General features: G+C 43.1%; 7 protein-coding genes across 21 annotated transcripts in view; 4 read left to right on the top strand and 3 right to left on the bottom strand.

Moving 5' to 3' along the window:
- Window positions 1–514, bottom strand: part of pgam2 (phosphoglycerate mutase 2 (muscle)) — a 1,927-nt gene extending 1,413 nt beyond the window's left edge. The window contains exon 1 of the mRNA XM_076758288.1: window positions 1–514. This exon is cut by the window's left edge and continues 3 nt beyond it. Coding sequence (XP_076614403.1) covers window positions 1–414 — 414 coding nt within the window. The 5' untranslated portion in view covers window positions 415–514.
- A 3,662-nt stretch (window positions 515–4,176) lies between these two features.
- On the top strand, window positions 4,177–7,201 carry nefla (neurofilament light chain a). Its single transcript, XM_076758796.1, has 4 exons — window positions 4,177–5,323; window positions 5,490–5,614; window positions 6,017–6,450; window positions 6,552–7,201. The coding sequence occupies exons 1-4, from the start codon at window positions 4,283–4,285 to the stop codon at window positions 6,920–6,922; spliced, it is 1,971 nt and encodes a 656-aa protein (XP_076614911.1). The 5' UTR covers window positions 4,177–4,282; the 3' UTR covers window positions 6,923–7,201.
- A 3,214-nt stretch (window positions 7,202–10,415) lies between these two features.
- On the bottom strand, window positions 10,416–15,302 carry nefma (neurofilament medium chain a). Its single transcript, XM_076757948.1, has 3 exons — window positions 14,069–15,302; window positions 13,076–13,200; window positions 10,416–12,963 (listed from the first exon to the last, which is right to left on the bottom strand). The coding sequence occupies exons 1-3, from the start codon at window positions 15,125–15,127 to the stop codon at window positions 11,385–11,387; spliced, it is 2,763 nt and encodes a 920-aa protein (XP_076614063.1). The 5' UTR covers window positions 15,128–15,302; the 3' UTR covers window positions 10,416–11,384.
- Window positions 15,303–45,198: 29,896 nt separating this feature from the next.
- ank1b (ankyrin 1, erythrocytic b) lies at window positions 45,199–109,443 on the top strand. 15 transcript variants are annotated; one of them, XM_076758882.1, is made up of 44 exons: window positions 45,199–45,879; window positions 74,382–74,483; window positions 78,736–78,834; window positions 79,911–80,009; window positions 80,129–80,227; window positions 80,743–80,928; window positions 81,513–81,611; window positions 83,005–83,103; window positions 83,225–83,323; window positions 83,659–83,856; window positions 84,108–84,206; window positions 84,500–84,598; window positions 85,044–85,142; window positions 85,429–85,626; window positions 85,896–85,994; window positions 86,192–86,290; window positions 86,533–86,730; window positions 87,080–87,178; window positions 87,505–87,603; window positions 87,880–87,978; window positions 88,889–88,981; window positions 89,208–89,280; window positions 89,453–89,473; window positions 90,830–90,953; window positions 91,169–91,232; window positions 91,595–91,707; window positions 92,644–92,868; window positions 93,216–93,370; window positions 93,595–93,806; window positions 95,328–95,532; window positions 95,682–95,778; window positions 95,911–96,139; window positions 96,556–96,684; window positions 98,182–98,301; window positions 99,044–99,128; window positions 100,239–100,313; window positions 100,408–100,539; window positions 100,827–100,985; window positions 101,696–101,767; window positions 106,845–107,490; window positions 107,617–107,746; window positions 108,214–108,285; window positions 108,812–108,910; window positions 109,132–109,443. In XM_076758882.1, exons 1-43 carry the CDS (start codon window positions 45,754–45,756, stop codon window positions 108,878–108,880), a joined length of 5,694 nt encoding a protein of 1,897 aa, XP_076614997.1. In that variant the 5' UTR covers window positions 45,199–45,753; the 3' UTR covers window positions 108,881–108,910; window positions 109,132–109,443. The 15 variants fall into 15 exon arrangements, with proteins under 15 accessions (XP_076614997.1, XP_076614992.1, XP_076614996.1 ...); XM_076758877.1 differs by having other exon boundaries at window positions 107,617–107,881; XM_076758881.1 differs by lacking the exon at window positions 86,192–86,290 and having other exon boundaries at window positions 107,617–107,881.
- Window positions 109,444–113,888: 4,445 nt separating this feature from the next.
- On the top strand, window positions 113,889–117,155 carry LOC143338470 (eukaryotic translation initiation factor 4E-binding protein 1-like). The gene is made up of 3 exons (XM_076758894.1): window positions 113,889–114,160; window positions 116,045–116,239; window positions 116,344–117,155. The coding sequence occupies exons 1-3, from the start codon at window positions 114,025–114,027 to the stop codon at window positions 116,370–116,372; spliced, it is 360 nt and encodes a 119-aa protein (XP_076615009.1). The 5' UTR covers window positions 113,889–114,024; the 3' UTR covers window positions 116,373–117,155.
- Window positions 117,156–117,594: 439 nt separating this feature from the next.
- Window positions 117,595–119,419, bottom strand: LOC143338401 (nodal homolog 2-A-like). The gene is made up of 3 exons (XM_076758761.1): window positions 119,128–119,419; window positions 117,860–118,638; window positions 117,595–117,747 (listed from the first exon to the last, which is right to left on the bottom strand). Exons 1-3 carry the CDS (start codon window positions 119,417–119,419, stop codon window positions 117,595–117,597), a joined length of 1,224 nt encoding a protein of 407 aa, XP_076614876.1.
- Window positions 119,420–141,093: 21,674 nt separating this feature from the next.
- LOC143338314 (uncharacterized) lies at window positions 141,094–142,555 on the top strand. The gene is made up of 4 exons (XM_076758615.1): window positions 141,094–141,220; window positions 141,612–141,933; window positions 142,138–142,234; window positions 142,370–142,555. Exons 1-4 carry the CDS (start codon window positions 141,151–141,153, stop codon window positions 142,433–142,435), a joined length of 555 nt encoding a protein of 184 aa, XP_076614730.1. The 5' UTR covers window positions 141,094–141,150; the 3' UTR covers window positions 142,436–142,555.
- The last annotated feature ends 653 nt before the right edge of the window (window positions 142,556–143,208 follow it).

Genomic DNA, 143,208 nt, shown 5'->3' with positions numbered 1-143,208 from the left:
ACTGATGATTTTGTGGTAAGGGTGGTCCTTGTCCATTGGTGGAGGTGGGATGTCAAAAGAGCGGCGCCAGATCTTCACTTGCTCCTCGCCGTGCTTTTCAGCCGTCTCGGCCTTGTTGAGACCAGTGAGGCCTCCGTAGTGACGCTCATTCAGACGCCAGGTACGAATCACAGGCAGCCACATCTGGTCTGTGCCTTCCATGATGGTCCACAGGGTCTTGACGGCACGCTTCAGCACGGAGGTGTAGCACACGTCAAACTTCATGCCAGCCTCCTTGATAGCCTGGGCTCCACGCTTGGCCTCCTCCATACCCTTCTCACTGAGGTCAGCATCAAACCAGCCGCAGAAGCGGTTCTCTTGGTTCCAGGCACTCTCGCCGTGGCGGACGATAACCAGACGATGGGCAGCAGCCATGCTTGCAGTGTGACTCCTGAGTTTACCTTAAACCAAACACAGTACCCTCAGCCCTTCTAAGTTGTGCACACGCACACACTGGCCGACCAACAGTGAGCCCAAGGCAGCATACCACACCGCTCTTTTTATAGCAGCCTGGATAGTGACCGTGCATAGCAGACAGGCCTCCTTTACTTTCCACCTGTGAGAGGCATACATGCTCTGATGGACATACAAGCCCAGCCAATAGAACCAGACCTCCGCTGGGCTGGTGGAACATGTAGTGGCTGGGAAGGCCAGAGGTCAGATATTGAGCCAAAATAGCAACATGACTTTTAAACTGAGATCTGCGGAACAAAAGTGTAAAGATCAGAGTTGGCTGCAGAGAGGCGCCTCACTCTGAGATGAGCAGTTTCATCCCTGAGAGAGAAACTGCAGCTCATTACGCTGTGAGGAGTTCATATGTTTAGTAAATATCTAGGCATTTCTTGTGTGTATAACAATGACAATGAGGCTCATGCGGGTCCACTCAGTTTCAAAACTGTGGGAGGGGAAGATCCATGAGCAACATGTTGCCAAAACACAGCTGAATTAGCAGCTGCATACAGCATGCATTCATGTTTCTCTTACTGTGCTTGTAGCTGCCAATGCCAGTGAGACACATGATGCAACTAACTGCCACAGCTGCAAGGGTCTGAAGAATCATCATATCTGAGCAAATCGTCAATAAGTCTCTATGTTCAATCTGAAACAGGTGGAGAAATGTATAAAGTGTCATTTCCGTCCATCACCTCTAGGAGTTGCTCTAGTATCATTTACACAAATGTTTCACAATGCACCATGCATCACTGTATCGAGTCAGTGATTTTATTAAGAAACTGTTGGATGTACATGCATACCATGTTAATAGTCTTAGCAGCTGTTTATGTTGTACGAGCATGAGGCTGACTCCAAACCAAAAAATCAAACTACTGCCCTGTGTTAGTATCACTGCAACATACTTCTGTTGTGCTTAACGATTCGAATGATTCTTGCGCTTTGAGTTGAGGAATTCCTTGCATCCCACCCTAGTGGGAATATTATATGTCACAAAGACAATCGATCGAAGCCAGATATCTGCAGTATCCTTCATGAAATGTAATGTTGGGAAGCAGAGATGCACTCAGAGATGAAAGTGCTGATGAAGCTTGGAAACTAAGCCACAGAGCCAAAGCTGAGCTGTCATGCAAAGTCAACCTCTCCTGCCACTCCCAATGAAATTACGATCCATGTATAGAAAAGAAAACAGAAATACAATAATCCAAAAATATAATATTAATGGAATTCCAGGCAGGATGCCAACCAGCATCATGTGCTCATGAAAAAGGATAAGGTTATTGTATTGTACAAAGTAGGATCTGACAAGGATGATGCTGCAGGAAAAAATAAATAAAATTTGACCATTTTGTCTACTCTAACCAACCCCCGTAGGCAACCAGTTTCCAGAAAAAAGCTGCTAACTCACCTGTATGCGACCTGCCAAGCATCATATAGCTGGCAGATAAAGTTACAGAGTGGCTGTTGCCCATTTTCTTAAGGAGCTGGTGGAGGCCAGAGGAAAAGGAGAGTGAACATTAGACATATCATGAGCTCAGTCTGTCAAACCATTAACTGTTAAGGTGTCATGTTACACTGAGTTCTGGTGCACTGTATGCAGCTGGTGTGCTTTCCGTTAACAACTGTGTCGACTGACCACTGACTATGAAAGCAAGATATGGGACTGATTGCACTGCAGCTGCTTATTCATAGCACGTGATGTAACATGCAGTGTATGTTTATGGTGTTTATTTTGCTGTCTGGCTAAATGTCATGTTTGGCTCAAATAGACTTAAAGGTAATTTTAGTGTTGTAGATGATCAAGACGGCAGTATTATCTACGGTGGTGGTGGTGTATATGTTAAGTTGTTTTACATTTGTCTGCCCTCTAGTGGCCAAAGGGGGATTCATGTGCCTTTAAGTTGTTGATGAATTAAACCACTTCTGTCAACATGCATCTGCTAATTCCAGTAAATCAATGAGCCTCTACAATACAAATCTTAAACTAGTATTGTAACTTCCACCATGTAGCCATTAGGACCTAGCTCTGTAAGTGACTTAATGTGTTTGGGAAGAGATGTTAATGGTGTTTTTTCTCTCTTTCGTTGCCTCAGGTCTTGTAGGCATCTTGTCTGCCAAAAAAACGGCCCTGGTGCAGATTGTCAGACTGCTGTCAGAGTGGGAGAGAGTGTACACAGGGGAGTGTGTGTGATCACTACTGTTACGATGACTCAGCCTGCAGCAGAGCCCATGCAGCTCCCACTGAAGTCCCCCACCTCTCGCTGCCTGCCTCACTTCTGTTTGGGCACAGCGCTGTCTGTAAGTACTGGGGGCCTTTGCTGCATAGGCAAATTACTGGAGCGTTCACACTATGGATCATGCACATACACACAAAGATACACATGCGCGCGCACACACACACACACAGATATTGCAGCAATGCAATACACTTCATTTATGCATGGAGCACAAAAGCTAGATGAATTTCCCAACATACACTTTCTATACCTGCACAGATACACACACTCAGGAAGGAAAGAAAATGCATGTCAGCAGCTGGGTGTAATTGACCCGCCAGGGTATCTGTGCTGCAGATGAGAGGGACGCTTTGTCTTTTATAGAATTGAAAGAACAATCCGACAAGAGGCATTAAAGTCTATTCTTTCCCTGATGAAAATCTTTTTTTCATTAATCAAGAATGTGTATTTTTGTAATCTAATTATATTATGAAATGTTTATGTTTGGATGAGTGACCACAACACCTGCTTTGTCCCATGCCAAATCATAAGGACACTAGCTTATTTATGAAACTTGCACAGAAAATGCAATGTCCTCATTACATGTAAAGTTTTAATCTATACAAAAAAAGAGAGAGAGAGACAGATCAGCCATTTCCTTCTCTGCCTGTGTTGGTGAACACTGATAACATATGCTGTTAGTTTTCCAAAAGGTCCCTTTGCAGGGTCAGAACGAGCTTGTACACACTATTAATTAACCAATCCCACAGCAAACAGCAGAGCTTATTGATGGACCAAGAACTTAGAGAATGTATTCATATTTCTTCTGCTTGTTAACATTTCATCTTTGGTCACACATGATTGCCTGCTCTATATTGTGCCCTCTGTCCTTGTGACCGACAGCGATTCACTGCAGGTCTTTTGAGGTTGTGGCTGTACTTCTGCTCTCCACCAGAAGGAGAGATGCTGTGTCACGATTGTTAAATCAGGACACCCTCCCCTTCTACCCCCCCGTCCTGTCTCTCACTCCTGCAGTGAGGATACCACAGCAATATGTATCAGTTATTTGCAGTATTGCTGTGGTCAAAGTCCAAGTTTGTGCTGAATTTCTTGTTTTGTTTGTGTTTCTGCAGCACTCTGAAGCACATTGTCATTTATCTGTTTTCTTACAAGTGATGCTAATGAGAAACTTGGCTTAGCTGAACTGTCAATGCCAAAGTCAGACATGACAAACAGAAGTATTTATCCTTATATAAGATGTGTTGCAACCTCCTTTCTCCTGCCTTTTCTTCTCTCTATCGTTCACCCTTACTCACTTCCCTCCCACACTCACTCCCATGGTCTCTCTCTTTCTCATTCCTTGCCGTTGCAGTGTAAGCCTATCGAGCCTGCATTGTCAGAGTTTGGGGAAAGCGCCTGCGTCAGAGCTCGCTGTCCTGCTATAAAAGCACAGACTGCTGCAGCAGCGAGCAGTTGAGGTTTAAACCTGAGCCCTTCATACACCTCCACACACACACACACACACACACATACACAAAGAGGAGAGGGAGAGCAGCCTGTCCTCCCACAACTCGGCCATGAGTAGCATCGGATATGACCCTTACTACTCCACCACGTCATGCAGACGCTGGTATGTCGAGGCTCCCCCTCGTGTGGTGACCAGAGGGAGGACCCACTCCGTCTACTCCTCCCATGCTTCCCCGCTGTCCTCCTCCCGTCTGCAGTACTCCTCTCCCGGCCGGGTGCTGCTCTCCTCCTCCTCACAAGCCTCTTCCCTGGAGCTGGAGCTCAGCCAGGCGGCCCAGATCAGCTCTGAATTCCGCACTGTTCGCACCCAGGAGCGCAGTCAGCTGCAGGATCTCAACGACCGCTTTGCTGGCTTCATTGAGAGAGTGCGTGAGCTGGAGCAGCAGAACCGTGCTTTGGAGGCAGAGCTCCTGCTGCTGAGGCAGAGGCACAGTGAGCCGTCCCGCCTGAGAGCGCTGTACGAGCAGGAGGCCCGGTCCCTGAGAGCTGCTGTGGATGAAGCCAGGGCAGAGCAGCAGGCTGTCCTGGGACAGAGAGAGCGGCTGGAACAAACCCTGAGTGCTCTACAGGGTCGATATGAGGAGGAAGTGCTGGCTCGTGAAGAGGCTGAGGGCAGGCTGGTGGAGGCCCGTCGTGAGGCCGACCAGGCTGCCTTAGCTAAGGCTGAGCTGGAGAAGAACATCGAAACTCTGCTGGAAGAGCTAGCCTTCCTCAAGAGGATTCATGAGGGAGAGGTGGCTGAGCTTCAGGCCCAGGTCCAGCTTGGTGTCCAGGTGGCAGTAGAGTCTGAGGCCGCAACCCCGGACCTCTCTGGTGCTCTCAGGGACATCCGGTCCCAGTATGAAAGGCTGGCAGCAAGAAACATGCAGGCAGCAGAGGAGTGGTTCAGAGGGAAAGTGGGCTCCATGACTGAGACCGTGGCCCAGCACAGTGACGCCGTGAGGAGCTCCAAGGACGAGGCAGGAGAGTACCGACGCCAGCTCCAGACCCGCCTGCTGGAGATCGATGCATGCAGAGGCCTCAATGAATCCCTGGAGAAACAGCTGCATGAGATGGAGGAGAAGCAGAGTGCTGAGATCGCTGCTATGCAGGTCAGTAGTGGTTGCAAGTGTATTCTATCATGATGCTATCAATTATTCAGATCTTTTGATTTTGGGGATTTTGAATCTTTAAAACCTCAGGTTTTCATTTCATTTCAAATTATATGTCCTTGTGTCTTTGTGGCGTATACAAGTCTTGACTTTATCTTCAATTTAGGACACCATCAGAGAGTTGGAGGGTGAGCTGAGGGGAACCAAACAGGAAATGGCACGCTACCTGAAAGACTACCAGGACCTTCTTAATGTCAAGATGGCTCTGGACATCGAGATTGCTGCATACAGGTGAGAAGCAATAAGAGTGAGCCTGAGAAATCACAGTGGATGTCTGAAAACAAAAAAGAGTCAGAGAGATCAATTTTCTTATTAGTGTTGATTTTAGCATGTTAAAATAGTGCAGAAATAATGAGGGGCAGACATACGTCTTATTGTAGACAGATTTAGAGATGTTATTCACAAGGTCATTGAAGGTGAAATTTTTACATTTAATGCATTAGCAAAATGGCTTTTAGGATAGGACAGAAAAGTCTATTTTATTTTGGTAAACACATTCTGGGACAAAATCCTAATCAGGGACTCAATAGGAAAAATGAGCTTCACTTTCCACATTTCATATCAGACACCGTAGTGTTGCATGCTAATAAATGGCCACTAACAGCCAAATTGCCTTTTCACCAACCTGTACAGGAAGCTGCTGGAAGGGGAGGAGTCTCGCTTCAGTGTGGGAGTGGGTGGGGGCGTGTCCTCTCTGTACAGCCACAGTTTGTCGGCGCCCTCCTTCGTCCGGCCCGTCCTCTCCAGCCTGAGCTCCGGCACCTCCTACCTGATGACGTCCCGCCTGCTCAGCTCGAGCGTCAGCACCACCGAGGGGATCATCTCTGCCAGCCAAGCCCAGCAAGCAGAGGCCAGCCCACCCGCAGAGGAGGAAGAGGCGGAGGAGGTAAAGGAGGAAGAGGAGGAGGAGGAGGAGAAGGAAGAAGAGGGAGGAGAGGAGACAGAGGAGGCAAAGGAGGAAGAGGAGGAGAAGGAGGAGGAAGAGGGAGAAGAGGAGGGAGATAAGGAGAAAGAAGTTGAAGAGGAAGCTAAGGAAGGAGATGAAGAGGCTAAGGAAGGAGAAGAGGGTTAGTGGAGTTTCTGATCTTGTTCTGTAATTGCTCAGTTAAACATCAATGCTTAAGGTCATGATGACAAATAATAATAACATTCTCATCTGTTGATACAGGTGGTGATGAGGAGGAGGAGCAGAAGGAAGAGGTAACAGAGGCTGCTGAAGAGGAGGGGGAGAAAGAGGAGCAAGAAGAAGGAGAGGAGGCTGAGGTTAAAGAAGAAGCACAAGAGGAGGTCAAAACAGAAGGAGCTGATGGCAAAGATGAGGATGCAAAAGAAGAAGAAAAGGAAGAGAAAGAAGAAGAAAAGAAAAGCGAGGAGAAAGAAGATAAAGAGGATGCCAAGAAAGAGGACAAAGCCGAAGACAAAGATGACAAAGCTGCTCCGAAAACAGATGACAAAGCTGACGCCAAAAAGGAGAAGGAGGAAGGAAAAGCAGCCAAACCTGAAGTTGCCGAAGAAAAGAGCACAAAGGGTAAAAAGTAAGCCAGTAGCCTCGGCAAAATTCAGTCAAGACTGTCCATTAGCTCGATAAACAGTAGAGACATCTACGCTATCCTCTCAAAGCTGCTTGTTAAACATGGTGCTCAATAAAACAGTCCAATAGCCATTTACAGCAACAAATCAAGGCTAACTGCTTGCCAATACCCAGAGTAGTCCATGAAGGTCTGCTTGCACACTTCCTGGTGAGTGTAACGAGTAATTGCTGAATGCAAACGTGAGTGTATGAGTTTTTGGTGGTTGAATAAACGCCTCTTAAAGCCATTTGTGTGATGATTTTGAGTTTTGTAAAGCATAAACAAGTCGTGATACAACTTTTAACACAACGAGTAAATGAAGGACACATATTTACAGCATAAGTCCCTGTAAATAGTTCTGTAATAGTGGTTGTTAAGTGATGTGAGGATATGTCATCCTAAGAGCCCAGTTTTTATTGTGTAGCCCGGGGATTTTCAGAATCTGACGCTGTGAGCCCCCAGATAACCCCTTCCCAGCCATACTGATGGAGCAGTGTCAAATAAATATTGATAGGACAACACACACAAAAAATAGTACTATTTGACACTCCTACTATTCTACTGCAATTATTCTTTGCCTTACTTCAATTTGGGGAAAACTCAAGCTCTGCGTTTTGGAACTCCCATAATGCTTTGGTGGATGTAAACAGGAAGTACAGTATACTGTTGCCATGGATCCAGTGAGGTAGGCTGTGTGCTACAACCTGAGCCCCGTTTTTTTTAGCCAATATTTGTATACATTTTGAAAAATTGACACCATTAAAAATATGACGAATTAGCTATTAGCAGTTCCTCTTTGCAGTGTATCCATGGAGGTATTGACAGCTGTCACTGGATTACTTTGACACTGAAGACAACTTAAAAACGTGAAGATTTTCAGGCAAGTTCTGGAGTCATATGCAACGTTTTTTTCTTTTTTCTTTTTCTTTGATTTTTAAAATGATTTATGGATGTTTATTTGCAATGGACTTCAGAGGCATGTCTATCATGCCAAATTTGAATTGAGTTATTTTGACTGAGTGCCGTTTCTGGGTTTTGAAGTACCTTAATTGCCTCTATGGGCTGCTTGACAGCTGCTGCTGCTGCACCTGCTGACAAGCTACAATAACTAACTTCCCGTGTTTTTTAGGACAACAACCCGGTCTGTCCCTTTCACCAAATTAAAAGCTCACTCGTCATCCTTGCTCAGTTTTATAAACCTCGGGGTTTTGCTGCTGCAGCAAGACTTTGTCTGGCATGACTTGTAGCTGATGCTGGCTAATATCAGCTAATGTTAGCAATGTTGCGACTCTGAAGTTACACTACTTAACTTATGTTTTAGCATGTCACAGAATAGCATTTCAATCATTTTATTACAAACGTCAAACAAATAGTGCAGACATTATACCTCTTTAGAAGTTTGTTGTTTCTTGCTGTGACCCATTCCAGTACATGTTAAAGAGGCCAGGAAAATTAAATCTGCCATTATGCTGTGATATCAACTGATGGCCACGTGGCCGCTGTTACATAAGCTCGGTTTACATCCAAAAGTATTAAGGAATGTTAAGGAAATTCTGCAAAAGAAAATTGTAATGCTTGTGCCATTCCACTTCCAATATGCAATTATTAGGAATTGATTCATCAAGATAAGCAGTAGGTGGCGCTAATCCTCAAGTCGGGTGCAATTATGGCATTGTAGAAGAAGAGGCCACAAGAAGCTGCAGTAATTAAATGAGTCCTAGTCAAAGTTTTAAGAATGAACAACAGTGGCTGTATTTGGAACCGCCTACTACATACTACCAAAAATATTACTGTGAACATATACAACTTGTGCTGAACAGTGGCCACTGTGGCCACAAGTGGCAATTACAGGATAATGGTAAATGTTAAAACACAGTTTAACAGTCTAGAGAAGAGCCATGGAGTCAATTAAAAGACTCAGTAAAGTCATTTACACTACAGACTTTATCTTACTTTTCTAATATTAGTGAACATTAGCCACAATAAGCTACTGGTCATAGTAGTAGTAGTAGTAACATCCCTGAATTGAATTGAGAAATTGTGCTTTAATGCAAATATATTCAACTTTTCACTCATAAGAGAAAGAATGGGATTTTCTTCTTTTCGGAGTAACGTGAAGGATGAAGGAAAGGTGGAACAGAGGACAGCCCAGTGAGCTTCCACCATCCACCAGGTGTGCTGATTTCTTGTGAGTACTGGGAAGCCCCCAACCTTTTTTCCAGGTTTTGGTTTAGACAAAGTGGCACACATACACACGCAGTAGCTACAAGTGCGATATTAGTTACTGTCCTGTCATGCTAAACCAAAAAAGAAATTATGATAATGATTAGTCCATTATGAAATATAAAAAATGGCCCCTGTTGAAACTAATTATCTTCACACAAGATAACCTTGTTTTTGCAGTTACCTCAAATGAGTACTTTTACAGAGAGACTTGTAGTAGCAGTTTATATTCTGTTTCACAAGTACAGCATCTATGATCTTCCCTCATGTGATAAGAAGCCATTTACGCACATTATCCTCTGACACCTGGTGTCATCCTGCAGCTGCTCTGTTATTTTACTCCCTTGGGTTGATATTAACTATGGACAGTCAGCAGCGGCAGCAGGCTTTCTGCAGCCCTGGTGGTGGATTTAAACCCCACCTGAGCCTGTCAGTGATAACATCAGCCATCTTCTCTTGGTTTATGCTGCTGCTGCTGCAGAAAAATAGCAAAACAAAGCCATATATTTAAAAACCAAAATAGTTCGGCAGCACATCGATCAAATCTAAAGCTGAAGAAACGTCTTTTAGCAATACATAAAACCAATAAGCTGAGAAATAACCCTTTCCTTTCAGCACGGGCAGTCAAACCTTATTTAAAACCTTCTCATTTATTAATATCCTTTAAAAATGTCATGAACATGATGAATGGCATTCAATTAAGAGGAATCTTTTTCCCTTAAATTACATCCTTAGTTGATAACTTTATTCTTACAAATAGCATTATAGGCCAATTGCCAATATTTAAGAGCTCCTTTGGATGATGAATGTTTTTTTCAGCTGAATATTAATTAGAAATTTCAATACCGTGTACAATTATGAGGCTTATATCTTTCATCTTTCTCTTTTAATCTGGTCAGGTGTGAAATCCAAAATGAGATATGTAGGATGTCTGGGGGAAAGGCAGAAATATATTATCCTTATTAACATATTATCACCCTTTATTTTCTTTAATAACTGTCTCCACTGACTGGTGTCAGTAATGTGTTTTGATTAAAATAATCTAAATGAGTATTAGTTAAATGAGCTGACCTCATTAAGTCACATAAAGAATATAGAATCAAATAAGTTTTTTAACTTAATGCCATTCACTTTATAATTAAACATTTATTGTGAGGCTCAGTTGTAATGTTTGGTACCTACATATGCAGTTGCAAAGCATACCTTAACACATTCACATAAAATGACAAGACAGTCTGTTTTTTTGTTTACTTCATAATGACATTTATTGAGCAAATGCTGCTGGGAAATCGTTCATGATGAGTAAAGTCATGGGATTGCAAACAGTAGCACCTCATTTATTTCTGTATTTAAATTCAAGTCCATCCTATGCATACAAGAATGCACGTATCTGCGCATTTACAGTTGTTTTGTTTTTTTTCAGTTGCACTCAGGTAAACATAACAGACACTGATAAAAAGCATGTTTAAGGCTAAGAGTTTCTTCAGGTTCGTTAAGCTTGAACTGCTTCAGTTACTGGATGTATATGGTCATGTGTTTATAATATCGCTGCCCGTCTCTTTCTTCACTGTACGTTGTGGGTTTGTTGTTAGTTTCTTTTTGGCTCAGTTGGTATCTTCACAATGTCAAGTAAGGCTTCTTCAGTAGAACACGTGTCTCTGTGGAGGACCCTCCCACCTGCCCGTCCCCCTCCTTTTAGTTAAACTCAAAAAACCTCTCAACTTTAATAATACTTCTCTCACTCTCCCACCCGCATTGCATTTATTCCTCGTACATATTTGCTCTTTTTACGGTGTAGTTCTACCATACGTACAGATAAGAGAGGAACGTACTCCCCTCTCCTGAGCTAGCATGCAGGCCCCCCTCCCTCCCTCCCGCTCTCTCTCCCTCCCTCCCGTGAGCTCACCCGTGAACTGCAGAAAGAAAGAAAAAGAGGATAAAATGTCTCAGTCGCTTGCTCCTGACCGCGTCTGCAGCGAAGCCCAATAAAGCTGTCACTCAACATGCATTTTTGAAACTTGTAGCATTTAAGTTTTGGCTTCTCTCTATGATTTGTTTTGTATGTTTGAGAGTGGTTATCTTTATTACATCGCTCTAGCTGTATGATTTTCTTTGTTATGTTAGTTCGGGGTTGATTGCTTGTCTTCATGTCCTCTCCTCTGGCCCCCCCCTCCCCTCCTCGGCCGGATCAGCCATCTGGAGTCTGCTCAGTCGCCCTCGGTCACCTGCTTGATGGACTGGCTGGAGTGCTTCTCTGTCTTCTTGGTGGCCACCAGCTTCTCCTGCACCACCTGCTCCATCTCCTCCACCTCCTTCACTGTCTCGGTCACAGTGACGGATTTGGTGATGTGCTTGGATCCGTCCTCTCCAGTGGTGATCGTCTCCACGGTTTTGGTGATGACCACCTTCTGGCTGCCATCTTCCTTCACCGGGCTCTCGTCCACGCCGTTGGCGATCACATCGGCTTCTTTCTCCTCGTCCTTCTTCTCTTTCTCTTCTGGGCTGCTCTTGTCTATGTCGCCATTCATGGCAACATCCTTCTTCGTTACTGTCTTGTCCTCTGTAGAGTCACTCTTTTTCTCTGATTTCTCTTCAGCAGCCTTAGGAGCCTCGGGCTTGGTGGCCTCTGTCTTTGGGGAGTCAGCCTTTGGGGATTCAGCTTTTGGGGATTCAGCTTTTGGAGATTCATGTTTCGGGGATTCTGATTTCGGGGACTCAGCTTTTGGGGAGCTGGGTTTTGGGGATCCAGCCTTTGGTGAGCCTTCTTTGGGGGACTCAGACTTTGGTGATGCAGGCTTGGGAGATTCAGATTTAGGAGACTCAGGTTTAGGTGACTCAGACTTGGGGGATGCAGGCTTTGGGGACTCAGGTTTTGATGCCTCTGTTTTGGGAGCCTCTTCCTTCTTGGCCTCGGCCTTTGCAGCTTCTGTCTTCGGAGCTTCTGTCTTGGCTACGACTTCTTCTGATTTGTCCTCTGCTTTCTCATCTTTCACCTTCTTCTCGTCTTTTTCACTATCTTCCTTTTTGCCTTTGTCTGCATCCTCTTTTTCTTCTTTCTCATCTCCACTTTTGGATGCTTTGTCACTGCCTGCATCTTCATCCTGATCACCACCCTCCTCTTCAGCAGCGGCTTCCTCCTCTCCTCCGCTGCCTTCCTTGTCTGTGGCCTTCTCTTTGTCAGGAGAGGCTTTAGACTCAGGAGATTTGGTGCACAATACAGTCTCCTCAACTTCCTCTTCTTCCTCCTCTCCTCCCTCTTCTCCTTCTCCTTCATCACCTCCCTCTGCGTCACCCCCCTTTTCTCCCTCATCCTCTCCCTCACCTTCCTCTTCCTTGTCTCCTTCCTCACCACCTTCTCCCTCCCCCTCTTCTTCCTCATCACCACCTTTTCCATCCTCTTCCTCCTCTTCCTCCTTAGCGGGTGCACTGGCGCTAACTTTGGCTTCACTGGCGGCTACAACTTCCTCCTCTTCACCCTCTGCCTCTTCCCCCTCACCTTCTGCTTCCTCTCCCTCTCCTGCCTCTTCCCCCGCCTCTTCTTCCTCCTCTCCCTCCTCTTCCCCCTCTCCGAGTTTGGCAGAGAGCTCTTGTGCTATCTCTGCCAGGTCCTCGTCAATGTCAGACTTGTCGTCCTCCACCCTCGTCTCCTCAATGACCTCCTCCACAAACTTGTGCTGCACCTTAAGCTTGGTAGTTTCTGATTTAGGCTTAGAGATTTTGGTGGAGGTGACGGCCTGGCGATACGGGAAAGTGCTAAAGTGGGTCTCCTCTCCCTCGAGGAGTTTCCTGGAGACAACAAACATATACATCATTTTTTTAATAGTCACCTTTGGTTGACAAAAGAGTCAAAAATGTGTAAAAATGATTGTAAATATCAAATACATGACAGTATATATACCTGTATGCAGCAATCTCAATGTCCAAGGCCATCTTGACATTGAGCAGGTCCTGGTACTCACGCAGGTGACGAGCCATCTCCCATTTGGTGCTCTTGAGCTCATTATCCAGCTGGTGAATTGTCTCCTGAGGAAGAACAGAGCAGAGGCAATGCAAGGTTGATAAAGTACAACAAATGACGTTCAGGGGAAAGCTACATTCTCTTTAGCAGATTCATTTATGCAGCTTTCAAAACCCCTATGCATGGAAGACTTTCAGAACCTTTTTCTAATTGACTTTAATGCTGTTAGTTTAGATCTCTCTTGTTCTCTGTGCACACTTTCTGAACTCTGTGGACTCTGTGCAGCAGAGGCTGTTGCTTTAATATATTCTGACGCAATACAGTATTCTAGAAATGTTGAATGCCTCTTTTTCAAGGGCAGCCTCCACACTTGTCAATACACCCCCACCCCAAGATCTCAGTGGTGTGATGCAAGGAGGGAGCCAATGAAGGCATCGACCCATGGCTCTGACTCAGCAGAACAGAGAGAGAGAGAGAGAGAGAGAGAGAGAGAGAGAGAGAGAGAGAGAAAAAAAAAAAAAAATCTGCTGCAGTGTCTCCCTTTAACCATTTCCTGACACTGGGGAATCTCTCAAGCTTGTAAAGAAAGTCAGCGCCAAGGACTTGTTAGCGCAAGGACAGCAATCATTACGCAGCAGAAAATGTTTTCACATAGGCCCCCAACCATGATATAGAAAAGAAAATGCTACTTTTACTCAGTTAATTTGCTGTTTTTACGTCCCTCAAATACAAACTACGTCACTAAGATAAAGATGTAAAATATATAGCAGATTAACTTCAATCCATCATCATGAGAACAACCCCAAACCCCGATTAATAAGTTTTAAATACACACAAAGTATTTATCTTATAATAAGATATGCTAATAAGAAGCCTATTCAAACCACATTCTATCTTTGAAGCTCTGTGGCTGCCTCGGAGCTCTTTCTTTACCTGCAGGCTGGCCAGATCGCTGTTGTGGCGGTCCTCGATGTCATTCAGCTGCCTCTCCAGCGAGTCTCTTGTCCCGCGAACAGACTCCAACTCCACCGTCTTAGACTGCAGCTGGCGGCGGTAGTCGGCGATCTCATCACGGGCGGACTTTATGGCGTCCTTGTTCTGCTCCGCAGCCTCGGTGAGCTTGGCGTAGCGGCACATGAACCAGCTCTCCACCTGCTGCAGGTTCTGTTTGGAGTGACCCTCCAGCTCGCAGCGGATCTCCCGGAGCGCCTCGGTGATGTCTGCCTTCTGGAGGTCTTTCCTCTCCACGGTCACCTGAGACGCCTGAATCTGGGCGATGAGGTCGCTCACCTCTTCCTCGTGGTTATTGCGGATGAAGGCGATCTCATCCTGCAGCGACTGAACTTTCTTCTCCAACTCGGACTTGACCAACTCCGAGTCGTTCGTGTCCTTCTTCAGGACGCGGATTATGGCCTCTGTCTCCTCTCGGATCCGAGCTTCTTCGTCAAGGCGGTCCCTGAGCCGCTGGATGTCCTCCTCGATATGGTCGGTGTCGAGCTGAATTTGCGCCTTGTCATGGTGGATTTGCTCCAGCATGGAGCGCAGCTCCTGCAGCTCCTGGTCGTAGAGGTCGCCCAGCTGGGAGCGCGACACCTGCTTCTGCCGCAGTGCCTGGATCTCCGCCTCGATCTGCTTGTTCTGCTGCTCCAGGTAGTGCACCTTGTCAATGTAAACAACAAACCGGTCGTTGAGCCCTTGGAGTTGCTCTTTCTCATTAGATCGCTTGTAGTCTCCGTTCAGGATGGAGGTTTGACTATAATCAACGCTGTCGGCGGAACTGAGCACTGTTGAGCTGTAAGCTCGGGACACCGGCATATTCACGCTCCTCTTGTAGGATGTAGTCATGGTGGAGCCGGGACTTGCCCGGGACCAAGACTGGGAGCGAAAGCCACTGGAGGGGGTGCCGCTGGAGCGGCTGTAGCCGTAGCTGGTCGTCCTAGTATCCATACTTCTCCTAAAGGGGCTCCCTATAGTGTCCACCGGGTAACTCATCCGGTCAGACTGTAGGGGATGTGCGCAGGAATGAAGGGGGACGGTGCAGGAGGTGGAGGCGTGTATGTGGGTGTATGTGTGTTATGTGTGTGTGTGCAGGTGAGGGGTGTATGGCTCTCACAGCGACTGAGACCTCCTCTGTCTGCTCCTTATATAGCCTATCTGAGGCTGTGCCGCTAACAAGGCAAGACCAAGCAGTTTTGTTTCGTCCATTGATGGAAGGGAGGGGAGGGCGCATCCCCCTCAGGCCGTCTGCTAATGGTCCCGGGTCCCGTCCAGTCTGAGCCACGTGGGCTGGAGGGCCAGATTTAAATAAACAGATACAATTAGACTGTAAAGCAGAACTAACAGACAGAATGAATCAAACAGTCAAGATATGGATGAGTGCGCTCTGATGACACAATCCTCGCTGTGTTTGTCCGGTTATTTCAGCACCACGGACAGCGAACAGCGAAACAAGCAGGCAGTCAGTTGGCTCCCTGGCTGAAAAACCTCCTGTGATGGAAGGACAGCATTTCATTTTAAAGCTTCTTGAATGTGAACTGTGAATACAAGAACTTGAGCGACCACTTGACGATTTTTGCCGACAAAAAGTCTGAGGAACGTGAGGACTTTGTCATGTTTCCCCCTTCACCTGAAAGCACATGAATAACAGCAATATGCGTTTGTGTGCCTCCTCATCAACATGCAAAGTGACAAAAGAGAGGTTGTCCACATTTTCCTTCAGTTAAAATTCATTATTGGTCAGAATTAGTTTTATTGTGATTCTGCAGTTATAGCTTTGTACAGTTTTCCTTACTGGGCCGTTGCAGCAGGGTAACACTGAGCAAGCACTCAAGAACTAACAGTGATAATAATGACCGGGGGTTTACAGGTAATGTCAGACTTCAAAGTCGAATGAATTTGCTGCTGAATAAAACCCAGATCCAGACATTGATTCATGAGTGGATCCTCTTCCAAACTGATGTGATTTTGGTCATTTCTTTATTTTAGATAACATCAAAGGTGAAATGTTCATCCAACAGTCTGTTAAACCGCTGCAAAAGGTCAAGATTAAGCACGTAATCTGTTCAAACGTCTGGCCTGCAGTCCAGCCCATAAACAGAATTATTCATCTCTCTTGTATGAGGCGGCACATGTGCTTATTGCATATTCCTGCATAGCTTTACTACATAGTGCTATCATCTGTGCACCACACAGACGCACATGTACACACTTACCTTCCGGGAGTCTGTACAGTTATCTGTAGGATCCTAACTATTGTCAGTGCAAAGCCACGTGGGATTTGTGGTTTATCTGTTTCCTGAGACATTTTCCCCCCCAGAACGGTGAAGCGTCAGTGTGGGCTGCCTGTCTGGCGGCTCAGCCACTTCAGCAGGCTATTGATCCTTTATCAATCTTGACGCTTCAGCCTAATCTCGGGTTGCTCCGGTCAATGCAAAACGATTACCAATTGTTGGAGGCAATGCACCAAAAACAGCTGCATTGGTGCTTTTTGAGGATTCATTACTTAATGCACGTAATGGTGTCAAAACAACCACCACACTGCTCTACAAGTGCAAACGGCAACTGATGAGGACACAGACTTGTACACATATTGCATTTCTGGTGATTATTCATGCTAGTCAAGTGGCACCTAACTAAAGTCTGTTCGCTGGGCTCTACCATGTGACTGGAGAACTTATTCTACTTTTCAGCACTGAATTCGACGTCTGCGATAAATCACCTGCCTACATTTTCTCATCCCACCTCATTGGCTTTCCACTGCAAGCGTTCGTCAAGCAGAGCTAATGCATCAAGCATGGCCAATTTTAGATTGCTCCAGAGACAGAAAGGCAGACAAGGGAGAGAGAGCTAGACTGAGAGGGAGGGAGAGACGGTCACAATGACTCCCTCCTCCTGTGTATGCATGTGTCTGCCTATTTTAAGCACTAATATGTATTGTAAATGATTATATACTAGAGGAGCCGCACCCACAGTCTCCTTGCTTGCTGACGTTACAGTGTCCTTGACCGCTGCTCCGCCAGTTTCTCCATACAGGCGCTTCCTGCTGGCTGCAGGATTTTTCATCACATATATTTTATTGTCGGGGCTGTTTGAAACCTTGAGGTGCTTTTGAATGCCCCTGCGAGGGCGGCGGTGGCGTGATGTACACGGCGGAGTGAGGGTGTGTGTGGGTTGGGCAAAAAAACAGGGGAGTCATTCAACATCGGTGCTGGGCTCCAGCACACTGCAGAAGGGTTGGAGTGTTTTCAAATGGCACTGCAGCAGAAAGAGGCTCTCGCAAGCAGACGAGCCCATCCCAGTGTGTCCCAGCCTCCGGCGTGCAGGCGCCAGGCCACGGAGTTAGAACGTATAGAGAGTTCATTCCTCTTTGAATGAGATTAAGGCACTGGCATCTTTAGGTGACATGATGCAGCGATATGTTCTTCTGTGTGCTGATACAGAAAATACAAGGACAGTGTGACCTTTTAGTCAGCTGATATACTGTTGGGTGGCACATATAAGTAGCAGCATTGTCATGTTTGTTAGTAGCAGGATAATAAAGCATTAAAATGAAAGATGACACACATTATTTCAAAAGCAGCCTTTGATAAGCAAGAGTCAGTAGTAGCAGGGTCATAGCCAAGATTTCAGAGATACTGAGGTCAAGGGGCAAGTGCCCACAAAAAACAGTGTTAGTTTTTTGGGGGATTATTTTTTATTTCTCATAAAACTTCTGGCAGGAAAATAGTGACATTTCATTTATTTTGCTGGCTTGAAAGTAGTCAAATCCAAATATAGTGAGTCCACGCTGGAATCATCAAAATAAATCTGGTTTAATTGTAGGATTTTGACTCCCCCTGGTTGGTAAAAGTCCCAGAAAAAATCTGGAACACCTGACCTCAGTGTTCTCAGTGGTAACTGTGCACCTAAATAATAGCCTATTTCCTCCTATCTAAAAAGAGGCTTTGTGAGTTTTGCAGGCACTGTGACCACACATGGTCAACGACAGCAAATTGACTTAGTAATGTGAGTTACACATGAACTCAACAGTGGCATTAGCTAACATTAGCCACCATAAGCTACTGTTAACACCAGACCAAACAAGGCTGTAGCAGCATTAAAAATACTTTTTAACTTTGTTCCTTAACAGAGTATTGTGGTATTGCAGCTTCATGCAACTAGCATGACTGCACTTTTGTCCGTAATGTATGTATGAGGAGAAACAGAGAATGTCACGAGTCAGTGGAGAGTAAGAATGACATTGAGAGAGAGAGAGAAGCAAACGCGGGGACCTTTAATTAAGATTCACATCGATGATGCTCGGCCACCACTGCAGCGGGACAACTCGCGTATGCGTGCGTGTGTGTGTCTGTGCATGAGGGAGGAAGATTAATGATCTATGTCACTGGTGGTGTCAATACTGTGATTGCTACACATCTAACATGTTTTTCACACGCTGCACACATAGTCAATGTTAGTCTAAATGAAAACGTCTCCTGTGCAGAAGCTGTAGATCAATGAATGTAAACAAAAGTTAGCATTTTCAGTAGGCTGAAAGTCAGAGGGGGTGATGTTAATGAAAATCTGTTTTGGCACTTGGGAAATGTGCAGCCTTTATGATTTTTAGTATACGCTACACTCACAAAAGCATGCAGACACCCCAACACTACACCCACATTTGACTGTTGAAGGCTCATTTGGCTGCTGGTTACCAGTCAACCATGAGAGCATTAGTGAGTTCAGGCTAGTGATTTTGGGTGATGAGGCCTGGCCTGCAGCCGGTGTCCAAGTTCATTCTAAAGGTTTTGGATGGGTAAGAGATCAGGACTCAGGCCAGTCAATTTCCTCCACACCAAACTGGGAAAACCTTCACTGTGTGCACAGAGGCAGAAAGAGAGTCTTCTCTAAACTTTTACCACAGAGCACACTGTTCTGTAAAATATCATTAGGCGGGTTTCCATCCGCCTGTTTTTAGACAGGTTTTCAATTTGCACATATAGTTTGACCTTAAATTTAACTGAGGGTCTAATCCCAAAACATAAAGTAGAGAACCAGAGCACACAAAAGTATGCAGAAGAAGAAGAGCTCACATGCCCAGATAATGTAATAAATGAATCTAACTCATATCTGTAACAGTAATTCAGCGTAGTTCAATTCATTTGCACACATATATTGAGGGGGTCTTGTATTGCGTAGGATCTTTTGGTGAATGTTAGTGACTGTGTGAGACCACGGGCAGTGCAGCTTGAGGAAGATGCAGAGGACAGTTTTGGGTGAGTGCAGGTGGCCAGACAGAATGACTTGACACATACTGAGCCATAAATACTGATCTGCTCAGGACACCGGAGTCAGGACAGAGTCTGCTTTATCTCTGTTATCTGTTGGATTGTCTTTTTCTTTATTTCTGCTGCTCTGCTTTTATTTCTTCATACATTTTCTCTATTTTAATCACTTTATGTTTAATGTGTCTCTTACTTTCTACTATGTCTTTATCCTTTTTTTTTGCCATCACATCCTCGTCTCCATCTGTTCCCAGCCCCCCCTGACTTCCTTCCTCCCTCCCCCTGTCACCCTCCCGCCTCCTCTCTGTCTCTACCGCCATCACTGTCTGGCTCGCACCCTCCGAGTACACCTTAACGGTTCTCTCCTCTTGTTCACCATGATAACATTGTCACTTTTCCGCCCTCGGCAACACTGGAATCCATCTGTTACATCTGGCATCATTTACTGTCAGCTAACCACAAGCTGTTGTCACGGGGTGTCCTTCACAGGATGCATTACATAAATATGTGGGATACCAAGGTCACAACTATGTCCTGACTCATCGTTACACCTGAAGCATTGTGTGATTCCAGTTCGTCATGTCTAATGATGTATAAAATTGGTTGCAGTTGAAGGTACCATAACTTTTCAGTATTCAGTTTTATTAAGATGCATATGCAACATGTTACTGCGTCACTTTTTTTTTTTTTTTTTTTCCGCCATTTGCATCATTTCGCACATGTTTGCACATGTGTGTGCACTTCAGAGGCTTGACAGTGGAGGATTCAGCTTATTGCACATTCAGCTTTCATGGTTTGTTGTGTATTGATTAACATTTTACCCAGAGGTTCTCACAGCTCTGCTGATGCACAGAACAGCCAAGAAAATCTATATGTGGGTTCACATTTTTGGGTTGAGAGAAAAATAATTAGTGAAATGCATGACAGTGAACCTGCAGAAAACTACAGGCCCTGTGATTCTGTTAGATTCGCAAATGTATGGCAATCTAGAGATCTGTGTATAGTAGATTATCTCAATTCACTCCTTTAACAGTTCAAGTGCATTTGTTGGGGTCTATTTTCAGGTGCGGATCAGTACGTGTTAGTGTGTTCCTGTTATGGCAGCAGGATTGTGTGTGTGAGACTCAAAATACACCAGATCAATTCATTGTTGGCTTTAGTCTTTTCCTGGAATGTGTAGACTATAAGAAAAATAGAGAATATCAACAGACTTATCCTTTAAGAGTTGAAACAAGTGAAATCAGAATGCCATCAGACAGACTGGAATAAGAGGATTTCACTGCCGTGAAGCTATTTAATAAATGTGGGGAGTGTCTGTCAGTGAGATGAAAGCAGCATCTGTGGCAGAAATACATTTGGAGGTATAAATGTATTTGTTTTCAGTTGTGGAACATTTGCATGTTCTGTAATTATGTCCAATTTTGCCGTGCTCGGACTTTACTTGAATCTTTCCATACGCAAATGTGTACACGTGCACATTACTGTATATTTCAGAGAGAAATGCTGTACTTCTCGCTTCACTACATTAATCTGACAGCTGTAGTTACGAGTTACACGAAATAAGATAATCCTTTATTCATCCCACAGCGGGTAAATTTGCTGTGTTACAGCAGCAAAGGAGATTAGTGTAATAGCAAGAATGATCAGTAGAAAAAAGCAAGGGATGATAAAGAAGTAAAACATGGTAAAGCAGACAATGGTTGGATTTAACATTATTGCATATAGGAACTACTGATATTACCATATTTAGCATACACTGATATTGCGTATGAGTTTTAATGTGTGTCTACTGGAAGTTAAGGTTAGAGAAGTGCTGTCAGAGTGTCCTGCATGGGGTGGGACATGTTCTATCAGCGATGAGAGCTTTGCAGATTACTTGCAGATAATTTGATATAGAAAAACATATAATCATCAGCCTCTGATGATTTGCTATATATACGTGCCCAAGAAAGTAGTTAAAATTAGCTCCACCTCAACCAACTGCAGTAAAATGCTGCTTCAAGCATAATAATCCAATAATGTAATGAATATATTAACTCTCTGAATGGGACAATTTTGCATAAATAGTACTTTTTCTTTAAATGCGTCGCTAATACCAATATACGATGAGCATTATATAATTAGGTTCATATAAATTGCTGATTAATACGTTTGTCTTATGGATTTCTTTGCAAGAAAGTGCAAACAACTCACATTTTAAGACCAAAAAAAAAAAAAAAATCACAGCGCATGTGTCAGAATCTGCATAACTAAATTAGCTTTTGAACAGAATCCTGACAAACTGAGTCTTTGCTGATTAGCGAAACAAAGACTTCAGACCGCAGTATTCTGCAAAGGTCAAAGCTCTGCTGGCTCGTGAGATGAATGGGTGAGAGGTGTAAGGTGAAGGGGATCAGATGGTGAGCTAAGCAGGGTGTGACAGGCTGTAGATAGCCGTATGGGGTGATGTTGGTGGGAGGTCTGGAGGCAGTGATGATGTCATGCATAGTGGCCGGGCAAAAAAGAGCAACAAGAGCGGAGGTGGGGGGGTTGCACAGGAGAAGAGGAAGGGAGGGGTTACACTAGGATCTGCAGTTTATCTGCAATGCATCAGTAGCTCTCTCTCTCTCTCTCTCTCTCTCTCTCTCTCTCTCTCTCTCTCTCTCCCTCCCTCACTTCCTTGGGCAGATGCAGCGTCTTTTCTCATAGGTGATTCTCTGTGGATTGCTAAGTATCCACAGAAATAAAACTGCTCCACATTCTCCTCGCACAGGGAAAACGGCTGGCAAAAACCCAAGAAATAGTGCACACGCACATCCGTTATGACACATACACACACATAAAAACAAGCTATCAGATTGGACGTATTTGAGAGATGGTTTGTCTTTTGGAGTTATTAATTTGCACACTCAAGTATAGTTCGTGTGCACCAATTAACGAGGAAACAAGACCTAGATTGAAGGCCCACAGACACACAGATCGTTTTCTCCTCTGTAAAGTGTTGAAATGTAACCTGAAAAATAACAAAGTTCTTTCAGTAGGTTCTTATTCAGCGGGGGGAGATGTCAAACTTTCCATAAAATGTCAACATCAGTTTCAATCTGTCACCCTCTAATGATGTTATCAGCAAAATTTATAGCAAACCACGTGCGGAGCGTGGTATAATTCTGTTTTCTCCCTGAGTAAATGCAAAACCAATTTAAAGCACACACATAGAAGCATGCACACACTTTGTTTTCTGCTAAACTTGTTTCCTTATGTCCCAGTGATGAAGGGAAATACTAATTTTGTGTTGAATAACCAGTGATTTATATTCTTGTTTGCACTTCATCCAGCCTGTGGTGCTGCAGATAAATGATTTAAAGTCTACCCTGATAATCAGACTGCTTATTTCCGCTATGTATTATGATAATACTTGCTCTGACCTCCAGTCCCACCGCCATCATTTACCCTGAGAGCTTTGTACTTTATGTTCCAGACATTGTGCTGTCTCTTATCACACAGCAGCCTGTCGTCGAATGTATCTTAGTATTGCGCTTAAGTACAATTTTGACTTAGATGCACTTTGCATTTCCATTGAATTCTACTTGTACTTCCTACCATGCAGATCAACTGAAAAACCAGGGTGTAGTATTATGGATTAAGCTCCTAAGCAGTAGTTCCACCTTTACCAGCTGCAACATTAGTGTTGCTTACACATTAATGCACCACTAATTATAATGCATAAATATTATTCTGAAATGGGCCATTTTGCACAATGATTGTTTTTACTTTTAGGACTTTAAGTGTATTTTGATGACAATACTTTGAATTTGAATGCAGAACTTTTACTTCCTTGCAGGCAGCAATGATGGGGGGTTTTTTTCACCTTAAAAACTTGGATGAGGCTGTGCTGCACCTGCATTATCATGTAGTCAGTGGCGGAGGAAGTATTCAGAACCTTAAGCAAAAATACTGACTATTGTTTACCTTCGCATGTACCTTTGCTCTGCCATATTCAGCACATACAGTATGAACTGTTACGGTATGTATGTAAAGCACTTTCTACTGCCTTCAGCATGTTTTCGGCGTTCTCTGCCTTGCTATGTGAGCCCCTGTTGTCCCTGAACCATGCGTGTCAGCATGTACTATGCGGCTGCGCTACTTGTCAATACGTCCCCGCTCCAATGTCATCGAGACAAATTCGTGTACACATGTACTTTGCAAATAAAGTGACCCAACGTCTGTGGGTGGAGATCCTGCATCGTGCTGCTGCTGCTGCTGCTGCTGCAGGACGCTGTTGTGATGCTGTTCTTCAGGGTCATTCAGAACAAAGGGAAGAATCATACAGTGTGTTGAACATGCAAACACAATCAAACACACACACATACACTCACGCACAGTCGTGTTCCCATCACCTCAGAGGACATTACATTGACATTCATTTCCTGCAGGCTTAACCCCAACTCTTGCCCAAACCTAACCTCAAACTTTGCCCTAAAATCTAATGATTTACGTCATGGGGATTTGCTTTTTGTCCTTAAAAGGAGGGCGAATCCCTGCAATGTGACTGCATAGACAGATTTATGTCCCCACAACATGAATAATGCATGCACGCACACACACATAGCACATCTGTGTCCCTCTGTGTTTTCTCTCTTTCTCTCGTTCTGACACATGCTGACAACGCCTTTCCTCACGATGAGTCTTAAACTATTTACTGCTGAAGTCAGCAGCTTTTCTCGTCTGAAGGAGGAAGTGATCGATCAGCAGAAGCCGGGCAGATTTAACTGAATTACCCCACTGAGGGTGACCACTGCGAGACCCCTGTTTAACTTCGTCAGTGTCTGTTTTTTCCTCTCCTTTCACGAAATGAAGACGTGTTCTTTGTGTAAGCAACTCAACAAGCTCCGGCCTGACAGCTTTTAGCATTTTAATGCAAAGACGGACTGATCAGAGGGATTAATCCAGTCATCAGGCCGGCAGGCTTTAAGGTGCAATATGTAAGATACAGAGAACATTTTAGTTTAAAACATTAAAAAAAAATGAACTAAAAAAAAACAAACAAACTGTGATTTGGTTGAAATAAACCCTTAATTCACAGACTTAGATGTGAAAATCCCCACCGCTGATTCTCAACCTTCCTCTTGCTCCTCTCCCACTTCACGGCTGTCTTTGTCTTCATCGTCCTGGTTGGGGCCGCTGTGAATCGCCTTCATTTTGTTTTTCCTGTTATCTTTGTGGCCTCCGTTGACCTCAGAGGCTGTGTTTGGTCTCATTCTGGCCATTTTCACTTGGATGCTGCTGAGTCCAGTTCCTTCGCCCACGGTGTAAACACCAACACTGGTTAGCACTAGCTGCACGGGCTAACTAGCTAACAGCAGCTACTAGCGACAGCCAAATAGGTACAGCAAAGAGTGGAAGTACACAGCAGTTAACTGTTACTCTGGTGATATGCTGCCCCCTGTTTGTTTGGGGTGACCATCCACAGGCAGCCTATTCTTACACATTGTGCCTTATTAAAGGTCCTTTAAGTCCTGGTGCCCGAGGGTTCCAACTACCTGAGTCATGCTTATGAGCCTCTCATCAGAAAGAGGCTATGTACATGGGAACACCACCGATGAGACGACTGCTCACTCTGAGATAAGCTTATGTGTGCGAAAGCTGAAACTGTCAGTGAGTCTGTGTTTTTGTTTATGTCACTTTTTTAGCTTTTAATCTATTAAAGTAAATTATCTGTCCAAACATCCTTCCTTTTGTCTCTCATCAAGGCACTCAGTGAATCAAATTCAGGTCATTTTATAGAAATATTGTGCATTTTAGTTGTAAATGTAATAGAAAATGCATCTGGGGTCATTTCCAGACTTCTATCTGTCTCCAGTATCCTGGACCATCTTCACTGGTTCGACACCGTGTTTTTAATCTGCAGAGTCTCTCATCACCCTCCTTCTCTGCAACCCTCCTCCCTCTTCTGCTGTCTCCACCTACACAGACTGTCTCTCTTTTTATGTCTCCATCCTTCATCATTTTTTAGACGTTTTAATGTTACATCCTCTGTGGATCATCCAGTTCCTGCGCTTCAAGAAATTACCTCATTGCGTATTTTCCTGATGCACCAGACAAAGTGTGACGAAACCAGACAAAGAATCAGAATAACTTTAGCGACATTTGCAAAAAAAAATACTTGAAATATGCCTGACTGTGCAGCCACTTATCCAAATGATCACATGATTTGGGAGACTATACACAAAAACCAGTGGATTCTACTGGATTTCCTGAACCATGACTTTGTCAGCACTCCTTTCATCACATTTCTACTCTGCTGTATTAAATGAATAGTATTGTTTTAGAGAGTAGTGTCGGCACAAAGTTAAATGAAACATTTGAGAGTAAAGTGAATATTGTTGCACTGATATGTGAGGGAGAAAGAAACTGTTCTCTCTGTTGGATGACTCACCTGAATCTAACTCATATGAGTCATCACTTGTTGTACAGTACCTGTGTGCGTTTTTGTGTGTGTGTGTGTGTGTGTGTGTGTGTGTGTGTGTGTGTGTGTGTGTTCAGTTCAGTTCAGTTCAGATCTTTGTTGTCCCACAAGAGGACACACAAACATGAAACATGAATGTCTGTGTGTGTGTGCGTGTGTGTGTGTGTGTGTGTGTGTGTGTGTTTGTGTGTGTGTGTGTTACATTTAATTTTCAGCAGTTCAAAGACAGAAACAAGCATTTCAAATACAAGTTTAAGATTTCAAAGCATTACTTTTTCAGAGAAAAGACAGACAGTGATGATGGAACACCATGAAATGTCGGCCCCCACTGGATGAAACCTAATGAGTTGGTTTGTCTCCTGCCTTTTCATTCAACTCAACCAACAGGTTAAACATTCATCATCCCCGGGCCACTAAATTGAATGACTTGACAATGCCAGAACTCTCTGGATATCGTCAGACGACCCTTAAGCCTCTGGGGGCAACGGCCAGTGTTTCAGGGCTCATGGTGTAGCCAGCAGATATCTGGATAACAGATATCCAGGCAAAGACTTCTCTTCTTCGCAGTGGACATTGTTCACAGTCCAATTAGCAACTTGACTTTATGTTGTTGTTTTTTTATGTAGCATGTTAGCATGATGACATCAGCATTAAGCTCAAAGCCACCGCACAGCCCTGACAGGGCTGCTTGCATGGCTGTACTCTTAGTCCTGTCTCTCCTGTCAAGGCCAAAAACATAGTTGTAACTATATAATTTTGGTATTCCAGTAAGTTGCAGCTTCTCTAAAGCCTTTGATGAAATGTGTGCAGAATAAGTTGGTAACTGTTAAAAATGAAGGGTTCCAGACGGAGTCACAGACGGAAAATAACCTTGTTGGAGCTCGATGAGAAAACTCCATGGGATATGAAATTTCCATTTCTCTGAAGACATGTGGTTAAAGGGAAAAAAATGGGCTCAGCTGGTTTCTTACTATGCATGAGAAGGGAACGGCTGGACGGTGTTTAAAACGAGTAGTCAGTGCAGCGTAGAGTTCTCCTTTCAAGATGCTAAGCAACAGTCTCAGGGTCGTGGTGGTTGTTCATCAGTAAGATTATAGAAATATCACTCTCTTTACTGTAGGATTGGTGTCTTCATTTAAAAAAGAATCTGTTTCTTGTCCTCCTTTTTCCTTTTCCTTGCTTTGTGAACTTTTTTTTTTGCGCCTGCACCCTCATAGATCAGTGGAACACAGTTTTTATTTTGTTTCCTTTGAGTCGTGACAGGGCTAGCTCCATATAAAGCTTAAAGACAAAGTGAGCCTGCTTACAAGTGATGTGGTCATTTTTCTCAAAAACCTCCAGTGGAACAGCTGAATATTCTTTAGTTTATGCTATTTCTCTGTACAAAGGCATCTTTAAAAGCTTGAATGAATACATCAAGACAGAATGAAGCCAATAATAGTAGCATTTAGTTTGATTATGTGGTGTGTTATTCGTAAAAACACCATGGTCCAAGGATGCATCTGTGTATGACACAGAGAGAGTGAGGGAGTATGTGTGTGTGTACTACAGTGTAGGTCTGCTTACAGTTATTTTAAACCATTCCAGTATTTCTCTTAGACTTGTCAACGAGCTGCTGGAGAGGCGCAGCGAGGAAAGTGGAGTCATGCTGCAGAGGTTGAGCTGCAGAATCATGATACAGCTGAATGAGGGAGGGAGAGGGGAGGGAGGGGGGGGGAGAGCGAGGAAAAGAGAGACAGAGAAAGAGAGAGGGGAGGAGAGCAGAGGCATTGAGGATTAGAAAAGGGGGTGTCGGGGTGTGTGTGATGTGGGGACGCGAAGTATCCATTCGAAAAGCCATTACGTAACCGTGTCTGTTGCTGCGCCGTTAATAGGACATTTGTTGCAGTGAGGGGGATGGTCTCTGTCTATATGGTCGAACTGTTGCACTCAGCAAGGTCTCATACCAATATGTCAAAATCTGTCATGACCGTGAGTTTGTCTCTTGGAATAGATCATGGTCATGGTTAAAAGACATCAGTGTTGGCTGGGTGGAGGAGTCGAGGGGATTTGCAGATTGAAACTGCCAAAGCTGTGGTTCAGAGGTCAAGGATTTTTAGATATCTTTAAGTTAACTGTAATTCTTTCAACAGCATACTCTACACACACACACACACACACACACATATATATATATATATATATATATATATATATATATATATATATATATACATAGAGAGAGTTTGAGAGAGTTTGAGAGACCCTCTAAGTGGTCAACACTGCAACCATCAAGAAAATTTCAGTGACATTTTTCAGACTTCGGGATTAAAGTTGTGATTAAATTGTGATTCAGAGAATGGCTGGAGGTGAATGAGGGTGCATTTGTTTACAGACAGTAATGGGTCCAGTAGCACGGCACCAGTGTGAGGCATCTGTAGCCAATCGTACTAAGTACCACTTAGTATTCTGAGACAGTATGTGTAATCCCTCAAGTCAGTGTGACTGCCTCCAGAAAGATGTATGTGTGCTTGTGTGTCAGCTCTATCACTGCACATCAGCCATACACTGTCAGGGTGTTAATCAAGCGTGCGTGGAAAAATTATTTCAGCTATATCCCCCACAAGTGGCAAATCAGTAGCTAGCATGATACCACCAGTGCAATAACATGTAGGGGATAGAGTTAGAAAGGCTTTATGTCAATAAATAAAAACAAGTGTGTGTCTGCATGCATCTGTGTATGAACGCTTGGTACTTGGAACGCTTGTGGCGACCGCTTTGAGTTTTAGACTTGAGAGTGATGACGTTTTTGGCTGAACCACTGCAAAACGAGGCCAGCCCTATAAACGCTGTAGTTTGTCCCTGACTAACTGAGTGATGAGGTTAGTTGCTGTTAATGAAAAGGTGCCAGCAGTCCTTAATCTTGTCCACATGGGGCTTTGACAGTACAGCAGCTCCGCTCGTTGACTGCTTATTCCATGCAGTATGCTAGTTTATGAAAATGGCTGTTTGAGAGCTAAGGCTTGGCTTGAGGGTTAATGTCAATGATTAAAGTTGGGGATAGGGAATGTATTTTCATACTGACTGCTGATGTACAAAGGTGTGTGTTTCGTATTGAGTGTTTTTTTTTTTCATGCTAGTGACTGACAGCTTCTCCCATGGCGACTGTGCTTAAAGCCAGAGATGAAGAGGAAAAGTTCCTCTCAGTCTTTCTTCCTTCTGTCTCCATTAATCTCATTCTTTCTGTGCTCTTTATCTCGCTCTCTTCTACTCCTTCCTTCTCTCTTCCCTCCTTCCCAGTTTTATTTTCCTCTTCTTTTTACGCCTCTCCCTCCAGACCAGCTCTGCTCAAATGAATGCATGTATAGTACTAATAGTGGCTCAGAAAATTAAAACTTACACTTTGGGTGTTACTCTTTTTTTTTGCATTAAACATACTGCGCTTTGCAAAGAAATAAACCCGCAGGCAGCTGTACTGAGCGACTTCCCGAGGTCTGCTACTGAATATAATACACAACATTAGAAATGGAATATTTTTGCTCGTTAATGGAGAACTTACCATAGCTACTCAGCGGTTCACTTCCTAAAGTCAAGAAAAACTCGTGAGATGCAGAGAGGAGATGCATTAAGGGAAAGGAGGGATGGTGGATGGATGGATGGAGGGAGGGTGCTTCCCTGGTGGAGATGACTCATGGTTGTTGGAGCCTTGCATCAGCTTTGTGCCTCAGCTCTGCTCTGACATGAAAATCCTAGTGCTTCCTATTTTTTTATTCAAAATGAGCTCCTGCAGTCCTTTACTGTCCAACCACTCCTCTCTCCATTGTGCAGTTCCACGGTGTGGTTTGCACATTTAAATGGCTTATATAAACTGATAATTTATACTGTGCTTTGTTCTCAGCTCCCTTCTGGGACAGCAAAGTCTAAATATGATTAGAAGCACTGTAGCCTTTTATAAGCCAAGCCGGGCCCAAGTGTAACTGAAAATTTGAAACAGGGGTGATTAGCATCACTTGATTTGGGAAAAATAATGGGAAGAAGTTTGTTTGCGCTAATCTCACCTCAAAGGCAGATTGTTGTCACTTGTTTCCACAAATTAAGACTTAGAGACTTGATTTTGTACAATAAAGCCCCAACCAAATGTTAATTATAGCAATTCACACGTGGATAATCAGCATTGTTTGGCATACACTGCCAACATCAGGGATGATTCCTTCAAAGATAACCCACACTGCACTCACACACTCACCTATTGGCATATTCATGTTATGGCATATTCAAAGAATGCAAAGCATGACTCAAAGCATGTTTTTGTCTCTATAGTCCACTAACCTGCCTTTTCATACTACGCACTGTGCTGTGAGGCAGTCAGGCTGAACAGAGTAAGTGTAGTATCGCGGTTGAGTAAGCCGTCTCTTTAGTTTGGGTCACGAAACTCAAAGCCACGCGACCTCGCCCGGTGAATGGCAATGACTAAGCTCAACTCTGCATATTTCATGAGGCCGACACAGGCTGCGGAAAACTGCTGCACGCCGGCAAAATGTGCACGTGTAGAGCAAGTGCACGTTCAGGGAACGCTTTCACAGTCCTCCGTCCTGTTAGTGAGATGACTGGACCGAGCTGGGCTAAGAAAACATTGGTTTTAATGGATAACTGTGCTAGAAAGTGTCTTACAGACCAAATAAATCAAATATTTGACGCAGAAATAAAATTTGGTCAAGGAACATTTTTATTATGCAGGTTGCTTAAAAGGTGTTCAATCCATGTCTGAGCCATTTGTTTATTTACTTCCCATCATCCACTCACTGATTTTTCCTTTTTGGCTCACAGCAGTGCAGCGAGCGGCCTGAAATTAACTGAATGGCAGTCATGTCTGCAGCCCAGAACGCTGAAAGTCGTCGCACAGCAGATTGTGTTCAAAGAGTTTCGAGTATTTGCTGGTTGTAATTTTGCTAATTCAGTCAAAAACACTTCAGGAACGGAATTGTACAAGTTCTCACAAACAACTCAATGCTGGCCCTCTAAACTAAGGGAAAAAAAGTGGAATTCAGTATCAGAGGCACAGAAGATTTGGACAACCCTCACAGAGACACATCGCACATTTTTGAGAACATACTCTATGAGGACAAGAGAAGCGAGCACAGTTAAAACACCAAAGAAAGGCAGAGAGAGATGAAATATCACAGGCTTCCCCCCCGGGTTGCCTGACTCACTCTGATGTCTCAGAAGTGCCAAAATGCTTCGTCTTCAGCCATGAGAGACCTGCCAGCTTCATCAGCATATCTCATTTCCTCTGAAGAGGGAGAGGGGGATGAGGGGGGGGGCGGAGTGCGCGTGGTGGGGTGTTTTGCATTTCGGGTGTGGCAAATGTTCCCCCGTGCATGAAGAGCATGAAGTTTCCTCCCGAAACTCTTTGTTCTTTTGTGCAGCTTTTGTTATTTTTGGCCCTCGTGCATGTTGTTGTTTAACTCTTCAAAGTCGAAGAGAAGTTTGAACTGGAATATCTTTGAGTTTGAACTCGCTCTGCTAATAAAATGCATAAAGATATACTAACAATCTGAAAATACACACCTAAAGATATCTGTGAGTCATGACTGATTATACTTGACCCTCCAGGGGATCAGTGCCAGTCACTATAATGTATGCGTTTGTGCCTGTGTGCTTGTATGTGCTTGTGCGTCTACAGTACAGCTTATGTTCTCAGTAAGTATATTATAGTAGTTGCCTGTACACTTTATAGTTGCCTGTATATTTTATTGGGTCTAACATTTTAATTATAATTCTAACCTGAGGCCACAGCAAGCCGGAGTTTAGCCTCAGAGATCTCATCAATTTTTCACGAGCGCATTCAGCGGTGAGGCAGGACTGACGCAGTCAGGCTCCAGTGCTGGAAACACTGAATTTTAAATGACTGCATCAACAACACAGAGGAAAAAGTGAATCTTTTTGTTTAAGCTTGTGCTGGATTTAAAAAACTTATTTTCCTCAGGCCGAACTTGTCTGACAAATATAACTTTGCTTTTCCTCCCAGGCGAGAGTTATTTTCGAAATACTGACAAGACGTACAAGTGGAACAGTTTACCTGCCTTGTTTCACTGTAGTATCAAATGTTATATATCAGATTTCCGCTGTTTGGCGTCACCGCTGTGTGATGTCGACATTGTTTAAGTCCTGTATTACACTGAAGGCACTACAAACACGACAGATATGCAACAATCATTTTCAGTGTTTTGCAATAATTGTCACGCTGTTATCGTGGTTTTAATTAAGGGCCGATAATGTTAATGAAAGAACCAATTTTGTTGTCTGATTTGATGCTACTTTGCATGACAAAGACATGCAAATTAGGTCTAAAAAGTTCAATCATTAAGAACCACAAAACCTACTGCAATGCACACAGAGAGAAAGTCATATTTTTCACCCTGGAAGTATATTTTTAGTGTAAAAAAAAAAGTATAATTATTAAAATGCACTTCATTAAAATGCTTAATCCATCCACAGTGGTGGAGTGCTGCAGCCTGTCCCTTCACACAGAGGTGCTTAAATACAGTACGTTTATCAAAAAATAATGTCTGTGCTATGTTTAAAAAAATATGGAATTTAAATTAGGAAGAACACAAAACTGTACATGTACTCATACATGCATGCAACAGCTGACATGGAGTCTGGTAAATATGACCCAAAAAGCAACTCTTAAACATAAACTCCAAAACAAGTTTATACATGTTAAAAAAAACCCCTCTGTCAGCTTTTGTTCAAAACCTTTTCCCTCTTAACTGTCTCTGACTTTCTTCAATATCTCTGTGTGTGTTCCTTTGACACCGTCTTCCTCAGTTTTTTTTTATACTCCTGTCTTTTTATCCCTCTCTAACTCACATTTCCCTCTGTTTCTGTCTCTGTCTCATTTCCTTTAAAAGCAAACACAGCTCTCCTGATAGCAAAAGCAGCACCATTATCAATTACTCCCTGCACCAAATAACCTCCCTGCAGACACAGCACATTTTCCTGGCCTAGAGAGAGAAAGAAAGAGGGAGGACGAAGGAAAACAGGAGGAATGGATGGAGAAAGATAGAGAAGAAGGTAGAGAGAGTGGAAGAGAGAGATAATCAAAAATATAGAGACACAAGGAGCGGGACAGCGGTGGAAAGAAGAGAAAGACACGGGCAGCCAAATAGAGAGAGGGGGGTAAAACTGCTTAGAGCATTAAACGTTATATTGCCTTTCTTAAGGTGGGCTGGGTGATAAGGGAGCTGCTTGCACATTATGGCATTATATATAACAATATGACAGCAGCACTGAAATTTCCTGCTGTGTGTGCTTGGGACATAGCTTCATTTGAACTAGCTAATAACAGTCCTGCGTCGTATAGAATAAGAATTCAGGATAGGCCAGCGATGAACTTTACTGGGCCGAAAATGTGAGTACTGAAGCCCAGTGATTGGTCACTTATTGCACACAGAATATACAGCAGATGTAGGTGAGCCACTGCAACAGGTGGGCATTGAAAGCAGGTGACACAGCAGCACATGAATTCAATTCCAGCTAATTAATCAATGGAGTGTCCATACCAAAGTGTAAAAGGATGTTTTAGAAGTTTGAACTTTGAATAAGTAATAATTAATAATATGGAAACCAACCTAAATATCCTACAAACAAAACATGCAGTAACAGTAACAGACAACATGAGTAAAAAAAAATCCAGCGAATTGAGATCAATGGACATATGTTAAAAAATCTATTTCCCTCACCCAAAACCATAATAGCAGCTTGATTTTCCTGTCATGTTTTCTCTTCAGCTGTTTTTTTTCCTCCACACTGTTTAAATCTGATCTCTGTCTCTGTGTTGTAAACGTAGTGATGTTTGTGCTTCAGTTAAAAAGAAATAAATATATTCTGTGTGTTCCTGTATCGTTTGATGCTTGTTTTCCCACAGCCTGACATATTAAGTATCTTTGGAAACTGAGATCTTGAGTAGAATTTAGAATAAAAATTGTGAGGCAAACGTAAGTCTTCACTAATTACATAAACCCTCAGTATACATCAACCTGTAGTAAGAGACCTAACCGCTGGTGGAGGGAATGTTGTAGACGCAGAACACAAGTAAAAGTGCAAATGTCAAAATGAAAAATACTCTGTTACAAGTAAAAATGAACACATTGAATTACATTACATAATTATGTTATCAGCTAAATGTACTGAAGAGTTTAAAAAGTACACTCATGCTTGCGTGTGTTATATTATGATGTATGTTATTATTGTTGTTGTGTAGATTTATCCTCCATAATGCATAATACTTTATAAACTAATCCCTATGTTTTGCATGAAAATCTGAGTTATTTGTATTTATAGCTCTCAAAGAAACTGGAGTAAAAAGTAGAGAATTTAGCAGCAAAAAAAACCTCAAACATATATTTAGATTTAAAAGCTATTTTTGAATGAAGAACATTTAAAGTGTTTCCAGTCTAGCTAATAATTTGCAATGTCCACACCAAAGTATAAAAGGAATTTTTTGAAGTAATTCAGTACATTTAAAGTGTTTTAATGTACTGAATTACTTTCCACCACTGAGCTGATAAGCTTCAATGTAAGCCTAACTCTGAACCTCAGCGCCAAGCCATGAAAGACAAATGTCAACATGTTGGAGGATATCTTGTCTATAAAAACAAAGGTCTTGCTTCCTGACATTTCGTGTTTACTTGTGCCCGATTGTCCTCGCAACACATTTGGTAGATTTCCCCTGCGCCTCTCATTGTGCTTCCCTCTCTCCTCTGCCTTTTTCTGCCTCCATCTGTGGGCTGAGCCAACGCCCAGTTGCTGCAGTGCAGCTCACTTCCCCCGTTTCCAAAAAACTCTGCCCCCTCCCTCTCCTGATCTGAACGCCGCTGCCTCTCTCTGTCTCTCTACCTTTGTCTCTCTGCAGTGAGGCAGCGAGGGGGCAAAAGGACAGAGAAGTGAGCTTTTTGTGCCACCCACCAGCTCCAAACTGCACTGCCCTATAAACAGAGAGAGCGCATATCTACAGTTCGGAGCAAATGTTCAGTCAATAAAAATGTTGTCATTAAAAACAAAAAAACTTGGTTTGAAGGTTTTTGGACTCCTCCCGGCTCACCCTCTGCTGTAAACTGTTATTTATTAGTTCATAAATACACATTCATAAAAAGCGAGATGTAAAAAAAAAAAAGAAGTTTAACTCATCTTTAAACGAAACACTGCAGCAGAGCACGTCTGCCTCTCTGTCCTCCCTCCCCTCCGCTGTTTGCAAACTTAATGACCCCCAGCCAGACTCACGCAGATCATCTAAATGTGTCTAATTTGTTGAGAGTTCAGAGTGGGATCTTTTCGGAGACTTTAATGACCTTAATAACTTTAACGACACACTATTAAAGTGCTTTGTATCTATCAGGTGCTGATGGTGTTTTGAAACGGGCTTATGTGAGTCAGCGCTGGGTCTTTGGGAGTAATTGAAAAGTGAGGAGACACAAGGCTTAGATTGCATCTTCAAAGAAGGATGAGGCCCTCGTAAAGGGCGAAGAATATTTGGGAGATGTTGCTGGGATTATTGATGCAAAGAGAAGAGATATCGCTTCACAAGACAGAAGGCCTTAATCTTAGTCTCACAGAGAAGATGCGCCAGATTACATTACTTTTGTGACTGAATCAGAAAGTTTATTGCCAGGAAGGTTTTTTTGTATGCAAGGAATTTTCCTTCATGCTTTGGTGCATACCCGGTGGTAGAATGTAACTAAGTAAATTTACTCATGTACTGTGCTTAAGTACACATTCAAGGTGCTTGGAGTTGAATATTATCATCTTCTGCAACTTTATACTTCTACTCCTCTACATCTCAGAGGGAAATATTGGACTTTTCACTTCACTGCATTTCACTCCAGCTTTAGTTACTTTTCAGATTACAATCTGTATACCCTCCCTTTCCACTGAAATTATGTTGATTTTGAATGTTTGTGCTAAACTGAAACATCAAATATTATGGGTTGAGAAAATTCTCTTCCTAAGCTAAATAAACTATTCAAAACCTCTCAGATTAGCTGTGAAATGCATCGTCACAAAAGCTGAAAACAGGCTGTTTTTCTCATGAAAAATGTTCATTTTAGAGATAAGTGGCTCTCACAGGACAGCAACACTGCAAACACATGGTGATCTTCTATAATGTGATACATTTTTGTACATTAAACTACCCAACAGTACATAAAGTAGTGAAAATTAGCTCAACCTTTAACATTTACAGCAGTAAAATGCAACACACACATTAATACAGCAGGAATATTGATCCAAAAACATCTTATATAATAATGAAACACTGACAGAGACCATTTTACTGCACAATGCTTTTACTTTTGATACTTGACCTGTTTCCAAAGTCAAGAATGAACTTTCATCCTATTTAAGCGAGCTTTTGTATTCCTCGCTCACTGAAATTAAAAGGCTTAAAATGAATCATAATCATGGGCATGACCGCTTTGAGTGACAACTAGCTGCTAGGCTTCAGCAACCAGGCTTCATTTGGCCTGTCTCAGCTCCACCCACGCTTCACCTCCACCTATGGGTGACGTCACAGAGAGACTACATCCATGTTTTATACAGTCAATGATTAGCCTTTAAAAAAACGTGTCATTGTAGGGAGAATTTCTGAATGTGATTTCAAGATGGAGCAGCCAGCTGTCGCCAACAACGAAATCCTGTGATAAGCACCAGACGGGTGAACATAGTGGAGCATTTAGCAGCTAAAGAGCCAGATATTTCCCTCAGGAGCGGGTGGAGACTGAAACAGAAATAAATGGAGAGTGAAGATTGGATTTACATTCGCCTGGAACACAACTCCAATTGAATGCTGCTTTGTTTCTGCTGTAGGTCCACGTGTAAATAAGTTTGCTAACATGTTCCCCAACTTAATAAGGTGTGTAGGCCAAGTTCGAAAAATTTATTAATGCATGCAGTGAAAGCACGTAAACAAACCAAGAACAATATACATCGCTGCACTAGTTCCTCAGAGTTCAGGTCCCATTGCTTTTGCAGCTTAGCGAGTGCGGTGATGGGATCAAGTCATGTGACTATTAGATCATGGCATAGCCTGTCCTATCCTTTCTTATCCATCATGTCGCATTATATCCCATCACATTCTATCATGCCGTGACCCTTCCCATCATATTATGCCATATCCCATCATGTCATGTCATGCTGCAGCATGACATAAACTGAACATTAGAGCTGCAATAAAGAAGGGCACTGGGTTTGTCATACTTCAGGCAGCCACTTGAAGACCATCAGACCTCTACATCTCAGATTTACCTCCTAATCTATGGAACAAGGTATTTGCCGTCGCAGCCTGCAGAACCACTGCAAAGCAAACACATTTACTGTAATGTAACTCTTGTTAAAAAAAAAGACAGTCGATGAGCATTGATCGGGAGCAGCACGAGTCTTGTCCTCAAGTGCTCTTGAGCTGCTCTCTCAGGCACTGCCAGGTAATCCAAGCCTCAGAGGTCGGCAAATTTCCCGGCAGGGCAATGGAGGCGAGGCTGCAGGGTAAAAACAATCTGCCACTGGATTCACTGGTGATTGTTAAGAGTTAATCAACACCTTTAAACATACCTAATTTTTTATCCCCACAAACCAACGATAGAAACTTGGATGCTGCTGGGAGGTGCAAATTTAAAGCTCAAGGAGCAATAACTTTGTTTAAAGGCTGATAAATATGCAAGCTGCACTATCATCAGCTGCTCGCCGAAAGGGCTTTGACGATGAAAAAGGAGACTGTATTACATGCAATGCAGAATTGCCGTGTGCGCTAGTCTCCTCATCAGCATTTCAGATGGAAAGAGAGAAAGTTTGCATTATTCTTCTCCTTGACAGGAAGCTGGTCTGCAGTATTGTGGCATCTTGGCTTCCACAGGGGTGACTCTGAGATAATTTTTGGGTGTCTGCCAAGTGCCTTTCACCCCCGAGCACTTTGATTCTCACAGAGTGGGTCTGGCATGTCCAGCTTTAATGATCAATGGTTCCTAATGGAGGAGTGGTCATAGACAGCATGAGATTTAAAAAGGACACGGAGATTCTGTTCCATTTTCTCAAATCAATCGCAGCAATCTAATTTTTATGATCCATTCAGATGTGCAGGAGTCATCCCAAGAATACGTTTCGCAAGTACTTTAGTGTTTGAAGGCATAGTTTGACATTTTGAAAATGTGCTTGTTTGCTTTCTTGCTGAGAGTTACGAGAAGATCAGTGTCTGTATGCTTAAATGAATCCATGGCCAAGAAATGTTTAGCTTAATTTAGTATGAATATGAGAAACAGGGAGAAACAGCTGGCCTGCCTCTGTCCAAAGGTTACAGAAATCTGCCTGCCAGCACTGACAAAGCTCCCTAATTAGGAAGTTTAATTTGTTTAATCCACAAGATAACAACTCATGGTTTTACAGAAGGTTACGTGCTGGACTACTTCTTGGCTAGGAAGTCACTGTGCCCCCTGTAAAACCCCAAATTGTCAGATTCTTTCACCCCCTTCCAGTCTTTAAGCTAAGCTACGCTAACTGCCTTCTGACTGTTGCTTCAACAGACACCAGAGTGGTATTGATCTTTTCATCATGCATGTCACAAAATGACCAACTTCTGCTGCTATGGGTCTCTCAATCAAAACAATGAAAGCAAAAGTTTGATAATGTCTTGAAGTAGCATGGGATCATGGGTATTGTTGTCTTCTGCTGCTTCTCCAAATGGGGGCGTGTCACCCGCCATCTACACTGACGATTGAGTACCTCATTCAACCTCACTTCAATAATCTTAACTATCCCCTTGAAGAAGGCCCTTGCTTACAACTAGCTACATGAGACTAGTCTGCCTTTGCAGCCTCGTGTTTATACTCATACTCTTACAAACAAGTCAAACTTTCTCACCTGTAGATCTATAAAGTTACAATAAAGTGAAGCATAGTGTGTTTAGAATGGTGTAGTAGGAAGCTTCGTGGTGGAGTCATGTGTTGAAGTCATGTGGCTGTGGTGTTGTTCATTTATAGCCTAATGTTAACTTGCATTGCATTTATGCTTCAAAAGTCTTAAAATCTTAGAATATGGTGTTCATTTGTGAAGATTATCTTTCTGCACAAAACGTGTAATCATCCTAAACTTTAGAAACCACTTAAAAAACTATCCTAACCTTTTGTTTGCAACAGAGATTATTTTCAACACTAATCCAAAATTCAATGGAAAAATAAGTTTGCTTTTTTTTTCTCGAGGAAACCAGGACAGTGCTAACTTCTGGGTCAGCCTCCAAAAATACATCATCCCTGCAACATTCCATTGCCAATGAAAATATATCTAATGTGACTCTGGCAGAAATGTTCATGAACAGTAAGTAATGTATTAAAATTTTATTCACATTAAGTTTAGTTTACCGACTTTCTTCTTCACTTTCCAACATACATGTTGTTTCCCTTGATTCCAGTTATAGCAACTGGAGGTGGTAAAGGGGATGTGTCCACACCGACAGGCAACCAAATGAAACACTGTTACCTTGATTAAAATTACAAATTTCTATTGAGGATAAAGCAAGTACACAACTCAACAAAATATACAACATAGGTCTAGTTAGTTTGACATTTTTATGTGGAAATGGTACATATTTAAAGCTCATCTTCAAATGTTAAAATATTCACTGTTATGGCTTCTGCGTAAATTCAATGTCACACAATGTACTGGAAGCTTTTTATTCCTATGTTTTTATATTTGTCCATTCTTTCCCTTTGCCAAGATTAACCACAGTAGTTAACATACTCTCAGAATGGAAAGCACACCTTCCCATTGTCCCGTGGTGCAGCAGCTGAACTGCTGAGCAAACTCAAATACCTTTTCTGTTTCACTGTTCATCTGCATTAGCCCTATATAGCAATATATCATTTCCACCTCTCTGAGCATTGCTTAATGGAGCCAACAGTACAGTTCTTTAAAGGGTCATACCATGGCTTTTTGTTATACTGACTGATTAGATGTTATCTTACGCAAATGTCACAATGTTATAGTAGCTCTGAAAATGAAGAGAGAGACAGAAAAAGAAACAAGGAGAACAATCATTCTCCTTAGATCATTTTTTGCTTACATTCTGGTAATTTTGTGGCAAGTAATGTGAGTGTGTGCTCCTCTTTATCTACTTACTGCTTTCTCCTCAGTGCCCTGTGTGGTGGATGAAATTATGTTGAAACTTTGCTGACACCTAGAGTTTCAAGTGTGCAAGTGTGCAGAGTTGTGTGCCAGCACTGGTACCACAGCAGTGGTAGTAACAGTATTAGGTGCATTTGTAGTTTTGGTAATAGTAGAAGTATTAAAGAAAAAGGAAGTACAGAAACTCCCTCTTATGAAACATTACCAAAGAAAATGTCAAGTTGATATTTGAGCCGCGAGAGGGTTCGCTGTTCTGTGACTGTCCATACAATGTACTTTCGACTACAGTACAGAAGGTATAGTCTATCGTCTTATAAAGGCGTATATATTAACATCAGAATTGCACTTGCAATCAAAGTTCTATTTGTCTTATATAGTTTTTATGACCAGATTTAGGTCCCAAAATTTCTGAACCATACAGCCACCACTCCAGCTAACACACACTGATACACACATTCTGGATAAATTGTGGTCAATAGATCCTTTCACTTCAATTCTTCACTCTCAATCTTAAATTCCAAGGTTATAGGATTTCAAAGTAATTACTTTAATAAACAACTTATTGAAGAACACCTAATTTCTAAATCATTGGATGTGCTGGAATGTGTAGCTGATGGATTCTGAGAACATTGTGGAGGTAAAAATCACATCAAGGTGAAGAGAAAGTCGTGTCCTTTGTTACAGCACTCACAACCTCTCTCCTTATTTCAGAGATGCGTGCAGACTTTAGATTGGACACAGCAGAACTGGCCAAGTCCCAGAATTTTTTTTCTCTCGCTTAGGGAAGTGCAAGTCATCGTCAAGGGCAAAGACCAGTGGATCCAGAGTCTGCTTTGGAGTTAGGCCAGATGGCACGTGGCATAACCGGAAAGACACTGCTAAACACTAGGACGTTTTAGGGACATTCAACAAGCGTACCCATCACATAGATGCAAAGAGCCAGAATCTAACCTGATATCAAAAAGCCAAACATGCAAACAATGACACATAAACTAGATCTCATCAAGGAAAAATATATATAACGAGAAGAAGAATCGGGGGGAGACATTCCCCTTTATTCGTCACACACATGCACACTGCACTGCACACGAGGTGAAATTTATCCTTTTCACCCATCCTGGTCGTCCCTCCTCCGTGGCAGACCAGGAGCAGTGGGCAGCCAGACCGGCGCCTGGGGACCCATCTCGTCGTCACCATTGGTCAGGTCAGGTGGTGATCTTCTTGCATGTTTTTAGTGGGGGTATATTTTATGGAGGATACCCCAGGTGAACATGCAAACTCCACACAGAAAGGCCTTTTTCCTCAAGCAGCAGGCACCGAAGGCATGGTGGAGGACACACCCCCGGTGCCCGCAGCGAGAATCGAACCTGGGACCTTCTTGCTGTGAGGCGACATTATCTAGATACATATAGATCTAGATACAAGAAAACTTTTGTGAATGGGGTTAAGTAATTATAAATGTAATAATCCTAATTAGATTTTATCATCTAAAAAGTGCATGAGTCGACACATGACCAGTGTATTGTCAAATGTAATTTCATGTTAAAATTCTTGTGAAGTGGGACTAAAAATCTCCTTCAAGGGGCATAAGTACCCACACAGCAGGGAGGGAAACTCCTCCAGGGACATTAGTAGCAATAACAACCAGCTACCACCTGATGGTGCTACAACATAGTGGACATGAGGCAGTCAAGGACGTTGCAGTGCAGTTTGAGTCTTTAAATAGTAATGGTGTACTTGTAAACCTCAGCACTGTAGAATCATGAATCACCATCCGTGGGAAAACTGTTTAATCTACTCAGAAATGTAGAGTGTGACAGGCTGGCAATAAATATTACACTTTCATGCTCCACCATATGGCGACTGATGAACCATGACTTCACTGGTGCAACTGAAAATAAAGAGAGAGATGACACATAATTCACTCCTGTAGCCATTGCACTACTCCCCAGTTTCTTTCAGATTTCATTCTCACTAAGTGAAAATGAAATTCATGATTCATGATCATGCAGCCTTGACAATCCAAGCTAGATATTGCTGACAGCACTCTGGAGAAAATTGGAAGTGTCTTTACTGTGTCTGTTTTTCTTATAAAATATGTAACACCCTGTCCACAAGGTATTAGAGTGGTTGGCACAGCAGACATTTTTAAAAATTGGGGGGGGGGGTGATATTATGGTTTGGTGATTGTTACTTAGTTGAGTACAGAACTGATGGGTTATGCTCTTGATATAATCACATCTAGGTCAATTCCAGGATAAGTCTGCTCATACTGGCATCCCACTCAAGACCAAGATAGACAATCACAAACCCTGAAGACCTATAGCTGTTTCCAAACACAATAATCGTGATGGCATTTCTTAACAAACATGCTATATATCAGCTCATTCACAGCTTAACTGAAATTTCAGGAGCATTACTGTATCAGCAGTTGACTTTCATAAGGTACAGCTCGTGTTACAAGTCTTCATCAGACCTTCTAAAAACAGGTTTATCTAGGTTACTGTGGCTTTATTCAATTTTCTCTGCTTCGACCTTGTGTTGTTATTATTAAGTCATTCAGCTCATTTCACAGAAATTCTTCTTCAGGTAACAAATAATGAACGTTTTTGCAGCGTCATCATTTTCCATATTTAGCACGCCACAGTTTGGCTGAGAAAGTGGTGGAATCAGATCTGATCCAGCACCAGTATTGTCTTTGTTTTCATCAATGATAGATCCCACCACCATCTGCTCCACCTCCTCATTTACATTGCTTTCTTTTTTCTGTGTATGACATTGCCACTGAAATGTTCTTCATTGCTATCAGCGGCTTTGTCCTGCTGTCACTGATGAACAAATGCATGCACATTAAAACCTAAGATGATTCATTTCCATTATGGATTTCCTTTTATGGATTTAAGTTTTCTTTGTACCCCCCAGTTATGTGCCATAAAGAAATTTCTTGGTCTTGTACTGATTTCTTATGTGGTGCTAAACAGCCTGAGCCTACAAACTTAAGCTTAATTCTGGCTAACCCATACTTGTGCCTCTCATATTAGCCATAATGTTTGCTGGCTCCTAGCTTGCATTGCTAGCTGGCTATCTTTACATTGGCAAACTGAAAGATAGTTTGGAAGTCTGCAGGAATTTCTTTAAATTAGCAATGAGAGCATTAGCTTGTTTGGCTATTCAATTCAATTCAATATTCCTTTATTTGTCCTGCGAGGGGGAATTCCAGTCAGTCAGTCAGTCAGTTTGCCAATTCAGTCAGCAGCGAAGGTGCTCGTTAGCAGCACAAGCTAGCTACGTGCTACAGATGCACATGCACTTGCTAACTGTTAGCCATAGTGTGTTTGAGCTGCTTTTTTGTGGCTTACATGTAGCCCCAGTCAAACCCTTCTCTCATGGGTGAGAGGGCCTTTTTTATGTTAGCTTTAATGATATTACATTAGAGGTGCAAACTGTGGGTAAATGCCATCGACATAAAATATAGTCAGACATAGTAGTTAATAGGTAGCTAGCAGTTAACCTAGTTGTGGTTGCAAATGCAGACCTCAGTGGTGAAAACCAATGGTTAAAGGTAATCCAAATTAGGTCATTTTCAAAACAATTAGGCAGCATGTAGCAAACAACAAGAATGCATGACCTCAGGCCTTGCAAGTTAGTGTGGCAGTACGGAGACTTCTGAACACTGGACTGATCCTCCCACGATAGTTTCTTTTAAGTGCCTAAGTGAGTGGTCAGCCAAATGATTTCTGCCAACCAAAGACCATTTGACACTTTACTGAATAAGACTTGAATGAGGCTATTGCACTATTTTCTTTATTACCTTCAGCTTAATAGATCCATTAGCGTCAGGCATAAGAAAATACAAAGCTGTCACTCAGATAAATGCACAGTGAAACATGAAACCCACACACAAAAGTACAGAGGCACAGAAACAATCAAAGTAAGGGGTTATGTTATTTGGAGGAGATAAAAACATATTCAGAAATATTCATTGTTGAGAGATTTTGAATATTCCTATAAAGCCACAGTGTTGATTTTCATGCTGTGCCTTTTGTCTTGAAATGGGATGGGATGGATCTGGTGTTAATCTGTTGGCGGATGGCCCCTTTGGATATAACATGTATGTATTACTCAAGTTGTCACATGGTCTCTTTGTTGAAGGCTATGCTGCACGTTACATTGCAACATCATTCTGCAGAAAAATGATGTTGCAGGGACGGGAGGAAGGAATAAATGAGAGACAGTTTGTGGTAGTGCATTTTCTCTCTGAAGTTGGAAAGTGGGCTACCGAGAGGAAATATATCATGTGACACTATGTGTACAATGAGATATAAATGTTAAGATGACAGCAAGGAGATGAATTGTACACTATTAGTCATACTAATTGCCTGATGGGTGGTATTCATTTTTCAGTTGCATATGGGAATATTAAAATCTTTTGCCCACATTGAAAAATAACACTATTTTACATTAAAACAGAACACATTCTACTCTTCATGCATTAAAAAAACTATATGACATGATAATATTTAGCAATAGATTTAGTTTCACAGTTGTCATTTCAAAGAATTTAACTATTACTAAAGTTGTAGGTTTTACAGATACCTGTCTTAGGGACATCAAAACATAGATGCCTGTATCATGTTTAAATCATATTGTCTGTTCATGCTGTTGTTTACTCATCTGCTACTGAATTGCAGCATCAAACAGCCATGCAGGCCCCTCCTGATGTGATGGAAAGAGGGAAAGTGGTAGAATGAAAGGGGAGGGAGAGGGCATGCAGTTTTTATGAAGCATTCATGTTGTTGATGTTTTTCTTCCTGTCTGCCTCTGACATAACATAACGGAAGTGGGCTGGTGTCGATGTTAATGTACGTATGGGACCATGATGCCTTGCCACCTTAACATCAGCCCTTGATAGTCAGAAAGTGACCAAGCTGTGCAAAGAACCATTCTGCAGAAGAACCAGCAGTCAGATGCTGTATATTAGATAAAAGATATCCATTTCTATTTTTACGAGCTTCCATCTCTCACTGCTGTTCTTTCTCTCCATCTGCTTCCAGGAAGGAGGTGCCATGGAAAAACCATGATCAGAGAGAGGCAAGACGTGAGAAAAAAAAATCTGAAGGCATTCCGCAGCTTTGGCGCCCTCGTCTTTTTCACCTCACTTATGGAAGACATAACACCGCTGCTGTGAAAGAAAAGCCTTTCACAGAGAAGGAAACGGTGGCGAAAGAGGCACCGTTTCCTTCAGAGCAGCAGGAAGAGGAGGACATTTGACAGATAAAAAGAGGGAGCTCTGCAGCAGGATCCCCACCGTGCTGAGCACAGGACTGCGTGACTGGTCTGTGAAGGCAGAGGGAGAGAGGGAGGAGAGAGGAGAGAAGGGAGGAAGGTAGGACTGAAAGAAGGGGGAGGGGAGGCAATTCAGCGCAGTGCAAGCTGACTGGATGAGTAGCAGCCGCGGCACAGGCAGCAGCATCAGCACCACTAGCTGTAGCATCTTTCTTTGTGGCTGCTGGAGGCTGTCTTGTGGCTGCCGTAGCATCAACACCATCCACGTACACACAAAAATCTGGACACAGACGTTCCCACTGCTTGCCTTATACACACACATGTCGTGGTGGCCACCAGAGAAGAGGTAGTAATTGACGGGGCTCGGGGGACACAGGGACACAGGAAGAGGAAACAGGGACGACTGGTGGTAGTGCAAACGAGAGGAGGGCTGGAGCAACGGTGACTGGAGCAGCAGCAGCAGCAGTAGCAGCGGCACCATGGCGCAAGCCGCCAAGCAGCTCCGCAAGACCAAGGACCTTGCGGAGGCCGCCGCCCAGGAGCAGAGGGAGAAGGAGGAGGAAAAGATAAAAAAGAGGAATCGATCCAGGGACCGCCGGCGCAAGGTATGGCTGTGCTGTCTCGGGAGACAGGGGAGGTGACGGTGTTTCTTGCATCCATCTTTCCCCGATCCACCTGCCTTTCTTGATCTCTCTGGCGGTCTCTGTCTCACTGCATCTGTTGTGCAGGATTGGTGAGGATGCAATTACACATGTATAATTACACAGTCGGTCCTGTGGCCTCAGCTGGTGTGTGTGTGTGTGTGTGCGCGTGCGTGTGTGTGTGTGTGTGTGTGTGTGTGTGTGTGTGTGTGTGTGTGTGACTGACTAACCAGTCAAGCACATATGCTCTGGTACAGGTTGTTGTTGTTTGCTCGATGAGATATTTAGCTATGGTGGAAGGAAAAGGGTCTGATGATGATGTTTTATGCTGTTTTAGGTGTGACCCTTATAAGCTGTTGGTTAAATAACAGGCAATGTCAGTTTTTTTCGTTCACATGAAAAGCATTTTGGGGGATTTCAGCCTGACATGGGTGCAGCTCATTCATATTAATGCAGTGCGAGTTCAGTGCACTGCACGTACATGTGTTCTAATGCATATAATCACATTACCTTCAACATGCTCTGCATGCTCTATTCTTTCCCATGAATCTGTGCTGGTCTCAGATTTGGTGTCTTCCCCCATATTACAGACTTTTTCATTGGGGGAGACGTAAAATGGAGGGGGAAGATGGAGGTACACTCTAATAATAGATGCAATTTTAACCCATCTGTATGTTTTTTTTGGGCATGTTTACAGTACATCTATTGTTCTATCCAGGAGTCTTATTTATAATTGCATATTATTTGCTGCTTATGAATTTGTTGCGTAGAATATTAAAATTTAAATGTGTTGTCACAAACTAACCACACAGGATATCATCCTGAAGGCATAAGAGCTCTCCCGTTCACTCCCCCGTCTCACTTCTCTCCCTGCACTCTCCCACTCTGGCTGTGCCTTCAGGTGCAGATTTTATTGGTTGTGCCGCCCTGCACGCGTGCTTGCCAGCACTGAAATTATTTATGGAAGCATATATTCCATTGTGAAAGGTACTTGTTGAATGGATTCAAAAAAAACTTTTATGAATTTCATCCCTTACTAAAACATTGCCATGTACAGAGGGCCTCGGTGTTCAATGCAAAAGCCAGCTCTCAGTTGTTTTATGTTCTTTCTGCAGTATTTCTGTGTGCACATATTGATGTGGAGCTGGTGGAAACAGAGGACAGACAGATCTTTTTATATTCACTGTGTGTGTGTGTGTGTGTGTGTGTGTGTGTGTGTGTGTGTGTGTGTGAAACTGTGAGATTGAGCATTTGTCAGAAAGACAGAAACACAAAGGAAAAGATCTGGTCCAAAAACGAAATCTGCAGTGAGAGCGAGGGTGTTCATGGAGTGTAATCTCTTTTCTTTAGAGAACTTATTAATGTTCTTTCATCATAAAATATGTCCCAGCTGCAAAGCAGTAGGGTTTGCTAAGGGTTTCCGAGGCCACAGAGTAGGCTTTCAGCAGTATGTTTCAGCTTGTTTCACTGGTTTACTTTTCATCGGCGAACCTGTGAAACAGTTATTAGCTAGGGTCTCTGTGAGATCCTTCATGCACTATCCATAAAGATAGTTTTTATGTTTTTATACAGTCCCATAAAAAACATGAAGGTTACACGATGTGGACACCAATTATTTGAGGATTACATAACTCCATCATAGAGTGGATGACATTGGACATAGCCTGGAAAACGTCATTTCCCCCGTGTTTGTTGTGTAACAAGGCTAACTAAGACATTGGTTTTGGCAACTAAAATAAGGTTGGCTTAAGATGATCCTATGATTCAGCAGTAAAAACAACTTTGCTAAGGTTATGTAAGGTTTTGGAAACAGAGAACACACTGAGCTGAGACCTGATGGAGACAGAACAGGAGACAATTATAACAGTCTCAGACAGACAATGAACACACTGATTCTGGATGATGGCAGTGGGGGCACACCGGGGTATATGGAACCATATAGGATTGATATTAAGATTAGCATAATTTAGGTATGAATATTGTGAATGTTGACAATACTTTGTAACAATGCAGTGTAGCTGTTTTAGCTACACAAGTTAGTTTTTCAGTTACAGCCAAAGTGAGCAAATATGAAAGAGGCGTCTCGGGGTTGGTGGTGCTACATTAAGTAGATCAGGTGGGCTTTTTATGTTCCTCTAATTCCCTCTGCATCGTCTGCTTTGTTTTACTTCTCTCTGTTTTGTGACTTGAGAGGCACAATGAGTCGGATTTGTTGGTTGCATTCAACGTTCAAAGGTGGCCCCTCCTCCCCAGCTCAACGCTTCCTCTTGGCTGTGTCTGGCACCTGATCACCATGTTTTTATAGAGTCCCGCCCTCACACCCTGTGCGCTGTTATTGGCTGAGGGATACACACCCACTGCTTAGATATTAACGCTCAAGAACATCCTTAGCACGCCAAAATGAGAAAGTACAGGGTTTGTGCAGATGTAGACACCACCACAGGATACTAGTGAGTCATAAGTGATGATTGAGAGGGATTATTTTTATTTTCTATACATCTTTTTTTTTTTTTTTGAAAATCCTACTCATTCTGCCTTAAATCATCTAGTTCTGTGATTTCTAATTAGTTTGATCGAGGTAGGCTCCTCTTCTTTAAAATCCTGTGAGACCTAATTATAATTATAATGTGATATATACTGTAGTACAAACAGCTTAACTTAAACTGATAGCGTGATGTGATGTTGTAGTCATTGTTATTGATCAAAATGAAACCTAGTCCACTGAGCCGACAGTCACTCAAGTCAAAGAAAATCAAGGATATTAATGCTTTTTTTTTTACCCTACAGCAGATGCCATATGAGATGTGAAAGGCACTTGGAGTGCTTACTTAACGTTACTGCACTCAGCTGGCCATTCTCTGATCTTCATGCTGTTAACATTTGCTGCCTGTTCAAAAATCAATCAGGCTGTTATGTTGAAGATTTCATTAATGGTCATTTGATTCATAACTCCCTCTTCATCTCAACTGGCTCCTTTGTGATGGCTTGCCGATGCCTTGAAAGTTAATTTTGCTTCACTGTAGTGTAAGAAATGTGTAAACCCAAGCATGATTTCTCAACTAATCCAAAAATCTGTATGGAACGGTCTCTCTTGTGGCCTGTAAAACAAATTTGTTCCTGTTGGTTTTTCGTAAAAAATGTTTGTATTCTCCAATATCAATCAGAAAGAACTCTCATCTATTTGTGTCTTTGTTGATGCTACGTAAGACAGAGATGAAAAGCAATGCACAACATCAGTGTTGTTATATTGTCCTCTACAACATTTCACAGCTTAAGGCCCATTTCATGCCGTGATAAGGGAGAGTTTGCAGCAAAAAAACACACACACACACAAAAAAACAACCCTGTCTCTGCTTCACTGCTTCTGTCTGAGTGGCCTCTCTCCCTCACTCTCACCTCTTCCACCAACTATGTCTCTTTGTCTCTCCGTTCACTCTGAATCTGTCTTTCTTCCTCCGGTAGATTGTTGCCATGCGCCTAAAAGGGAACGAGGAAGCAAGTCAAAGAGACGGAGAGGGAAAGAGGAGGCGCAGGCAGGTCTTAATGTTCTGGGGATGTTAATTAGCTCCATTCGATGTAAATCAAACTCGGCAGCATGGCATCTCTCTCCCCTGCTCCTCCCCTCGCACAAAGGTCATCCACTACAGTGCCAACAGAGATCCTATCATAACTCTGGATGGACTGGACAGTAATGTGGTTAGGGAATCTGCAAAGAAAGTGCAGGGGCATTCTGCTAGCTCTGCTGGCCAAGGTGCATGCTACAGAGCTGCAGAGTCCTGCGTTCTGGAATAGATCTACGACCTTTGTCATCTACGTCTGTCTCTCTCTATCTTTCATGTATTTCCTCATTCATACCTGGAAAAAAATATATACGTAATCTTCGAGAGAAGAACAAGAGCTTAAATGTCAAGCTGAAATATTACATACGGATATACTAAATGCTGTTTTTTTTTCTTTTTTGCATAGGGTTGAGAGGTGCCATGCTGTGTGAACAGGCCTTATTGTAAATAACAAAATGACAGCAAATATTCTCGCGAGCAAATGCATTGTGAATCAACATTAATATTTTTCTTCTCACTGTAAAAAATAGCTATATTTGTTGCTTATTGCAGAGGAACAAACTCAGCAGGAATTGTCACATGTGGAATAAACTGTGGACTTCAATGCTTGCCTGCATTAACAGTATGGATTACTGTCTGACCGATACTGTGGCCATTATGTCTTGCACTATTGATCATTGCTTTATGTTTACTAGTCACTGGTCACAACAGTCCAATGACAATCATTGATTTATGTTGCTATGAATTACGGGATGTCCCATTCAGGTTTTTCTGGTTGCGACCCCGGTCAGAGTCCTTTGAGTCCCAGCAGATACTTATATTTACGTAAATATTGATTCAAATCTAACTAATAGCCTATATGGATTGGCCTGGCTGGTAATGAGGAGAAGCACAGCAAGCAGGCCGGACAAAACATGGAAGATCTGGATCTCTACTATGAAAATCAGTGAAAGCGTACGATTTCCAGACACCTCAGCAGATGTGGTGCAACTGTGCAAATTTGAATTTCAGCTTAGTGCACCACTAGATAAGTTGGAAACAAACATTTAATTGGACAGCGCAGTCAGATGAGGTGAGGTGCATACCCATGATAAGTGGTGATGATATATACTAAGAATGGAGTAACGTGAATGAGGAAGTACATGACAGTGCTTGGTCATCCTCAAATTGCATTTGTGATTGTTTGGGTTCATTCTCAGTTCTCTGTGACCAATGGGGGAGACTAATCTGGGCTGGGAAACCTTTTATTGTAGTACCTCAGCATGAAGCTCCTTGAGCCTCTACATTTTCCTTTTTCCTCCAGGCCTGCACTTATTACAATGGATCCAAAGATCTGCTAATGGATAGCGTGTGCTCTTAGTGTATGTGTGTATTCTTGTGCTTTCAAAGGAGTTCTGTGTGTGTGTGCATGCACGTACAGTTTGTGTGAGTGTGAGTGGCCTAGCAGGCCTTCAGGGTATCTCATTCCACTTTCATGCAACCTTATGGAAACTCAACTCTAATAAGCCAAAACTCTGTGCTGCCTATTTCCCGCTTTCTTCGCCTTTCTGCCCACTTCTGTCCCCACACAAAACAATGCACGGGACAAGGACATCAGAAATGTTTTTCAGTAAGGTCTAACCTTGGTAATTAAAAGTGGCATCATCTGCATAAGGAAAGAGAAAATCAAGTTTTTTTTGGCCATTTTTTGCCACTAGGGGGCTGAAAAGCATCAAATCAAGGTGACATGGATACTGGTCAGGTGTTATGGCTTCTGTGTTAGCAAACAGTTGCCTACATGCACAGAGGAAGACACAGAGCAACACTGACATTCATTTAGAGTTGTGTCTATGGCAAATGTAATTCCAGTTTTCACTCCCATTTTAGCTGTTTTACCTTAGAAACGTTACCAATAATTGCCTAAGGATGTTTAGGATTAACATAGTTCACACTGACGTCACTGCCACTGCCCTTTGTGCTAGTGCTTTGTGGTTCCAGTGCTTTGAGGTTCCAACATTTTTTTCTCAGTGGGTTCCACTTCAGATGATACAGGTTTATGTTTTAGCCAGTGGTCCACGCCTTCAAGTTCATATCATTGAAACTTGTCTATATAAGCTTGTGAGAGATGCTAAAACAGCAGAGGGGGCTCATAGACAGAGTCAGGTGTTGTCTGAGGTGGAAGTCAGTTTGTCTGATACAGCACTTCCGGCTAGTTGTCCCGCATTCCACACCAGTGTAAACTTTGTCAACATTATTAGACACTGCTATAAATATGTGCAGGAATTTCCTACATTATAAGTGCTAGTTTTGTAGGATTGGATGAAATTATGCACAAGACACCCACAATTCCACACTGAAATCCAGGACCTGCAATCGTGTGGGCTGGTGCCTTTTTATCTCCTTTGAGGAAAGGGAGGGCAGGATGAGCCAAGGTCGAGCAGTGCAAAAGCAGCACTCAGCCCAACCCAAAGCAGCCACAGGCTATATTTACCTGCCAGCCTTGGATTACACTGCATCCCAGACCAGAGCTCCCCACCTCTCTACACACCACTACTCTGTGCTAGCTGAGCCGAGCACCTGCTCTGATACTGTATCTGATGTTGCCCCGGATTCGTACCTGCTCAGACAACATAGGAAGATTCCAGAATAGAAGCATGATGGTCGATATTTATCAGACCTCTCTGAGGGCTTATCGAGGACTCGACATATTTGATCTGGAGATCAAAGTGGTGTTAGATAAGCCTGCCTTGTTAGACACCTTTGATAAATATCAGGAAAGTCATTTTGCTCTGTTAATCCAAAACTTTGGGACGCATTGTAGCTGTGGTCCTACAATCCGGGTACTTTTATGTCTTTAGCGAATGGACTGAAGGAAAAGCATAGGTGTCCAATGTAGAACTGTTGCATTAAATCTGTAAACATTTTAGTTTTATCAATATTTTGCAATACTAGCAACAGTTGGTGTGCTCAGAGGGTCACATTGCCGATGGCCCATTAGATTGATGTGTGTCGCTGAGTTCCTCAAGAGTCACAGCTCATCTGCCAGCCTGTATCTGTTAATCAGAGCATCCATCACCATTGTTAGCAAGGCCAAGCAATGTGAAGCCCTGCCATGCAGAAGGGACGGGTTGGAGCTGTAAATCTCACAAAGTTTACCGTGATGCTGGGGTCAGCCAGCTGAGGCGACTGATGTTCCCGTGGTGATTACGATGTGACACCTGCACGTGCTGGGATGACAAAGGGATGCTGGGATGGTGATGAGACATCTAATTTTGCAGCTATACGAAATCCTGGAGTGAAGAAAGCTTGTTGTTTTAGCTACGCTCTCAAACTGCTCTGCATGGTCCCAGATTTATGCGAAGGCTGAGCTTCTTTTCAACTCACAGTGCCTCTGATAGCACTACAGCAGTAAGAAGACATGAGTCAGACAGCAGTTGTATTACAGATTTGTTTTCCATCCCAAGCTGCTCAGACAAAGGGATATCTAAAATACACAATGCTTAAAAAAAAAAAAGCATAAAATTTACATAATTGACCTACATTCAGGATGTACCTCATACTAATGATGCAGTTGAGTCATCATAGGTCATTAGCAAAATCAGTATGTGAGGGCTGTTAATTCCTAAGAATCATTAGAGGAAGAGTGAAAATGATACAAAGTGGCACAATGCCACACACACTGATATGCCTGCAAAGAGCACACACACACCCACACACACACACACACACACACACACACACACACACACACACACACACACACACTTAGAGCTGGAGATGGACATTATGTAATGGAATTAGTGCTCCTCAAGGTCTGCATGGATCATGTGGCCTGCCGGAGCCCACTAATGCACTGAAGCAGCCGCTCTCAGGCACACCCTGACTCCATCACTTTCCTCTGCTGGCTGAAACACATTTTGCAGTGCGTGTGCTGGCTAATGGACACAATGCATGATCGAGGATTTCATATAGTGGTGGTGCTGTGTGATACTTTCGGGATTTATTGCTCGTTCATCCTGTTACTGGCTGTAATTATGATGCGTTTTGAAGTGCTTGAAATTGTGGGGAAACTGTATATTTCTCACATTCCCCAAACTGACTTGATATTGATCTTAGGCCTTGAACAAAGCTGACAGTGAAGCGTGCAAGGACACACCCGAACAATTCGATGCCGTGCAATACCTGTTTTGAGATTATAATGCTCAGTTTGAACTTTTAAAAACTTTAAAAACAGCATCTTTTAAGGAAACTTCCACGTTAACTTTCGCTACATATTAGATAATTAGCTTTTCTACAAAGTACTTTACAAGGGACGCGCATCTCGATGGTTCAATCGGTTTCGTGTGTGTGGGTGTGTGTTTATGGGTGTGGGTGTCTGCATGATCAGAGAGGGTGTCATGTGTCACTGGGATTGCTGCCTGATGGCAGATGGAATGGCTCCTTCCTATTCAGGCTCATCACTCTATAGTCAATCCATGCTGCTGCACAGCGCATGTACACACACACACACACACACAGATAAAATCAAAGTGATTGGGTTCAAGGGGAAAACTTACTGTCAGCAGTATTGGTTTATAAATTGTGAACCAGAATTGATAACTTATCAGTCCCTTTTATTGATGTTGGCATGTTTTTCAGACAATGATGTGAAACTCATGCGTCTACACTTCTGGAAACTTGCAACACAAAGTCAGGATGGAGATGGAGAAATGGTCCAACCGCCAGCAGCATTATTCTTTGACTAAGAAAACCTAAATGAAAATGATTGCTGTACAAAACTCCTCTCATGCCATCCATTTTTGATGATGACAGACAGACTGTTGCTACAGCTCAGAAGCTCTCAGGCCACAGACAGCCCCACTTGCCCGTCAGCTCCCAGCCAGCAAAACCCTTTGACGCCTGGTGCTGGAGGGGAAGTTTGAGTGGAGAAAGGGTGAATGAGTGTCACCGTGCTGTGAAAGTTTTTTGCACTTTTTCTCAACAGTGGAAGAGACCTGCTTTCATTTGCGTCGATGCTGAAAAAGTTGCAAAAGTCATCTTTATTTTTTTTTCAGGTATCAATTAAGTAATAATGACATTGGTGTCAATAAAATCTTATCAGGTCCCATCCCTAAAAAGGACAGAATACAGCATCAGCATATTCCAAACATCCCTGCCAAGACCAGCTGCCATTCATTCACTGATATCACTTCACACTCCCTGATCTGAGACAGCTTGCATCAGCACTCATTGATGGCAACAGTTCTGGGGACTTGACAGCAAGGAGAGACAGCTGGAAGCAAACTCAAACTGAGTGTTTCTCCTCATTCAACTCGAAATCCTTAGCATCCTCATCGTCCCACTGCTGCTTTTCCCTTCTCTCATTACAACTCTGTCTTTCTCCTCCCTGTGTGTGATCTTGTGTTTCTGGTTGTGAATTTGTCATTATGTCTGTGACATGCATGTAGAAGAAAGAGGCCAGTCAGCAGGGCTGCATGTTACCCTGCGCTATCCTCTTTGCCTGTCTACTGTATGGAAGCATTGAGTTGGAAAATCCACACTGAATTTGTATAAATACTTCATTGCTAATTCAATTTTAAACCCTTGGATGGAAGGAGGGAATGTGAAGAAACTGTTCTTTCACCGTGCCCTTAGCGCTCTAGTCCATCAGCTGTCTTTCTGTCTCTTTGCTTATTCCTGCTCTTCACAGTATCTTTCTGCATCCTACCATCTTTCTCTCTCCTCTTTTACCTTCTCCCCCACCTCTGTCTCCTTCGACCTCCTTGTCTGCCTCCTTTATCCCGTCTCCTTCTGTCTCTCCTCTTTGCACGGCACTACCTTTTAATTGTAGAAACAGAGAAGGAGGGCAGTTGCTGACATGATTACATGTTTGTGTGTTAAATAAATAATCACATCTCTACAGCCATATGTGAAAATGTAAAAGATGTAACTCTTCTCTTGACTGTAGAGGTCACTGGAGGAAAATGATGGGAAAACATTGCTGATTCCAACCTTGTCTTCTAGAAATTGCATTAATATTTATAATTTGCAGATACTTTATGTTTTGAATGAAATGCAATGTCACCCAGATTATGGTTTTTCTGAACATAATTAGGACATTAAGTGAGCACTTATGCAGTAGTTATGTTTCCCACCACAAAGTCTTCCTGAAAACAAATTAGAACAGACATAAACAAATTAGCTTCAGTATAAATGTGATGTGATCTACCCCCAGAGTCTGCCATGCCGTGAGTGCAAGTTAGCAAAATGTACTCCACTGTGTGTCGTGTTGTGCTGTTATGTGCATTGTTCATCCCAAAATCCTATTTAGAGCCTTTTAAGTATGAAAAGAGTTCCTAGTTTTGCTCAGGACTGAGCAAACTTGAGCTCAGTATTGAGCAAGCAGAGCTGCTTATCAATAGTGCTTACAAAGGCAGTAGCTGACATTTCTGGAAACTTTCCACAAAGCAGACCTTGAGCAACACTTCTTTTTTTTTACCCAGATTGGCTGAGGGTGGTGGTTGTGTGACTATCTTGGTATTTTCTACTCCCTTAATGTCTAATTCTCACACTCTTTTATTACTCTACCTACATGCACAGGGACTCTCCTTGATTTAAAGGTCAGTGTTTTTTGTGTATTTTCCCTGCTCAAATAAAGATTCAACCCTAACAATAAAAAAGTTGGGACACTGTTTAAAACAGAACACGATCATTTGCAAGCCAGCTGTGTTTACCACCAGCGGTTTTATGAAGTGTTCCTGAGTCCATGTAGTAATATCCTTTATCCAATCATGTGTTCACAAAGTGTTGAACCCCTCTCCATCCTCGCTTGTGAACCTCTGAGGCTTTCAACAATGCCCCTTTCACACCCAATCATGATACTATCACCTGTTACCAATCAACCTGTTTACCTGTGGAATGTTCCAAACAGGTGTTTTTGGAGCATTCCACAACTTGAAGTTGATGAGGTCAAACATTAAATATATTCTCTTTGTATTGTAGTACAAAGAGAATATGTCAAAAAAAAGGATCAGCAAGTTTTCACATTCTGCTTTAATTAAGTTTTATACAGCGACCAAACTTTTTCAGAATGGGGCCTGTATATCCAAACTTAGTAGTTTAGAATCAACCCAATGTAAAGAGACTCTATACACATTCTGTATTCCTCCTTCCACAAGCCTGTCAAATGTCTATATACCCAGGACTCAAAGACGATTTAAAGGCTTTCTCTCTTGAATCCCCAACATGCTTCTCTAAGCCAAACTGACTCGCTTAGCATGTCAGCGCCACTGCATTCACACACTGTGGTTTGAGTACCAGAGCTGGCCGCTAACTAATGTGTCAGCCCGGCTAATACCCTCATAAAGAACCACTGGAAAATCAAAAGCCAGGAAATTAATATAAATGTGTTTTTGCCCTCATAGCTTCTAAAAATCACAGGAAAAGTCTAGAATCAATGTCACGCATCATCAAGCAGCCAAGCAGTTCACCACACTTCAGAAGTTTGGAAATGTGTGTGTGTGAGTCCATTTTTGGGATTTATTTTCAAATATGGGCAGCACTGGAGCATGACCAGCCTAAAATAATCAGTCTTTTTACCACTGTGTGTGTGTGTGTGTGTGTGTGTGTGTGTGTGTGTGTGTGTGTGTGTGTGTGTGTGTGTGGCAGAGTGCTTCACTGCTCTGCTGTGACTGACCGTGCACCACACCAGACCAAATGTTAATTTATTGCTTGGTGTGCACATTCAGCCTCATTAACTGACATGGAGATTTTTCTCACCGGAAGGCCCGGTGCTCACCGTTTGCCCTTTTCCTCTTTTCAACCTCTCTGCCTCCATCCATCCTTCTGTCCTCCCTGAAGCTCTTCCCTAATTCCATTAAGAGTTTGACTGCAGCCCATTGGTCCAACATGGATACAGGTATCCATGTTGGATCAATGTGTCAGCAAACAACCAGGTAGCACAACTCATCCACAGGACAGCCATCCATTAGCAGTCTGAACAGAGCTAGAGTACAGTAAATAAATATTAACGCTGTCACAGCCTTTGAGTCAGAAACTATGGTTTTCTAGCCTGTAGAGGATATCGAGTTAATAGGAGCACAGGAACAGATGGAAATGTAATCCTGCTCTGGAGGCGCAGAGTGGAGAACGTTTTCGTGATTTGAACCCTCCATTGGTTTTCTTTTTCAAAATAATTGCCCAGCTGAAGAGAAACTTAATGACACAACAGTATAAGGGATAATGCAGTTTTTTGTCTTCCCTGGAGGATCGCCTCTGGCTTGGCATCCTATCTGTCTTGTTTACTTCCTGTCGCTTCTGTTGCCAAAGTCAGAAGTGCATGGAGCCCAGCCAGCGAGCAACCCTCTCACCAGCACAGCCATTCGCTGCTGTTCCTGCATGATCCACTGTATGATTCATGCACAGCAGTGCCTCTGGTTTGCAGACATACTGATTCAAACCAGCTATGGTACAGTCGCCTGATGATGCGTGCGCTGGCAGTGCTAGTAGCCCCCCACATCACTGAGTTTCACACTTTGTTGTCCGCCAGAAGGACTCACGTAGATCCCTGATTTGGTTGATTGATCGAGTGACTGATTGCATGCGTGTCTTTTCATACACTCTCACTCTGCGTCACACATGCGACTCATATAAACACACAAACACTAAAATATTAATGGATCGTGGCCTGGTTGTAATGAAGCTGAGACTCTGACTCAGCTGTTTTAAGGTGGTATGACCGACTGACAGGGTGACAGGGTGTGTGCTGCTGGCTCTGCACCAGTGGTCCCATGGGGAAGGCCAAGGTGAGAGGACAAAACACCCAGACTCCCCACTCTCAAATATGCAGCTAGCATACATATTGAAAACATCCCCTTAATCCTGTAGCTTAACAAATTGAAGCTGCTTCTCCTTCATCAGAATTCAAGGCACCGAACTCACTGAACCATGCAAAAAGTCTCAGGTGATTGATTACACTATAATTTGCTTGCCCCACTGGGAAAAGAGTAGGAAACAACTCTTGCCATTGCAAATGCAGCGTGTACTGTAATCTTTATCTCTGCTTGCTGTATATTTGAAACTTTTACCAAGTGCACACCTGAAAGTGCTAAAATCTCTCCCATGCGAGTTAATGTTTGAAATAATAAATGAGGTCAGGAGCAGGCATCGTAATAACCCAGTAAGAAAGGTTTTCTCCAGTTTACGCTGCTTAAAAACTCAGATGACAGTGCTCCTGTCTGTCATTGATATTTTCATATATTAAAACTACCCTCCAGATTTCAACAACTATCTGACATAATTGATACATAAGACTGCAGCAGTATTTTCCCAAGTGTCTCTCATCTCATGGTTAGAATGTGGCTGTAGGGGCCTTTTTACTCTGACGTGAAATATTAATTAGAAACAGAACGCTTAGTACAAAGATTGTCCTCAAAGCCAGGCGCTTGTGTGGTATGAAACGTGTTTTTTAAAGGTCTGATTAGGGCCAGAACAGTATGGATTCTTTCTTTTCTCTAGTCTAATAATGGAATCTAATAAAGTCAACTGTCTAGTATCCACTGTACGGGCATTGACATTACCACGTAAGTGTGTTCACTATAAGCACTTGCAATTGAAGGCTAACTCCAGCTGTTCACTTTATGCTTCTGTCTTTTATGTCTGTGTATTAATATATAAAACCCAAAGTATATTATATAACATCCAACAGCCAGTGTACCACGGGCATGTCTGTCAGGTGCATTTACCTACAGCAGTAACGCAGCAGAGGGGGCTTCCATGTACCAACAAAGCTGAGCTTGTATGAAGTGTGGAAACAATGTTAGGTCTGGCTGTGCGGGGCTGCACAAATGCAACATGAAAAAACAGTTTCCCCACATTCAGCTACCACTGTGCTTATTTAATTGGCTTCAAATGATGCCCAAAGTTCACACAGTTTCTCCTGACTGACCAGAACCTGACTGATTTCAATACCAAATACGTCTGTGCATGTGGGTCTGCACTAGATGCTGGTAGCCACATTAGCTGTGGATCATGCTAACACCAAATTCAACAGGCTGACCAGCAAAATAAACAGTAAAGCAACATACAATGGCAAAACTCGCACTTTCTAAGTTTGAAGTCGGTGTCGATCCATCCTTGAACTTCAGTTTTGAGGCGAATCCTGTTTTGTAAGGACAGTATCACAAAGTCCACAACCGGTGTGCCACCCACCCCTAGTGTACAGTTGTGTGTGAACATCACGTGTTTGTTACGCAGCGCAGACAACAACAAGCATCAGCGACGGGTGAATGATGAGCATGATTGATGGTGCTCTGAACAAAGTGAAGCTTCCTGCAAATGCAGTGTGTCAGCTTGTCTAGCCTATATTTTTAGCTCTCCCTGGTGCATAAGGTTTATTATAGCATGTGCTTTGGAAAGGGCTGAGTGACTTCTCATTGCGACATCATGTGATGTGTCATAGTCGTGCTGCTACCCACTTTGCATCCTTGCTCACCAGCTTGTGTTTTGGATAAACGTTGATGGTGCATTTTAGTATTTTATTTAGCCTTAAATGAGGGAACAGTACAGTTTGTTTTCTGCTGGCTATATTAGGATTGTTGCATCAGTGAAAATGGTTATTTGTGTGTGTGCCTGTTATGTCAGTGATCCTCTGAGTGTCTGCTTTGACCCATGGCCCTATTTTTCAGTATATTAATGAGTCTAGATCAGGATTCATTGAGTATTGCAGTTTCTCTGTATCTCTTTCTGTGACTCACTTCTCTCATCTTGACTTTATGGAAAATCGTATTTGGCTGGCCTGTGGGGACGAGCCGCTTGCTGCAGCTTTAAATTGACAGGCCACTGGGCCTTCAGCTCCTGACCCTGGTATCAGGAGTTTGTCCCATTGATGAATGGCTGCTCGTGGGCTAAAACGCCCCTTGTGAACCTGCGCACAATGCTGAATCATAAGGAGTTGGCTCTATATCGACCGGCCTCGGGGAGTGGTCACCATCCTATGAAATCCATCAGACCAGCAATGGCAGTTTGTGGCTGAGGACAGAGCAATTATCCTCTTATGGTGGCATGTGAAGATGAGTTTGTGGTTCTGGTTTTATAAATGGTGATTATGTTTCTTAATATCATATTTACTCGAATAGTTATGTCATCTCTGCCGCATTTAATTCTGAGTCTAACCTTTAAAATACCAGTGTACCAGATTTAATAACTCCAAGAAAAAGAGGCACGATCAAGTCTCATTCTCTCAAGGCAGAGCTTCGTTCTGCTATTGTTAATACCATTGCTGTATCATTGTTTATTTTTAGAAGCAGTAGTCATAGTGGTGGTTGTGAACTCACAATAACAGCTTGATGTAGCTATGCCCTCCTGTGATCTCGTCCTGTAGTTCATCTTGCCTTCGTCCTCTTTGACTTCTCCTCCTTCATCCTCAATCAGCCCCTCTGCCCCCCCCCATCCCTCTCCCAGCGTGTCACTTACTGGTATGACTCTACACCCACTGGGTGATTAGTGATGCCCTGCTGTCACTAGCACAGATATGCACAGTGGAGCCGGCATACTGTGCTCATGTCAGAGCTTCACACAGCTGCCACATATATGCCCAGACGCACACCGATATGCAAACACATCATGTTTATTGTTATTATTTGTGCTCATAGAACTGAATCATCTTCACAAAATAGAGGCTACAAATTACACCTCTGGGTGTAGTTTTCATGTCAGATATTGCTGGTTTACAAAAGCCTGTGTGGGAGGAATGTCATGGCTCATGAACTGGGCACCTTTTGACCACTGTTCATATGGAGGCCCTGTCACACTGGGTGCAATGAGCTGACAAGTGCATTTCTGTGTGTTTGTTAGAGTCTTTACATCCTGCAGTGAGGAGCATATGTCAGTTTCTGTGACCGCCTGTTGGCAGCAGGCTGAACATGATACATGTTACAGCATTAGTCCATGTTGACGTGTCTGCACTTGAATTGAGCACACAGGTACGCGTTTGTGACTTCAAATGCATGTGCGTTAACACAGAGGTTAAGACTGTGTGTATTTCTGAGTATTTGTCCTGCGCCTGTCAGCGTGCTTGTGTGAGTTAGTGTGTGTCAGCTCGGGAGCCCTCTACAGTCCTGATTCATGACACGGGCGATTTGGTAGTCAGTCAGTCAACGTCACGATTGGGCAGCAGCTCCTGCCCCCCACTCCGAGCCCCCTACGCCTCTCAGCACATCCATCTCTTCCTCTCAGGCCAAGATCTCAGATACTCTGACATCTAACATCCAACTCCGCCTTCAACGACTGAGTCATACTGCAGTGACCTTACAGTCACTCCCCTGTTGAGTTTTGTGGTGAACTTACAAGCCGAGTTGTGGTTTTGTTTATCATATTGATGCTTTGTGTGTATATACATGTGATTTCATGTGAGAATGAATATTATTCTAATTTAAGAGCTGCTTTTATGCACACTCATACAGGTATACAGACATTTATGAATCAGTCCGGCTGAGACTGGCACCATCATAGTACTCTTTTCAGTCTCTAGTGTCACGTAGTAACGTTTACAGATGTATGTTTGAACAGCATTCTTCTAAAGGCATGAGTTTTACTGTATTTTATTCAGTACATAAGTTTACTGCGATCATACAGTTGTGCAGGAGCATAAATAATGAATGCTGCATCAAAAATTAAACGGTGAACTCTTTGTTCACACTGAGCTTCATCATAGCTAGAACACACACACATGTATGATACTGTTCTATGTACATTTTTATTCTTGAAGCTATTTAAATGAAGTATGATGCACTTAATAAGCATTTACGGGAGTAAAACTACCAAATACAATAAGATAATGAATAAGACACTTTGTAAAAAGACAGTAAAAATATCCCTGTGCAAATGTGTATGTAAGATTTTGTGAACCTACAGTCAAAAACCCTCAGACTGGATGTACCAAAGCCCAAAAGCAATGGCACCAGCCTCAGTCTTGGCCTGAGATCACCTCAAAATGAACAGATGACAGATGGATGGGGGGAGGATGGAGTGATAAACTGACAGCGCTGAAACAAGAAGTGTTACAACAGTGTGTCGCCCGCTGAGACGGCTGCACAGAGAGGGTTTTCTTCTCCACCGATGTGCGAATTCAAAAGAAAAGACCAGAAAAAGAATTTCATTGTCGATGGCACGGTTCCTAAATCCCAATCTAAATGACCAATGCTGATACACAGGCACCTGATCGAAGGCTGAAACTCCTCTTATCAGGAAGAGTCTGCTTCCCCACCAGCTCCCGAGGTGCTGCTCTGTGTCTGAACATGACCTCTGACCTCTTACTGTGCAGGGAGAACAAGTAAAAAAAGAAAATCTCCCTGCAGGGATTCATTGCTGTGAAAGATCCACCTCTCCCATCACACACAGAGAGGTTGCTTTAATGTGACTTCTCCCGCAGCTCCTCTCTCCATCTTTCCCACTTGCACCTGACCCCTGCCTCTCCGTAGAGCTGGAAAAGTCACGTCCATACCAATGCATTCATTTCTGCTTTGGCCTTTCGGCCGCAGTAACGGCAGCATTTTCAACCACCACAAACACATCTTTGTGGACAGCCTTGAAGGTGAGAAGCTGGAAAACGGTCGGAGGCAGTTTTCTAACATGCCGTCTTATTCTTCCGTGATCTCAGGTGTCCGCTGTGCTATTCAGGATTCTCCTCTCAGCTCCCCCACGTTCACCCCTCCTCCGTCTTCTTCCCTCTCACTCATTCATTCCCTCATTACCCTTTTATGTCCTTTATGTCTTCCTTTATTTGGAAGGAAATAAAGACCCTCCCACTCTCTCTTCTGTATGCCCTTCCTACCTTCCTCCTCCTTCCTATCCATCACTCTTGCTCCTCCCTCCGCTGACTGCTTCCTCCTGTCTTAGTGATTGTGTATTGCCCCGATGGGAGGTACTGCAGTCACTGACCATGTGCAGCGGAGTGCTTTGCATTAGTTATGCACACATGACTTTCAGACATAGTGGCTCCCTAGCTGCCATGTATTTGTGTCCTCATCTTCCTGCCTTCTTCCTTTTTACCTCTCCCCTCTTTTCTGTGTGTATGCACCATTTATGAGCTGCTGCCCCTCCCTTCCCCTTTCATAAAGGGCTTAATAAAATTGCAGCTTTCCTTATGTTGAACTGAACGTTTGAATTGTATGTTGTTTATTTGCAAAATCTTTGCTTTTGCATAGTTCCTAACTCAAATTTTAACATTATATTTCATGTCTTTCATGCCTGCAGCCAGTTAGCTTAGCTTAGCACAAAGACTGGAAGCAGGGGGAAACTAGCTGTTTTCCCCTGCTTGACAATTTGTTGTTTTACAGGGGGCTGTGACAGAATGTTTCTTGGCCACGGCCAGTAACTTCCTGGAGTCTGTAAAGCTCTGTGAAAGGACAAATTGTCATTTTTACACAATCATGTGTTCAGCGAGCTTTAGAGGTGCTTATACAGGGCTCCACGCTGTGACCTTTGAGTCACATTTTTGGAGAAAGCGCTTCAAAATGTTTCAACCTGGAGCACCAGCGCGACCTGCAAATATGCCACCTGTTTTTTTGATGATTTTTAAAAATTGTCGTCGTATATTATTTTACATCAAATGTCACAAAAGCAAAACACTTCTGTCCATAGTCACACGTCCCCTCTCTCTCATCCACATGAGCTCTCTCTCTCTCTCTCTCTCTCTCTCTCTCTCTCTCTCTCTCTCTCTCTCTCTCTCTCTCTCTCTCTCTCTCGGGAGGACAGTACATTTAAACGCTATTAAATTAATACTCTGCCAAACCACCGTATTTTAGAGCAAGCTCTAATTGCCAGATCTATTTTATAGACGTGTCACAGTACACCGGCAGTAATAGCAGTCACCTTATGAACTCTCTCCGGGGGTCTGTTTGACCCTGATACCTGGATTCAGTGGGACACTTGAAAAGCTTCCTCTACAACACCTCAATGTTTTTCATGTGTGATAGAGCCTGCACCGCTAAGAATCTAGTAATGAATGAATACATATCATAATAAATCTTCTTAGCTAACTCTCTGCTAGATGTAGGGCTTTTAATAAGAGTTTTACGTGTGAAGTGTGGCAGTATATAATGGATGCCTCTGCAAAGCCAGTGCAGCATAAGACCACAGCATGCGGCCTCACACCTTTCCATCTGAACTGTCTGGTGTTCCAAATGAGGATTTTAAAAGCCATTAAAAGTGAGAGGTACAGCGCTTCCTTGTGCCAGCACGCATTTAAGGCCAGTTGCATCATGTCCGACACAGACACAGCTGAAATCAACCTCTGAATCATGTGGCACTTATTTTATAGCGCCTACCTCTTCAAGTTGATTGGGCAATCACAGACAGCGTTGCTCAAAGCAAAGTTAATGTTGCTTTTGCCAATCAGCCCGAAACCTCTTAGCACATTGCGTCAGAGAAAAATCATAAGGAGGACTGCACAAGCACCTGGTAAAAATAGTCCCCGTCTAAAAATGTTCTAGACTACCTGCTGCTGTTCATGTGAATGTACCTCGTCAATGGAAAATGGATGCAGCAGTTCTGTTCTCCAGTGTGATTTTTTTTTTTTTTTTTTGTGGTGTGTTTTTATTGCTTCATGCACAAACCTGATTCCATAATTTGTAATGTTACCATTGTGTCACTACCACAATAGAAGAGTTAGAGATGTCTCGAGTCAACCCTAAGGCTTGATATCCGGGTCGATCCAAGCATAGTTTAAATGATCAGCATCAAGGAAAATAAAGCCGCACAAATTCCGATCCTTTAACGTGAATTACCCGAGTAACTTGATGATAGGCCAACATTCAGCTCAGCTGTTGCCAGCTTTGTTTGCCTCTGTCTGTTTTCAGTGAGATTGATTACCCGTCCTCTGAAACGCCACTTTCCAATCGCCAGTGTTTCTGTGGTTCCAACACCTGCAGCAGGGCGATACGTCTTCTCTCCAGCTGATCGCTTCACATCCATTTCAGGAGTCTTATTCTCCCGGTTAAACTTTTAATCATATCATACCAAGAATTTAAGCTTATCTACTTCATTTTGAACTTGGGCCTTCGGTATTTGTATGAAAAAAAAAAAGTGTGTGTTCAGTGTGTCTGATACATATTTAATCAATATTTTGGTAAATGTAAGTATTGGACAGGACTCTGTGTGGACAGAAAAATACTACATTTATGGCCTTTTTGTGTGATCCCTGCACTGAAATACTAAAACCAGTTTCCACCACTGGATATTGCTGACCAGCAGCTGACACTCAGCTCCCAAAGACTTAACTTGAGACATTTTGTGCACTCAAAGCCCAGTTTTTAGTGGAGTTAATAACTCCCCAAAATTTCATTTCCTGTGTGTTATTAAGATGCACCCTCAGATATCACTATTGCTGGCACGGAGCTTGGCTTTTGTTTTCGGACACCGAGGCAGGGCAGGGAGCCCAGAATGTCAGCACAGAGTTTATGACGTCAGGAACAGACTCTGAGGGACAGCTCTACCCAGCATGCTTTGCCAGTAGTATTTCTGCAGTGCCCATAAATATTGAACGGCTATGAAAAGGGAGAGAAGAGGCAGATGGAGGAAGAGGGAGAAGGAGGGAGGTTGCACGAAGCTACGAGATAAGCAAGAGGGAGACAGGACTAATGACGAGAAATGAGTGGATATGATGTGTGGCTGAGGAAATGAAGAAGTGCTTGTGAATTGAGGAGTTCAGGGCCAGCTCACCCTGTGGCACATTTCTTTATTGTCCGTCACTGTTTCTTTTCTGCAGGTAGAAGTGCTCTAAACACAAACTGAGTAGCAAAGAAAACAGGAAATCGTGCAGTGGGACCTGGTCAGATCTTAGACAGGCGGTGAAAATGTTCAGTAAAAGGTGCATTTCTTTCCGTGTGCATCCGGGGGATTATCCTCAGGCGACAGTAGATTAGAAAGTAAGGCTTTAGACTGAGAAAGTTAAATGGAAGAATAATAAATTATGTAGCTTTAGAGGAGGAAGAGAAAGTGTTTCTTTTCGGCTGCTTCACGCTAAAACCAAGAGCTCCGTCGTAGCACGTCTTTCGGTACTTTGAAGCTTTCTGACACATGGAGTCATTTTTTCAAAACCCTCACTGATAGCAAAGATCAGTTTGTATCGAGTATCACGTTTTATCCCTGAATGCCATCACAAGGCAGAGAGAAAGTCATTTAATATTAATCACGTACACATGCACAAAGTGGGCATGTGTGTGTGTGTGTGTGTGTGTGTGTGTGTGTGTGTGTGTGTGTGAGTGCTGTAGTTGTCTCTATTCTCACCCTCTCTTGTTATTTCTTTGTGTGTTTGTGTGCGGTACTGTGTGTGTGTTACAAGCATTTCATTATATTTCTGTCTTGATAGAATAAATCAAATCAAAATTGGCCAAACATAAGCGTACAGTGTGTATGCTTGTGTGTGACGTGCACGCATCCAGACGTCAAGCTATATATATATATATATATATATAAAACTAAAGGAAAAGCATGCTCTGATTGTAATGGGTTGCAGAAGCAGTGGCCTGACAGAGGCTATAAATATTTCAGATGCTCTGTTTTAGCACCGGGATAGAGAAGACAACAGGAAGATCCTCGTTTTGATGTGTCTCATCATTGTTTCACAAGCAAAGAGGAATTGTGGTGCGTTGCAGAATGTATTCATCTCAGCAAATGATTGAATCTTTTATTCTAGCTTGTTTTTATTTTTAAGATGAAGCGCAGCTCAGCTTCAGATGAGCAGCCTTTTGTTGATATGTGAGCCGGTTGCACAAAGATGTTGGACTGGTCTGCTGTGTTAGGCTAGTGTTAGTTCACTCTGAGACTACTCTACTCCCAACCTATGTTGGTTTCATCATCACAGTGATACACTTCACCTCAGACCTGAACTCAGCCCAGAGATTAAAAAACATGCTAAAATAAGAACAGATGATACTGTATGCAGGCTTTCGTTTGGTGCCTGCGCTCTTGTGTTCTTCTTAACAGACTCTTGTTTGAGCCGCTGTGCACTCACTGCACTCTGGATTATCTCTGCATTGTGATTGGTTTGGTTTGCATGGACATGAGTGTATGCAGTCCATACTGTATGTGTGTTCTGCTCTGCAGGATTAGCGTGAGGATTTGGAGCAAACCACGCTTGATGACATCAAACATCTTTATGAAGGTCTCTCATTAGAGAGCTCTGTGCAGATGATTGACTCGCGTGGAAGCTTATCTGATGTCTCACTGTTTGGTAGACCGGGGGGTCACGGGCGAAGTCTTTCTTTGTACGATCTGGACAGTTTCGGAAAGCCACGCTGTAATCATCTCATCAAATGCTTTCTGTAAATGTTACTGTTTTTTCAGTCCTATTTTCTGCATGTGTGGGTGTGTATGTGTGTATCTAGATGCATCACTTGAATTTTGTGTCTTGTATCTATGAGTGCAGCCCCTGAACTTATGTATTTGTGGAGTGCCATCTCACACCCACACATGCCATCCATCCATCCATCCATCCATCAATATTGGATCAACTCCCAGTTTGCTGGACTCTATTGATTTTTCATTCTCAGGGCTTCAGTTCATCTGGCCTGGCACAGACATGGTCTTGAAATGATCGACACTTCCCGGAGCAGAAAACTAAAATTATCGCTACTCATTTATGAAGAGACTTCTATTATTTGTATGTTATGTCTTTTTTAACACAGTTAAGTATTCTATGCACAAATAGATACTGAAAATGTTCTAAAATACACACTTAATATGCACCAAACAAGCCTTAATGTAAAATAATACTTTCCAAATTAGAGATTAACTGAATTCTGTGTGCTTTCATGCCGTAAAGAAAGCCTGCTATAACTTCCTATAATTGATCCAAAGGTGCGAACCATCTAAAAAAACTTGGTCCAAACTGTGGTCCAGGGAAGGCTTCACACCAGTAATTTTGCTTTGGATCAAACTCATGGTTTTTATTAACTCTGAGTGTTCCTGTAAAGTTAATGTTTTACAGAGAGAGGCCCAAGTCGAGGGAATTGGGGAATTGCTTGAAGAGTTGTGGAACCAAGTGGGAAAGAAGAAACCCGTAACATTGGATGTAGTCGATTAGATGACTTGTCTTAATGTGTCCCTCTGATGCTCTGTACGGCTTTCAGCAGCCGGGTTTAAGGATTCCTTTCTTTGTGCATCTGTGCTGGAGGATGTGAACAGCACTGTCAGGCTTCGGGGGATGCTGTCCCACCAGAACATCCTATGATGAAACAATGAGCGCTCCTGGTACTGAACGATGCAAGATGTGCCTGTTTTTATATAGTGTTCCATGCATGCTTATTGACACACCAAGATGAACTCATGTGCACACGCATTTGTTTTTACTTCTTTTTTGTGCTCATGGCTGTGAGATAGACTTGACAGCAGGGGCCTGCAAGGCTTCTACCTCTTTGTTTCCTGCTGCCAGAGCCTGCAAATCATGTGCGCCGTAGCTTTGTGCGTAAATCTGCCCTCCACTCCTCTGCATTGTTATATTGTGTGTCTGGCCCTGTTTTGTGTGTGTGTGTGTGAGTTCATTTGAGAATCTATCTGTCTTTGGTGGTAGAAGTGGGTCTTTGTTTAAACCCATGAGGGTTCATTACTGTGATCCATCTCCCTCCCTGTTGGTGCCAACACTAACATACTGTGGCATCTATACAGCTATTTTTAGTTTGGGTTTGTGCGTGTGTTTGTAGGTAATTTGTCTTCATGTGTATTGTTTTTTAGCCTTATGTGAATGAGTTTCTTGCTTGGGCTCACAATGACAAAGGGCCGCCATCTGCACTTAATCTGTGACTGTCCACCAGTATTCATCATAATACACCCAAAATATGCTGCATCAGTTCACTTCAGAAGACTAACATGCAGGCTATTACCTACTCTACCAGCCAGATCTCTCTGTAGAGACTCATTTGCGTTTGACAGGATATGAAGACTTTGTTACTCCTTTCTCTCATTTCTTTATTTTGTTCTCTCGCCCCTGTTTCCATCTCTTTCTCACCCCCCTTTTCTGCCTTCCCCTCTCCCTCCAACCGTCTGATTAATCATGTTAGACAGTGAAAAAGCAGTTTGTGGCATATACTCAAGTTCATGACACAGAAAAGGTAATAGTAGTTATAGGGTTAAAATGTTGTGCTTCAGAGGTCCAATGGCTAAGTCCTCAAGTGTTATGGTGGTAAATATATACATTTTTCACATCATAATGTCTCTGTTTGCCATACAGATCATGCTGAATGTGCATTTTTGTCAACATTAAGTATTTTGTTGCAGTAAAGCTTCTTGTTAGCCGCACAATATTAAGTTATATGTTTTTAACTGAACTGAGAGAATGACGGTATGAAGATTATCTATTTTGTAACAGCATTTTGCAAGTAATTATCACAACTACAGCCATGTCCTTTATATTAACAATGCCAAGCAGCAATTGACAGGTTCCCAGCACAATGCAAGGTTTTATAGAGACCTTGGAAAGCTTCGGTGTCTGATGAGAAAATTGACATGATGTCGCACTTTTTGACATTTTTTAAAAAGAAGACCATCGGAGCAAAGCTGCAGATGCTGATCACCTTCCATTTTTGCTTTTTTAGTGATAAAGAATAGGAATTAAAGGTTTTGCTTAAGAAACATAGACTTAAACATGTCCCATGTCTGTGCCTACAGCAGTGATGCCTATGGCGTAGTTGTAACAGTTCTACAATCACCTACCAAATAACAGTGCACAGGAGAAGAGATGCATGTTGAACTGTGAGATGAAGTCTCAACTTGAAGTGACACAAGGACCCGTTTCAAAATCAGAAGTGACAGGAGCTGTCACTACAATAAGTACACGTATCCATTGTTCTGCCAATGACTTCAGTCAGAGAAGACCCGCAGTACAGAAAACCCTCAAATGCTTCCAGGACAGAGACTTTGTGATGTTCAGCGATTCAGTGTCTGTATATTCCCCTCTCCTAAAGTCCTGACTGCGTGCAGAATTATTCCAGTAAAAATGTTTATTTGCCACTTTCTCATATCATTAAATCAGTCACATTAACAAGAGCTTATATAACAGCTTATATTTTGATCTAATCGCCCTGTTTTCTGTATGACTCAGCGCCATAATATGTTTTTTTTGAATGCGGCGAGGTGTTACTCATCTTTTTAGATCAGTTACTACCAACCTCGCTTGTACTAGAATATTTGTGTGTGTTTGGGTGCCAATTATAGAAGCGCACAGATAAAACTGATGAACTGGCAAACTGAAATCTGATGCTCTAACAATTTTTCTGCCTTTAATTTCCACATGTGTGTGTGCGCGAGTGTGGGCAGTTCAACATTCACCGCCTTGGTGTTCACTACCTCTGCTGGCTTTTGACATGTCCACACGATTATTTTTGGCTCGGCGTAAAATATATGAGTCTGTGGTTCGCTGTGAAGATATTTAATCAGACTTGTGTGGGTTCGCCACGCTAACACAGAGAAATGAAATGTGACGTGCCACACACTCAAGCCACAAGGACAACAGGATAATAAAGTAAGAGAAGCAGAGAAAATGACAGACTGTATGCATGTCACAGACATTCAACAGCTGACATATTCCACATGTCACTGCATTTGAAATATATGCTGTACGTGTATATGTGCACATTAAAAAGAGTGTTTTCTACAGCTGAAATCTGGCCTATAGCCATGACACCCGACACATGTTGCCTCCTTCCAGCCGGTTTACATGTTTCATTTTTCTGTTCGTATGTCTGCCATTCGCTGTCTGTCTTGCCGTTGTCTTGGCCGGTGTGTGTTGTCTTCTAGGCTCATGTGGTTCAGCGCTGACTTGTCCATCAGGTCAGTATTGTGGTCTCTGAGAGGTTTGGCCGAAGCCTGAGGAAATTGGCTCTTTAATAACAGAGTAAATATGATGCTTGTATACATTCTTGTGTCCACTTTGCTTATTTTTCTCAACACTTTGTTTGTGTTTCCTCATCAGTTTGCGATGGGGTTTCTTCAGGCCTTGCAAAAAATGTCATTTTTTCAAGCTACCGATGAATATTTCTACTGATATTCGTCAGTAAAATTCTTGAAGGTTACAGTTGAAATTGGATAGAATAAAGTAACTGACCCCACTTTTTTGCTTTCTGGATAACAGAATTACAACATAACACAATTAAATCACTTGTTAGTTTGACCTTTTTGGCACTGTTTTTGTGTGTTGCTGTCGCTTTGTCTCACGTCATCATGTTCAGGAAAACTGCTGTGTCGTTGTGGCCTTAAAGGCAACCTTGCGGTCACACTCATTTGTGCTTTTTGTAGTGCTGTTGTGTCTCAATTTTCTCTCTTCTGAGTGTTGTCGAATGTGCCGTTCTCTGTAATGGAGCCATGTTCTTATGTGTTATTGTAAACACAGACCATTATGTTGATATTTATGACAGCCACTATGTGTTTTTTGTCTATATGTTTTTCCATTATACTCTGAGTTAGTTATTACCTGTGAGGTTGTGTCTCTATCTTGGCATACAGTGGAAGTTATGCTTGACTTTTGCACTGACCTCAGTTATTTTTCAGTCACGGCCATTAAAAATGCTTCCTGTGAAAGCTTAACAGCTTTATTTTAAAATACTGTCATAGTATTTAGTCCTCTTGAATGAAAATGTGAAATGTGAAGCTGAGATGCAAAAGGACACAGAGGGTTTCTGAAGTAAAACACTGCCCGCTAAAAGAGTGTATTGACAAAAGGGCTGCACAGCAGTAGATCATACAGGCTCAGTGACTGTGAATGGGCTTGACAAGCAATCAGGGTATCTCCTCTCTTACATACAGCAAATTCTTAATTACAGGAATCACCTGAAGCAGCAGACTATGGGATATAGTGCAACATATTGTTCATGTCACAAAGCAGCAAAGACTCATTGTAACACTGCTGTGAAACCTGTGAAACACAGGAAACAAAGTAGTGACTAATTAAGTGATAAGTCACGAGTAACCCACTAAAACAAACTCAAAAATATGATGGTTTCATTAACAGTTGGAATATAATGTAGAACATGTGAGCCAGAGGAAGTGGCCAGAATGAGGAAAACCTGATTTGGGTACCAGCGGAATCAATTGTCCAGTACTGAGAAGTTTCAGTAATCTGATTGTTTTCTGTAAGTGGCACTGTGATTAGAAATAAAGTCGAAGTGAACTGCTAAGATCGGATGTACAGCTTTAATATCTGTGATAGAGAGAGATGCATGAAAGGAGCGATGGAGGGAGCGGTAAAAAAAAAAAAAAAGAGGGAGAGGGAAACACGGAGGAAAATGGATTCCAGCCTGACAGCGACATGAACTCAAACTGGTCGAGAATGAATTTCTGGAAGGTGCTGCAAGATTTTTCATTTTCTGCTAAATGTGGTCAGCTCTCGGCTCGTGCTGCCATTGCCTTCACGCGCACACACACACAAACTCACTAACAAACTCAAGCAGCAGTTGATGAAGCAGCGGTGGTGGAGTGGTGGGGAAGAGGAGCAGGGCTACAGGTGGAGACGGTGAACAGAAATACAGTGCACATCATGGACACATCAGAGCACAGAAGAGGAGGAAGATAAAAAGGGGTTCACTGTGAAATCTGATACGGCTTCAGGCTGTAGAATCAATGTCAAAACACACCGGAACAAATGAGGAGCTCTGCATAATGTGACAGACATCCAAAACATCCAGTACCAAACAATGTGGGTTGTTAAGTTGGAGAGTCTCTTGTCAGTGACTGTTTGAAGTTCAGTCTCTCAGGCTCAGTAATGTCTAGCTGTCACGTTCAAAGCAAAGAGATGAGTAAGTGAAACTCATCGCGTTGCTACCCAGACACTTAGTGGTGTGCTGCAAGAGGAGAGGAAAAAGAAAGACAACGCATTGAAGGACACTGTTGGATATCAGCCAAATTTGGGTGATATTTGCAGTATGTGTGAACATACTTCAGAATGAGGAATGAGGGAAATTATTTCTTTCTGAGGAGGAAATCCTGAGACGTTAATAATAACAGTAATGGGAATAAAATGAAAGGAGAAGCATGGTGTTGAGGGAAAATAGGACTGGTAAGTGGATAGGGAGGAGGTTGTCGAAAGACCAAATAATCTTATTTGTTTGCTGGATGAAATGCTGCACATGGCTCGCAGAAGCATCGGCTCCTGATGCGTCAGATAAGTGATGTGAGGAGAGAAGAAAATAAAACATGTCTCACTCATTGGAAAAAGGGCAGGCATGTCTTTCAGCACTTCAGCATAATTAAACCACTTGAGAGCAACAGCTCAAACAGATACATCGTTTTGCCGATGACAGGGGCAGAGGGAGGGTAAACAGAGCAGCACGCCGCGCGGTATTTCCTCTTCGGGGCATTGGAAGCATCTCATTTTGCGCAGGTCAGCCGTATTACACTATTGGCTGATGAATGAATTCAGAGGTGGGCGCGCAAACACCGGCACACACTGAGACGCAAACCGCAGGAGCATTTCCTCTGAGATCAGACAGGCAGACAGCGGAGCTCGTGGCGGAGTGCGCTCGGCGGTGAGCGCCTGCCAAGCTCACAGTGTGGGCGAAGCTTGACTGTAAGGAGTCTGACATTTTTAGCCTCTTGCAGAGGAGAGCCGATGAATGTAGTATCGTATTTCCAGCATACAGCTGTGTGCCTTGCCTCAAAGTGATATATTATTATAATGGATTTATCGATGTGTAACCTGACTGAGGCTTTTAGTGCAGCTACATCCTCATCTGGAGGACTTGTGAACTATTTTGGAGAAAGAGTTGATGTTTGTATGCATTTATAGCATTTGTGTGTATTTCAAACCTGTTCATGTTGGTGTAGATTTGCAATTTGTGTTCTGTTGGCTGCAAAGAGTTCTGTATTACATGTTTTTATGCATTCAGAAAAGTAGTGTTGGTCTATTGAAGTACACGCTCTCCCCCATCTTTTAACAGTCCCCCTCTTTGATCATTGCAGGCAGATGCAGCCACCAGCTTTCTGCGTGCAGCTCGCTCAGGGAACCTGGACAAGGCTCTGGATCACATCAAGAACGGAATCGACATCAACACAGCTAATCAAGTAAGATTTCATTGAACTCGGTGCAACAGGTCTCCATAAAGCTGTTTGTGTGTGTGTGGGAGTAAAGAAAAGATGCCACCCACGGATTTCAATTAGCAGAAGAGCAAATTAAATCAGGGCTCATCAAAACCAATTACAAGTTTTATTTAGCAATCACAGTGCTTAACAAGTAATAGCAGCCTGTGCAGAAGTGCCTCCTCTGACACCAAATCCAAAATTAATTTCTTTGTTTTCTTAAAGAGAATTTTTTTTCTTTTTTTTTTTTTTTTGTTATTTGTACATTTGTGTATTTGTTTACATGAAGTGTAAAGCCAGTGGTTGGAAGTCTAAGCATGCTCTCTGCAGGATTCGAGATCTGTTCTGAAAAAAGTGAGAACTGTAAGTGTGAATACAATATTTAACAGAGAAATATCACTCTGTATAGATAATAATAATAATCTTTTAGCTACGCAAGTAAATTAACTCTTAGTTTTACGTACTGTTCATTAAAAAATGAAGAGTCATGCTGAGCCCTGCAGCAGCAGACCTGTATTGCTTGAGCTGTTAATGAACCTTGGGAGAAGTTTCCAGTGGTGCAGGTCTGGATGATATATTTTATATAGGGGAGGGTCTAAATTCATTATGCTGTATGAGTTCTTTTCCTTGAATCCCACCTCTGATTCATTCATTCATGCCTGCGGGCAGCACGTTGGAAAAAGTAAAGCGATATGTCTGCTTGCACTGGTCCCTTTGCTCAGTGCCTTCTGGCTATTGCTGAGCATGAAATATCGTATACTGAGAAGCACCACTGTCTGTGGCATAATATATGAAGGAACTACCCCATTGTTAGACCAGTAAGACATACCTACCGTTCATGGCCAATAGCATAGCCGTGAGGTCGCTTCTGGGACTCCAGCCACGAATGTTTTCTCAAAAGCCCTAAATCTTTTAGATTTTTTAAAAAAAACTTCAACTCTGTTTTCCCATCTGTCATCACTTTAACTGGACCTGCAAATCAATGGAGCTAAATGGCACCTTGCTAGCTAGCTCACCAACTATCTTATGAACTATGGACATAACAAAGTTCTTCATGAAAACTCAACCTTCAGCAGGATCAGCCAGTGAACTGTGGACGGAGGAGTGAAAGAGAAAGCGAAGAAAAGAATGAAGGAGAGAATAAGAAATGACATTTGAGGAGAAAACAAGTGAAGAAGAAGAGGGACGTGACATGAAATGTGTTAAGAAGAAAGGGCAGACAAGGAAGTGGGAGCTGAGATACCAGAAGCAGATGTAACAGAATGAAGATTTTAATCATTTTTCCATCTTAAGTTCTCAAGAGTGGAGCTAAGAGAGTGAGAGAAGTTAATGAGAGGAGGAAAAGAGAACCGAGTGACCAGGAGCAGATCAAAATGTCCTGCTGTTGGCCTCATATTCAATTCAGACTGCATTTACTTGGCATTGTCAGGATCCTTGATTTGCAATTAGAGCAGCCCAGATTATTATGGTGTGGATTCAAATGTAGCAGATTTGTCGGCTAAGCATCTTTCTGTGAACTCCAGCATAGTAAGGGTGTTCGCGCCAAATCCCTACCCCACCTGCTGTATGTTACGTAACATAAAAATAGCAATATCAGACCATTTTTGCCTATTTGTAGGTGGCAGGAGTGAAAATTAGCTACCCTCAACATTTGGAGCATTTGGAGGTAGGCCAGACCAGATGCTTATCCTGGGCAATTGTCATGTGTTTTTTCCCAGAGAAGATGTCATAAATAGCCTCAAAATAGCTGTACTCACTATGTCATTGTGTTTTGTGCATTACTTAAATACTTAATGCTTAATTACTTACTCCAATAATAGTATGGATACCTTTATTAAACACTCTGCAATGAGATTCATTTTTCATGCATTATATGAGTGTGATGTCCTGTTTGCCAAGGGAGCTTACAAGCATGGAACCTCATGGAATCAAGAATTTTATTGAAAATAAAAATAGATAAAGAGATATTATCAAAAAGTTTGGGTGTGGGAGAGTATGGAGCTCCTTTTTAAAAATAGTTAAAGGCTTTCCCTCAGTAAGACGCTCATGGTTTATGAAACAGATTGAATTTAGACTGGTACTTCATTTTATTCCTCTGAGAAAGAACAAACTGTACAAACTTCAGTGCTGGTCTTTAAAGTAACTTGAAGCAGGACTTGAATGCACCACATAATGTCACCATATTCTCAATGGAATGGCATTCTGCAGTATCAGCAAATGGTGTAAAATAAAAGACCAAAAAGAAAATTAAAAATTCACGACTCCCAGACCTCCTGAATCTCCGTCCTTGTGTAAAGTGGTGCGCATAAATAATTAAGCATATTAGATTATAGTTCCCTCAATCTTCATCCCTACTGTCTGCTGCCTTACACCTTGTTGCATCATGGCCAAAACACTGCAGATTCAGGTGCCTGAATGTCTTGAATGTGAATATATGTGCTTCAGATACATACACTAACTTCGTGGCCTGCCATCGTGTTGAGGACAGCTGTGGAGTGGGAGTGATGTTTGGTGAATGAATTGACAAGTGCTGTTATACACAGAACAAAACACTGTCAGCGAGATGGGCATTAAGAATCCCTCAATCTGTGTTGATGCACGCAGAACACACACACATGCACCAGAGAGGGAGAAGATGAGATACGGAAGAGAGATGACTGTTGAAATAAAAGCATGTCTAAATTTTGCACAGTTTTCTTGGGTTGTCAAAATCTTTGCGTTCAGATTGCAATCGATGAAATAATGACTCTTGATACAATCTGCAGTAATTGCATTTCATACCAGCAACCTTATGACCAATTATATTTTCTAAATGGCATAAATGAGAATCTCTAATATGAATTATTTCCCTCCTTTTTCTTGTGCAGTTCTCTCTTTCTTTCTTGGGATTTTTTATTTAGCATTATATTTATGGGTTTTTCCTGAGGACTGGGGCAAGGACAGAGGTGGTATTTTTAAGTGATTCTGCAGCAATAACCTGTCCTTGCTATAGCTGACAACCCTGCAGCGTGTCTCCCTCTCCCACTCTCTCCCTCTGTTTATCCTTGTATCAGGCATAAATGTATATAATTCACAGATGGTGTTTGCGGATGGGGTGCTAACAGGCGTTAAAGGTGTTATTTTTGTGTTAAAAACAAAACTGAATCTGTGTTTTGCTTTCTTCCCATGAGTGCACAGTAAATGTTCACACACTACAGTGAAGATTGTGTGTAACCGCCACTAAGATACAGTTTCTAAAACTCTGCGCATGCTCGCCGGGAGACGGTGTTACCCATTTGAAGTGAGTGACGCCGCAGTATGATGAGAAGCCCGTGAGCGGCATGGATAACGGAGACTCCTGGTGGTTAGGTTGGTTACAGCAGGCGGGTTGCAGCTCAGACTTCACTAATGCCTTATGTAGCCAACCGGAGAGACAGACAGTGTTGATATTGCTCCCGCCCCCTGCCCCGCTCTCTTCCTTACTCATCAGTCTCATCACATTGTTCATTTTGTCACAACTGAGTCCTCCTGCTGTCATTGTGGGTTTATCAGTTATTTTTAGAGGTACAGTAACAAGACAAGTGGTGTTGAGCACAGCTGGAGAAAACTGGCATATGCAGCAGTGCTCAGGGGGGCATGAGGCTGAAGGATACAGCGTGCATCCAATCAGCCAAGTGCTTTCATTTAAAACAGATGGGATGTGAACTTGGGAGTCTGAGGATGGTCCAGCAGCAGAAGTCAAACACATTATGGTCTGGTTTCTCAGACCGCTGCACTAATGCCACATTTTGGCAATGAGATACTTTATGTCAGCGCTTGTGGCTAATGCCACAATGATCACGGCCAAGGTGAGGACAAGGCCAGAGATGGCCAAGGTTGGCTTTGGAGAGGTTTTCTGAGAGGTCTTTGCACAGATATGTTCCATGAATTGATTTACAGTTGCTTCATGTGAATGTATCATTACACTAATTTGCTAAACCACAACCTAACTCATTCGGTTGCCCTCAGAGATGTGGTATCACTTTTCAGTTAATGTGAAATGTGATTAGAATAATCCTGGTTATTAACGGGATTATTCTACTATTACTGAAGCTTTAGAATACAGTTAATCCTATGTGTAATCGAAAGTTCAATAGTTTATTACTAATTGTTAATACTTTAATGGGAGTCGGTGATAACTTTTCAGGGAATATTGGATCACACCTGCATATGTTTCTTCTAACTCTAATGTGACTAAATCTCTGCTTTCTCCCTTCAGAATGGTCTCAACGGGTTACACCTGGCCTCTAAAGAAGGTCACGTCAAAATGGTCCTGGAGCTGCTACACTCTGGCATTGAGCTGGAAGCCACCACCAAGGTACTTTGTTCCTCTCTGTGTGCTCACTAACGTAAAGTGGCATTTCATACTGAGCTGAGGTGAATAAAGCACAACTGTCCCACCTTCCCAACACATTTCTTAGCTTCATCTTAGCTAACTCAGCTGGAGTGCAACTACAGAAACCACTGTAGCAAGCATCCACACACTAGAGTGCAGCAAGTTTAGCTAAGTGCAGGCACTAGAATTTAGATCATGTTATGCCACCAGAACTGGATGTAACGCTTAAACCAGGTGGACCCAAATGCAGCACACATGCTTGAGAGGTAGCTTAAAAGGTTTAATGCTAAGTACTTCTAAGACAGGTGAATTATGGCAGAAGGTAAACTAGGAGAGATGGCCACGAGGAGAAGTGATGGATGGCTGCGCAGGGTGCAGTCCCCGGGGGGGAAGATGACGAGGATGAGCTGATGGCTGGTCGGCAGAGAGAGAAGGCAGGTGGCAGCAGGGTGAAGCACGCAGGCTGGCAGCTAAGGGAGATCTGGAGCACAGGAAAACACAGTGTTGGCTCAAGGAAAATATCATCAGGAACAAGATCATGACAGTAAGGTTATGCCTGGGAGGTCGATACCGCAGTGGGCGACGGTAACATATGAGCAGAAACATGGATCGTGACAGTGGATGAATTTTTAACAAGCTTTTTAATAACATACATTATTGAATGTGGCTTTCAGTGTCATAAGGGGCATTAAAGGTTTAATTGAGACAGTCAGTCTTTTGATCGGTCACCTCAGGGTCTACATATAACTGACTTTTTTCTGGACAAAAGTGGAGGGGCAAGGAATGATAAGGAAAAATCACCTAGTAAACGTACTTTTTACATATTCAAACACAACATGTAATGTTTCCTCAAAGCCAGTTTGTGCCTGTTTGAACAAAACTGTGCTGCTTTCATCGTCACAGTTTTCATCTTATATGCTGGATGAGTACAAAACACTGTATGGTAGCTGTATGGAGGCGTAGAGATCTAGGCCATTAGGTTGTAATCGTTTCCCTCTCATTCTCTCTAATTTTCCTCTCTCTCTTTCGCTGTGTTTTTGTGTGTGTGTGACCTCCAGAAAGGGAACACAGCTCTCCATATCGCAGCGCTGGCGGGGCAGGAGAAAGTGGTGGCTGAGCTAGTCAACTACGGTGCCAACGTTAATGCCCAGTCACATGTGAGTCACTGCAAGCTGTGTGCAAGAGAAGAGTCTGCAAGGCTGATAAACACCGGACGGGTCGAGGCTCGTGCGTTTGTGTGTTTTTGACTATGCATTGTGTCTTTGTGGCCCAACAGAAAGGGTTCAGTCCTCTCTACATGGCAGCACAGGAGAATCACTTAGAGGTGGTCAAGTTCCTGCTGGAGAACGGTGCCAATCAGAGTCTCCCCACTGAGGTACGTCTCTTCACACAGGCCGTTTTGATTGTGAGCCTGTCTGAGGTCGTCCAGATCACCCATTTACAAAAGTAGTTAGTTGGGAATGTGTTACATTGTAAAACTAATCAACTAATTTTGTATATTGTTCACTCTGAAAATCTAATTTTGTTGAAACAAGCAAATTACCTGCAAAATGCCACATCTCTCACCGGCTATAATTATGGACAACCATTGCGGGATCATTTTCTGACGGACACGAGGCCCATTTATAAGCTTCCGTGTTATGTATGAAAGACATTTTGCCTAATAATGTTTCATAATGGAACATTATTCTGATTACAAGTAAGTAAATGTCATATTTTTCCCTGTATCTGCTCCTAGAATATGATATGAAATGGTGTCCCATTCACTTTGTCCCCTCTCCATCCCTCTCTTCCATCCCTTCCTTGCTCCTGCCTCTTCCCCACTTACATATCTCCTCTTTTTTTTTGTCTCATCCCTCCATCTCCTTCTCTGGTCATCCCATCTCTCAGGATGGCTTCACTCCACTGGCAGTAGCCCTCCAGCAGGGCCATGAAAACGTTGTGGCACTACTCATCAACTATGGCACCAAGGGCAAGGTCCGCCTCCCTGCACTGCACATCGCTGCTCGCAACGACGACACGCGCACTGCCGCAGTGCTCCTGCAGAATGACCCCAATGCTGATGTTCTCAGCAAGGTATGCGCACTGGTTGACACTGATGTACTGGTGTAATGGTTTACTTACCGTGCCGTGGCAGTACAGTCAGTCAAACATGACAGTCAGTCAAAAAGGAAAGAAAGAAAAAAGTACATTGCATAAGCAGAAAGAAATACAGTCAGAATGCAATTTCCATGAATGAACTTTTCTTTCTAACGTTATTGTTATTATCTCCACTCATACATCAACAGAACACACAGTGAATAAATCACCTGGAAAGCTTGCTATGCTCGACATAGTTTAAACGGCAACATAGCCCACAGGGACTAGTAGAGAGCACAATAGTGACATGTCTGTGCAGGTGTGAGTGTCTAGATCAAAGAAAATAATTTGTCCTGATGGGTGGCGGGTGGATGATTTATGTGCACATGCAGATTCGGGTGACTTGAGAGCCAGTCCATGCGTCACTGCCCCAGACGCACCTGGCGGAGATCTGCAGTCCTCTAGTTCAACCTGTCATGCACGTTGTAACCTTGTTTGTTGACATTGATATGAACAGATTGTAATTATCCTTATTTACACGTTTATTCTCACACTTTTCCATTGTGTGTCTCCCTCTGTAGACTGGTTTCACACCTCTGCATATTGCAGCCCACTATGAGAATATGAGCGTCGCCCAGCTGCTGCTGAACAGAGGAGCCAATGTAAACTTCACCCCCAAGGTCAGTTTATCTCAGCTGTGGTATCAAAAACGACATGTGGGAGGAATGATGGATGTGGTTCACATATTTGTTGAGGGAGGAATATCATGAAGGATACAGGAATCTTAACAGTGCCTCTAAACATTTTGTTCTTTTCACTAGCTTCCATGAGAGTTTTGTCTTGTCATACCTGCATTCAGGGTTCTAAATTAACACCCGCCAACCCGCCAAATGCGGGTTAAAATTCATATTGGCGGGTGTAAATAAAAACTTACTAGCCAATTTGGCCGGTAATGCATTAGGCAATCATGTCAGTCAGAGCCGCTCTACACTTCTCGGTCATTTGTCCCCCTGACAGTCCGTCCTACATTTCCCATGAACACTGTCGTAATGCTACGTGATGACGTACAAGACGCCCATTGGCTGTGCGCAGGCACACTACAGTCTGTAGTGCAACCGGCGCGAGAAACCACGGAAACGCAAACACAAAGAAGAAGAAGAAGAATGAACGGCGGCGTATGAACTGTAAAAAAGGAGACTGAGCTAGCTAAAAGTAAAAAGTAAAGTTAAACTAAATGCGTGGTTGGGACAGATGTCTGGGGGCGAGAAGAGGAAGGAGGCAGGGGATGAGAATGTCGATAAAGCGTGCGAAACGAAGAAAAGAAAGTTTAACGCTAAATGGCTGACAGGTCGTGAATGGCTTGTGTTTGATCACGAAAATGCCGTCATGTTTTGTAAGGACTGCCGCATGTACATGAAAGAAAAAAACAAGACGAATAATTTTGTGGTGGGGACTAATACTTTTAAAGTCGAGGCAGTAAAGGACCATGAGAGTGCCCGAAGTCATCAGGAGAGCCTAAGGAGTCTGCAGTACTGACTGCTGCACTATTTGTGTTTTCTAGTTGTACATACATAATTCAATTTATTACCAATGCAATTTTTTGCAAGTGTTTAAGTCATGGCTGTTACTTATATATATTTCTTATTAAAGAACGAAAGCAGAAACACTTTAAGTTGAAAGGAAAAATACATTTTATTAGGAATGTAATGATACTAAATACTTACTGGAAAAATGTCTTCTATAAAATAATTAATCTGACAGCATTTTTTGTTTGTATAAATTAAATGTTTGCACTTTCTGTGTATATTTTGTTTCATGTGTTGTACTTTCTGTGCATTTTTCATGCCAACAATGTAAATAAAATGATCAAATGTATTCAGTGGCACTCATAATCTCTTATTTTCACCGGGAAAAAATTTGGCTAGTGGAAATTCTGATTGGCTGGTAACTTTAGAAGGTCACCAGCCACATTGGCTGGTGATCAAAAAAGTTAATTTAGAACCCTGCCTGCATTGTGATTTCAGACTATGATGATTATTACAACTGACTCATTTCTTGTCACTGCTTCTGTAGAATGGCATCACGCCCCTTCATATAGCCTCCAGGAGGGGTAATGTGATGATGGTCAGACTACTGCTGGACAGAGGCGCACAGATCGATGCCAAAACTAAGGTAGCGTACCACTGAGCTCCAGTCCGCCATCCCAATATCTATTTCCCTCATCTCTTACGTCATTTAATACCTTTTTCAATTACTCTCCGGTCTCTCTCTTTCTTCACTCGTGTCTCCGCAGGATGAGCTGACTCCTCTCCACTGTGCAGCCAGGAATGGTCACGTTCGCATCATTGAGATCCTGCTGGAACACGGTGCTCCCATCCAGGCGAAGACCAAGGTAGATGGATTTAATGACACACTGCAATCACTGCAGCCTTTTGGGGTGCTTTGACTTTGTGAATCTTGAGCCGAATCTTAGAAAATAATCTTAATTACTGAATGAGAGTCCATCAGAAAACAAAGCAGCTTGCCTGAAACCTAAACACCTTCATCCAACTTTTTTTAGCACAGTGTCCCCCCCCCCCCCAAGGACTCATACTCTGCTTCTGTACTAAATCTTATTGACTATGTGGTACACACACAGCATGATACATGCAAGGGGTTTTTTTTGCAACAATGAAAAATCTACCTAACTTTTCCTGCCTCTCTGTCCCATTCTTACTCTACTTACAGAACGGTCTGTCCCCCATCCACATGGCAGCTCAGGGGGATCACATGGACTGCGTCAGGCAGCTACTGCAGTACAACGCCGAGATTGATGATATCACACTGGACCATTTAACCCCTCTTCATGTAGCAGCCCACTGTGGTCACCATCGGATGGCCAAAGTCCTACTGGACAAGGGGGCCAAAGCCAATGCACGTGCTCTGGTAGGTTTTTTTGTTTGCTTTGTTGACTTTCAACAATCACTCAAGGTGGTCATAGCGACTGGACGACATGCGAGTGAAGACAGAGCTGAAGACATTCAAAAGCTTAAAAGGAAAACCAGTCTTATGCATCACATCAAACAATCAGCTTCACTATATGGAGATAACCGTCATATGAATGTAATGCTGGAGAGAAAAATACATCATTTTGAAACATTCAGTCAAACAGTCTTTGGATCTCCTCTGTGTTTCAGAATGGCTTCACACCTCTCCATATTGCTTGCAAGAAGAACCACATGCGGTCCATGGACCTGCTGCTCAAGCACTCTGCTTCCCTAGAAGCTGTCACAGAGGTGAGACGACGTGACCACCAGGAACACAGTCTGATAATGAACAGTTTTCTCCCAAGTGGAATTCATCAAGCACTCCTTTTCTTTTGTGACAAGCATGTGTTTGCATTTTGCATCTGTATTTACTGCTTCTTATATTCATACTTAAGGTCATTTTTACATTGATGTAACACCGATCTCATGTCAGTGTCGTCTGTCTTGAAGTTTCAAAACTGGCTGTTTTCTGATCATTAATAGGGGCTATTTTCTGTAATGTTGATATTGAGCCTCAACTCTGTCCGTGTTTGCATGTGCAGTCTGGTCTCACTCCTCTACATGTAGCAGCATTCATGGGCCATCTGAACATAGTGAAGAACCTGCTCCAGAGAGGAGCTTCACCTAATGCTTCCAATGTGGTGAGAACCTTTTTTTCTACCCCACAACTGAACCAAAGTCCTTCTTATTTTATTGTCTTTTAAATCACTTTCCAGCATTGCCAGTTGAGTGACTTAATATTTTGCTCACATGTACAACCAAAAGGTACCTCTCTCCATGTTCATATTTTTAAGAGAGTGAATCCCACACTGAATTCAGTAATTAATTACTTGAGAGGATTAATTTCGTGGGTCAAACGTTAAACAATTAGCCATAGATGGATTAAGTCCCTTTTTCGCCGGCACAGGAAGTGCTGTTAAAAAGGATATTACTAAATGAGAATGAATTGTTTCTAAATGACGGAAGTTAATAGACTGGTCTGAACTGTGGGCCCCGATTTGAACAAGGTGGATTTAAACAGGATTTGTTTCAAATTAAAAAATGAACGTTGTCAAAAAGTAAAAAGTTGTTTTTTTGTGTGGGCAGAAAGTGGAGACTCCCCTCCACATGGCCTCCAGAGCAGGACACTGTGAAGTTGCTCAGTTCCTGCTGCAGAACGCAGCACAAGTGGACGCCAAGGCGAAGGTATGAGCCATGTAGTCATGTGAACAAACTTTGTGTTGCATTGTATGTTTGTATCTGTTGCTGCTATGCAGTATTCTTGGGGAGGTCATTGCCGCCTTTTAACCTGCAGGAAAAATCTAACAATACATAATACAATTATTCCCGTCAAAGTCAGGGGTTGAAGCTCCAAGTTGTCCTGAACGCAGCATTAGCGGACATCAGTGGCAGATTTTGGTGTCACTTCATGCTTAATGATATCCATTTTCCTTGTTAAAACATAAATGAGCCTCTTTCTCCTTGTGGCCAGGATGACCAGACCCCCCTACACTGTGCAGCCCGTATGGGCCACAAGGAGCTTGTCAAGCTGCTCCTTGAGCACAAGGCCAACCCCGACTCGGCTACAACTGCAGGCCACACGCCCTTACACATCTCTGCACGTGAAGGACACGTCCACACCATTCGAATCTTGCTGGATGCTGGGGCACAGCAGACCAAGATGACGAAGGTAGAGTAGAAGCCTTTCATATAGCCTTATGTTAAATTACCTCACTTGATGTAATGTCGGGGACCTTTTTGTGTATTGAAGTATCCAGCAAATGCATCAGTTGTAATTTCCCTACTTAATTGTATCTGTTCAATAATTTTCCTCCTCATTTTCTAAACAATATGAAAATTCTTGAGGAAGCCTAGCCTCTCAGTTTTGTTTTCCAATAACACTGAGTGCAATGACACACATGGAGTATCTCTCTCTTTATTTTGTTTTCTTTTGAGCAGAAAGGCTTCACTCCTCTCCATGTGGCATCTAAATATGGGAAGGTGGACGTGGCGGAGCTCCTACTGGAGAGAGGAGCCAACCCTAATGCAGCTGGGAAGGTGAGACAATCTGTGCTTCCTGTAGTTCAGCTCCCTGAAGTACACAAAAACAATAAAGCACCCTTTAAAGCAGCCTACACAGAGATGATTTATCATGGTATGTGTTTCATATATACATGTTTCGGTGTATTTTTGTGTATATGTCTATGGGTTTATATGTGTATGTACACGTGTGTATGTGTGTGTGTGTTTAACAGAATGGTCTGACACCCCTTCATGTGGCCGTCCATCACAACAACCTGGATGTTGTTAAACTTCTGGTCAGCAAGGGAGGATCTGCACACAGCACTGCCCGAGTAAGATGCTCACATATGGGTGTGCGCGTAGTCACACAGGCAGGCCAACGCCGCACATCAACCCATCACTGACACACATGCCAAAACAAATCAGGGCGTCATACGTAAACATTAAGTTACTGACATTATAATCCTGGTGCTCTGAAGCACTCTGTCAGTGTTGAAGTTTTAATCTAAAATTAGACATGAACCGTGAAAAAGTCATACCCAGTGTGTCTGTATGTCCTTGTTTCTCGCCTCAGAATGGCTACACTCCCCTGCACATAGCAGCCAAGCAGAACCAGATGGAAGTGGCCAGTTGTCTGCTGCAGAATGGGGCGACGCCCAATGCCGAATCCCTCCAAGGCATCACGCCCCTACACCTGGCTTCACAGGAGGGGCGGCCTGACATTGTGGCCCTGCTCATCTCCAAGCAGGCCAATGTGAATCTGGGCAATAAGGTATGATATTAGAATGGAGAAAAATTTGATATACAGCGTGTGGCTTTTTAACTTTCAAAAACAGGGTTGGGCTAAATGATGGTATATACGGTGTGACAGTAGAAATTTGTCCATCGGTAGAAATTTGGCAATACCACAGCAATCCCTTAGCATCCCTGCTAAATATTTGGGCAGGTTTTGTAGCAAATCGGGGTTAGATTCTTGCGTGATCTTGCAATTCTCGTGTGGATCTCACAAAATCCAGCTGCCTCACAAAGTAACGGGTTTTGGACAGCAGAACTGTTTGCCATGTTTTCGCATACGCAGACGTATTGTTCATGGTCTCTTGTCCATTCCCTCTGTCCGTCAGAATGGATTGACCCCTCTGCATCTTGTGGCTCAGGAAGGTCATGTGGGAATCGCTGACACATTGGTCAAACAAGGAGCCTCCATTTACGCTGCCTCACGGGTAAGTTACACCATCTCCACTGGTACACACAATGATGTAATCTGTATTATTAGCTGACATGAGTTAAAAGATGACACTGAGGGGAGAGCCGCAGGATTTTACAGTAAGCTGTCATTGTCACAGAAGTGGATAACAGTTGAATATAATTTGATTTCTTTATTTTATAAAAGTAGGTGATGCGTCTTTTTAATGAACACATCATTTCTCAGACTGCTTCTGTATGATGTCTTTTTACAAATCTGGATGCTCATGTTCCAAGCTGTCTGTAAGGAGGCATTAATGAAGCTACTGAACAACAGCCAACTGTCTCTCTCTCCTTGTCCCAGATGGGCTACACACCCCTTCATGTGGCTTGTCACTATGGCAACATCAAGATGGTGAAGTTCCTCCTGCAGCAGCAGGCCCATGTGAATAGCAAGACAAGGGTAAACCATATCCATCTCATTTGTATAACATGATGACTATGCATGAATACACATGAGCCTAATGACTCACTCTGTGCTTTTATTTACTACTTTGATGTTTGGTGTCAGTACTATGAAGCTTTATTAAAACACAGCAGTCTCCAGCAATTAGTTAACCAGTAAGAGTAAGTAGGCTGGGACACCATTGGTATTAGCATCAGGAACCAAAATCATAGATGGAAATGCTGCTTTCTCTGTGTTTCTTCTTCTGTCTGACCACCCTCTTTGTTTCTGCAGATGGGCTACACCCCTCTGCACCAAGCAGCTCAGCAGGGCCATACCGATATTGTCACCCTGTTGTTAAAACACGGAGCCCAACCCAATGAGATTACTTCGGTGAGAGACATCTTTAGGAATACCTTACCCTGTTGTGATCTTCCTGTCATTCCTTCTGTACCTGCACACTGATTTCTCTGAGGAAATATAAACATGTGTCCTGCTGATCAAGCTGCTTAAGTCCTGCAAAGGTGCACATGGCCCATTCATATGAACACCACCATCAGACAGGCATGACAAAATGTCCAATGCTGGCCACATGTTCTGAAGGAAGATGATCAATAGACAATACTGTGCTGTAATATCACTGTACTGTCATACTGCTAATACTTCTGTTGCGATTGTAAGCAGTATGAACTGTTCAGGGAGATTCTATCATATGATACATATTATCCCCTTGTTTCCAGTCAGCATTCATCCCTATATGCTGATGATACTGTATTATATTTTTGCAAATTGTATGATATTTCCCTGTTGATATTAGAGACATTTTCGAATTTTAGTAAGAAATTGTTAATTTCACATTGACAGATGTCATCCTACTGTAGCACAAATAACATTTCTTATATATTTGGATTTTTGTCCAGGACAATGGTAAAATTTTTACATGTCCGATATTATTCAGATTTTTCTGCAGTCTGGAGGTTTGAGCATGTATTCACTTTATACATACATGCCATATATTTACATTCATGTAGTATATATACATACATACATACTATCCATGACTATATGTCTGTATACACGTACATGCATTTTGATTTAATGTTTATTCACTTTGTGTTTCTTGCTTGGATTCTAAGAACTGAAAGGTTTATCACATTATGACATTATATAGCAAAATAACATGTTGAAAGTGTACTTTTTTGAAGAATACTTTTCTTTAGAAAGAAAAAAATGCTTTTTATGTTCATTTTAAAAAAATCTCTGTAAGTATTTAGCCTGATGTTTCTCATCTCTTCCTGTATAGAATGGGACATCTCCCCTGGGTATCGCTAAGCGGCTAGGTTACATCTCTGTCATCGATGTGCTGAAACTGGTTACCGAGGAGTCAGTCTCCACGGTGAGCAACACATCATGCATGGTTCACATGGTTACACCAATACGCAAAGAAGTAGCCTTGACACACTGTGACTCAGATGTTCAATCAAACGATTGTCTTGTCTCGATCAGATTCAGCTCCCTCACCTGCGTTTTCCATCTACTCTCCTCTCTTTCCTTTCCACTTCACTCATTCCTCTGTCCCTGCATTATCTCCTGCTCTTGCAACCTCCGTCTGCTCTTCACAGATCACGACAGAGAAGCATCGGATGAGTTTTCCTGAGACAGTAGATGAGATTTTGGATGTTTCTGAGGATGAAGGTAGGTTATCCAATTTGATTATGTTAAAAAACATCCACTGTATATCTCTGATAATTCATTTTCAGCTCTGATTCTGAGAGTGTATTGGAGGTACACTGACACGTCAAAGTACCACCATGAGTTTAATTATGTATGTGACTGTTTATAACACCCTTTTCCATTTGTTTTGTAGGGGTTGCCCAGCTAACCTTAGGTAGGATTGTGTCTGTATCTCTGGCTTGTCCGGTCCGGTGGCTCGTGAACTTGTGCCTTCATTGCAATTGCACTTCCTCATTTTCTCTGTGTGTCACTAATTGTCTTTTCTAATCAGTTTCGCTGACTCTGTCTCAAGTCCAGCCCTCTTCGCTCTGCTCTGTCTTTATCCTGTCTATCTTTATTCTCTCCCTCTCGTTCAGAGGTTTATTTACAAAAATGTGTCTGCTCTTCATCAGCATGTCGTCACGACATTTTCCTTTAACCGGCGTTCAATGCACATCTGTTCGTGGACTCATTATTGACAGATCTCCAGTATTTAAGAGACAAACGGCTCCCTTCCAAATCCAGCCATTTTGAAAATGAGTGCGCCTACCGTTAACTACGTAATTGATCAATAAGCTGATTACGCACATGCTGTGTCCCAGCTGTGACACTCTCCTGCAAACAGCATGTACAGTTGCTGTTCATGCAGTCACATTAAATCAGATCAATGTCATTTTTACAACAGCATTTTTACATGCAAGCTCCATTTTTGAATCTATTTTTGTCCCGTGGTACTTGTTTAATTGTATTGCTTTCTTCTTCTTTAACATCTTGTTGTCGACCTGTGCAGCTTATTCTAATGAATGTTTGTCTGTAAGCAGCTCTGTTGTGTGAAGTGGTTTATGGTTTACTATTGTTGCTATGATTTCAAAATCATTCCTCCTTAATAATTGAGGTATTTTCTCCCACACAGAAACAACCATCACCACATGTGATTTCATCTTTAATGGGCATGCTCACTAAAAAAAGCTGTCACCAGGTGCCTTGCAGTTTGCCGTCCATGCAGTGTCCTAAACCGTGTTAATATTCACTGTCTTATCGACCCTCTTCTTTCACTCCTTTGGTTTCCATTAGCTCTGGTTGTTGTTGGTTTGACTCCATTGCTTAGACTGAAGTATTTCAGATTGCTTTGTGGCCATTTTTTTCTGTGGTTTCATGAAGGTGAAGGGATGGGAAGCATGGTGGTGCAACGATTACTACTTTGATCTATCGAGAATTGAGTCAAGTGGCAATATTTGGAATCAAGTGGAGACATCCACCACAGTTCAAGATGCTCATGAAAAAAAGAAAGGAAAAATAAGTCAAAATGTATTTGGGAAAGGGTGAATTCCATTGGCAGTTGATTTACTGTAAAAAAAGTACATTGTACGACTGAATAGAAGAACTTAAGAGTTGAGATCAGCATCATTTGCCCTGTTTTCCCCTGGTCTTGTCCATTTCTCTCTTCTTTATGTGCAGCTTTCCAGTTTTCCTTTTTTTTTTCCCTCTTGGCTCCTTTTCTGTCTTTCTTACCTTTTGATTTTGCCCACAGGAGACGAGTTGCTCGGGATGGATGGAGCACGCTATTTGAAGCTTGATGACTTTAAGGACCAGGACGATGACTTCCTCTCCCCGAAGAAAACCCTGAGAGACTTTGAGGGTGGCATGGGTACCACGTAAGTCACTGTGTGCTCACCTTTTGGCTTTTGTTTTGTCTGACAATTGAGCGGTCTGCAGATTATGCATATTTGAGATTTGTGTACCAAACATAATAATTCTTGCAAAGTGAGATGGAGGGGGGTCAGTGAATGGCTAGCATACATCATTTACAGCATCTCTGTCCTCAATTATGAGAAGAAGCAGGATGAGATTCTCGCTTCCTCCCCTGTAGGCCATATTCTCCAGCTATTCCCAGGATCCCTTGTGTGTCCCCAGAGACTGTACTACTGGATCAGGTGAGCTTAACTCATGATGTTTGGAGGGTGCACTACATTTTGTCAGCATGTGTTTCACTGTCTAATTGAAGACTGAAATCAATGTGTGAAAGTAAAATAGACACAATATTAAAAAGACTAGACCGTGGTTTTCTCTCTGCCTGTTTCTGTGTATCATTTTCTCTGTCTTCTCTCTCTCCCTTCATTGTGCTGTATTTTTATTACCACATTGTCCTCTCTTTCTCCTTTTCCCTGCCTATCTCTTCACTGTCATTCCGTTCTGCTTTTATCTGCCTCTTAATCTTAATCTTTTCTGTCATGGTTGTTTTACTGCCTCTCAATTTCTCACAGCCTTTTGTCTCTTCTCCCCTCTCTGACCTCAGCACACCCCCATCCCGCTGCCAAAGGAGTACGATGAAGACTCTCTTATCCCGAGCAGTCCGGCTACAGAGACTTCAGACAACGTCAGCCCTGTGGCCAGCCCCATTCACACTGGGTCAGCGAGTAAAACATTTTGCTGCATGTTAATCCTCATTTTTTTGTTTTATTTCTGTTAATTTATGATCTGGATTGATGTTGCTTGTCAGGCAGAAGGGATTTTGGCAGACTCAATGAGGTTATTAGTATATTGCTACTGATAATATAGGAAAAAAACACAAGGGATCAGATGTGTTCACAAACACGGCTGAGCAGTGCTGCACTTTGCTGAATCATCCCTCGTCTTTCACCGATGTTATGACGTACCTGACATCAATACATCAGTGATGATCACTTCAACAAACTTTCAGAAGTGCAACCAGAGACGAAACATGAGTTTGGTGAGGACTTTGCACCCGTATGCGCGAGACTCTTTCTGATGACAAAATGTGCTCGTAAAGCACAAGAATGTTAATTTAGGAAGTCTGCTTAGTCATAATTCATGCACAGCAAAGTGAGTCAGCTGTAGAGAAGTAGAATATAAAGTGAGGGTGTTAGGAGGAAAGAGTCACCCTGCCACACACGCACACACACACACACACACACACACACACACCTGTATGAAGCTGCCTGTCTAATGCAGGATAAAACAGCATGGGGCTCTCTTTTTTTAATCTATTTATGTCATTCTTGCTGCACTGAGTGGCCGCTCCAGATGGCCTGTCCTCGCCTGCCATACTGAGGCAATCGAATGAAAAGGGCACCCTCATAGTCAATCGGACTCCTTTATGAATCAGACAGACACCAGATCAATTCAAAACACTGCTGAATAAACCGCAACTCCTTTTCTGTCTCAATCAGCGGAAAGGAAAGCCCAGTATCGCTCCTTAAATTTCCTGTGCCTGTGTTATTTAAGCCTAAGTGCATCTTGATCATAATCACATCAGGTTTAAAGATGATTGAGTGATCAGCTGACCCTTTTCATTTAATCATCGTCTCGCTGTTTGGCCCTCAGCTTCCTGGTGAGTTTCATGGTGGATGCTCGAGGAGGCTCCATGCGAGGCAGCAGACACCACGGCCTGCGTGTCATCATTCCTCCTCGAACCTGCACTGCCCCAACACGCATTACCTGCCGCCTGGTCAAACCTCAGAAACTGACCACGCCTCCTCCGTTGGTGGAGGGGGAGGGGCTAGCAAGCCGTATCATCTCCCTAGGGCCATCCAGTATGCAGTTCCTTGGGTGAGTCAGCTTTGTACTTCCTGTAAATGTTCATGTAAAAATTCTTCAGCTTTGCGTCCAGATATTTTTTATGTGCATTTACGTATGCAGCATGTGGCAGTCTCTGCAAATGATATTCAGGGTTTGATGGGTAATATAAGAAGACAAAATACATAAAGAAAATATTGTATACTTGTACTGTATTTGTGTAAAATAATGGCAATAATGTCATTTTGAAATCAATTACATACTAAAGATTATGATGCCATCTAGTGGACATTAATAGTTTTGCATGTATCAGAGAGAAGCTGTAAGAAATCTGAAACCTGATTCAAAACCAGATTTAAACACCGGTTCTTCTTTTGCAGCCCTGTAATAGTGGAAATCCCGCACTTTGCCTCACTGGGCCGAGGGGACCGAGAACTTGTGGTCCTCCGCAGTGAAAATGGCTCGGTGTGGAAGGAACATCGCAATCGCTACGGTGATGAAGTGCTGGAGACTATTCTGAATGGCATGGATGAAGGTCAGTGTGATGGTAATGAATGACTGTTGGCGAGACGTTGCATATAATGCAGATACATCAGTCTTAATCTTGTTTTATGACCCTGGAGTTGCAGAACAAGGGTACAGGGAGGAGATAGTTTATGGCACGGTTGTCTAAGCAATGACACAGAAGTGTATTATCTCTCACCTCAACATGTGTATTAAAATTCAAAAACTTTCTTCTTCACTCCTTCCTGCGTGCAGACCTGGAGAGTCAAGAGGAGCTGGAGAAGAAGAGAATCCGTCGCATCATCTCCACAGACTTCCCCCTCTACTTCGCCGTGGTCTCCCGCATTCAGCAGGAGAGCGATCTGATTGGTCCAGAGGGGGGTCGGCTGACCAGTAAACTGGTGCCCCACGTCGAGGCCATCTTCCCCGAGACGGCCGTCACCAAGAGAGTGAGACTGGGACTGCAGGTAAGAAGAGGAGTCGAACATTGGAGCTAAAATACACGAGAGGGATGATGGAGAGGAGAGGGAACGGCATATCTGAAAAACGCGAGATGGATCCTACGCAGATCTTTCATAATTGCTTGGCTGTTCGTTGTTTCACTTGTACAACACAAAGACAATCTGGTGCTTTCAGAAATGACCGAGGACAGATGTTGTATTACCAAACAGCTGACTCTCAGTCTGTGGCTCAGTGCTCCATGCCAGCGTGTCTACCTGTGGCTTTTCTGTTTGTCTCTGTGAGTCGAGATTTGGCAGATTTCACATCCTTAAGTTGACATTCTGTCTGTCTGACAAATGAGCTTGACCATGCGAGCGCTGTGCATCAGTCACTGAGAGTGAATTTGTTCGGTGTATTTTGACTGCAGACAGATGCTTTTAATCTCTTGTCGTTCTGATTCTTGATGTCTGAAGGGAGTTCATGAAACATACATGTTTTTCCCCATTTATTGAAAATCGTGTACATGTTCCATTTATTTAATGGAATTTTCCCACCTTACATTTCTTGTAGTTGCTTTCATTTATTTAATTACAGTAAACATTTACTTCAGTTAATTCATACAGTGAACAGAATCGGCTTTTGCTGAAAATGACCTGAAAACAGAAATGCAGAAATCATTTATGTGAAAGCTAGCTATGATAGAGAAAACACTGACAGAGAAAAAAAGGTTTTCAGGGCCTTTTAGCTACAATATGACATACAGGTTACATCACCTTGCATCCACTGTTGCTAAGAACATGACCTGAGGAGTATCTCAGCCTCAGTCGTATCGTTCTGCACCATTTCTAAATTAGCATTTGCAACACGTGGTGTCTGCCCTGCCAAACTGGAGCTTTTGGCAAACGTGTGGCCGACTGTCACTCATCCAGACCTCCACAGACACACATATGGGAACTTGGCAAACCATCACACTCACACAACACCCCCGCTTGGTTTTGTTTTTCACAACAGAACGATTACGACGGATTATGGGTTCTGCATTTTTTTTTTTTGGTCACTTCAGTGTACATTGTTTACGTCGTCCGTCACGGCACTGATATGTCACAGCGCTGATGCTATTTGAGGAAACTGCATGAGTTTTTGCTTTGCCTTATGCTGCTCTGTTTATGTTTTCCTTTTATCCAGCCATTCATCACTCCTCAGTTCCCTGATTTAAGTTGTGAGCCACACTGACTGCGGTGATGCACTGATCTGAGTTGGGTCAGGTGTGAAATATGAATTGGTTGCATGTGTGAGTATGGCTGTGAGTTTCAGACTATGGCACATCTGCCGCTCTGTTTTGTTTTTCTGTCCTCCCTTTATTTCTATTTCCTGCCTATTTACTATCCTTCCAGATCTACTTACTTCAGCTTTCATATCCTGTTTCTGCTTGACTTTGTCTTTAACACATTTATGTACCCAGCCTTCTTCAGCTCCTTATCCTTTACACTGCCTGCTCTGACATCCTTTGTTTTTAATAACATTTTCACCCACCGCTTCCACTTCAGGCGCAGCCAATCCCCGATGAGCTGCTGACTCGGCAGCTTGGTAATCAGGCGACCTTCAGCCCAGTGGTTACCATCGAGCCACGCCGACGCAAATTTCACCGTCCAATTGGGCTGCGCATCCCTTTGCCGCCATCCTGGAGGGAGAGTCCTCGGGATGCTGGGGAGGGCGATACCACCAGCTTGCGCCTCCTCTGCAGTGTCATTGGTAAGATCCTAGTATTGACTTTTTTTTTTGGTGTTTTGAATTTTCTGGATGCACCTATAACATAAAATGAGCTGCACAAGTTTGCATGTAGCCATCTGTTACCTTGGTTATCAGGCCATGAATGACACAGTGTGGTTGCTGTATGTCAGGTGGCACAGCACCCGCTCAGTGGGAGGACATCACTGGAACCACCAAGCTGATGTACGCCAACAACTGTGCCAACTTTACCACCAATGTTTCTGCAAGGTGAGTGTCTCCGCACTGATGAAGACAAATTTATTAACAGTCAGCTTTTCTTCCCTGCTCACTTCTGAATATTAATCAAAATTCTACGCGTCATTGTCAGCCGTCTCTTTTCTCTTCTTCTACCGTGTCCAGATTCTGGCTGGCAGACTGTCCACGCACGGCAGAGGCAGTGACCTTCGCCAATTTGCTGTACCGGGAGCTGATGTCTGTTCCATACATGGCCAAGTTTGTTATCTTTGCCAAGATGAATGAAGCACGCGAGGGACGCTTGCGTTGTTACTGCATGACGGACGACAAGATGGACAAAACGCTGGAGCTGCACGAAAACTTCACCGAAGTGGCCCGCAGTCGAGACATTGAGGTCAGCACAGGGGCGAAGGAAAATGTTACCAAGTACACAGAAAGGAAAGGTGTCACAGAAAGCCCTGGGGGGTCGTGGCAACCTTGAGCATAGTTCAGACAGCGCATATAAATTTCATAACTGTAGCATGACCTTTTTTTTTTTATCTGTGCACGCTGATGCTTTTGGATCTTGTTTCTAAAGATTTATGTAATATGAATTTCATTGTGGCTACTCAAAAGTCATTTTTAGGCATTGCTGCCATTGCTCCCAAACCCTCCCCGTCCCGGTAGGCATGAGGGCACAGAGGAGTGGGAGTTTGTCTCGAAAGATATCGATCCACACTCTGGTTTTACACAAGGGTCAAATCCTTGTCAGACTCTCTTGCTGTTATGATTTATCTTGTTACTCCTAACATTTTATGAAACTCTCCACAGCTGATGGAGGGCATGCCACTGCACCTTGAGTGTTCTGGGAACCTGGTGCCCATCAGAAAGGCCACCCAGCAGCCTCGCAGCTTCAGCTTCCAGGCCTTCAGAGATAACAGGCTGCCTGTCTCTGTCAAGGTCTGTCTTTACCTGACTGTTCACGTGCCTGCTTTTCTATCACTCGCTACGTGTTCATACTGTACTGTGGTTTTGTTCGTTCAGTCGTTGGATTCCGTGTGTCAGCGATCCTCTTGCCAGTTAGTGAGTTTTCCCTCCTGAGCACCCACCTGCTGATCACCCAAACAACCTGTTCATACTGTGTTTTTGGTGTGTTTGCTTTCCACCGTCATATCTGTCAGGCAGTCTCACCGTTAGCATGTAAAAGTGAAGACAACAGTGCGGCGCTGTGAGCACACATTTAGGACCAACAGCACACCAGGAAAGTCACATCTACACCCGAAGAACAGTGAAATTAGAACAGAGGCATCATTTCGTAACACTCATTTTAAGAAAAAATATTAATGCTGCTATATATTCATGCAGTTTGAAAGTATTATTATTAATCAGTTTCTATATATTACATCTCTAGATCTGTGTGTCTCCTATTTGTCTTCGTGTTTGTCAAATCTTCTTCATTCTTTTTGACCAAATTACAAGAATTTGTTCAATTTCTCTCTTTTTACGGTTCTTTTTCTATTTCATTTTGATAAAATTTATTTTTACTGAATGTGTACAACAACAACCACCTCCCTAATATAATATATAATGGTACCCTGTTTTGAAGTGTCCCTCCGGTTTCAGATGTATCACTGTAAATTTAGTCCTCCTTTCTGCTCTTAATTGTCTCTTTTTGTCCTCCTGAATTTCCCTGATGTTGCTTAAATCTTGACTTTCACACTGTGCCTGTCTTTTTCATGTCTGTCTCATCATATTTATGTATTTTCTTTCGTTCATTTTCTTTGGTAAACCATCTATTTGTCTGTCAGTGTGACACACACTGCTGTTCAGTGTCAGCTAGATGAATACTTTGAGAAATACCCTCTCATTACGGTGTAGCCAAGCGACAAACAACTTACCTGTCTACCTGTTGACTCTCTGGGTAATTGTTTGCATGTCCTGTGACTCCCTCATTTTCTTTGCCTGCCTTCCTATCTTGCGGCCTTGCCTGTCTGTACGTGTCTGTCTCACTGTCTCTCTTTCTCTCTCTCACGGTCACTCTGTAACTGTCTGGTCTGACAGACGTCCAGGTAAAATGTGCAGGTAAATCTCTCCCTCTCGCCTGCCTGTGGACTGCTTCCATCCCTGTTTCCCCCTGCTTCTCGTCCCATGTTACTGCGCCACATGCTCGAGACACTGTGGAGGGCTCTAATACCAGTTTTGATGTGTTTTTTCTTCCTCCTCCTCTCTCTCGTCTTTTCTCATGTATTCTACCTCGTACCCTGTCTCCTTCCTTCACTTCCTTCCTTTCCTCTTTGCTCCATCTCTCTTTGCTTCCATCTCTTTCATTCTTCTATCTGGTTTCTTCCTTTTCCCTCATTTTCTCCATATTCTTCTTCTTCTTCTTCTCTTTCTTCTACTCCTCCTTCTCCCTCTCCTTCTTTCTCTTCTTCTTTCTGTCTATAATGTCTCTGTTAGGTCAGAGATAGTAACAAGGATGCCACTGGGTTTTTATCCTTTCTGCGGAAGTGCACCAAATACGAGGATACCCAGCATGTGCTGTGTAACCTTAACATAGCCATGCCACCATGTGTTAAGGTAAGGACTTGCTTGCAAACACCTCCCTGCAAGCACACATACACAAACCTCCGAGACTCCCATGTGCAAGGTGTCAAGCTAATGTCATATCTTACTTAGAAAGTAACACTGTTGTCATCGCTCTTTTCAACATGAAAATATCGGGTGCACCTTTTTTTGTTTTGATATCCGAGCCTACCGACGAAACAGCATGATAAGTATTGCACAAGCAGGTCGGTGAGAAAGGCTCCAGCTCATATACCAGCAGCCATCAGCCCAGCTATTTCTCACCAGAAATGAAAACGGTACTGATGAGGTCAAATAGAACAGCCTACTGACCAAACAACCTGGCACTGCCGTCACATGGAGATGAAAAAAGAACTGCTAACTGTAATCTTGTCTAATTTATCAAATAAGAAACTTGGCTTTTTCAAATAATATTTAGTGCTAACTCACAAACTGTATACACACATTAGAGCAGGCATGGTGTTTTTCTTCCTCTAACAGTAATATTTCAAGACACTTATCACTGTAGCTTTTAGCTTTAGACTATGTGCTTTACTGGCATCTAGTGGTTGTAAGTGGTATTACATCCTCCTTATCAATACAGTATGATTGAAAGCTGATGTTAACTGAACAAGGCTCCTTTGTTTCAGTCCAGTGGTGTCCTGCACCTTTTCTGTGAGTTTGCCTTTCTGACGTGTATTTGAGGAATTATTTATCTGTGTGTAAACCGCTATGGATGTTTTGTTTTGCTTTTCAGGTTGTTGGAAGTGAGGAGCGCAGGCGAACTTTGACCCCCCTCGCCCTGAGGGAACGTTACAGTGCGCTGAACGAGCCTGGTGTGGGTGAGTCCTTCACTGCCTGACCTTCTGCCCTCTCCTGACTTATACACAGTGGAGACGGGCACTGAATGTTGCATTGCCCCCTTACCCACATGCCTTCGCTTCCCACTCTGCCCTCTCTATATCCCCCTATCTGTCTCGCGTGCACGCATGGCACAAAGACTGAGCCTTGGATGCAATGCACTGCTCTACAGTATGGCCCAGAGTCCTTTGCAGTGCAGTTAGAGGAACCCGTATTGAATGTGTGACCAAATAATGAGCAGCAGCCCCTGACATAATGGCTCCATGGCACATGGCAAATTAGCCTTTTCTTTCCTCAGTGTCCTGGTAGATGAATGACTTCTGTGATTGGTTTGCATGGCGCTGGTGTCTCCACTGCGATTTCCAATGGCATGGCAGCAGATACCGTTAGCATTAGCACTGTAGCTTAGCACTGGGAATGGGCAGGACCTCGCAGTGGAGCTAGACAGAGGAGTCCGTATATTGATTGGCCTGTGGTAAATGAACAGAGTCAAGATGGCCGTTCTGGTCGGTTCAAACGTTACTGATGGCGTTAGAGTTGAAGAGGAAAGGCCTTTTCTGTCTATCAGTTACACAGCGCTGCTACATTGCACCTCAGTCCCTCTATAATGGTTACTGAATGCTACTTTGATTGGTGGGACTAGCACCTGAATGAACCCCAAATTCTGACCTCCCCTGTCCATATGGTGTGCTTAACCTGAAGATTATTTGGACAAAAACAGTGTTTTGGGTATTGCTTATTTCTTTCAACAGAGCAATGCTTTTGTCAAGGTAAGTATTGCTATTAATAATTATAGTAGCGACTCGAGTCAACGGCAAGAAGATTTATTGAAACAGACAATATAATAGCAACTGCTTGCAGTGTTTCAGTATTTATCATAGCACACATTTGGATAGTCCAGAGTTGATATTATCTGACCACTAAGACCCAACCTCAACCCTGACATGACATTATGTATCAACTGGACAGTCCAAATGAATTGTGACTTCAATATTCAGATTTTTTAATTAGAGCTAGAGTTACAATCTCCTCAGTTGACTATATGTCCACTTATTTCTTGTGGTGACACTGCCATTTTCTTTTTTCTTTAGCCACTGTGAATGCCATGGAGAGGACTGAGATCAAGATCAACATCATATCTGAGCAGCTGGGATTGAGCTGGGCAGGTCAGTCATTTCAAAGATCAGAGGAGCCATCCATCCACTGCGTCTGTCTGCTTTTGTGTGTTATCTGTTTTATCCATGTTGTCCTGTTTGTCAGAATTGGCGCGTGAGCTTCAGTTCGGCGTGGACGACATCAACAGGATCCGTGTGGAGAATCCCAACTCCCTGCTGGACCAAAGCTCTGCTCTGCTCAACCTGTGGGCCAGCAGAGAAGGCAAAAGGGCCAAGAGTAAGTGGAGACACTGCTATGCCTCTTAGAAATGACCTTGTCATGTGTTCAGTACATGCAAACTGCTTGTCACGGATGTTGATTGCTGCATTATTCTTTACATCAGTTACAGCACAAAAGTCAATCTGGCATTGCATAATCAACTCATAACTATACTTGTTCACTCTGGCTGTAGAATACTCTCTGACTTTCCATCTCTCTCGACTTCCCTGTCCTCCTGCACATGCTTCACCGTTCCTCTCTTTTCATCTGTCTGCCGCCCCACCGCCAATGTGTTTCCCCCACAGTGGAGAGCCTGTACACCGCCCTGAAAAACATCGACCGTGCAGACATCGTGACCTCTCTGGAGGGTCAGGCTCCACAACCAGCACCCGGTTCTTTAGAGGAGGGTGCCTGTCGACTCAGCGACCGCGACTCCAGCCTGCTGTCCCCCAGTGTCATCAATGGTAAGACTACACAAACACATCAAACATCAGTTCTCTTATCAGTCAACAGCAAATCACCCCATTACATTTAGACAGCAAGAAGTGCCCCGCTCTTATGTGTAGTCTTAACAGCTTGTTACCTCAACTCTATCACTCAAGGTTAGATCATTTCATGTTTTTATTTTAAGTTATGAATCCATTTGTTTTAAGAATGGAGAGTCTTCCCCATTCAAGCTGTTACAAAAAAGGTTTCATTGTGAATAAAGTTTTCATATACACAGTATATGAGATGAATACATAATATATTCATGGCAGGACTGATGTTTAGCTTGGTGATTGTCACATGATTATCTGTAGCAATCAGACATAAAGGTTTACAGGAGAATGTGGGAGGAAAGTCAATCAGAGCTACTTCCATAGTATAATATTTGCTGTAATTGGTAATATTAGCAGATTTGTAAGGAATAGGAATTCAGTGGCTCATATACCGAATATTACAGGAATGTTCACTGAAGATTCACAGTTATTCCTCCAGGATTTATTTACGGGAATGCCTGTTTTTTTTTCTGTAAACAAATCTACGGGTCACAACAGCTGCTATAGCCAGCACCACTGAAAGGGGTGGGTGAGGTGAGCTGTTGTTCTCATATGCTTTCCACCTCTGAAAACCTCCCTGCTTCCCTGCGAGTGTGGGTAACAGCCATTGTACCTTGTCTCTGTTGCTCCACAAGAGGTCACGGACACAAGGCCACCGCGCCTAGTGCACAAGCCACGAGTTATTAGACCCCCGTTTTTCAGAAGGGGTAAGTTGAAGTTGAACTCGGGCTGCATGGTGGTTTGCTGCTCATGACATGTACATGATGATGATGATGATGATGATGATAATGAATCTCAAATGATGTTTTTGAGGTCTGAGGAATGGTGTCATTCTCCCACCATGAACCCTGGCCTTTTGCAGCATGCACTAACATCGCCTCTGTGCATTCCTCACTGGGGCACAATCATGTTTTTGTTTATTTATTTATTTATTTTTTTCAGTTCCAGTTTTTCACACCTCATACTTGAGCCCTGAACATGATGGTTCTTCCTCTCCTTACTTAATATGAGAAACGAGGATAACTCACTTTTTGCTGTTACTGACCGGATTTTAAGAGTAAACGTAGACATTTGTACGGCCAAACAGGCTTAGCAGATGGGTAATTCCTGATTTTCAGTTAGGGACATTGGGGATTGTCTAGATTACATGTGTGTACGTGTGTCTGTGTGAGTGTGTGCACACATACACGCGTGTGTGTGTGCATACATGCGTGTGTGTCTGGGATGGATACACTAGTCAGAAGTGGCGCTCGTACACAGATGATAGTGTGCTCTGGGCCTTCATACCTTGTTTCTATCCTTCCCTCTTTCTTTCTCTCTGCCTTTCTCGTTCTTTCCCTGAGAACAAGACAGACAGTCTCAGACTTTTGTCTTGCGCTCAGGACAATCTCTTGTCCGTCCTACTTTCAGTCTGTCTCTGAACCTATGACATGTCATATCTGCTGCCCAGCCGCCCTGCTCCTCCTCCTCCTCCCCTCTCCTGCTCTTCTTCCTCACAGCTCTTCCTGTCCGACCTCTGACCTCATATGACCTCATGTTGACCTCTGGGCCTCCTCCTCCTCTCTTGTCATCTTATTTTCCCGCGCTCCTCCCTCGTTCAGTCGAGCGGGGACCCTCTCCTCCTCCTCCTCCTCTTTCAATCCAGCTCTGTGTGTGTACTACAGTTGGTGCATGTGCATGCTGCATGCTTTGCTGTTATGGTATCTGTGTTTGTGTGTGTGTGTGTGTGTGTGTGTGTGTGTTTGTGTGTGTGTAAGTCTGTGGGTGAGTGTGTGTTCAGACCTGGGCTTTAGCTAATAGTAGCTGAATTTGTTAGCATTCAAATAAAGTCAGGAAAATCTTCATATTTCCTTTAGCTTGCAAGGAATTTATGTGAATGAATATTTTGTTTTTGCACAAGAAGTGTTTGAAATGCCTTGCAAGAACAACTAGGCTCAGTTTAATCCTTCAGATATATCAAAGTATCTTAAAATCCATGTCTACCCAGGTCTACTTAAGGTGATTTGTGTCTGTACAGTGAATGGGACTTTCCTGAACAGAATAAAGTTTGCCGTTTGCTGTTTTGGACTCTGACATCTGTATGTGCATGGCATGCTTTCAATGTATGAAGTTTTCTTCACAGTGTAAAATGTTTTCTCTGTTCAATGGGTGTATTTCAGTCTTGTTTTTTAATGCTATATTAACAAACAAATGTTTTTTTCTTTTCCTGTAAAATAAATGGTTTGCTGTTTATTGCTCCGCTGTAACACATGGTCAGCTGCGTAGCACATAATGTTCAATGTACAATGTTGCTGTGACATAGTGTCTTTCATTCATGGGCAAAATAACAGTAAATGACTCTAATTCAATTTTCACAATCTATCTTTTGCCCAAGTCTGATGACGGACTCACTGTTAACATTGTCTGAACGTTATCTGCCAGCAGGGATATTGCTGTGAGGTGTGTTTGTGTATTGTTTTGGGTGCGCGTGATTTACCTCTGTACATCTGAGGCTCACCTGTGAGCCAGAACTGTGTGTTCTCATCTGTATTTCAATATGAGTGCAGTACCGTGCGTGTGTGTACATGTGCGTGCGTGCGTGTCCAGTGCTAAAGTGAGTCGCGTGCTGTGCAACGTGTCGTCTTTTCGTTTATTTGTGCTTCACTTACATCCTGTGCCTTTGACACCTTGTGCGTGCGTTTGTGTTTAAATAGCAGGAGTGAAGGGAAAGGCTAACCCAGACTCATCGAACTCATTCTAACTCTCATTCTGACTCATTCCTCCCTGTTCACCTCATTCTGATGCCACCGCTCATCCCCCCGGCCCTGTACCATCCCAGAAACACACACACACACACACACACACACACACCCACAAAATCACAAAAATGATTACTAAACTACTACTTACGCAGTAAAGAGGAATTTCACCCATTTATTTTGAGCTACTGTTTCTATTTGCAACCGTTTGACTTTCGTTGAGACTGTATTCACGGTAGAGCAGGTGCAACTTATCTGCGTAGATGCATCTGACCTCTTAGCTTTTAAAATCTGAGAATAGAAAACACACTTATCGGCAGGTCAGGTCAGGTAGACTTTGCTATGTTTCATTCATTTTCTGAGCATAGCTGACCCATAATGATATACACCCTGTGCTGTTTCTATGAAAAAACATACTGTATGTTAGCTTAAAAAATAAAAAAAAGAAACACTTACTGTGCATTGAACCTGTCTGAGCATCTCATTGTTAACCTTAACTTCCAGGTTAATCAGTATCTTGGGAGCAATGCCTCCACAGCTGCACATTACAGCCATTTCCATACAGTAAATGTACCGATAGATATTCTTATAGATAGTATTCTTCATGATTATCTTCCTAAGTCTCAGTATATTTCTCCACAGCCACAATCAGCAATAGACAGGCTGTTTTTGAAATGAATGGGATTATGAAACATAGTCAAACTGCCAGACATGAGACGTAATTCACTGATTCTTGCAAAGAAATCCTAATTTTTCTATAATACCGACAGGAAATGATAAATATGTCAGCTTTGGTGACAATATCTCATAGCAAAGGGACATTTTTCAGTATTATAAGCAACATGTTCACAAGGTCAATTTGTGAAAACTGCCTGGAAAGGTAAACTGAAAGGATTTTATGAAAGCTTCAGGTTGTGCTCAGACTATACCTCAGGGCTTTGAAGCAGAACAGTATCAACACATCCTAACGTTGATTTTGGGTGAAGTGCTCCTTTACTGTTCAATTTCATAGTTTTTCCTTCATCTGAACTATGAAAAACATTTTACTTACAGTCAATCCCCAATCCAAACCTGTCACCTGCACCAAAACGTGTGAGAGTATTATGGTCTTAAATATCACAAAGATGTGCAGCATATCGATTTTAACATGTTTCCAAAGTGTGTTCGTTTAAATACTGAATATGTTTCACTATTTCTTTGAAATAGTTACAGACGTTTAACCCTGTCTTCATGTTAAATTTAGATAACAGATAATGAATCAAAAGGTGACTCAATGAAGTAATTAAAAGTGACAAAATGACTTATCTTTAAAAAGATTCAGACAATCTATCAAAAAACTGAACCTAAATGACATTAAAACGAAAGAAAATAATGTTTTTCTCATTATTCTATATGTGCTATAAATCAAAATAGAAATATATCTTCTGATATGAACATGAATCACATTATTAAGATACCACATATTTATTTTGCCCTGAAGTTAATCTCATAAAGAATAATTATCACAGAACAAAATGTGTGTTTGTGTGTTTGACCGTGTGTTTGTGTGTCCTCTTGTATTGTCCTAGTGGATGAAGTCTTATAATATATAATAAAATTGTAAAAGAGCCAGACTTGAACCCAATGGGATGTAAAAAGTATTTTGTTTATACATTCTTCATTATATTCAAGAATCATTACAGATATAATGATTAAACAGTGTTAATAATGTTTAATATCCCAAGAATATCATTTATTCATTTACAGTCAGTTCATCAATTAAGTCCTCCTTGAGTAACAGAAGATAATACATGTTGCAGCCATGTGATTGTTTACACACTTTGAAATGATGCAGTCACTTTAGAATAAAATGTCGACCACTATGTTTATATAATACTGTAGATTTACTTCATTAACAGGCACAATCAATTACAAAAAAGTCTTTAAATGTAATAGGTTTGTCTAAAGTGCCTGCGTATTGATGTGTGTGTCTTTATATGTATGGGAGTGTGTGTGTCTGTGTGTGTGTGACCTTTATTTGGATGCTTGGGGTGCAGACATATAAATGCATGACTGTGTAACCACAGGAGAATGCAAGAGCAGCAGTAACTTGCATCTTCCTCTGCAGAATCTGCAGGATGCTGCTGACTCCCACTCAGGAACATGGGTTGGAACGATAATACAGACCTTTCATTACGGCTTTGATGTTTGCATCATGGCTGCTGGGAAACATTGTAGAAAAAGAACCCATCTGTCTAGAATAGTTTGTCATTCTGGGGAACGTACAGCACCTGGCCTCCGGCTCGATTGGTCAACACCAACAGTGATCTAAAGAACAAATTCTAAATGCTTTTATTAAATAAATATTGTCATTTCATTATTGGCTGTAAGTAATTCTAACAGCTTTAATGGACACTTTTGATTATCTTTGCCAGCCTCTTAATGAGCTCCACTTTATGTCGTGCCAACCCCACAACCAATATACTGTTTAACTCTAAACGCACCTTTTTTAATCAAGGAACACAGTGTCTGTTCTGCGGATTTACTTCCTTCCAAACTAGAGCCCTGCACCACTCACCTCACAGACAATGGATGATACACCAAACCCCCTTGACCCCCACCTCACTCTTATCGCTGTGTCCCAATGACAGTAACCTGAAGTACATTAGCTCAAACCCCAAAGAGAAGGAAATCAGTCCAAATGTTTTAACCATGAGACAAATTACCATTCTAAAGACGAAGGAAGCCGATTTACGCAAGACCAGCATTTTTCAAGTGTTCTACTTTCCAAACTGAAAGGAGTGAAAAACACTCGGCTGGATTTGTTAAAGTCAGATTGCTGATTCAGGATTCAGGATCAGTATATTTTCTTTTTTTACTCTTGAATCCAAAATTTCTGGCTTGAGAAAAGCAGAGTCTCTTTGCTGGTGTATTGGGACAGGGCTGAGCCCCACTGTTTCCTCATGGGTTGGAGAAACAGTCGATCCACCACCTCCCCATCCTCCCCCCCTGGCTGTGCCTGCGTGGTGTTAGTCTTTCTCTTGTCTCGCCCCTGTCTTCCCTCCAGGTTATGGGCTGGTGCAGGAGGAGCTGCTGTCCCCGGCCTCCATGCAGTACAGCTTGCCCTCTCCGCTCGGTGCGGAACCCTACTGGCAGGAAGTCTCCAGCCTCGAGTGCGCCCCTATCGCCACCACCGAGGAAGACACATTAATGGAGATGTCGGACGTTCAGGTGTGGCCAGCAGGGGTCAGCCCCTCGCTGGTTACAGTGGAGGACTCGTCACTGGAGGGCAGCAGTCGGGCGGACGACTCAGAGGGCGCCACGCTCTCCCTTCCCTACAGCTTGGGTCGCCCGAGCAGCGGAGCCAGCGGGGCCAGCGGCTCCATCATGGAGTTGGAGGAGGAGGAGGAGGAGGAGGAAGAAGGGGAGGTTGAGGAGGAGGAGGCGCCACAGGAGCCAGCAACTATGCTGGCAGAAAGAGACAGGGTGAGGGCCAGTGGCGCCGTCCCCAAGGTCAACCTAAACGGGCAGCTGGGAGGTCAGAGGTCGGATGGGAGGAGAGGGGAGGCCCCCGCAGCAGGAGGAGGAGCAAAAGGGGGAGGTGGAAGTATAGGGCTGGGTTCAGTGGAAGGGATTTCTGTTGTTGCAGGCCAGCAGGTGTATGCCCAGATGTCGGGACTGAGTCGGGCTACGGAGCATAATGGAGATAACCGGTACGTCGGCTTTGACTGTGCTGTTTTTCACTGTCTGTACTCAAAATGGCAACGTAACCCCTGCATCACTTTGGTCTTCTCTGGTTTTCTGTCTCCCTCCCTTTGCTTTCGCGTTCCGCTCTCCAGAGTGGTGGGAGGCGGAGCATTTCAACCCTACTTACCAGACAAGGACTCCCTGCAGGGCTGGGTGGGCTCGGTGTCATCGGGACGTGACGTGCCGGGCTTGCGCGTGGCCCAGGAGGCTCTGCTGACTCCGGTGTGTGACACGGGTTACTCTCATGTGCTGCGTGGGCGCCTCCTGCAGGGCACGCAGCCCTTTGACAGGGGGCTGGGCTTCTCTCACCAGGAGGCGGGCCAACGTGCTTGGGAACAGGAGCTGAGGCGGGGCCAGGTCAGGTTTCCACGCCGACCACCCGCCGCTTCCTGTGCCTGGAGGGGGAGCATCTTTATCCATCCCTTTTATCTTTTTGAATTATTATCAGATTGATTTTTTTGCTCACGACCATCAATTTTAGTCTCACTGAACGACTCAACGATCATCAAAATTGACTGTTTTGATGAACCCGGCCAGAGTGATGTGTTGTGTGGTGCAACACATGGGGAATATCTGCCATGTCTGATGCTTTTTTGGTTTGCTTTTACATTTCTGATTGCACAGAATTTATTGATGTACAATATGAGTGCTATGAGCTGCTATTAATATGCAAATTGTGTTTTGCACAGAGAGAGGAGAAAGAGGACTATGCTGCTGAGGCGCAGTTTGTTTCTGAACACGGGAACGTGCTCGCTCGAAAGGTGAGTCCGTCATCGTTCACACTGAGTCACAGTCACACACCGACACTGTAAACTCAAGCAGACGGACAGCATTTTCCTGTGAATCAGTCACATAGCCTGACACACAGGGTGGGAAATTAACAGTAGCCACCAGCCAAACGATGGTTAAACATATTTTGTCCCCTCGAGCAGATTTGACAAGAAGCCAGCCACGATTCTGAAATTAGACATGTGAAGTGTTACAAACAGCACGACCGGGTTGTACAAAATGAGTGTCAGTCGAAAAGTGAGATATTACCACCTTTCATCATCGCTGAACAACATGTCTCAGGCAGTGGCTTCTTTGGAAATGACCTCTTCCAACCTGATTGGCTGATGAATTTCTAGATAACAGTGACGGCGGGTGAATTCCGGGGACTGCAGCGAGCCACAGAGGCTGGCCGGTGGACAGACGAGTTAGTTTCCTGCTCTGCTCACATGTAGAGGCTTCAGCGGTTAACTGGTCCGAGTGTTGTCTCCTTCCCTCCTCCCTCCCTCCTTGCTCCAGGTGGGGGTGGATGTTAGAAAGGGCGCTCAGTCAGTGCAGCGCACCAGTCTGCGGAGAGTTAAACACTGAAATACACATACGTACTACCCAGTCCTCCAGGTACGGGACACACAACAAGCACTTGTGCATCCCAGTGCTTGGATAGAAGCCTGTATGGCAACTTATTGGACTTTGTTAGAGCTCAGTAGTCTCTCACATGCTGTTCTGTTCAGAATTAGAACCCTAGATTTGGCATTCTGTACGTTTTGATAGTGTTTTTTGTCTTTCTTATCATTTAGCCTGCGTTTTAAGTGTCAATGGCGTCCCTCTCTGTTTTCTAGGACCGGAAAGCCACTGCCAAATCATCCTCCACAAAAACGCAACCGGACCGCAGAAGAAAATGAGCAAGGGAGGAGAAGAAGAGTAAGACAAAGACTAAGAAGTGCAAACTACAAAATGACAAACACAGAATCATCCTCAACGCGTGACCATGGAGCACCACAAAAGAAACGAGAGCGAGGAAAAAAAGAAAAAGTTCAACTTGTAGTTTTATAACATTTGTAAAGAAAAATATCGACTAAACTAAGGCATGACGATTCTCTTTTTTTACAAAAAAACATAAATGTCAGTAAAACAACCAAGAAAAAAAAAAAGCAACAAAAAGTGCTTCCTGTGAACTGTAATCGCATGATGACTGCTGGTGCATGCCCTTTGACCTTTTGAACTGTCATTATCTACAAACTGAAGGGGTACAAGGTACGGGGCAGGCCCACACTTGGGCCACAGGCCATTTTAAGGACCTTATCCCCCCCCCCCCCGCAACTGGAGTGGCAAGCAAGTTGAGTCCAATAACACTACAGCCAAAAAAAAAGAGTCCCTCGATGGATGGTTCTGTATTGAGCTAAGCCTCCGCTGAGCCCACCAATGCTTCTTTCAGTGGACCCTTCCCCTACTATTATCAATGTGATATATGCACTCTATGCTACGTGAAGATGTGTCAGTGTGCGTATGTGTGCGTATGTGTGCGTGTACTCTTCTCTACCGCATGTGTTTCTTGCTTCTGGCTTGGCGCTGAGCCCCGCCTCATGATTGGCTCGCTGCCCCCCCCCCCCCCCCCCCCCCGTGATGTCATGGCGCGCTCAGTGCTGGAATGAGAAAAGCCGCTGTGCTCCCCTGCTCGTGAGTGTTCCCGTCTGCGTGCGCTGGTGTCTTTTCCTTTGTGGATGAAGCTCGTTTCTTGTCGTTCGTTCCTTTGAAACTTGTCCGCCTTGGTTTCGAGCATCGTCTAACCTCGGTAGGGAGCTGAAGCTCTTCCGCCCCCTCGTGTTTTCAGGGGAAATGTGTTTTTCAGACAACAGGGAATGTTTTTCTTTGGAACGGAGTGGGTTGTTTGGTTGCGTTGTGCAGCAGCTCTACAACACAAAGATCAATGTTTTCCTCCCTTGAGACCTTTTCTACCTTCTTCCATCATTTCTCCCAGTAGCGCACGTCACCTTGCCTCACAACCTCTATCAGTAGCCTCAGTCTATATGCAGTAGAATCACAGGCCTCTCCATGAGCGTCTATAGCTCCTCCATCTAACGTGTGTGCTCCCTCTTTATCTGTTTGCAACGGCTGTAGGGCCTCACTGTCGAATTCTGGTTCGTTCATTCGAAACAAAGTGAATGAAGCGGAGAAGTCACGGAGGATCTGATTCACGTGAGGGTGTGGTGGTTGGAGGGATTCCTAGTTAAATGGCAGCAAGCGTAAAACGATGCTACCACAGCGCGATCGTGACAGGAACTGTGCGGCGAGGACAGACAGGTAGCACTGTGATTGTCTTATTAACACTGACCCCAGACTCGTGAACTGTGAACACACACAAACATTCATATGTACAAACAAAAGCACACACACACGCACACACCTTAATCAGAAACAGTACATCATTGCCTGGTCAGAGTGTTTTTGGAGTTTGCTACAGCAATAAAACTTAAAGACAAGAGCACAGAAGATGGACGCCGGGGTTCTGTAAATCTACACGAAGGATCGGAAAGGTGAACAGACTGAAGTCCTCAGTGAAGACAGAAGCTCCGTCTGGATGAACAGCGGTCGAGTTTGACATTGAGCGGCTGTGCTGTATCCGACTGATTCCATCGACCTTGGTGGGAATGAGTCAGAGAGGACGCGCTGATGTGAGATGAGATGACTCAGCTGTAGCAGTGTGGGGCTGCAGAGGCCTGAGAGGGATTATTTGTTTTTCAGCACTTAACGTAGCAAAATATAAACCAGGATATGTTAACTTAATACACTGATACCTGTCGAGGGGTCTGCTGCTGCCGCAAGGTGGAAACCACCGAACTCCATGTTCTTTTTGTGTGTAATTTAAGTTGTAGTTGTGTTTCACGATTTTCAAAAAAAAAAAAAAAAAAAAATACACTGGCATCACTGTAAGTCACCTATCGTCCCCTTCATCTCTGAAAGATTTACTTTATGCAGAAACCTGACGGCAGCACTATGAACGGTCATATCACGGTAGCACACATTTCCTGGAGATCAAAACACAATATTTAAGTACTGTAAATGCTACTGTAGCCTGAATGAGTGAGACACTGAGTGAATGAATGAACACTTTAGTTACACATCACACCAATGCACATATTTCCCATGCCCAGTCCGTGCACACGAGAGCCTCGTCTGACAATGGCACATTTTTAATTACATATCACATGTTTTCCACTGTTACTCCACTCAGGTTTTCAGTTCTGCTCGGTCAGAATCAAAAATGTTTTGTTTTTTTTTGTTTTTAAGTTCTGAGTCCTCCTCTCAAAAGACGAGCGCGGGATACAAAGTCAGTGCTTCGGAATAAGACTTTGGTGTTGGGGCCGTTTTGGGCGGGATGGGGATGCACGGGGGTCTTTGGTGGGAGGTGTGAAGCAGGATGGTAAGTGTGTGTTTGTGAGTGTGTGTTTGTGAGTGTGTGTGTATGTGTGTGTGTGTGTTTGTGGTGGGGAGCTCTTTGATTCAAGTAAGACCAAAAAGGACGCAGAGTATGGAGTATGTGGTCAGTAACCACTCAGCCTCTCTGCTGCTCTCTGTTGTTAATCTGAATTCATTTTTACCAAGACCAAGTCAAACAAGACTGTTTCTTTTACTTAAAGTTAAACAAGTTTTCCTTCACTGCAGGTTCCTGTGAGCTGCCACTGAGTTTCCTGTTTTGACCTGTTCGCTAATCCTAACAAAGCAGCTCCTTTCATAAAACCGAGGCTATAATTCTGAGTGAGTTCAGTTGGTTGCACCGTAAATAAATCCACAACAGCTGCCATTAAAATGTGTGCTTTGAATCTTAATGAGACGATCATGAGGGAGATGCAATGTACAGAAAATGTAATTGGATATTACATGAATAATTAAATGTGAGAAAAAGGTTGTGTTTTCATCAGATGACACTCTTGGCATCAGTGCTTCTGAAGTACTGACTATGGCCATGATCGCCTCTCAAAGCGAGTTTAAAACCAGTAACTACAGGTGTCACCAAATCAACCAAGACTGAAATCTGAAGGATTCTAACTTAAGGAGCCATTATCCCTTAATCAGCAACCTGAAAAATTAAGCCATTCCAGTTTGGAAGTGCCCAAAACTGCTGTTCCTCAAATGGCCACTTGAGGCTGGTTCCAAAAGCAAGTCAATCCCCATAGACCCCCATGTTAACATGCCCAATGTCACAACAGTTTAACAACAAAAAATGGTTTTGGTCTCTGTAGCTGTACGGCGGTGGATTTTATGTAACTCACTTATTATTTAAATTATATTAAGAGTTAAGGGCGTGGCTGCTCTGAGTGACAGGTAGCTGCTAGATTTCCGCAACCAGCCATCTCCACCTCTTTGAGACTGTGTCCACATTTCACACAGTCTGTTATCCCTCGTTTAGCTTACAGTTAAAAGAAATCTACCCTTCACCACTGAGTGAAATTCTCTTTTAAGTAGTTTTATTTTAATGGAAATCTGGAGGATTTCTACAAACATAATTTGCATTTTTAATCTGAATTAAGCCAATCAGCAGAACCTCTGCACTATGATGAATTCAACTCCACCATGTCTGTGTTGTGTGTGTGTGCGTGCGTGTGATAGTGCTCGTTGGATCCAGGGGAAGAAGAGAGAAAGTTTTTACCGGGCTTGTGACTTGAGAGGACGTGTAACCTACGACAATGTATTTAAGAAACAAAAAAAGAGTATTGTAAAATTTTAACTGTTGAGAAGAATAGAGATCACCTATACTCCTTTAGAATGGATACATGACAATGTAAACGCAATATCATATTACTCTATCCTAAGGAATGCAACTGCGCACATGCACAAAAAAAAGATGTTTTTATGAAAATATATGTATAAATATATGACAAAATATATTTAATTAGAATGCTATGCACCCTCATAGACTTGTTATGGATGTTCTTTAAGCATTATCTAGACTAGGCCAACACCCACATCATGGGGAATGTAGAGGCTTTGTAGCTATGACCACTTGTTTTCTTTTCTTTTGTATTGTCCTGGAGAGAGGATAAACAAACGTGAATATGTATACAAGCCTTTCGATCAGAATCATTCTGACATGAAGATATGTATAGATCATCTTACCCTGTACACCAGCTCAAACCATTTACAAGACTTAATAAACAAAGATGTGACAGAAATGTCGTCTGTGTTTTTGTAAGAAGTGACATTAGTGCGGTCTTTTTCGTTGATTTTATACTTAACATGTACATTTGATCTTTTTGCAATGTACATTTTCTGTACAGATCAAACTGCAGGTTGAGTTTTACCCACCAGCTTAAATTGCTAATAATTCTTTGGTGCCTTGTGTTTTTTGCTGATTTGTTTGAAGTTATGTGTAAAATGTATTTGAATATTTGTAATGCATATTTGCAAAAGTTGATTTGCACATTTGTTTTTTTTTAATCACATGAAAAAAGTCTCATATGATTGTCCATGTATCCTGAATATGTGCCATAGTTCCGAACTGAACGTATGGTTGAGAGCGCATCAGGAAAAACTACAACTTCCACGTGTTGTGACGCCCCTCGTTTTCAACCAATCACAGCTCTCCGCTCCACTTGTTTTGAAGGAAGTCCGCGCGTTGTTTTGGCTGTGAGCAGACCACGTGGGGACACGAGGTGACTTGTCTGTGTACTGACTGCGGCTTCATATCGTACTTTAGAGCAGAACGACCAGTCGCAGACGCGGTGTTGTGAGAGATGTCAGCGGGAAGTCAGGCCACCAGGAGCCGGGATATCCCGGCCATCCGCCGGGTCACCATCCACGATTCCGCTCACATGCCCCAGGACTACTCCACGACTCCGGGGGGGACCGTGTTCAGCACTACGCCCGGAGGTACTGGGTCACGTCAGGGGGAGGAAAATTATAAAGAAAACTTAACTAGAAAGAGAGGAAGAAAAGGACAGATGCAAAGGGACACTTTAAACACAAGAAGACACAACGACAAGGGTTTATAAAAGACAGGGAGCAACACGTGAAGGGACAATTTAAGGAATGTCTGCTAGGGATTTTGAATCTGGGGACAGTGAATGGACAGTGAGTGATTTGTGACACTACAGGGACAAGTGAATAGTTACCATCAGTTAAAGCATGTTTTAATTTAATGTGTGCAGTCAAATGTCTTTGCCATGGCATGAAACCAGATGGTATAGGAGACCCTTTTGGGAGCCAGGCTGCAGGTCTTGTCCATAGTTCTCATATGTTTTCCTGTTAATGTTTGACAGTGTCAGCGGTTCATGGAGGCTAAAGACCTCCAGTTAACAGAGTTTAAGGAAACTTACGAGAGCAGTGCAAATCCTGCAGCCTGCACGCTGCACGGCCTTTTCACTGCCCACATTCCACAGTGAGAGACTCTGTTATGTGTTATATGAATAAACATTCATTCAGTGATGACTGGAGCAGACCTCTGTATTCAGTGTCAGTAACACGTAGCTGCAGATTACTTACACAATCAAAGACTATATGAGCAAATATAGGCCTGTACTCATGTCCTATTTATAGTGTCGGTATTACAGCAGGCTGTTGTTGAGCTGCAGCAGCGTGTTTACTGGATGTCAGATCACGCTGGTTATATTAAAGAGGTAAAACAGGAGCTAATAACTATCTTCTATAATATAGAAATAGTTTTTCTGTGGATATATGGAAGCTGCTAAAAATGACAATGACAAAATGAAATGTTCACCCAGAACTTTCACAGTTTGGCCCATTTATTCAGTATTTCAGTCAAGCATCTATAAGGCTGAGATCTTGGGAAATCTCCAGTCTGTAGATTTTTTTTTTTTTCCCGCTCTGACATTGTGGGAAAGGTGACACAGGGTCCACATGTCCATTTTAACTGATACTGTGTTCTTTTCCCATATTGCCCGGTGGGACAGATTTACACAGATAAAACGATATTGGGTCAGTGAGGGTGTGTCAGCGTCACCGAGATGCATGATAAAAAAAAAAAAGGGTCATTGGTCATGGACATGTGAGGACATGTGCACAGCAAAGACACACTGTCACACTCAGAGAAACACTGAAAGTGGTTTGTCTCACTAAATCTCCAGAATACTCTGTGTGAGTGTGTATGTCTGTGTATTTCCTGCTCACTATAAAGTGTTAAATATCAAGGTTACCTGATTCATTTTATCTCACATTACTTTTTTTATTTTATTTCACTTTTTTTTTTTTGGACAATTTTTCAACCCGGATCCTGTTCCCTCATGTTTTTGTGTCTAAGTGATGAACAGGAACAAACCTTTTTGAAACTGGTACGGTATTAATCGAGACCTCAATGTGCTTGTTTTGGTTTGGTCGAAATAAACCCTTAATTGACCGAGTTTTGTGTAAAAGTAGTCTGATTGTTCTACCTGCTGCCTCTCTGCTGCAATCAAGACAGATTTGGTGAGTTTTATTTTGCTTCTGTCGAGCTTGAATGAAGTGTGGTAAAATTACTGTTTTTGTCAATGGAGTTTGGTGGCTGTGAGGAGAGTGAGACAGCAGCTGTTTCTGGTTAAACAAAAAGGATCTTACTCTTTAACAAAAAGGTCTGTCTCTGCAGGGATCCTTTCAATAATGTTGCCAGACACTCAGAATAACAATCTGAGCCTGTCAGTGCCTAAAACGAACCCTTTTAGTGGATGTATGTGATGTGCAATCACCTGAAAGATAAGATTGCAGCTAGATAGTTAGATAGATACCGCTAACTCTGTTTTCCTTTGCTGCTGTCGCCCGCAGGAACCAGAATCATCTACGACAGGAAGTTCCTCCTGCAGTGTCGGACATCTCCTCTGACTCGTACGCCTCCCAACCTGCCCGACATCCCGGGAGTCACCAGGCCGCTCAAACCCGACTCCCCCAGCAACACAAACCAGCCTGAACAGACAGCCAGCAACAACACCGAGCACAGCCTGCAAACAGAGGAGAGCACAGGTAAACGTGTCAGCCTCAGGAGGGAGAGGAGCAGCAGTCCTGCGTGTCTTTCTGTCATGGTCTGTTTCTCTCTGCTCAACTGCAATGTCTTTTCCCTTTTCTAGAAGATGCTCAGTTTGAAATGGACATCTGAGGAGACTCGGCCCTGAGGATGAAAGCTATTCCCAACAGTGTCATCGCTCTTTGGTTTACTTGCATTAAAAAACGATGGGTTGAAATGAGAAGCCGAGTCTTACTACACCGTGTAATCCACTTTCAGACCTGTTCTGAAAACATTACAGCATTTTTTTATTTTTTATTTTTAACATGTGTTCAAATGTTGTACTTTTATGCAACAACACTATCTGATGGATAAAATTGTCTCTTTTCTTGGATGGACACTTGACTTTGTACGATGTGTGACATGTTTGACATGTAAATCAAAGTCTGGCAAATTAAACCCGTAATGTTTTATGTAATGACTCATTTAGTGACCTGAAGCACGTCTTTAAAATAAACTATTGAAATTATGCAGATGGATTGTGTAAAGCAACAGTAATAATTTGGGAAATTTGAAGTTTATAAATATATAAGTTTATATACGTTTATAAATCTGCAATAATACCTCTGCTTTCTTTTTGCTGATAGTACTTCTGTACTTGAGTTGCATTTTGAATGTGTGTCTTTTTGAAACGGTCTAATCTCTTGAAACTGAAAAAGTACTGTTTGAAAACACTTGAGGAATGGCTTCATACGACTTGCACACCTAAACGGAATACAGTCGTCACTGATTTTGTTAATTCCACCTGTGCTTTTTCTGCTAAAACCAGTCAAAATGTCTCTTTTGACTTATATGGCATCATCATTGTGGGAAATGAGGACCTTCATTTAAACTCTTGTATAAAGACTGTAATAAAAACCATCAAACACTTTGTTCAAGATAAGTAATGATTTATTTTATTACTGTAAATAGGAAACATACAAATGGGTCAATGTGACCCAAACATCTCAAAGTTAAAGCGCTAACACCATCCTGACATTTACATTCATTTCAATGGCATTAAAAAAAGTTCAAGCGATCTCCTGTAGTGCTTCAGTCTATGACCGTATTGTGCTTTTGTCTTCATCTTAACTGAATCAAACCATTATCTTAATCCATCCTTATAAACTTATTTGACAAGCCAAGGCACAATTTAGATCACTTAATCCTCTAAAAAAAACCCAGCAGCCTCTCTGTCAGTGTCAGACTGGACATATCTGTAAAGTGCCTGTGGACGTGCATCCACTTCATGCCTCTGAGTAGCTCAGGCCCGGTCCTGCAGCTCTGTGATTCCAGTCTGTCTGGCCTTTCACCAAAAGGCTTGCAGCTCTTTTGCTCAGTGGCAGCCGCACTCCTCCACCACCATGCTCTCATGATGCCTCATGACCATCTTCCCGTTCTCGTAGTACAACATGGAAAGCGGTGCCAGGCGTGTCGGCACACAGGACAGACACGGCACCTTGTCTGGGTGGTGAAGTTTCAGCAGGCTCTGGAGAGAGAAATAGAAAAAAATGCTTGATTAGAACACATCTCTTCTGGGTATTAGTAGCTATATCCTATTGCAGCAAATAGTTTGTCTTGGTTACAAAATTCAGTCTTACCTGCATGTATGCATGGTTCGTCGGGGTGAAGGTCTCATCTACTGGTGTAGGACAGCTCCCTTCACAGCGATAGGCGTTGTATCGTTTGGGATAGATGATCCACTCACTCCAGCCAATCTTCTCAAAATCTACCCACATGTCCACCTTCCTGCAGAGAGGACCCTTGTTCTCCTCTTCTGTGGGCGTGCTGGCAGGAGCAGCCCCAGCCACCCTCTGTCTCTGCTGCTGGGTGTGGTAGTGCCTCTTGGCCCGGCGGCTCCTCGTCCTGGAGCCAGAGCCAGCCGTCGCTCGCTCCCTGTCCAGGCTGACGTACTTGGAGTGCTCTGCTGTGCGGATGAGTGTTGGCATTCGCTGGCCGTTCGGGCTCTGCCTCGAGAAGACCACCATCATGACCCGGTCAGCTGTAGGGTGTTGGACTCCCTCCTGCTCCTGCTCTTCCTCCTCCTTCCCCTCAGCCTCGTCCTCCTCCATCCTCTGTGCGGAGTCCTCCCACAGCAGCCAGCGATGGAGCATCTCTGTCATGTTGAACACCTTCCAGGAGGAGGGGGAGACCATGGAGCTGGGATGAGCTCTCAGGCGGCCCAGGAACAGCCTGTTCTCTGCGCAGTGCATGCCTGAGCACCGGTCTGTGTGGGAGAGGTAGATGTCCACTGAGGCTCTGGAAGACTCTGTGAAGGCAGGCAGGCGGATGCGAAGTTCAGCCAGTTGAACGTTGTCGCTTGCAGACATGGAGGACATGTCAAAGGTGATGGACCACCTCTTGCCAGTCTGCTGGCAGCCTGAAAGGGATAAGAGTAAAGAAAACTGGTTAGCAGTCTGTATGACTTGAGGTAAGGTAACACACACACTTCTGCCAGAAGCACCAATTTCTCATGTGTGAGCATGTGATGACTTTTGCTGCTCTTAAAAGCTTTACAGCCGTTATACCCAATAACAGTTGCACAAATGTCTAAATACATTAATCAAAGTTTGATTAGACAAATGATTAAATTAAGATGAGTGAAATTCATCAGCATGTGCACATTTTGTGGGTGTGTATCAAAGGAGAGCTAAGGCACATGTTATAAAGGGACATGCTGTGGCATTCAATACATTCACTTAAAGGTGTACAAAGTATGTTTTCTATAATGTTTACATGGTGCCATTTCAACTGTATAATCCCAAATGAATCATACAGCCCACGTGCTCTGCATGTAATAATAAGATACCAACATAATACCAAACTCCATTCACAAAACGTCATTTTTTGTCTGATGATGAACACTCACTCTTAGCGACAAGGCTGATGACAGAGTCGGAGTCGTGCAGAGACGGGTTGTCCTCCGTCCTGAAGCGTCTAACGCTGGCAGCCGGAGTCCTCGCCCGGTCCTCGGTAAGCATGGTCCGGTAGAGCTGCATCATGTAGAGGGTCAACCCGCTGGCCTGCTGCTTCTGCACGGTCCGTCTGTGGCCGCCACTCATCCCACGCAGCAGTGCGTCAGGTTGCTGCGCGGCGAGACCCAGAAGCAAATCCACCAGGACAAGAAGCGCAAAAAAGAAATCCACCGTTAGTCCCTTCATAATTCCCAGGTGTGTTGTCTCTTCCGCAGGTAGATTCCAAATGCTCCAGGTGAGATGCTGGGTGGCCGTTTTATAACAACACGCCTCTCTCCTGACGTGCTTTGAAGAGATCTGTCAAGATGGTTCAAGGACGTGTGTGATCCACGGGAGCCCAAAGACTTGAATGGGGCATGGTGGCTGTATCGAAACCAGTTGGCCTTTGTAGTGGCCGAGGTGTGAAAACCGTAGAGGTCCGCTACTCTGATTGTTGTTGTGTTGTATATCAGAGATCCCTTTGATAAGAAGCCGTGACAATAATATTAGTTAAGGAGATTACGAGCTGCACAGCTGATTAATGGGAAAGCAACACGGGAGTTAATCAGAAAACTCACTTTCTGTAGCGCAGGTGGTGACCTGCTAAGGAGCCTGTTTGGGACAGAAAGAGGAAACATAAAGAACTGGGGGCAAGTCAACATCAGTAATTTGTCCAGAAAAGAAAAGAAAAGAAAAAGACCAATTGACATTTTCAGTGCTGCATTTCAATTACTGGTTAATTTCTATTTAAGTTTCAAGCGCCATGGTAGGCCTGTTGCGCACGTCCATTCTGTTTAATATTATTAAGCCTAATTAAATGTTAAAAAATATAGTTGATCCAGTGATAGTTTTAAATAAGTTTGACCCACAGAATATACGACACACACAAGTATAATCAATTGAAATGGAGAACATAGGAACAATTTCAATGAATGAATAAATAAATAAAAAATCAATAATAGCAAGTATTAACAATAAACATTCTTGTGCCATTTAAAAAAAGTGAAAATGTCAGGATATGTAAAGAACTGGACTTCTCTTTATTTATTTTTTTCTGTAAACTTAAAAAGAAAGAATTTGTTCTTATGGAAGCAAATACAACAATTACATTACGAACCATAATTCTTTACTGAACTGCAAATCAATTTTTAGGTGAGTTGTGAGAATCAGTTTCAAAATTGGACAGCTTCAATAAGATGAATTCATGTAACACCACCCGAGTCTAAAATCTGACATGCTAATTGCCAGCAGCAGCAATAAAGGGGCATTATCGACGTTAATGATCCCATTCATAAGTCAAACTGCACACTTGGCCTCAAAAGAAAGAAGAAAGAGCTGGTGGTCAACTATAAAGCTTTGATTCTCTTTGATAAGTATGATGTGTGAAAAGAATCAAAAAACCTCAAAGAAAGGTGCCATTAGTTTGAAATTATTCTTTAAATAATTCCTTTATGGTCACAACATCAAACGGGCTTTTGTTTGAATCTGTGCTCCACATTTTGGAGTTTTGGGTGACTGGAACCAAAGTACAAACGACTCAACCTTTTGGCTTATAGGCACTGATTTAAAACAAGGCAAGAATTCGCAATTCACTCGTGTGTGCGTAAAAGCGCAAAACCTATCCAAAATGCGCACGGCCTCATCGCCTCAAAGTAAGGACTGAAAGGAGAGGAAAGGAGACGAGATGAGAGGGGAGGAGAGGGAAAGAGAGGCACACATTTTGCGAGCTGCTCTCCAAGCTGTCACTGGGCAAAACGCGGCACGTGCACAGCTTGCTCTCAGTCAAATCAGACACACGTGTACTCTGCGCTCACGCCCGCTAAACCATCGGCTGTCAAGAACATTGATAACTAAAGCTGAGAAATAAGAAGAGTGTGAGGAGACGTGACATCTATGCTGTTTTATTAAACACGCTTTTAAATGCGCGTGGTGAGGAAAGCTGGGAAGACACCTGAACGAATAACCAATCAAATATTTATACATATGTCTAAATATATACATATACATGATGCATAATACTGTATGTGTTAAATGTTACATACAACAGACTTTATTGTACTTCATGTCCGGTAACGGAAGCTGAGCCGTCTGTGATGGCACGCGCACCTGGAGCAGTGGAAGCTGATTTAAACGTTTCCGCTCAGGTGACGCAGTTTGTCCCGATGAGCCGCGCGGGCCGGTATGGATTTACGCCAGTTTGTTTGTTTGATTTTACTGGCAAGTCTGACAGTTTCCCGAGGTAAAGTGTCTTCTGTATGTTTTTTTAAGGAACGCGTGTGACTTAGTGAGTGTGTGTACACGACGAAAACAAACACGCGTTTTCACATTTTATTTACGTCTAAACATAAACGAGGCAGGATGGCGTCCATTCCTGGAGTGTGTGAGCGCAGAGGCACGAGATTTGGAGGAATTTTAATGCAAACTGGGCAATTTAGCACCTGCAAACTCAATTTCTCCTGTCGGGCCTGTTTTGCATGAAACCATATTTGGGTAAAATTTGTGGGGAAAAAAACAAAAAAACAAAAAACAGCCAGGCTGGAAAGAAAAGAGCCATGCCATTTTGCTAATAAGCAAACTTTTTATGATAATCATTTGACCATGTGCATGTTATGGCAGAGCCTTTAAGGCCCAGTGTGACCTTTTGTGATGCGTTTAACCCAAAGCCTCCATAGTTTTTCCTTTTTTTGTTTCTGCAATCGCAGTTTGGTTCGCTACAAAGGCCTTTGTCGGCTTTGCGTGGCTTTTCTAATCAAATCTCATTAAACACTTCATTTCTGGCTGCCAGAGAACTTAATTTATCTACATTTTCCTCTCTGTGGTCGTAAAATGGTGCTTGGCTCTAAGTTACTGCGTGGCTGCTCGGCATGTAAACAAATCACAGGCAAACGGCTGAGGGAAAACAGAGTATGTAAAATGTTTGCAACCTTTTCTGTTTTGGTGCATTTCCCATCATCTCTGCACCAGATCCTCAGTGTTTTTGAAAGGTGCCACATGGCTTGAACTTGCCAGCTGGTACAATTTCAATGACAATTCAGCATATTTAGGGAAATCAACTCCTTTGATTAAAAAGGGGTTGTCTAGGGGTGTTTGGATATATTTTTTTAATCCTTTATCTTTGCGCTTTATCCTCCTGTCTGTCTCTCTTTGTGTGTTTTTAGGTCAAATTCTGGGATGCCACCAAGGCCAGTGGCAGTGTGATGATGGAAACTGTATCCCTGATGTCTGGAGATGTGATGGCGGTGGAGACTGTCTGGATGGATCTGATGAAATGGATTGTGCAGGTACACTTCCTGTCCCTGTGCAAAAGAAATGCTCTTGATATTAATTAATTGTCCATACAACCATGACTCCAAAACAGTAGGGACTCTTTCACAAAAGTCTTGTTCACAAGCGAGGATGGAGCGAGGTCCACCACTTTGTAGACACATGATTGTACAAAGGATATTACTGCATGGGCTTGGAAACACTTCGTAAAACCATTGTCAGTAAACATAGTTCATATGTTGTGCAGAACTTTTCTGCTGAAAGAGGAAAATTCATTGCTCTTAAATGAATCCTTTTTTTCTGTTATGTGCGGGTGTCTTGTTTTACCATCAGGCTCTCCTGAATGTCCGCCGGGTCAGTTTCCATGTGTGGACACTGTCGGCTGTGTTGATACGTCGGCCCGCTGTGACGGACAAATCCAGTGTCCCACTGGATCAGATGAAGAGAACTGTACAGCTACAGAGGGCTGTTTGGCGTCTGACTGGACCTGCCGAAACCACATCTGTATCCCCAAAGAGCTGCGCTGCAACGGACGAGACGACTGCCTGGACAACTCTGACGAAGAGGACTGTGGTGAGAAAGATGAATGTTGTGCCACAGGGAAGTGAATGTCAGGTGGTGGGCCTGCAGCTTCTATGTCAACACATCACGTAAATGAATAATCACGTTGATGTTGACTCCAAGGTTAATGTGATGTCAAAACGGAAATTTCAGGTGATATTCCTTGAGAGGGTTGAAGTTTTATGATTGTGATGACTCCACCATGATTTGATTAACAATCAGCCCATCATGTACATTGAGACAGAGTGAACACAGCATTGGAGTCAGTGTCAAAAGATATCAAACACAAGCAGGTGGGTAGTTATGTGTACCAGTTAAATGGTTAAGTTCTGATGGTCGTCTCCTCTGTCAGATCTGTGTGGGGAGGATGGTATACGGTGTCCTGACGGGACGTGTCTGTCTGCTGAAGAAAGGTGTGACAGCCAGGTTCACTGTTCAGATGGTAGCGACGAGCCCATAACCTGCGGTGGGTTTGAGTCACATTACAATGATAGCAGTCGCTGCAACAAACTACCAGACGCTTGACTGCAACCCGATCTCCAAATAATGTGATGCAGTGAGTGTATCTCTGTGACGCTGAGCCATACTGCACCTCCTGCAGGTCGCATCTGCTCTATGAACAACGGTGGCTGTAGCCATGTGTGCGTGGATGAAGCCTGGGGAGCTCTGTGTGCATGTCCTGTTGGATATAAGCTCTCCCCCAATGGAGCAGTCTGTGAAGGTATGTGGCGCAGTGGCAGAGTAATCACCCTTTGCAGGACTTCTTTTCCCACCTCTTCTATAAGCAAACTGACATGATTAAAGAATATCTTGAGTTTTCAGAAGAAATCCCACTTTGCAGCACTGTAATCTTAAGCAGCTCATGCTTCTGAAGCTCAAACCCACTCCTTCTCCTCAGATTTGGATGAGTGTGCCCCACCCTTTGCTCCCTGCATGCATCACTGCACAAACACCGTCGGATCTTACTATTGCCACTGCAGAGACGGGTTCAAACTGGATGGCAGGTCCACATGTCAAGCTACAGGTAATGAGGTGGGGTTGTTCATCCAAATCCAAGTAATCCACATGCGCGTCATGGCCACTCCATCTTAGCTGTTTGGTCTCATCTTGAGCCCAAGTACTAGAAAACAGGAGATTTTGACCGACATCCAAGTACAAAGCTAATGCTGACAGGCGTAAGTGAGGGAGTCATCAGTTTAATTGTACCATGTGAACTTGCTTTGGATTTTGTTTCATCCCCTGAAAAGATCAAACCCAGCAACAAACCTTGTAAACTAAAAGATCACTGACATGTTAATGGAATTCTTTGATGTGGCTGAGCGAATGACAAAAGCACGGATGAAAAGTTCAGAAAGATCAAAGTTGAAATGCAAACAGTCGAGCAGGTTACATAAAAAAGAAATTGTCACCTGAAATGTTGGTGTGAAAATGACTAACTGCAGCCTTCTCTCTGAATCTGTAAACGTGTCCAGGTGATGCTGTCAGATTGCTAACGGTGCAGAGGAAATCTGTCGGGCTGTTGAATGTGAAGTCTCAGCAGTTTGAAGCTATCCAGACTGCAGTTTTTGACCCAGTGGCTTTGACTTTTGACGTTGCCCGAGGTTGGTACTACTGGGCTGACGACCAGGGCAGCATTTACAAGAGTGATGGACAGCACAGCTCCACAGTCTATAATGGTTAGTTGACCCAAGGTGTTAAACCTATTATGCTTGTTGTCTATTATAATTGTGTCATGGTGTAAGTATTATATTTATGTTGTATGAAGTGACTGAAGCAGGAGAGTGTGAGCGATGGTTAACTAGATGGACTGAAACTCCTGGTCTTTTTGCCTTGTGGCCCTTTAAAACAAAGCAGTGTCTACTTGTGTTTGTCTGACGATTGTAACCAGTTCAACTGCTTTTTTCCTTGTTTTGAGTAACTATGAGATGTTTACATTTAGCCAGTTTTTCTTGAGATAAAAGCAATGATCTGAAAAAAATCCCCAATTTTCTTAACAGGGGAGCCTGGAATCACGGGTCTAGCCTGTGATTGGCTGAATGGAAACCTGTTCTGGACCAATCAGAAGACAGAGTCAATCTACATGCAGGCAGCCGATGGAAAAAGTTACACTACTCTGCTGAGCAAGAACATGAGACCATCAGATCTGGTGCTTCTACCTGTGGAGAGGTATTTGTACGCTATGCTATAAAGGATTTAAGATCATTTTATTTGTTATTAAATATTTCTGATCTGTGAATGTTTTTTTTCTTTTGCTCTTTTGTATGGAAAAGAAAATTGAGCAAAATGTTGCAGTCGTATTGAAATGTACTGTTAAATTCAGTGCACATGTGAAAATCAAGTCATCATGAATGCGCTCAATGAGATGATGATCCACTTTGAATCCTCTGCTCTCCAGCTTGATGTTCTGGATCAGCGCTGGCCACGGGGACAGAGTGACGATAGAGAGGTCGTGGATGGACGGGTCAGAGAGAGGCTCTCTGGCGGTGCTCACTGCTCAGTCGGCCCACAGCCTCACTGCTGATGTGGCTGCCAGGAGGCTGTATTGGATCAGTGACTTCAAGAAGGTGAGTTCATCAAAGAAATAGAGGCAGTTCAATATGAAAGAGTACATCAAACATATTGGCGTATATCCAATATATATAGTATATATTGGATATATAAGGTAAATGCAATATAATGCCATATTTCAAAACCCCTGTTTGTGGTCCTGCTTCATTTAATTATAAGGTAATGAATGAACAGAATATAGGGAATGTAATTAACTTAATCAGCTAATAGGTAGGAAAAACCTTGCCTTAGCAGTTTCCTCAGCAGCAGTTGTTACAGCTGTCAGGATCATTGATGAACTCATTTGATTCAGTCTATAGAGACAGTGAAGGTGGATGGGACCGGCCGTTACTCCATCCTAGGACTGTTCGGCAGGAGACCAGCTCTCGGCCTGGCCGTGTTTGAAAGTTCCTTCTTCTGGGTGGATGACAAAGGACTGTGGCAGGTTCCACAGAACCAACCAGACCAGAGGAAATTCATCTGGAAAGCCACACTGCCAATGTTAGCCATTTATCACGAGCTACAGCAGCCCAAAGGTACTTATTGGCGCATTAGATATAATGGTGATGTAATATAAGTGTTAATAAAAGTATTTCTTTCTGTACTGTTTATATGCAAGATACCCAGCTGTAATGTCTTGTCATCAATCAGGTTCCTCTGCATGTGCAAAGACTCAGTGTCACCTCTGCCAGCTAACCAAAGGCAACCCTGTCGGATTCACCTGCGCATGTCCAAACTCCAAAGTGCTCTTGCTTGATGGGACATGTGATTGTAGGTTTATCACAACTTTTCCTTCTCTTACAAATGGGCTTTTCCCTGTTTGTGGTTGATGACAATGAACATGAAATGTATCTGATCCTGTTGAAATATTTTTTCTTTCCCAAACAAGGTCCCAAACTATTAAATGAACTAAAAAGTACATTTCTCTGGTGCATTTATAGCTGAAAAAAAACAAAAACAAACGTAAGGATATTGTCAATTAATCATTTTTGTCTCACAGATCCAAAGTTTCTATATGCCACCATTTCCAACATTAACATGTTGGAGTTCAGAGGCAGGGGGGCCACTAAAACCCAGCTGTTTGCCACTGACGACGGCATCCTGTCCTTTGACCTGGACTGGTACAGAGACTGGCTGTACTGGGCTAACCAAACTGGCCATATCCAACGCACCAGTCTAACCCAGGTCAAGACCGAGGTGGTCCCAACACCTTTGCCAGGTTAATGCTTCGGTTTGTACAGATGATGGGTTGCTATCACAGTGAAAACTGAGAATGCAATTTTATCTAGTCTGTATTTATTTAAACTTATTGAACTTATTTATTTAAATTTATCTAAACAGTATATTTCCTTGTTCCAGCTTCTGAAATTTGAGGGTTTCTGATTTTATATCATCATTTTTATATCTATAAATTGAATATTTTGGTTGTGGTTGACAAAACTGTGGGTTCTTGTGAAGAGCGTTCTCTATTTTCTTAAATGATCAATAAATTAAAAAACAAAATACTAGATTAATTGTTTAGGGAAAATAATTGTTTTCAGCTCTACTTGGTCAGTCGAGTATAAGCCTTTTTTTTTTTTTTTTCCTTTTGTTATAGTATGTCTGATAAAAGTAGACCAGAGGAGAGGCAACCTTTACTGGGTGTCATGTGACCAAAACAGCATCGGCACCACCACAGCCAACGGTCGATACCCACAGCAGCTGTACCGTACAGCAAAGGAGATTCGAGACCTGTATCTGGACTGGCTGAGGGGCAGCATCGTGTGGCTGGAGGAAGAGCGAATCCTCGTCATGAGCATGATGGGAAGCAGCCCCAAAGAGCTGCTGCACTTGGCAGGAGGAGTCAGGGGGAACATCGCCTTCGACCTCAGGGCTAACAGCCTGCTCTGGAACTCCAGAAGGGCAGGTCTGTCACTCAAATGCCCCACCAGTCCCACTGTTCATTTCAAGGCCGGTTTTTGTATAGCAGTCGTGCAAGAACCTTCTTGAAGCACATGTAGGCTATAATTATGTCCTCCTTTCAAGTTTAAATCCACAAAAATAATTAAATATGCAATGATCCAGCGACAATGGGAGCTGACAGTGTGTTCAGACTCTTTTAGTTCAGTTTAGAGATTGTAATAAATGATGTTTTGAGTCACTCCTGGACCTCCAACAATCAACAACTTTGGTTCTTGTGATGTTAGATGGTCTTTTTTAAAGTGAATCTTAATTTTGCAGCTTGTATTTCCACAGTACTGATCTGTTAAATGGTTCTCTGCCTGTTTTCAGGTTTGACAGCAATGAGTTTGCTGCAGGAGAGAAGCCACCGTGCCGGAGGAAGGTGGAACATTTCAGGCTCCATCATAGCTGCTTTTGAGCCCTTCCTTTTGTCCCTTTCTGATGATGTCATAACTATGTGGGACCGGCGTGATGGGAGCGCCATCCAAGACATGTCCGTGAGAGGTCAAGTGTTGAGTGTAGTCGTTGCACTCAAGGACGTCCGTGCAGGTCAGGCTGCCTTGATCTGAAAGAAAGATTTTTACTCTCACATATATGCTTATTAATTTTTTCCTTTATTCTAACTTTCCATAGTGCCCAATACTCCAGTCTGTAATGAACCCTCCGTGCTGTGCCGACACACATCAATCTGCCTCTCACAAGCCCAGCTGTGTGACGGGGTAAAGGACTGCCCTGATGGAGATGATGAGGATCTTTGTGTAACCACATGTCCATCTAAAGGTAAAGCATCAGTCTTACTATTTGTTTCAATGGGCAAAACAGCCCTAAAATCATGTGAGTAGTGAATATATGCACCACTGACTGACTTTATTTTTCCAGCTTTGACAGTTTCTTGTAATCTTTTCCTTTTTGCTCTAATTTCCAATTTTAGATGATTTCAAGTGCAAGGACGGGAGGAGTTGTCTCTCCAGGAATTTCGTGTGTGACGGTCGCTCTCACTGTCGTGATGGCTCAGACGAGGTCGGCTGTCCCACCGTAGCTCCTCCTGCAGCTCGGCCAAATGTCCTGAAGTGTCGCATGGGCTCAAAGCCATGTAAAGACGGCAGCGAGTGTGTGTTATACAGCCACTTGTGTGATGGGGAGAAAGACTGTCGGGATGGATCAGATGAACAGGGATGTGGTGAGTTTAAGACATAATCTCAGGTACTGGGAAAGTTGCAGTCACAGCATAGATTACATATGCAATCTATTATATGACAAACACTAATTTAACTCATATTTGTTTTACCTTTACCATGTTGATCTTCAAGATGCCACAGAGCAGACCACGACTCCAACAAAACCAAATACTGATGCGTCAAACGAAAAGCCACCTACTACCAAACCTCCTGCTCAGACTGTGCCGGCCTGCAGCAGCCCCTCTGTGCTCTGTCCCCATTCTTCTGCCCACCTCTGCATTTCCCCAAGCCAGTTTTGCAATGGATATGACGACTGTCCGGATGGCTTTGATGAAGAGAACTGTGTGAAAAAATGTCCCTCAAGAAGTAAGCAATACATTTGGAGTTTACCTTGTCCTTAACCCCAAATGTTGTTTATTTCCCTCTAATCTCTAACGTGAAATGATTTGCTCTCAAAAGATTTTTTTCCAAAGTGTCCTGAAACTAGGAAAGCTTAATTTTTCTGTAATTTCTATCTAGACGACTTCCGCTGCAAAGACCGCAGGAGCTGCGTCTCCAAGAGTCTGGTTTGCGACGGTCGCTCTCATTGCCACGATAGCTCAGATGAGGTCAACTGTCCGAGTGTAGCTCCTCGCACCGCTCCAGTAAACGTCCTGAGGTGTCGCATGGGCTCCAGACTGTGTGGAGATGGGACAGAATGTGTTCTCTTCAGCCATGTGTGTGATGGAGAGAAAGACTGTCGGGATGGATCAGATGAAGAAGGATGTGGTGAGTGTTCATTTAATGGTCGCTTTAACAAAGGTCATAAATGTAAAAGAAGCACACTTGTCCAGCTAACTCCTGGTGTGATATTTCCAGATGCTGCAAACACTGCCACTACCATTCTTGTAGAGAATCTCCAGTTAAATGAATCTCCTGCACCCATCAAGCTATTAACTGAGCCTCCCACCAAGCCACCCTGCACCAGTCCTTCAGTTCTGTGTCCAGGTTCTTCTTTATGCATCAACCCAACACAGTTTTGTGACGGAAAGAAAGACTGTCCCGATGGCTCTGATGAGAACTGTGTGAAAAGATGCCCTTACAAGAGTGAGTTGTGATGTTACTACATTTGGTTCTTTGAGATAAAGTGTCACTGTGGACAGGTAGTGGTGTGAACCAACACAACAATGTCAATTATTCTTTAAAGTAGAAAGAGCAACTGTGATGCAATTCTAGTCATGTCTTTGAATATTGTTCACTTAATATTGTTTTGCCCTCTGTAGCTGACTTCCGCTGCAAAGACCGCAGGAGCTGCGTCTCCAAGAGTCTGGTTTGCGACGGTCGCTCTCATTGCCACGATAGCTCAGATGAGGTCAACTGTCCGAGTGTAGCTCCTCGCGCAGCTCCAGTAAACGTCCTGAAGTGTCGCATGGGCTCCAGGCTGTGTGGAGATGGGACAGAATGTGTTCTCTTCAGCCATGTTTGTGATGGAGAGAGAGACTGCCGGGATGGGTCAGATGAAGAAGGATGTGGTGAGTTTCTGTTGAAATGTTGCCTTTGCAAAGCGGAATAAATGTGAAGATGCTTTGTAGACGGGAAAATATGCATTGGCAAATACAGCAGCTGTGTTTCTTGTCAGATTTTCTGCAATTATCAAGCTTTTCCTTAATCTTATAAATCCTGTAGTTGCATGCCTAAAATAGCCAGGCCAATAGGCTATATTCATTTGAATGAAATTTAGGTACATCTTTTACATATATGTATCATTTTCACAATCATTTTGAGAGGTTAGTAATGCAGAAAAGGCAGTGATACTTATGGCTTAAGATGGAAATGGCTAGAGATCTTGGACCTAAGCCTATATTTATGTTCATTCCAATAATGTAATCAGTGTAATGTATGCAATAAAATAAAACTATAAACTTCTATTTACTGTTTCCATCATTTTTTTAGGTGCTGTAGAGATTGGCCCAACCACTGCTGCACAAAACTTAAATGAATCCCCTTTACCAGTCACACCCTTCACTGAGCCTCCCACCAAGCCAGCCTGCACCAGTCCTTCAGTTCTGTGTCCAGGTTCTTCTTTATGTATCAACCCAACACAGTTTTGTGATGGAAAGAAAGACTGTCCCGATGGCTCTGATGAGAACTGTGTGAAAAGATGCCCTTCCAAGAGTGAGTAGTCAAATTACAAGCTGATTGAGACAGTTTTTTCTCTGTTATCTTGTTGCTTTGCTGTTATGTCTGATCAATTAAATGTCTTCCTCCTCAGCTGACTTCCGCTGCAAGGACCGCAGGAGCTGCGTCTCCAAGAGTCTGGTTTGCGACGGTCACTCTCATTGCCACGATAGCTCAGATGAGGTCAACTGTCCGAGTGTAGCTCCTCCCGCAGCTCCCACAACCGTCCTGAAGTGTCGCAAGGGCTCGAAGCCATGTAAAGACGGCACGGAGTGTGTTTTATACAGCCACGTATGTGACGGGGAGAATGACTGTGTGGATGGCTCGGATGAACAGGGATGCCCAGAAACCTGCAAAGAAGGTTGTTTCACTTCAAATGTTTAACTCACTCAACCATTCAGTTAAATGATAAAGGAACATTAAAGAAAGTAGACAGAAACTACTAAGATTAGCTGTCACGCTGTTTCATTCATATAGTCATAGCTTTTATTTGTACCCAACCCTAGGTGAGTTTCAGTGCTCTCACGGGAACATGTGCATCCCTAAGGCTCAAGTGTGTGATGGGAAGTCACAGTGTCGGGACCAGTCTGATGAACTGGACTGCAGTGAGCGAACCAAGAGCTGCGAACATCACTGCGCCGACGGCAAGCGCTGCATCCCCAAGAAATTGCTGTGCGATGGAGAGAAAGACTGTGTAGATGGCACGGATGAGGAGGGATGCAGTAAGTCTTCAGAGTCGGTTTTCTAGTTTTCATTCTTTACACCAGTAAAATTTTGAAAGCTGTGTAGATGGACAAACCTAGCAATGGACATCTAATAGAATAAACACAGTAAAAATCTTTCTTATTTGTTTTGGCTTACTCGAGCATTAACTAGCCAGTTAACACTTATTTTTCCCCTTTCCAGATCCTGTTATTGCTGCAACAACAGTGTCCCCCGTTCTCACTTCTCCATCAGGTTGCATCACTCCGTCAGTTCTTTGTCCAGGTTCATCACAGTGTATCTCTCAAAAGCAGCTGTGTGATGGACAGAGAGACTGCCCTGATGGATTCGATGAAAAGAACTGTGTGTTCCAGTGTAATAACCCAGGTCAGTCTGAATCCAGTGATGGCCATCAGGCAGAGATCGCAATACTTTATGAATCTGGCAAACTAATAATGAGTGCTCTAGTTTGAATGTTCTTCCACAGTGCAGATGCTGTACAGTGGATGGCTTTGAGATCCCACATAAAGGATTTAGTAGCTATTTTTGCAAGACCTCCACTGGTATATTCACTACCTCATGCTCCTCAAATTGATTCTTTGTCTTCCTACACATCAGATGATTTCTTGTGCAGCGACCGGAGGGCGTGCGTTCCCAGGATGCAACTGTGTGACGGTCGTGCCCACTGTCCCGACAGCTCAGATGAGAAGCAGTGTCAATTAGCAGATCCCACAGCTCCCCGTAAGCAAATAAGATAATTGGTATAGATAACACTTCCACCAACTAACCACCTGGAGTCCCCATAACTTCACTTACACCATTTATTAATCAAAGAAAACAATCCCCCTGTTTCCTTGCCCTGATCTCAAAATCTGAACTGGGTGTCTTCGTAACCCGCTGAATGCATCATTTTCTCTCTGCCAAGCCTCCATTAACGGGCTCAGTGCCAGATCAGCTCCACTGAGGTGCCGCAAAGGTTTCAAGCCATGTAAGGATGGCCTGGAGTGTGTTATGTACAGCCATGTGTGTGACGGAGAGCGGGACTGCCAGGATGGATCGGATGAAGAGGGATGTGCTGCTCAGTGCAAAGCAGGTTTGTTTTGTGCATTCAGCTGGTAATAAGCAGCTTAAAGCAGTGCCGCAATCAGCTGTTTCAGTCACATGGACAATGTTACATAGTCATTTCTAATGTGAAGGGCGAGTGTGTGTGAATCTGTTTTCAGTATTGTTGAAGCAATGCTATGAACGCCATATTTCATTCTCACTTCTTCTGTGTTTTCCAATCACATTTATCAGTACAGATGTCTAAATTGAATTTCTTTTTAATGCAGAACTATGTTTGATCGTGGCCAGAAAAAACATCAGAAATAAATGGAAAATAACTGGTGAACTGGATAGTTTGTGTTCAATCCGTCAGTGATAAGTTTTGAAAATAGATGCTCGACATGCAATTGATAATCCTTGACGAGTCTCTTTTCTCTTCCCCAGCTGAGTTCCAGTGTGCTCACGGGAATAGATGCATCCCACAGGAGCGTGTGTGTGACGGGCAGAACGATTGTCAAGACCGATCGGATGAAACGGACTGTTCGACTCTGATGGAGGGCTGCCATCAGCGCTGTGATAACAACACTCGCTGTATACCAAAGACCTTCCTGTGTGATGGCGAGAGAGACTGCGCTGATGGGTCAGATGAGGAAAAATGTGGTGTGTGATGCCCATATGTACAGAAACTGAGATCAAACCAGCAAATCTTGCGTTCAATGTTTGCAAAATACACATGAATGTGAAACATTTCTACAAACTGTTTTCATATGTTCAGGTTTGGTGGCCTGTGCAATGAACCAGTATCGCTGTGCTAGCGGTCAGTGTGTGTCTGAGGCTCTGAGATGCGACGGATATGCTGACTGCAGCGACCACTCTGATGAGGTGGATTGCACAAGACCTCCGCACTGCCCGGCACAGCTCCAATGCCCACATAGCCACGAGTGCCTGCAGAGAGAGTGGCTCTGCGATGGCGAGGACGACTGCAAAGATGGGTCAGATGAGAAGGTAAAAAAGAGTGAGGTGAAATAAATCTGTATTAATGAACAGAGGCAACAATTGAGGGAGACTTTCCTTGTTTCTCAAACATTTACTGCTTTGTAATAATGTATACTGGAGCTTTGCATGTGAGGTTGGGAGGCAGTGGTTGAAGCTTGGTCTCATCATTTGTATCCAGAACTGCATATCACCACCAGCAAAGTGCAGGGACTACCAGTGGCAGTGTGGAGACAGCGATCAGTGTATCCCTCTGTCCTGGAGGTGTGACGGGAAGAAGGACTGTCACAACGGCCTGGATGAGGACAAATGTGAGCATGTTTGTTCTCAAATATTTTTGAAGAAATTAGCTTTTGTTGTCATACATCATTGGGTGCAATCACACCTATTTGGAGAGGATTAAGTTAAGAGTTGATATACACCATAAAAAGTGACCCATTTATAATATTGTTTATAAGTGGATCACTTATAGATAAGTGATGAAACCTACATATGAGGGGGAAATGCTGTCCAATACAGTGAAGTGTATTTTAATTACCATGGAGTCACAGTGAGTCTGCCTCTGTTTACACAGGCAGCCAGAGAAAATGCCCCTCTCACCTTTATCAGTGTGGCAGTGGTGAGTGTATGGACCCCCGCCTGGTGTGTAATGGCTTCACCAACTGTGCAGACAGCTCGGATGAGGGTGCGGGATGTGCTCTACGTAACTGCTCCAGCCCATCAGCTCCTCAGTGCGACCATCACTGTATCAGCACCCCAAATGGGCCGGTCAGTACAGAACAGATGTGTATGTGGTTTTCCACTGTTTCATCAGTCTGTCACAACCAGACTACTGTACATCAACAATTTAGCTCTGTTTGCATTTGAATGTCTGCACAAAGCTCATTCCTGCTTGGCTTCCTGCAGAGGTGCTACTGCTCTGCTGGTTTCAGACTACACTCCAATGCTGCGTCCTGTGTGGACACTGATGAGTGCAATGCAGTGCCACAGGACGTATGCAAACACACCTGCCTGAACACCCGTGGGTCCTACACCTGTCATTGCCATCCTGGCTTCTACTTAGAGCCTGACAACAAAAGCTGCAAGACCAAAGGTACTGTAGGTGTAGACACCAAAGGCCATGTGAGTCCAATGATTTTTGTTCTTGAATTTTCATGCTGTCATTTTGGTTGATGTTACTCCATCTGTAGAAAACCCAGAAAAACTCACTGGTCATGTTTGCATCTGTAGATGAGCCTTTGCTTCTGGCGTCAGTGCAGTCCGAGCTGTTACTACTGGGGGTACATAGTAGCACCTTGCGTCTTCTGTCCTCTGCAAGTCGGCCAGTCTTCTCCCTGGATTATCACTGGCCTCAACGGAGAGTTTACTGGCTGAGCCCCGACTATCAGAGCATCCGCTGGGCTGACATGAATAACTCAAACAACAAAGGGACACTCATCAAAGGTACGGCTGCTCTCAGGAGCCCTACAGTTGTCTGTTTGAATGGTTCACTACATCAACAAGATTTGAAGAAAAGGATGAGATAATAGAAATTGAATGAATGTGTTTATTAATCCGTGAGTTTAGACTGTAACCCTAATTTTCAGTGCTGGAATGAAATCTCATTTAAGGAGTGAAGTCGGATTTCATTGCGGTGGACTGGGTTGGTAAGAACCTGTACTGGGTGGACGGACTGGTGGGCCAGATTCTGGCTGTGAAACTCAGTGATACCACAGTGAGATCTCAGGACTACACTGTGGTGCTGGGTGAAGATCTGGAACAGCCAAGCTCATTAGTCCTGCTGCCACACAGAGGGTAAGGTGCTCAACCTGAAAAATCATGTTTACCCTCAATTTCAACCCCAAATCTTTCATCATCACATGTATTTCATAATCAACATTTTCAGGTTGATGCTTTGGTCTGAGATTGGCAGCAGCCCTCAGATCGAGCGGTCTGGGATGGACGGCTCAAAGAGGAAGGTGGTGGTGAGCCGAAACTTGAGCTGGCCGGTCAGTCTGGCCTATGACCTCCTGGATAACAGGGTCTACTGGGCCGACGAGAAACTGCGCTGCATTGGCTCCGCCTCTCTGGAAGGAGACGACGTCAAGGTAAAGACAAGTCAATCCACAAAGTTTTAGCATCATTTGAGGACATGTTCTGATTTTGACATGACATATACTGTTAGCTGGTGAACTGTGATGGTGATACCCTTCCCTCACTAGATCCTCCAGTTAGCCGAAACACCGAGCCCTTTCTCTGTGGCCGTCTTCAATGACAGAGTCTTCTGGTCTGACACCAAAAGACGAACCATCCGTTCAGCTGACAAGACCACAGGCAAAGATCAGAAGGTCCTTCTGAAGAGACCGGGGCAGCCATTTGGACTGAAAGTGAGTCTTCAACTTCCATTGGTGTGGTTGTAACTCCTAAAGAACTTAATTATTTGAATATATTTACATTTTATGAATATATCACTGTTGACTGCAACCATGAATGTCTTAGAGGCCAGCTGAATGGGTAGTTCGGGCATGAAGACTACAGTATTATGTCACAGTTATGTCCCTGTGTTCGCTCTCTCCCCAGCTGATGCATGTCCTTTCCCAACCCGCCATATCCAGCCCCTGTGACCAGCTACAGTGCTCCCACCTCTGCCTCCTGGCCCCAGCAGTGAGGGGCAGGTCTGGAGCACCGGGGTCACCAGGAGCTTCAGCGGTGAAGGGGCCTACAGCAGTTTGCCGATGCCCAAAGGGGATGCTGCTTTCCAAGGACATGATTACCTGCTCTCTGCCCATGGAGTCATCTTTCATCCTGCTTTTGTCTCGTTCAACAGTCTACCAGGTGAATGGTCTCTTTGTGGTGTCCAGACCAGCTCTGCTAAGCAAACTTGAGAAACCTCTCTGGTTGGAGGCCTTTTTAATGGATCCTTTCTTCTTTCCCTTTTTCTGCTTACTCTTGCTCCTTCCCTCTTGTTATCTCATCCTCCCACTGCTTGCAGATTTATTTGCACTCCATGCATCGTGATGGTGTTGCTCTGAAAAAAATGCCTAACAGCCGTGTATTAGCCCTTCCCGGAATAACGGAGGCCTCAGGACTGGACGTTTCCATCCAGGAGCTTTCTCTGTATGTGGCTGATACAGGACAAGGATCTGTGGATGTGCTGAAACTGAGCAGCTCCAGGTCGAGACAGGGACTGACACCCTCTGGACAAATCCTGAAGCTGAGGGTAGGGATTAACAGCTTTTCCAGGGAAATGGCAACTTCTCAAATTGTTGCGAAAATGTCATTTTAAGCCATTTCTATGTTTTCTGGTTTTTATTTTCGATGGACCCCCAGCTGTAAAATAAGATGGCTGCATTAACAGTTGCTGCAGATGACTGAGTCTTCAATTATGTAACTTTAATTTAACTTCCCACAAGGATGACTTAGTCAGGGCTCTGGCAGTTGACTGGGTGACCTCCAACCTCTACTGGAGCAGCACCCAGAGGCCCGATCTCCACGTGACCTCGCGCCACGATGGCTACACCACCTCACTGCTACAGGGATCACTGAAGGTGATGGAGGCTCAGCTTCACTGTTTCCAGTTGTTCTTTTCTGCTCATTTTATCATCTCCTTTACCTCTGACAGCTTCTTTTGACTTCACTGCGGTTTCTGTGGATATTCTGATTTTGTCCTGACAAATGGCCTCCTGCACTAAAAGTCATAGTTTTGAAAGTTTATGGAATTTTTTTTACAAAATGTAAATTAACAAAAGTGATAAATGAACATTGTTGAACTGTAGTTTTTCTAAGTTTATCTAAATCTAAGATTATCAGACTGTTCAGAAGATGTATTTCACTATTACCAACAACTACCAACAAATCTAGTCCTTCCGACTGGCTCTAACGAACTCACAAATTCTGCACAGTAATATTAGTTTTGAGGTAACCCTGTAAGATGTTCATGAAGCAAACAAAATGCTTAGTTATCCAAAGCAGAGTGCAAAATATCTGTCAAATTTAACTGTAATGGTTGGAGCTTTTCTATTGTAAATGCTAATTTATCGTAGACTGAAGACTCATGTAACATTGAAAGAAACAAATTTACTCGTAGCTGCCTCTTTAGTATTGCATTTATTGTATAATTATCAGCAGAAACATGGAGGACCTCTGATGTACATTAAGACAGTAGAGTCATTTATCCTCTTTTACCCCCGATATTTCTCTGATTTCCTTTCCTTGCTTGCTCCAAGACACATATTTTCCCCAGTAATTTGCTTTTCCAGATCAATTTAACCCATGTCTTGATGGACCTTTCAGGGCACCACATCCATTGCACTGCATCCCCCCTCAGGAAGACTTTGCTACACAGCAACAGTTGTGGCAGGTGGGAAGAGCCAGACAGAGGTGGACTGTGCCTGGATGGACGGCCGTAACAAAGCAGTTCTGTGGAGGAAGTCGAGCGCCCCCACCTCACTGGTCTTTTCCAATCAGGGAACTGTGATCTACTGGGTGGACGCAGGTGAGGAAATGAAATTCTCATGTGTTTGACGACTTAACCTCTGCCTGCTTGTGTGCACCTGTCTGATTACTCTCCTCTCCAGGTGAAGGTGTAATCAGCTCTATTGGAGTGGACGGAGCAGGATATAAACAGTACAAAACGGGGCCAGGTTTCCCCATTTCCTTCACACATACTGAGAACATCCTCCTCTGGATCACCCTGGACAAAGGTATGTATACCCTGCTCTGAAGACTCAAACACCCACCTTCTGTTCCACTTAACTCTGTCCTTTCATTTCTCATTCATCTGCTTTCACCTTCGTCTCATCCGTCTTTCTCCCCTTCAGGCAGCAGATGGCATCATTGAATAATGTAACAATGAATTATTCAGTCAACCTCTTTGTGCCAGCGTCGACTCTTGGACATCTTTAAGTGTCCATTTGTAATCACCAGCACTTTTCCACTCTCCATTAGGCCCTTCATTGCTCCTTTCAAATCTTAATATTCAGTCTGACTAATGAGTGAACATCAAGTGTTTCCTCACTTAACGCAGTAGCTTCTGATTTCTGCACTGTACAAACATCAGTAGTTGTTGAGGGTTTTTGTGTGTGTGTGTGTGTGTGTGTGTGTGTGTGTGTGTGTGTGTGTTTGTGTGTGTGTGTGTGTGTGTGTGTGTGTGTGTGTGTGTGTGTGTGTGTGTGTGTGTGTGTTTCTCCAAACTGCAGATGTAACCAAACTGTGGTTCAGTGACGGTCTCCAGCCTAACCAACTGTGGTTTGAGACAAAGACCAGCCTGGTGGAGGTCAGAGCCTACAGCAGCGACAGTCAGTCTGGTAGGTATCTATAGAGTTTTAACACATCAGGCTGAGTAAAAAAAAAAAAAACAGTTGTCTTGGTCAGTAGTATGGTGACAATCTGCAACAGGGAGGCAGGCAGAGTCGAGTGAACAAGTACAATGGAACAAAGTCAGGAAAAGAGCAGCTTTCAGGAGGGTGACAGGTGAAAGGAAACCTGCAGGGAAGCAAACTGTACTGAAAGCTGTCCTCTACATACTGTTTGCTCAGGCTGATAGTTAAGATGAGCAGATTTAAAGGCAGGGGATCTCAACAGAGGGGAGACCAATGAGAAGCGCTCTCTGATGGCCACTAGATGGCAGGTGAGGCATGACAGGATGTAGAAAAAATATTCCAGAACAGCCTGTGACTGCAAAGAGTCTGAGGAGGGAGATGGAGCAGGTATCACTATGACTGAAACATAATATGGAGCAAGATAAAACACTTGAAATCAGAGTGCAATGGAGGACAAAACAGAATGACAGTGTGACACTGACTGGCTTTAAAAAGCCAGATTGTTTGGAGTAGAGTCTCTTACTTTTACTAAATGACCGGTGCAGCTGTTGTGTGGGTGATTTACAACACAACCAAATAACTGATAGCGCATAATATGAAACAATAGCATGAATCACAACATGCACATAACACATGCATATTTATTCCAGCTATGTTTTAAGCAACCTATCAACTATGGTGCTGATTAACCAGTAACTGTTCAATGGCAATTTCGCAACCACTTGAACAATCGTGACATGAGACTGTGAAAGTGGCTGGTCAACACTGAAATCCTCTTCACACAATGTTACACAATGCGTTAATACCTGCCCAGGTTTGTAATGTTAACCAACAATCCGTGGAACAGAAGCACGTCCAACCAATGCGCTAGTCACAAATCAGGAATTACACCGTCAGCACGCTTTTATTTCCACCTCAACTCTCCCCTCTGTTCCTGAATGCAGGGAGCAGAACAAGCGTTATCGGACACTCAGGCCTCAATGAAAAGACTCACTTAGTCGAAGTTTGAGGTGAATAGTTGAATGGACGTCAGAGTGATGTGATACCTGCGCAGAGATGGGGCTTGGCAAGCTGTGGGAGAGCCCAGTCTTGTTACTGTGTGTCTTGCACTGGAAAAAGAGCGATGATGAATTGAGCTCAGACACACACTTGACACTTGGCTGACACTCCTCTTGCTTATGCTATACACAAAAATGAAGTCACTTATGAAGTTCTGCAAGCACAGTATCTGCTAAAACTAGAACTAAAGCACAACCATGAAGTTACAAATACTGGGATTCTCTGACTCCCAAAATATTAAATCCAAGACAAGTTGCTTCACAAACTTCAAGATCACATTCACTTTTATTTCTGTGAAATCCAACCAGGGCTGCAACTAACGTTTTTTTTCTCATTATCGGTTAATCTGCGTCTATAATTGTCAAAAAAATTTAAAAAGCTTATCAAAGTTTCCCAAAGTGATGTCTTCACATTTTTCACATCTCTGGACAGAATTTCAAACAATGTCTGTATTAATTTGCACACATCCAGAATGAAAAACAAACATCAGCGCACCTCTGTTTCACATTTCCTGGACTCAACCCAAACTGCTTTCCTCAGTCTGGCACTGGAAGTCTGCCTCCACTGCCAAAGCAGATTATGTCAGCACAGAGAGCCAGAAGGCCCTGATTTGTGTGTATAGCCATAAAAGACTATTGATTGACATGGGAGGAGGTCGAACCCATTTTATGGTGTGCACCACCGTTATTCCCACATTACTGCCTGATATGAGCAACTGCATGTTGACACAAGGGAACGCGTTTATCCATAATAGAACGTAATTGTGTGAAACTACAGTAACACGTTTGCTAAGCTCTAAAGTCCAGAAAGACTAAAAGAGGAAACCAATCAGAATCCTATAAAAATTGAATAAATGCAGCTGAATCTCCACCCGTCCATTTAAAATTATACTTAGATAATCTTGATGCTTTAGTTTATTTGCTCATGCTTTAAGTGTGAAAAGCTCTCCCTTTAATTTCCTCCCAGAGAAAGTCAAGGATTTGTGCTGCTTAATTTGCTAATCCCCTTTTACTCATTTCCTGCAGGAACTAATAGCTGCTCCGACAACAACGGCGGATGTGCCCATCTGTGCCTGTCCTATCCCGGAGGTCGGACTTGTAAATGCGGACGGGGCTTCTCCGCTGTCAACGCCACTTCCTGTGCCGCGCTCCCCAGCTGCCCCACTGGGCATGAATCCTGCTTTGACGGGAGCATGTGCATCAGCAGCAGCAAGTTCTGCGACGGACATCTGGACTGTGCAGACCAGTCCGATGAGCAGGACTGTGAGTTGGAGAAGAAACTGAAAAGGGATTTTAAGTGATCTCAGATTTATTGTGACTCATATGCAAGAATCTGAAATTTCCAAAGTAAACTTAAGTTACCTAATTCCCTAAAAGGAACTGTAGATGAGGTGGTATCATAATAATCCCGTGTGTATCAGTTATGATAATGCTGAACGAACCATCTTGGTTTCATTATGCTGAATTTACCATGTTCAAATTTAAGACTACATGTATTTAACATTCTTTTTTCCACATGTTTTGACCATCATCAGTCAGTATAAGCCCTATTTTTTAGTACACGAAGAGCAGTAAGTTTTATTTTTTTTATTTTTGTATATATGTTTTGAATATGTCTAATGATGCATGTCACTAGCGCTGCCTTTCTCCTTAGGTCCAAACACAAACTCAGCCTCTTTCAAGACCAAAGCCAGTGATGGCCGCCCTACCCAGTCTTCCTCCTCGTCTCAACTCAACGGCCAAAAGAACTCTCTTCTCCCAGTTAAAAAAGACTCTGCGTCCTGTGATGTCCAACACTGCCACGGTCACGGCAGCTGCATCACTGAGGGCAAAGTCACTCGCTGCCAGTGTATGACTGGTTACAAAGGCGAGTTCTGTCAAGAGGACGACGCTGGACGAAGCAATGTGGCGATGATCCTGGGTATCTTCTGCCTCATCGCTATATTGATGGCTGCTGCTTTTATTTTTGCTAAAAGGTAGTGACCATGACAAAGAGTGCTTTCTTTTGTACCCTGGCCAGAGGGAGTTAACACTTTGTGAGCTTGACAGGACAGACTAAACATTAAAGTCAGCTGCTGAAGTGTTTTACACCTACAGCACCTCAGAGCTATTCTGTGCTATGTCCCTGTGTGACCTGTGTCAGAAATTAAAATGTGGCTTTTTCAATCTGGTCTCAACAGGCAAGCCTGGGCGTCCATCAGAAGCAGATCCATAGAGAAGGAAACTCTGATGGCCAACATGGGCCTGCCGTGTGAACACTACGACTCAGACTCTGAGGTAGAAACTCATGCCACTCGAGTGCCTCATCAGTTTACTCCTGAAGTATTGATCCAGCAATATGACATGCAGTCATAAAGTTATGTTCTGTGAATAAGTTAAGGGAAAAAATGTACAATCTTTTCTTCTCTCCAGGAGCTGGAGTCCCCAGTAGATGTGAAGAACCCCCCACTTGCGTTACAGTCACTGCAGCTCAAGTAGAAGTTCTGTGTTCTGACATATGACATCCAGTTAACACCCAGTGGCTGAGGCTATGGATTGTTACATTATATTTGCAGACATCACAACTAATGTCTGAGGATGCATTTCAGTTTAAACATACTGAAGGAGACTGTTGGAGAAATAAAAGTGAGAATGGATGAACCAAACATCAGACTGCTTGTTTTTAATCTCTCTAACAAAGACAGTATCGATATACAGTTTACTGATTACAACCTGGTTTCAGAAGCAGGTAGCAGTTTGGTCACGTGATAGCTTATATTGGTATGGACATTTGATCATGATTATGACAAAATACAATCTACAATTCACTGCAAAGTGAGTCAACATGGAGAAAGTTCCACTTATGGAGATTTGATATCTTAAGGCTGTTTGACTGATGCCAACTACGTTTCTTTGCACTGACACACCTTTGAGTTGCACCTTTTAATTCTGACATTCGATTTACAGACAGAAAAAAAGCAGGAGCGCTTTACTGCTTTATACTTTACTGTCCAGTTTGTTTTAGGAAGTACGTATGTATACCAAAGTCTAGAATCTTGATCCTACATCTCAATACACATAAAGACATCTCTTGAGACAGTTGACCTTCAGCTGCAGACGTTAGTCCAAAGTCTGCATGGACACCAACTTTAATTTTGTGCATTATTGTTAATAAAGTGATAAGCATTTCCACATCCTGTGAAAACCTTTGACTCAAAAGCAGACAGATTTGTCACCAGGTTTAATCTCTTCATGTCTGCTCTGTCTGCCTT

This window comes from Chaetodon auriga, chromosome 19 (genome assembly GCF_051107435.1).
Source record: "Chaetodon auriga isolate fChaAug3 chromosome 19, fChaAug3.hap1, whole genome shotgun sequence".
NCBI classification, from domain to species: domain Eukaryota; kingdom Metazoa; phylum Chordata; class Actinopteri; order Chaetodontiformes; family Chaetodontidae; genus Chaetodon; species Chaetodon auriga.
The sequence above is the reverse complement of the archived record's forward strand: the minus strand, read 5'-3'. Positions and strand labels throughout refer to the sequence as shown.

Bases quoted from the DNA above. Each gene is read 5' to 3' on its own strand.
- LOC143338470 (XM_076758894.1), top strand. From the start codon at position 114,025: ATGTCAGCGGGAAGTCAGGCCACCAGGAGCCGGGATATCCCGGCCATC. The intron at 114,161-116,044 runs GTACTGGGTCAC...TGTCGCCCGCAG, and splicing joins GTTCAGCACTACGCCCGGAG to GAACCAGAATCATCTACGAC. The intron at 116,240-116,343 runs GTAAACGTGTCA...TCCCTTTTCTAG, and splicing joins GCAAACAGAGGAGAGCACAG to AAGATGCTCAGTTTGAAATG.
- nefma (XM_076757948.1), bottom strand. From the start codon at position 15,127: ATGAGTTACCCGGTGGACACTATAGGGAGCCCCTTTAGGAGAAGTATG. The intron at 13,201-14,068 runs GTAAAGAAAGAG...GTTCTTCCTCAG, and splicing joins GCGATCTGGCCAGCCTGCAG to GAGACAATTCACCAGCTGGA. The intron at 12,964-13,075 runs GTATATATACTG...TGTTGTCTCCAG, and splicing joins ATTGAGATTGCTGCATACAG to GAAACTCCTCGAGGGAGAGG.
- ank1b (XM_076758877.1), top strand. From the start codon at position 45,754: ATGGCGCAAGCCGCCAAGCAGCTCCGCAAGACCAAGGACCTTGCGGAG. The intron at 87,979-88,888 runs GTGAGAGACATC...CTTCCTGTATAG, and splicing joins AACCCAATGAGATTACTTCG to AATGGGACATCTCCCCTGGG. The intron at 99,129-100,238 runs GTGAGTCCTTCA...TTTTTTCTTTAG, and splicing joins GCTGAACGAGCCTGGTGTGG to CCACTGTGAATGCCATGGAG.
- nefla (XM_076758796.1), top strand. From the start codon at position 4,283: ATGAGTAGCATCGGATATGACCCTTACTACTCCACCACGTCATGCAGA. The intron at 5,324-5,489 runs GTCAGTAGTGGT...TCTTCAATTTAG, and splicing joins CTGAGATCGCTGCTATGCAG to GACACCATCAGAGAGTTGGA. The intron at 5,615-6,016 runs GTGAGAAGCAAT...CAACCTGTACAG, and splicing joins ATCGAGATTGCTGCATACAG to GAAGCTGCTGGAAGGGGAGG.
- LOC143338314 (XM_076758615.1), top strand. From the start codon at position 141,151: ATGTGCATCAGCAGCAGCAAGTTCTGCGACGGACATCTGGACTGTGCA. The intron at 141,934-142,137 runs GTAGTGACCATG...TGGTCTCAACAG, and splicing joins GCTTTTATTTTTGCTAAAAG to GCAAGCCTGGGCGTCCATCA. The intron at 142,235-142,369 runs GTAGAAACTCAT...TCTTCTCTCCAG, and splicing joins ACTACGACTCAGACTCTGAG to GAGCTGGAGTCCCCAGTAGA.
- LOC143338401 (XM_076758761.1), bottom strand. From the start codon at position 119,419: ATGAAGGGACTAACGGTGGATTTCTTTTTTGCGCTTCTTGTCCTGGTG. The intron at 118,639-119,127 runs GTGAGTGTTCAT...TATCCCTTTCAG, and splicing joins CATCAGCCTTGTCGCTAAGA to GCTGCCAGCAGACTGGCAAG. The intron at 117,748-117,859 runs GTAAGACTGAAT...TTCTCTCTCCAG, and splicing joins CGAACCATGCATACATGCAG to AGCCTGCTGAAACTTCACCA.